We start from the raw sequence: 127,518 nt of genomic DNA on the forward strand, positions 1-127,518 counted from the left end.
GGGAAGACCCTGTGGGCAAGATGATGACTCCAAGGACAGGGTGATCACTGGGGCCATGGGACCCCACATTCCCAGACAGGTGGAATCACCATACACCTTCCTCCTGGCCCTGCTCCCGGCTCCCAGCCTTATCTCCCACTGAAGTTTCTTGACTGGCGATGCCTCTCTGGGCTCAGGGAACAGAAACACCCCCGAAGAGTGATGGTGCCAGCAGCTCCCAGTGGAGGGACAGTCAGGGGGAGGGTCCTCCTGCACCCCTGGGACGGTGGCTGCAGGGGGCCAGGCAGTGAGAGCCTCCCACAAGCAAACAAAAAACCATTGAATATTTCAGAAAGGTCTTTTTCTTCCCTCTCCACCATTATTTCTAGCACCCCCCCACCCACCTCTCCCTTGCAAACAGCAGAGCTGCTCTCCCATCCCACTTTCCACCAGCCCAGCACCCCAAGTCGCCCCCACAGCCGCCGAGCCCAGCCAGGTCATGCCGTCTGCAAACTCTTATTTCCTCTTCTTATTTTTGCCCTCTTTTTCTTATATATCTATTTTTCCTTCTCCTTTTTCTCCCCCCCCCCCCCCTCCCCTTGCCTTTTCCCATGCCATATGCCTCCCCCTGCACCCCCACCCCCCCCTCCCCTTACCACCACCCCAAGCCCTGGGCTGGCCGAGGGGCTGCGAGGTGCGGGGTGGGTCTGGGGGTTGCGGGGGGCTTTGCATTGATGCATTGATCGCCCATGGTCTCCGCCTGACCTCCCTGCTCCCAGGGAAGCAGTCTCCATGGCTACTGGCCCTTCTCCTCCAGCGCAGACTGTAAATTCCTGCAGGCAAAGCCCAGCCTTGGGGGTGCGAGGGGGGGAGCCGGGGAAGGAGTAACCAAAGCCAAATAGAAAAGAAAGAAAGGCTGGGAGAAAAAGGGCGTTGCTTGGATGGGGCTCTCCTTTCCACTCCCCTTTCTCAGGTCCCCAGCACCAGGGCAAGGCGCCGGCTTCCCCCCTCCAGCGCTGCTGCTCCTGCTGCTGCTCCCGCTCCCTTGCAAAACTGGAATTGGCTGGGATTATTTAAGGAAAAAAAAAAAAAAAAAAAAAGAAGGAGAAGAAGGGATCAGAGCAGCCGCCAGAGAGAGGGCGATAGAGTCCACTTTCCTCCAACTGCCCTGGGTCTCCTTCCCTCACTCTCTCCTCTTTAGCAACACCAAGAGCCCCAAACTGAACCCAGAGCAGCTTTTTCCATCAGTTCAGTTCCCTTCCCTCTCTCTGTCTCACACACGGCAAGGAGAGAGCCCCTTCCTCCTCTTGATTTCCCTTCGCATGCTCAGCCTCTTGTTTCCCTTAAAGCACTAGAAATCCCCCCTTCTTGCCCCCACTCCTCCATGCAGACTGGGATTGCCATGGGAGCTTTGCAGATTGCTGGATTTTCCATCCTTTTCTTTCTCCACCACCCTGGAAACACGCTGGCAAATAAAGCCAGTCAAGGTAAGAGAAAAATCTTCCCAGCTCGAAGGTTTGCTGTGTGATGTGTGCGTTGGGCAGCCGGACGTCCTCTTTAGATCTGGGATTTTATATGCAGGCTGGAGAAATTAGCAGCAATAACAACAAATAGTGGAGGGGATTTTAAATGTTGCTCGCAGATATTCTTGCCTGCTGCCTTTGATTGGGGTTGGGTTTTTTTCGTAAACTCTTTAATGAGTTGCATTTCTTGCACTTTATTATTTATTTTTTTTGTTTGTCTGGACTCTATCTCAAGGCAGGGGGTGCAGAGGCAGAAAATGAGGGTGGGCAAACAAGTCTGCACCCATCAGAGGGGAAAAATGTTGCTGTTCGGAGGGGTTTGGCGGGGGGGCTTTTCTGGTTTTGGGGTTTGGGTGCCTGGGCGATGGGGCGACCAGCCCTGGTGGAGCGGGCGAGGAGGGCTGGTTTGGGGCTGGGGTGGAGGGAAGGGACGGCAGAGCCGGGAGCTTGCATCTGCGTTCGTGTGTTTTACAGAGGCGCGGGTTGAATCTCAAAGGGGGGTGCTTATTGGGGTGCGGGCTGCAGAAAACTTGGGGGGGGGGGGTGGGAGGGAGCTGAACACAGCAAAGCCTGAAAAACACGGGAGCTCTTTCCCTGTCTCTAGAAAAGAGAGAGGTACGTCCCAGCGTTATCAGCTTCAGGCTTTTCTGTTTCACCGCTCCCGTGTTGAGCCAGAGTTTCCCCTTCACGGACGTACACATGTAGCTTTATGTATGGGCTATCTATACCTTAGGTTTTCTATAGCACCTCTATATTTAGCTCGGATTTTGCTCTATACACACGCTCGGGAGTGCGCGCGCACACACAAACACACACAGCCCTGTGTGCATGATCCTGTTGGCTGTCTCGAAGGGGTTTTTTTCTCCTTAGTTCACCACTATCTATACAATCTGTTGGGTTTTCTTTCTTTTCTTCTTTTTTTTTTTTTTTTTTTTTCCATAGCACTTCACAGTATGTAAGATTTATCAAAACCAGCTTTGGCTCTTGCTATTGTAGTAGCTGCCTGTTTATGCGGAGGGCAAGATTAAATAGAGTGTGAATGAAATATAGGAGCGCAGGATATAATTAAAGATCTCTTGTAGGCATCAGTAATAGGCATATTTCAGCCACGCGCATGGGCGCCCCGAGCCCTGTCACCGGCAAAGTTAGAAAGAATTTCAAGGCTATTGTCTTATCGGGCTTAAAGTGTTTTTAAAACAATAGGCGACTTTTCGGGAGGGCAGTCTGGGCAAGCACGGGGGAGATTTTCCAGGGCAAAGGTTTGGTAAGAGGGCGTCCAGCTTCACGTAAAGCTTTATGCTTTAGGCTTAGAAAGGAATGCTTAGGTTTTTATCCCCCCTCAAATTATCTTGAGTGTATGCATTGCTTTCATTTCTTATCATAATATTTATTTATTAAGGCCTTTTGGTTTCCAGTTCCATTTAAGCCTGAGCCAGAATTGCATTAAAATAGCAAAGTAAAATTCCATCGTGCAGAGACTTGACAGATCCCTTCGGGGAAGGAGAGGGGTGGAGTGGGGGTGGAGAGAGGTGAGCTCAATCCTGCGCCGGGGTAAATCGCCCGCCGTACGCCCGGGATGGTGCTGGCTCCTCCCGGCCCATGGCCAAAGCCCCGAACAGACCTGGGGGGGGGTCCATTTGGGATGGAGAGTTAATCCCCAAAGCCACTGTCTCACGGGGTGGTGAGGGGGAGGCGGATGCAGAGGGAGGAAGGTTGGTGCCCGCGGGGATGCGAGGGCTCTGGGCAGGGGTGGACCTGCTCCTTTTTGGATGAGGCTGAACTTGTGGACCCGGCGTCGTCGGTGGCAGATAGAAAATGTGCTTTTCCTAGGAACCCGCTATCGCCTGCTTTACTCCGTGCACCAGCTTCGTCCAGCTCTTCGAGGCCACCCCGTGCACCTGGGGCATGTTTTAATAGGATGTTTCTGAAAAACATCAAGCATCGGTGGGGTGATGCCCCAAGTATGGGGTAACACATCACCCCTCCGCCCCTACCAAAGCCTTTGCCCTTTTGGGGGACAGCCACCCTCGCCAGGTGACTGTCACCGGCCGGGGATGGCTCCTGTCCTGTCAGATGGGCTTGCTGTGCTGTGATAACATCGCACCGCGGGTAGGGCTGGCTTGCTGGCTCATTCCTCACGCTGAATTACCCTGGAAAGTTTAGTCTGTTGGGAAGGAAGGATTTAGCAGAGCCGTCCGGCGGGCCTGGAGGGTGTCTGCCAGAGGACCTGGCTGTCTGCGGGGTTTATTGGGTCACTTCAGGGCTAGGAAATCTTTTAAGAGAAGAAATGACGATATAAATCCAAATAACCCCTGGGAGGCTCCCGGCACGCACTCAGCTGGGATGAAGTCTGCCCGCAGTCCCTGTGCCAAGCTGCTGCCCTACCCCATGGCTTCCCTGGTTTTTGGACAGATAATGCCACCCCCATCCCATCATCTGTTGGTCCATCTCACAGCCTGCCAGGCAGAAGAGCCGGTCCTGAGCTCCCAGTCTCCGTGGAGCAGTACCCATGCCCATCATCTGCCGGCACCGGTCCCTCCCTGTGCCCTGGGAGGATGGAGCCCAAGGGCTGGCAGATTGTCACCCTCCTCTTGTACCAGAGAGTGCCCAGATCTGGCCTTGCACCCCCATCACCGGAGACACGTCGCAGGTTTCACCGCCTTTTCCTTATGTCCCCTCGGATGCTGCCGGGGGAACGAGGCAGGGAAGGAGCTGCAGCATCTCCCTGGGGCACCCCGGCACCCCAGTTTGCAGCCCCTGGCGCTCCCACAGCCCCGGCCGCCCACCCAGCATGGGCTTCTGAGTGGGACCATGGCCCCAGCCCAGCTCCATGGTCACCCCTGGGTAAAACCAGCCAGTGACACGCAGCCACCCAGGGACAGAGCCACCATCCCGTGCGAGGGGCCGGGTTTGGTGGGGATGCACCTGCAGAGCCTACACCACCAGGGATTATTTTTATATATATATATATTTTTTTTTAAATTTTTTTTTTTTTAGGAGTCTAAAATTTTCCAATTGCAGCGTGGAGATGCTGTTTGATTCCCCTCCCATCTCCGCCGAACCTCCTCCCCCTTGGCCTCCGCTTTCCTCCCTCTCTCATGCATTCACAGTGTGCGACTGTTGTGCCTGTCCCCTCCACCCCTCTGAAATATGAAATGTAAAACTGTAAACATTTCAACATACAGCAGTTCAAAGGAGATCTTTGACTGAGGGCGTCTAACATGCCTGTACCGAGATTAAAAAGGGGAGGGGGGGGGGTGTGTGTAGGAAGGAGGGAAGAAGAGTTTTTTTGTAACTGCCAACGGGAGTATAAATATTCAGACACCTCGAGTCTTCCAGTGCAGAGATGTATTGCTGTCTCCAAACTGCTCAGGAGTTTGTACTTTTTTTTTTTTATTATTATTATTATTTTTTTATTTTTATATAGATTTTTTTCCTTTGCAGACGGTCGCACCGGAGTAATCCATTTAGGAAAAAAATATGCATGAATAACCTTAACCTTCACTTTCAAAATTATAAGTCCCCCGAGAGGCTTTAGGAGAAGCCGGGGATGGCAAATAAAGTTTGCTCTGTCTCGCGGCGCTGGAGAAAACCCGGCCGACCGCGTTTCGGCAAGGCCGTCTTACCCTCTGGAGATCTTGTGATTGTTGTTTCCGAAGCAGAAAACAAACACACACATTTTTTTAAGGCTTGGTCAGGCTGATAAGGCAAAGGAACAACAACAGCAAGGACAATTTCCTGGGGAGATGAACACGCTGTTGGCGTGGAGCATCAAACCCTCCTTGGAGAAACCGTGGGGGAATTGAGCCGAAGCCACCGGGGTTGGCACAAGGAGGTGGGATGGGGACGGAGGGAGCATTTCCAACCCGGGGGAGGCCGGATCTGGTGGTGGATCTGGGATCCATCAGGATGACCCAGGCTGGTGCAGAGATGGGGAGCTCAACACAGTTCTGCCCTTGCGGGAGTGGGAAGCGTTGATGGGGGGGGGGGGCGGGGAGGGAAGCGCCTTTTGGGGGGCTTTGGGGAAGGCAAACCTGGGGTGAGGGGTGCAGACCAGGGTCTGGGCATCACACTGGGGGTCCCCCCAGGTCCTCGCTGCGACTTGTAGTTCCTTCATCCCATGCTCCGTCATTCCATGGTTCCAAGCACTGTGGCTGCTTTTGGGAGAGCTGGGTGATGTGTGGGGCGTTGGGCTCCTGCAGTGGGGCTGGTGCAGGGCTCTCCGTCGCTTGGTGAGGTGCAGACATCCCCTCTGACCTGAGCTGAGCGCGGGTACCCACCCGGGGACCATCCCCAACACAGCATCCCCATCCCGTCAACAAGCCATCACCGAGCACCTGAGTTAGGATCTCGAGTTTAGATGATGCATCTTTGGCCAACTTGCAAAAAGCCGCCCCTCAGAGCATCTTCCTTCCCTCTCGCCAGCCCCCGGCTCCATCCCCTCCCGGTAGGATGCCATCGGCTTCACCGGAGCTGCCCGTGGCCGTGCCCTGTGCCAGTCCCGCTGTGGCGCAGCACGAGTCGCCCTCACGAGCTTCCCCAGGCGAACAAATGATTAATAAACTGCACCACAGTGTCTGAGGTGGTTATTAATACCCTGGTAAAAAGAGCTACTGAAGTTATAAAGCTTTAATTTGGCATTAAGGCCGAGTGGAAACTCCGCGTGTCTGCCAACAGCTACACACACATCCCCATACAGACAGGCTGTTAATATATATGCCTATATAAAAATAAAGAATAAAATTAATTTAAAAGAAAAAGCTGAAGCGCTTGCAGAAGAGAGAAAAAGACAGTGGGTTGGTTTGTTTCGGGGTTTTCTGGCGGGTTTTCGCTGCCCTTTCTCGTACCCCTCCTCAAATTTATTGGGACTTTCAGCCTATGGACCAAACCATCTTCTATTATTTATTATCTCTCTTAAAACAAAAGTAAGGAAGTGAAGAAAGAGCCTCAATCCCGATTCTAAAAATATACGAGGTGTTGCTTTATCTCCCCTGGCCGTCACGTATCGCAGGCGGTGGGATGCCGCAGGGCAAGGCACACGCGGGGGACGTGGGTGCCCCGTGGGTTCTGCCACTGTCTCCCCCCGATGGCCCTGGTCAAAGCCCCTCGCCTCCCCGGTGGGTGCGTGCCGGGCCGGGGTGGGGGAGGTTTTGGTGGTCCCCCCCCTTGCTTTTGGCAGGCTCGAAATGGCAGTGGCGTTGAAACCGTCTGCCTCCGCTGCCTTTGAAATGGAGAATAAAGCTGCAGCTGGAGCGGAACGGGGCCCAACAGCCAGCGCTGGAAAATCCCACCCACAACGGAATAAAAAACACGGCCCGAGGCGCGGGGCGAGCGCCGCAGCCTCCTGCCCTTCGCCGCAAACCCCCCGGCACCGCGGCGCGGCGGCGATGCCGAGGATGCTCTTACCCTCTGACCAGCCCTAATTAGCCCCAAAGGGCGGAGGGATGGGGAGGTGGAGCGGGGGCCGCCGGAGGTGGGCGAGACCTCGGGTCCCCTGACAGGACCCGGCATCTTCATCCAAATCAGTCCTCGTTCATCAAAGAAAATGCAAAATCCCCCTGTTCTGGGGATTGAGGGCACGATGCGCCCATCTGCACTGTCCGGTTTGGGTCCGTTTCAGGCAACTTTGGGTGAAAAAGGGCATCTTTGATTATTTGTGCATGTCTGCAGGGGGTTCTGGCTGGCAAACCCCCCCAGAAAACCCCACTTGGGTTTGGGACCTGGACTTCAAAAGTCCAGGGGGATGAGCAGGGCAAGGATTTTGCAGAGCGAATAGGGATGGGAACATCAATAAGAATTTTTTTTTTTTTTTAAAATATCTCTTCATTTGGCTGGAAAATGAAATCCCTTGCGCTTTGGCGGTGGCTGGGAGCACCTGCAGCGCAGCCACGGGCGGTTTTTTGGGATGGAGAAAATTCTCCTGCGGGAAAAGCGGGCTGTCCTGATGGCAAACCTTCCCTTTCGTGGGAAAACGCCGCTTGCGTTGACAAAAATGCAAAAAATTAGTTTTTCAGAGGGCTTTTTTTTTTAATTCACTCCATCATTTCTGAAGGATACTTCTTAGGAGCCAGAATTTCAGCATTCTGAAATTAGGATCTTTGCCAATCTCGGGATGGCTCCTGGGGTGATGAGGAGGGTATTTATTCACTCTTCCCACACACACACACTTTTTTTCCCTTTTTTTTTCCCCTTTTTTTTTTTTTTTATAATCCTGTAACCTTTGGAAAAATTACAGAGTGGCAAATTTATAATGTTTTCTTTTGTACTTTTGCTGCTGTGTAATCTTTCCAAAGTTAGAGAAGTTTTGAAGTTACAGAATGGAAAAAAAAAAAAAAAAAAAAGAAAAAAAAAATAATATACATGTGTGAGCGGGAAAGGCACGGCATTGTGTTCAGCGCCGCACAGACATTGTTCATTGTCTTGAGCTTGAGGGCGCAGGAGGAAAAAGAAATAGAAAATAAAACCCCCCAAAAAGTGAGATTTCTGGCAAAAGGCTGGGAAAATTGCGATGATGTGATGTCTGACGGATGCTTTACATTTTGGGTGTTTTCAGGGGGAAGGATGTGGGGGTTGATGGATGGTCTGTACTGTTTGGGTGCTGGTTCCCACCTGTACCCCAGGATGGGTGCCCGGGGTGCTGGGACCCGGCGACTCTCACCTCGGGACCGTCACCTCGAAGCATCGAGATGTGATTTTATAACTTGAGCGGGGGCGGAAGAGCTGGGGGAGGGCTCCGACCCACACAGGGTCAGGCCCAGGATTTGCAAATCCTGTCGGTCTTTGGTTCAGCGTCGCCTTCGTTGCCGTCGAGTCCCTGTGCCCATCGCTGCCCGTGTCTCAACGTTCCCGACGTGTCCCCCCCTGGCTCCGGTACCACATCCCTCTCACCACCCACCCGAGAGCCTGGGCGAGGGATGCTGGAGCCGGAGGTGAATTCCCTGCGATGCCCAACGGTACTCGCCGGTGATGGAGGCGCTTCCTCCTGTCCCCAAAGCCTTTTTAAGCCTGGAGAGGTGGTTGGGGAGGAGGGAGCTCTGCGCTCCTGCGGCTTTTGCAGGTTTTTTTTTCCACCGGTGATTATTTGCACACGCTTTTCTGTTTGTAGGTGGGTCAGGGGTGCCGGTGGGGTGGCCGTGCCCCGGGGCGGGGATGGAGTTTGGGGCCAAAGTGAAATTTGACTGGGGAGGAACCAAACCTGAGCCCTGCTCAGCTCCCTGAGGGGACAACAGCCCCCTCCACCCCCCGAGCCCCCATGGGACCCCTAGAGCACGGAGGGCTGCCAGCCGCTCCCCGGGGATGCCATGGGGTGCTGGGGTGGTCACACCATGGTGGCCCCTTGGCCAGTGCCGTGGGTGCTGGAGGTGACAGTGCCAGCGGGGAGCGGGGTGACAGTCCCCCGCGCAATCCCTCCGTCGTCTCCGCCGCGGTGGGTCAGCCTCCAGCCGATGATTAATGGCCCAAGGGAGGCCGTGGTGGCCGCGGGCCATGGCTAATGTCAAATAACAAATATGAATGCGGGCTGTAAATATTTATACAATGCGCAGGCACGTGCCGCCTCCCGGGTGCAAAGGCAAAGCTCTCCTCCCCCCCGGGCCGGGTGACGCACATCTCCCGGCAAAAATTCGCCGGGGTGGCCGGGAGAGGGCCCGGGCCAGTGCTCCCGTGGCCATGGCCCCTGTCCCGGCGGGGCTGGCAAGGATCTCTGCCTGCTCACGGCTTGCAGGGATGTTTCATGTCTTCAGGGACGTCCCACAGCACTTCTGTTCTTGGGGTTGTGGAAAAGCTGCTTTTTAAAGGCAGCTGAGATCTTCACAGCCTCAGGCTCCTCTTTATGGGGTACCGGGAAGCTGGAGGGACCATCAGATCCCCCTTCACTAGTGGGACCCTCCCCATCCCCGTGGGAGGCAGTGGAGGTGAACCCCCCCCCCCCGCCATGAGCAGCCCACGTGCTCAGAGTGGGGAGCCCAGGGTGCTCTGGAAGCCCTGCCTGCCCCTGGGGGGCTGTGGGTGATGCTCAGCCCCCATCTCACACCCCCTGGGGACACCCAGCTGCCTCACATCACTGCCAGGCATCCGCAGGCGGAGAGGGGCACGTGCCCACTCCGGGGCACCACATCTCCCTTACTGCCCATACAGGAAAGGCAGAGAGCAGCCAGGTGAGCAGCCTTTTCCTCCAAAAACCTCCTCCCCACGTGCTCGAAGCTTCTCTGTTTCCCAAATACCATTAAAATCTCCGCTCCTGTGGCCTCCTGCCATGGCCAAACCCTTGGGCATCGCCGCTTAAGCCCATCACTGGCTCGCGGTGCTCTGGACGCGACGTCCTGGGTACCACGGCGCTGCATCCCGGAGGGGTGGGCTGATGGGCAAAGGGGGATGGGGGTTGGACATGAATTTTGGCTGTCCCCCCAAGGAAGCCTTGATGTTTTTCCCAGTTCTCCCTCCTGCTTCCCGCTCCCGGCTCCCAGGTTTATTTAGTGCGGTCCCTGCTAATTCGTGCACATTCCTCCGCGCCTAAGAATAGAAAGCGATGACGATTATTTGGGTGACTGGTCGGCTCAGGAAACAGCTAATTGGAGACAGAGACTTTCACCTCTGCCTGGGCTGGCTCCAGCCTGGACTACGGGCGCCGGAGCAGTGTTTCCGATCATCAGGCAGGGGAAAGGATCGGGGAGTCTCAGGGTGGCTTTTGTAAGAGCAGGGAGACAGGTAGGGCTGTTTGGGAGCGAGCCCATCGCCCGTTGCGTCAGGGCTGGGTGTGGCGAAGCCACTAAGGACCAAAGCAGCAGCATCCTGGTCCTTGTGCGGGTTGAAAAGCCGGAGGGCTGCTCAGTTTTCTCTCCTTGGGTGATGGCCCCAGTGGGGAGATGGGGAGGGCTCCCCCCCGGCTCTCCCCATCGGTGCCCCCGTCTCTCGCCTTGCAGATGTCGACGAGTGTGTGGAGGGCACCGACAACTGCCACATCGACGCCATCTGCCAGAACACCCCCAAGTCCTACAAGTGCATCTGCAAGTCCGGCTACACCGGCGATGGGAAGCACTGCAAAGGTAGGGCCACGCCACCACCACCGGAGCCGGGGCCCCAACGAGTGACAGCCCTGGCAGGGGGTGGCTCGACAGCAACGTCCCCTGCCCCGGCAAAAGGCTGCTTGTTTTCCCCAGCCCATCACAAACCTTTTATTCCCTTTTTCTGTCCCAAACTCCTGGCCTGTCGACACTTCAGTGCATGGGAATGTGACTGTCCTTGCTGGTGGCAGCTGTGCTCCCTCCCCTGCTCTACAAAGAGCCACCTGAGGTCACCTGGGGCTGGTTTTAAACAATCTGGGCTTTTTTTTTTTCCTGCAGGATTTCCAATCCAGAGGCTGAGAACTGGGTTAGCAGCTAAAACACGACAAGCTTGAAAACGAGATACAGAGCTAGAGATATAGGTGTAAATGTAATAGATACAGATGTAAATGTAAATTATATAGATGTAAACCTCCTGAAAGGAGGGTGTAGCCGGGGGGGGGGTCGGTCTCTTCTCCCAAGTCACAGGTGATAGGACAAGAGGAAACGGCCTCAAGTTGCACCAGGGGGGTGGTTTAGGATGGATATTAGGAAAAATTTTTACACTGAAAGGGTTGTCGAGCCTTGGAACAGGGAAGTGGTGGAGTCACCATCCCTGGAGGGATTTAAAAGCCGGGTAGATGTGGTGCTTAGAGAAACGGGTCAGTGATGGGTTTTGTCAGCGTTGGGTTGATGGTTGGACTCAGTGATCTGAAAGGTCCCTTCCAACCTGAACAATTCTATGATTTTACGTAGATATGGATGTAGATATAAATGTAGATATGGATATAGGTATAGATAGAGGTATACGCAGCTGAGTGGGGCACGGAAAGAAAACGGGCTCCTTGGAGGAGTGGCAGCAGGAAGGCAGGAATGGGGCAGGGGAGAAATTCCTGGCTCTGCTCGGAGCAGGTCCAGGGTCGGGATGGGCTGGGTACAAATAGCAGAGGGATTAAAGCACGCTCCAGGCACAGCAAGGCTTCGCCATGGAGACGGGCAGCTCTGCCCACCGCCACTGGGAAATCCCACGCGATTCCCAGTGCTGTGCCAAGGATTTAAGACAGCAGGATAACTGGAAGTCTGGGGTCTAGACTGGGAGGACAGGGATGTTTTTGCAGGGTGTGGAGGGATGCTGTCAGTGATAACAAAGCTGGGGACCTGCTGGAGTAAGCAGAGACCCCAGGACACAATATCAGCCGGGTCACAAACACTGGAGATGGGGAGCAGCACCCGTGCAATGAGTTGGCTGTCCTCAGCCGGGGCAGCCCCACAGCTCTCCTGCCCTCCTCTCTCCGCAGATGTCGATGAGTGCGAGCGGGAAGACAACGCGGGCTGTGTCCACGAGTGCGTCAACATCCCCGGCAACTACCGCTGTACCTGCTACGATGGCTTCCGCCTGGCGCACGATGGCCACAACTGCTTAGGTGAGGGACGGGCCCCTGACACACAACGGGCTGGGATGCTGGGTGTCACAGCCACTCGGCAGCTCTGGAACCTTGGGACCAGCCCACCAGCTTTCTTTGATGGCCATGTCCCAAGCTCTGACCCCCACCCCGAGCCGTTGCAGAGCTGGGGGACAGTGGTGGCACTGCCGTGGTGGCAAGCCAGCTGCAGACGTGTCCCGTGTCATGATGGCTCGCCGGGGACAGGATTGCTCCCCATTGCACGGGGGTGATGTTGGGGAAGGATGCTCTGTGTGGGGAGAAAAACTTGCTCCCAGGGTCCAGCTGTAGCCTGGGGGATGCTGGGGACTGGGAGGGTCGGGTTTGGGGACGCTGGGTGCCAGTGGCAGCCTCCCTGTGGCCACATCCTGCTGTGACAAGTGGCCGGGGCCAGCAGCTCTGCTCCACTGCCGGAGGCAGGACCAGCCGATGAGGCTCACCCCGGCCCTGCCGCTCGCTCCGCTCGTGCTTGAGGTCAGCCCCGCACCTGCCAAAATAGATGAGTTAATAGCAAATATGGTGGGGATGGGAACCAGCGAAGGGACTGGGTAAATAATCCCCGGGCCAAGACAAACCCGGCATCTGCCTACGGAGCGGCCGTGCATCCTCCCTGCCGCTTCCCACTGCCCCAAACTCCATCCGGCCGGGGCCAAGCCAAAGCTCCCGGCAGAGTCCCGGGGCCGGCCAGGCTCCCTGCACCCCGGCACCCGCTTCCTCCCGCAGCACCCGCGGGTGGGATCGCCTGGGGCACGGGGCTGCCCGCCCTTCCTCCCTCCGCCTGGAGCTCATGCTATTTTCTAATTAGTGTCTGCAGAGGGGTCATTAATGAGCTCATCACTGGGAGGAGGAGGAGGGGGAAGGGATTATGGACACATACGCTTTGCATTAAGCACCATCACCGGGATCTTTGCAGCCTCCTCGGGGAGGGGGGAGATTTACACAGCTGGGAGGAGGCGCGGGCGGCTCTGCCTTCCTCTCCCAGGGGAGGATGAGCCCGAGGAGAAGAAAGGAAAGCCGGGCTCGGCGAGCCACAGACGTCATGTGTTTACAGAGTTGGGTAGGAGGGGATGGAGGTGGCCAGGGAGCAGCCAGGCAAGGGGGAACCGGGGGGGGGGGCACCCAATCTCCCCACCTTGAGCCTTTCCTCGGCTTAACCCAGCATCTCAGCCGTGCTGCTTTGCTGTAGGGATGGTGCAGGTTTATACCCTGGAGCCCATTTTACAGATGAGGATGTTGACACCCTCTGTGCTCTGGGTGGGTTTGCGCAGTGGCTGCTCTTGGGGGGCAGTAAGGATGAACCCCAGTGGGATTTTCCCATCCTCCTTCCCCTTTCCCCACCATCCTGACTGTGCTTGGCCAAGGGAAGGAGCAGCAGAGCAAAGCCGAGGGTCATGCCAGGCTTTGCTGGCACCGTGAGCAGTGGCCGAGCCGGAGGTGGGTTGGGGTATGCACCCACTGACACACCCCCCCATTGCCCACCCCTGGAGACCTTTTGAACCAGGACAGGAATTCAAGCCCCGGTCCTGACACGGGCCCTGCTGGCTTCTGCCCATCTCCCTTGTATTTAATAAAACAGGTATTAGAGCGGCGGAGTCTCGTTTCAGCCATTGGGTTTGAACGGCTGCCTCCTCATTTTTGTGCGGAGCTTGAAGGAGAAATCGCAAGACGTTAAGCCCTTGTTATAAGCGGGGGGATTTGAGGAGAGTTATTGGCATCTGCAGGACATAGCTGGGCTGGGACGAGCCTTGGAGGAAGCTGCAAGCCTCCTGCCATCGCAGAGGGTGTCCCTTTTGTGTCTGGCTGCAGCCTGGCTGTCAACCCTAGCCTGCCCCGCGGGGGCCCGGGTGTGAGATGAGGTTTTCAACACCTTCTTTCCAAAGTGGAGGGTTTTTGGGGTGCTCCTGGGCTCTGCTCTCGCGGCAGTTTCCAGCTGGAGCTGCAGCTGCAGCCCCTGCTTTGATTTCTGAGCATCCCCTGGGGCTTGCCAGGGTCACTGGGACACAGGCACCCGCGCTGCTCGGGCATCCATCCGTCTGTCCGTCCATCCATCCATCCATCCATCTCTTTGCCCAAAAGCAAGGGGTTTTGGTGTGTGCTGTGCCATTTGGTGCTGGGGGGCCAGGGCTGAGAGCCCCCCCCCAGCACGTGCCATCACTGAGCTGTTATTCCAGCGTTTCCGATGCTGGCGGCGCTCAGCTTTCCCCTCCGCTGCCGGCTCGGCAACACTTGAGTTCACCGGAGGTTTTCTTTGGCACCAGGCCCTGATGCTGTCACCTGGCCCTGGCACCGTGGATGGAGGGGACAGGGGTGGCTGTGGCAAGGGTTTGCCACTCTGCCTGAGCCCGACATCCCGGTTGCTCTGGCACCAGTGGGTTCAGCTTGGACCACTGTCCCCAAAAACCCTCTGGAGAGAGCAATGGGCTGTTGCTCTTTGTTAGAAGAGGGATTTTCAGGGATGGAGCAGCAAGGGCATCGCCGCTGCCACAAGTGTGCGCTTCCAGCCCCTTCCAGCCTTGGTTTGTTAAACCCAAACAGGCAGGAGGGCAGCAGCAGAGCTGCTGGGGATTTGAGTCTCTAACAAGTAATTAGTCCTGCTCTGGGCTAAGGTTTCCCAGCTCCCCCTAATGAAGTGCAGGCATCCCCAGCCAGTGATGGGCTCGGAGGGGCTGGGACCAGGGGGCAGCTGCAGCCAACACCCCGGCATCCTGGGTGTTTTGGGGGTCCCAGGACAAGGAGAATCCCTTTTTCTGTGTAAAATGGGGCTGGACTTTTTTCACCCATCAGCTGGGGAAGCTGTGTAGCCTCTGTGACCCATCCTTTGATGTGCTTTGCCCTCGTCCGTCACAGCCCTAAAGCATCCCCATTTCTCTTAGCTGGAGGATCACGGGTGTAAAGCAGAAATAATTTGCTCCCTAACCAATCTGTCCCACCCACTTGCCCAGCCCCCCGGCATGCCACGGGGCCACCCTCACCCTCTGCCACCTTCCCTTTGCAGACCTGGACGAGTGCTCGGAGGGCAACGGTGGCTGCCAGCAGACCTGCGTCAACATGATGGGCAGCTACGAGTGCTTCTGCCGGGAGGGCTTCTTCCTCAGCGACAACCAGCACACCTGCATCCAGCGCCCTGAAGGTGAGTCCACAGCATCTCCCCACCCCGGGGCACCCTCCGACCCCTGCGTTTATCAGGCAGGTCCCGATAAAAGGCACCCATCACCCCTGCTTTGGGTGCCGGTGCTGGTTCATGACCCTTCCTCGGTGCTGCAAATTTAAGAACAGATTTATTGGGAGAGGATGCTGCGGGGCTAATAAACATCTCCATAACAAAACCCTTCCAGGCCCCTTTATCAAGCACGGTGATACCGAACGCAGGACGTTAATCCTATATCCAGAGTGTTTTATTAAATAAAAGGTACCCGGAGATCCTCACGCCACCCTGCGAGACTCGTCTTCTCCTGCCAGGTCTTGCGCAGCACCGAGCCCTTCGTCTCGGTATCAGCTCTAAATTGCTGCCGTCTGGAGCAATCTCTTAGCCAAAATAGGAGGAAATGAGAGATTTTTGCTTCTCTGCTGATTTTTATCTCTACTGCTTGGCAAAGCCGGCTGAGTGTTTTTGCTTTCCTCCTTCCCCCTTCCCAGCTGTGTCGGTCCCTCCAGCTCCCTGGGGAATCTCACCCAGCCCAGAACGGGGCTCAGTGGCCACGGTGGCATCTCTTGTGTCCCCATCCCCACGAGCTGGCTGCCCTGTCCCCCCCGGTGACACGGTGGGTGGCCCCTGCTGGGGACAGGGATGCAGGTGCTGGTTTTGAGCTGTTTTTTTTGAACTGAATGGCAGAAGAGCAGCCCAGGGGTGTCTCTGTTGCTTCTGCACCCCGAGATTGATCTCGTAGCTGCTATGTGGTTCCTGAGCTCAGGCTCGGGAGTGGCTGCTGGGGGGGTTGCAGCTGGTCCCCAGGCTGTGAGCCTGAAAAAAGCGGAGAGTTGGGGACAATTTGGGGTTCGACGGTAAAGCCTGTTCTGACTTTACTCGTGGCTCCTCAGGCACTGCCAAGGCAGAGGCATTCGGTATTAGAGAGCTAAACCTCAAAGCTATGGCTGCTTCCTTCCTTCTGGGGTCCCTGTCAGCTCCTCCTCTCCCTTCTCCTACTCTGGCAGGAGGATTTCTCCTTTCCCTCTCCTCTTTCTCTGTTTCTCAGTCTCCCTCCTGCTTTCCTCTCTCCCTCCTGCCGCAGAGGGGATAATACCCTGCTGGGTCGAGAGACCCAGGGGGATGGATCCAAGGACCCCCCTCCTGCAGCACCATGACTCTCTCCCTCACACTGGCCAGTCCTCCCAGTAAGGAGAGGCCAAAGGGGGCTTCTGGGGCTCACTGGGGTATTGGTGCCTTTAAACCCCATCGCACTCAGCTTGACAATGACAGCGAAGCCACCAAAAACAAAAGGGGTGAGCGGGGTCCTCACACGGTGCTGGTGCAAGAGCAGATGACGATGCTTGAGGGAGAGGAAGGATTAAAGGGGATGTGTCCCTTCCCGGGCGGTGGCTGCAGGCTCCGAGGGATGGTGCAGCAGAGGAGGATGCCGTGCCCGGGTGGAATCGCCTGGGGAGGCTTAGGAAAACAGCGTGCGGCCGTCCTGGCCTGGAGGGGAGCCAGGGCACACGGATGCCGGAGCTTGCATCTCCACTGCGATGTGCCGAGGGATCTCTGCAGATTGCCGGCTGGCGGGATGTGGCTTCCCTGGAAGGTGACATCTCAGGGGGAACAGTGGGGCAGGGTCAGCCTCAGAGGTCTCTGTGTTTGCCGTGGTACCTGGGACATGGCGGAGATGCTGCCAGGTGGTAAAAAGCAGCAATAAAAAAAAGAGGGGGAGAGAAAAGCTGCCGTTTCACAGAATCACAGAATGTTTTTGGTTGGATGGGACCTTTGAGATCATCGAGTCCAACCAACAAAAAACAAAACAAAACAAAACCAAAAAAACCCCACCAAATACCCAAAAGGATGAGGGGTTTGGAGGAGTTTGGAGTTTGGAGGAAAGTTTGGAGGAGAGGCTGAGAGCGCTTGGCTGTCCCCAGCATCCCTGGGGTATTGTGTGCCCCAGGGGAGTCCCAGGGCAGGGCTGGGTGGAGTGCGGGGGCTCACAGCAGCATTCCAGCCCCGGAGCAGGCTGGAGGGTGCCAGGGGGACAGAGCGGGGCTCCCCGCAATTTGGGGGTTCCCAGCCCCGGCACAGAGGCCAGGGAAGGGAGGGTTGGTGGGGTTGGAGGCAGGAGGCTCTAATTACAGAGGGCTCACTTGCCACTGCAATTAAAGAAGATCGCCCTGTCCTGGAGCGGAGCCAGGCGGGATCTGCCGGGCAGGTGATGGGGAGCAGCCTGGGACACCCGCAGGCTCCAAGCTGTGGTTTTTAACCCTTCCCGTGCATGCTTGCTGCATCTCAGCATCCTCCTTCGAGGTGCCCTGACCCTGTAAGGACCTTCCCTCACCCTCCTGCCCCAGGCTCTTGGCAGCCCATGAGCTTGTAGCTCTGCCCAGTCCCCCATCCTGACGCCGGCGTCGCTCACCCCGTGGTGGCCTTGGCACCGGGTGCCTGGAAAGGAGCCGACCCCCTTCCTCTGCCAGAAAAAGGCCCTGAGCAGGCGGTTGCACCTCCCGGAGAGCCATCCCCAGCTTGCTGTGGGTTTTGTTAAATGTCTCATAAACTCCTGTCAATGTCCTGTTCAGCATCCTCTGAACCCGGGCTTCTGCAGCTGGGTGTCCCCGTGCCCCGAGAGAAACTGGGGCGGGAGGGGGCTGTGGGTGGGTCAGCGAGGGTGAAACGGCAGCTCCGATAATGGGAACCAGCAGCTCCCCAAACCCTCATTCCCCAGGGGCTCCCAGCGTGTGAATCCTCCCTGAGCTGTCGGTTCACCCCATACCTTACGGGCACAGCCTCGGGGCTCATCCTGGCAGAGCAGCTCCAGGACTAGACCCCCCGCAGCTGGCTCTGCCCCCCTCAAAACCCCTCCTTGCTCGGCTGAACAATGCCATGACTGCCTGCCCGGGGTCTGTAGTGACAGCCATGCTCACCCCATCCTCCCCGTCTCCCGAAAAGGAGCTGCTTTGCTCCATCCCATGGGTGCCAGGGATGCAGGGATGGTGGGCAGTGGTGGCTTCTTTCCAGGGTGTTCCTGTCCACCCTCCCGAGCCACTCTGCGCCAGGACATGCTGTCCTTCAAGGCACTGCGTGGGGTTATTCTTTCCCCTCTAAGGTCCTCACTTGTAAGGTTTTCCCCTCGTTTCCCCCCTCTCCCCATCCCCATCCCACCCCAGACGTCCTTCTGCCGCCACAGACCGGTGCCAGCAAGCTTTTGGAGCTTTTCTTTGTTTCCTTCTCTCTTTTAGAAGGAATGAACTGCATGAACAAGAACCACGGCTGCGCCCACATCTGCCGGGAGACCCCCAAGGGGGGCATCGCCTGCGAGTGCCGCCCCGGCTTCGAGCTCACCAAGAACCAGCGCGACTGCAAATGTAAGGAGCGCTCCAGGGATGGGGAATACAGCCTCCTGGGGACCCCAACCTTGTCCCCATGGTACAGACACCCCTTGGCCCCTCTGCAAACCCCTAACCCCCCCCCAGCAGCAGTTGGTTTATCGAGCCTGAAACCTGCTGGCTTCATTTTCCTCCGGCTCTGCCTCTGTGGCCCTTACAGACGATGCTCCTGGCATGAGACATTGTGCCCTTACACTGAGTGGGCTGAAATGACCGTTAAAGGGGGTCATAGAGGGGCAACATCCCTCATCCCAGTCCCACCAGCTTCGCTTTCCCAAGGGGAGATGAGCAGGGAGAGTGTGATGGGCACGGGAGGAGCACAGGAATCCTCTCCCTGGGGGTTGTGGTGCTCTCAGCCTCTCTGATCTCCTGCCAGGATCTCGCTGGCATTGCCAGGGTTATTATATAGATATGCATGTGTTTATGCAATTATTTTTATTTTGTTTCTCATTTGCTGTCTGCAGCAAACAAGTAAAATCGCTGATGGAATGGAGTTTTAATCCTACGAGCTTACTTTCCCTCCAAGCTAAATGAACAGTACGCCTTGCCCCCCGGGGAGGGCTGGCAGGGATTCCCGGGAGCACCTGAGTCATTCCAGAGCTTGGGAAAGTCCCACCCTTCCCCTCTAACACCAGATCCAGGGTCAGGGGCAACCAGCCCATGGACCCCCTTTGCTTGGGCTCCGCCGGTGGCATTTGGCCAATATGCAAAGGGAAGACATGACAAACCATGTAACAGGTCACATCTGCCAAAATCCCGCAGGGAAAGGCAAAGGGCTTTAGGAATTATCCAGGAGGGAGGGATCTCTCCGAGGGTACGGACGGGGTTTTTCCAAGCTGGCTTTATGCTACCGCTTGGGGATGCCGGGTGGGGAAGAGAGGGGCCGGGGCCCTGGGTGACGGCTGGATTTTTGCCTCCTGCAGTGACCTGCAACTACGGGAACGGGGGCTGCCAGCACACCTGCGACGACACCGACCAGGGGCCCAAGTGCGGCTGCCACGTCAAGTTCCTGCTGCACTCCGACGGGGTGACGTGCATCGGTAGGTGCGAGCCACTGCCGGGACGTGGGTCGGGGTGCGGGATGGCTCATATTCCTGGGCAATTTGCTCTTGGCCTGATGAAGGGGTTTGGGTTTCGTCCAAGCTTTGGGGATGCGGCGGGTTTTTTTGCTGAGATCGGAGAAACTCGGTGCGTGTGTGAGGGATGCTGCAGATACCCACGGGGCACGGGGGTGCATCGCTGTTCAACCACGGGGAAGCAAAAGTGGCCGCGAGGATGCTTGAGGGGACATTTGGGGACAGGTCATTGCCTGGGGTGCGGGCAGGGGTCCCTGCCTCCGTGCTGCTGGAGGGAGAGGGCTGAGGATGTCCCCACTCTAGAAATTGTTACTGTCCCCGTCACCGGCAGCATTCCGGGAGGGACGCGGAGGGGACAGATTTGGCTTTGGTGATCTGTTCTGACTTGGCACCGCAGGGTCTCAGCTCAGGAACAATTGTCTTGCAAAAAAAAAAATAAATGCCAAAAACCCCAACAACCTGACAATTCAACCACCCCCAGAATTGTCTTTTTCCTCTGTGTGTTTTCAAATTGTAAAACATCAAACAGAGATAGAAGTTTTACTGGTTTCATATGCTTGTGCTGTTTAACAGCTGATTTGATTTAAAAAAATGTTACATTCAGCGAGTGATTAAGTCCACAAATTGCTCTAGACGTTTGGATTCTTATTGCAGAAATAAAAAAGAAAAAGGGATTGAAAGCAAGAGCGAGGTTTTGGCTCCCCGTGTCCCCGCTGTGCCTGAACAGAAAACCCTCTGCGCTTTCCAAAGACGGCTCCGTCCTCGGGGGGAGCGGCAGAGGAGCCCCCCGACCCCCCGGCGGGGATGGATGCTCGGGGCTGAGCCCTCAGCAAAGCCCTCCTGCCTGTCACCGCTGTCACCCAGCCCAGTCCCGGGATTAATCCCAGTCCCTCCTGGCTGCTGGCAGGCGCTCGCAGCCCCTTGTCCCCGCCGTCCTCGTGTTTGCTCCCGCTTCATCCCATCCCACCCCTTGAGGATCCTCCCGTGGGGTTATTGCTGTGTCCGGGGTGGGGACCACTCCTCCCACGGGGACTTTGGGGACCCCGGGGTGCGTCGGCGGGTGCGTTCCTCCTGGCCGGAGGTCCCCGTGCATGTTGTGTGTGTGTTGGTGCGAGGATTCGGGGAGGTTTGGCACCGGAATGATGCTCCTGAGCTGCTGGGTGCAGGGGGTGGGAGAGCCCCCCTCTGAAGCATCTCCTGATTTAGGGGATGCTCCAGAGGGGTCCGTTTGCTGAAGGGAATCAGCACTTGGACCCTGGGTACCACAGGCGCGAGGGTGGGATTTGGTGGGTTCCAAAATTGCTCCTTCTCATCACCTTGGCCAAAATCTCCCTCTTTGTCCCCGCGCCGTGCACTGTATCTGCTGGGGAGGCATGTCCCACCGGAGCTGGTACATCCCCATGAGCTCTTCCCTCGCCCACCCTCCTGGGGGGAAGCCAAACACCTCGATGGAGGATTTTAGGAGCTGCACCAGCCCTAAAACCCCACCACTGCACCTTTCGCATCCCTTTTGGGTCTGCAGCTGCCTCTCCAGAGGAAGGCGCCCACCCGGCTCCCGTGTCCCCCAGGAGATTCCTGGCCCCAAATCCCCACCATGGGAACACTGTGGGATTGTGCTCCGGCCGCTGGGAGCTGGCGGCCGCCCCATGGGGATGCCCGGCCGGCAGATTTACGGCCGAGGTACCTGCTCGGATATTTATAACCACCCTTTCTTGTTTTACAGCCGGGGCTCAGCAAACAGCCCTCCCCCCCCCCTTCCTCGGTGCTCCCTCCGCCACCCCTTCCCCATTTCCTCTGAAATACTTCATCATTTCAAGGGGAATAAAGTTTCCAGCAAGGGGAAACGCAAACTCGCTCCCCGGGCCATGGGCTTTGAAATTGTACGCGGTGCGTTTGATGGGCTGCCGGGACAGGCCCCTGGTCCAGGTTCCCTTCAGATCACACCACGCGGCAGGAAGCACGATCAGCCCCTTTGAATGACAGTTTCATTAGGCCACGGCCGGTGTTTTTCATTTTTCCGCTTTTTATTGCTGCTTTTAAAAATGCAGATAATGAATAACATGCCTCTGAGCAAAGCGGGGCCAGCCCTAATGGCTCCCAACATGTCTGCGGGCTCGAGGGGGAGGGGGAGCCGGGAGGGGAGGCCGATGACCTTATATATTTATATTTATGCTCAAAAAACAGCCTTTTTTTTTAAAAAAAAAAAAGAGCACATACAATCATATTCCGGCAGCCCAGGGTGCAGCGCCCACAGGGAGATGCAAAACGGGATGTGACAGCTGATGGAGATTTTGGCTTTCCAGGAAGATGTAGATGCCAGGGCATCATTGCAGCTCCCTCCCGCCGGTATTTGGGGTGCAGCAGGGCCGTCACTGTCCCCCGGTTCTCGGCGAGCACCGAGCGGAGCGGGAGGTGGTGGATGGGGAGGAAATATGATTAGATGGAGAAGGAAACTAAACCCAGCTCCAGTTTTATGGGCGATTTCCTGACCCGCGCCCAGGCGGTTTGCGGAGGCAGCGCCGATGCTCCCTGGCTTTGTGAAGCCGACGGTGCCGGGAACAGGGGCTGCGCCGGACCCCGCTGCCGGGTCAATGCTGGGGACACCAGACCCAAGGGACCATGGCATAGGAGGGCTCCGGGAAGGGGAAAGCAAGGTCCAGGGACACGAGGCGGGTGGCCCTGGGCATGCCATACACGCTCCTCTGCCCACATCCACCTCCCCGAGGGGGACACGGTCCCTGCAGAGCCTCGGCACCCTGTGTCCTGGCTGCTGGGTCTCTGCCCTCAGCCTGAATCCCCCCAGGGACAGCCAGGGGCTGCCTGTCCCCTCTTTTGCCCTTTTACCGTCCTCCCCTCCGCATGGACCCGGCGTTGTTTATCATTTAGCGGGGATGTGCTCGTCTCTGCTCGGTCCCATGGGTGATGGGCTCCACGTTCCCCGAGCACCCCAGCCCCGTGCTCACCCCGGGGCTCTCCGGCTTCGGGCCAGCACTGCCACAGGGGTCTGTCCCCACAAAAGGAAGTGCTGAGGTGTCCCCTCCCCAAAATGACTGGGATGAGGTGGGGGACATCTCCCAGCCATGGATGGGTGGTGTCAGGCAGAGCTTCCTTTGCAGGGCAAAGCTCAAGCTAATTTTTTAAAAGTGATCCCTGGATGTTTTAGCACCAGTCTGGGGGTCTGCAGCTTTGCCCCGGCTCCTCTCAGCCCCTTTTTAGCCATTTGTCCCCCCCCAGGCTCCCATGAGCTCCCTCGGGTGCTCACCCTGGGGCTTCACCGTGTCTTGCCGGGGCTCCCTGCACCGACACAGGGTGAAGCTGAGCAGCCCAAGAGCCCCCAAAATTTGGGCTTGGCTGCTAAATCCCAGCAGTGCAAGTGCCACCGGTGGGATGCGGTTGCCTTCCCGAAGCCCACGGCCAGGCAGTGCCATATGGCTCCTCTCGGGGATTACAACCTGCCCTGGCACGTGCTGGTTCTGCTCTGACAAGGACCCGATTCCCCAGACTAACGAGCTGCACTAACGCTCTTCATAACGCGCTTCCTCCCTCTCGCTTGGGGCTCCGGCCGGCACGATGCGGGGCGCAAAACCGGAGGGGGTTCGGAGAGGCTGCGGGGCACGGGATGCTTCAGACAGGGTGATGGAGGAGTCAATAGCACTGGACCCAAACCTCTGGTTTTGGCTCTTTTGGGGGGGGGGGGGGGGGGGGGGGGGAGAAAAAAAAAACAAAGGGGCAATTTCCACCAGGCTGGAAAAGCAGCAGAGTCGAACCCATTGACATGTGACACCAACCGAGCTCCTTGCTGGACACTGTTTCTAAATCACTTTTTTATAATGTTAAACAGGGGAGAGACACTTCCAGCAACACGTTATCCTTGAGACGTTTTCTAATGGTAAATATTTTTGTTCTCTCTATCTCTGCGGAGGGGTCTAACTGTAGACGGTCTCTCATCTTGAGATCCTAACGGGGTTCGGGGGGCTGAGCTGTCGCGCTAACCGCATGCCTCACTAACCCTGTCCCCCCCTGCTGCTTTTAAACCCTGCAGAGCAAGGCTGGCCTCGGGCTGCGGGCGGACTTTGCTTGGGGGGGACAAAGAAAGACCCTCCCCTGGCTATGCTTGCATGAGGAGGGGGCTCTCGCGTTGCTTTGGTCCATCCAGCCCGGTGCAGGGGGTGATAATTTGCTTTCCAGTGGCTGTGGCAATGGTTATCCCCCCACCGTGGCCACCCACAAGGAGCTAGCTGTGGTCTGCCGGCGGCTGCGTGATGGGGAGGGGGATGCTCGCGCCCGTCTCTGCGCTGTGTGCTCCCAAAATCACCCCTTCCCGGAGCCCACCCGCTCACAGACGGTCCCTTCTGCAGATATGGGGACATTGAGGGTGTCCCAGGGTTTGGTAAAGCCGCTAATTGTGCTCGGGGGCAGCAAATCGCAGAGCTGTCAATGACCTTTAATTGGGCTGGCACCTCGGCTGCTTCCCCAAGGATTTCTTTGCAACCCCACGCCGGGTTTCTAAGCCCTTCTGAAAGGTAAGGAGATGCCCCTGCCCCACCAAGAAGGACACCGAGGCAGCCCGAGGGTGCAGCGACTTCTCTGTGGTGGGAGATCTTGTTTGTGGATGTGCTGGGTGCATGCAAAATCCGGGAGAAGCTGTGGGTGCGCGGCTCACCGGCGGCAGGGAGCTTTTGGGGGGCTCTGCAGAGCCTTTCCCCAGTGGGTGGGAGAAGGGGGGGACCCCCCAGCTCCCCGCCATCACCCCACTCCAGCCAACCCGGCTGTAATCCCTCCGATTACCACGCAATTATCTCCTCTGGTTTGTGGGATGGCAATCCCGCTGCGATTGCCGCTTCCCGGCAGGTGGAGGCGAAGCCGGAGCGTGTGTGGGCAGGACACCGCGGGGACACGGGCAGGGGACACGGGCAGGGGCTCCCTTGGTCCCCGGTGACAGCCAGCACGGTGCAGGGTGCGAGCAGGGCGAGGATTTCCATGGCGCGGCAGTCGGGAAGCGAGACCGGAGCTGGGATGGAGGAGGGTGGGAAAGAGAGTGTGTGTGTGTGGGTGCACAAGCTGCTTTGTCTTCTCCCTCCCCGAGCGATGGAGGCTCTCGCCAAAGCCCTGTGTGGTTGGGTGAGTCACGCCAGGCTGGGAGCAGCCCCAGGGCTGCCTGCACCGATGAACAATGCTGCTCTCTCGGAGCCTTGCTCCAGCGCCTGGCCCCGTGCCGTCCCACCTCCGCTGCCTCCCAGGTACCCCTGCAGCACCTCCCCTCCACACACTTTTTGCAAACCCAGAGGACACGGATCACACACACACACACACACACACAGCTTGTGCAAAGCCTGTGGGATGCGGTCCCCCCACTTTGCAAAGGGTTTTGCAGTGGTGCTGGCTCAGCTCCCACCCCGTGGATGCCTCGGGCAGCGGCTGCATCCTCATGGGATGGCGGGTAGGACCTGCTTTACTTTCCATCTCAGCCAGAATCCCTGAAGGTGCGAAGGGGAGATGGGTGCTGCAGCGCTGGAGGATGCTGAAGGGTGCCCAGGGCACCGCAGTCCCCAGAGGGCCCTGTTCTGCCCCCCTCTCCCGGTGCATCCTTTTCTCTGGCTCCTCCATCCCAGTGTCTCATCCCGGCGGCAACGCTGTTAAATCAGTCCTCCCTGGGCTGCTTCTGCAGCTGCTGGAACAAAGGCTGGCGTTCGATAATTCGTTGGGCTTCCAGAAAAGTTTCCCTTCCCTTCGGTGGCACCGCGCTCTTCGTCCCAGCGCCACAGGGAGGGGGACGGTCCCGGCATGGCCAGGCTGTGTGCGGCGCGAGAACCTGGCTGGAGGAATAATATCTGCAGAAATCCCTCCCTTGCCGCTCGGTTTTGTAATTGTGCTGGCTATTAATTGCATAAAATGGTCCCTTTTGTTCTCTTGTTACGGGACGTCATAAAAATAGCAGCGGCAAGACGAGCACAGAGCGATCCCAGCTCCCTCGCCCCGCGGCAAATGGTTGGATGGTTCAGTCATTCCCACCCCATGCGGCGCTCGCAAAGAGCGGGAGAACCTGGGATTTGCTCTTTCCAAGGAATTTCTTCAAGGCATTTTCATCTTGGGTTCCTTGAAGCCCAAACGCCTCATTTATCCGAACAACCAGCCTTCTGAAAGGAATATTTTATTATCCTTTGTGAACAACTTAATGCACTTCAAACCATTGTTCTGGTGGTTAGGACCGAAATTGAGGATTGATCTCACAGGGAAGCTGTCAAGCTGAAAATGCTTCATTTAAATTAGCGTCCCTTCTAGTCCTACCAGCAACAGCTGACTTTGATAATACTGAAATAATTAGCTTTTTTTTAAAAAAAAAAAAAAATTGGATTTTTTTTCCACTGATGCTGCCTCTGTGTGTGTGTTCTAATTACACAAAGCGTCTCCCAAATTAGCCCATTACACTGGACTGGCCGGCGTGCCCGAGCGGCGGGTGATGGTTAGGGACCGGTGACACGGGGTCACCGGTGGCTTGGTGGCGGCGGTGGCAGTGGGGGCCAGCACCCCCCCTCCATCCCACAGGGGGTGGGGGCTGCGCACCTGCATCCCTGGGGAGCAGCAGCGCGGGCACCCCTGTTGAGACCCGGCTCTGGCAGCATTTTGCACACCAAGGGCTGTGACTTTGTCACTTGGAAAATTGATTCCTCCCTGTTGGAGCTGCCAAAGCTGGACTCCACCGGACACCGTTTTTTGGGGACGTGCAGCCCCGATGCCGGTGTGGGGGCTGAACGTGGCGGAATTAATCCCACGGAGCCGCTTTTCCCTCCGTCAGCTGAAAATCTGATGCGTTTCGGGAATGAAGAGCCTCCGTCGAACCACCTCCGCTTTTCCCAGCGCCCCGAGTCTCGGCTGTTTCGCAACAGGCAGCGGATCTGCCTGCGCGTCCCTGCCCGTGTCCCCGACCCCATCCTCCCTGGGACAGCTGGCTGCTGCTGCCTGCAATTAATAAATCCTCCTCTAATGAGGGGACAGGGCTGTCCCCACTCCCCGCTCTGCCTTAAATGCAGATACCCTGTCTGTAAGAGCAGGTTGCTGGAAGGCGGGAGGGTTGCGCAGAGCTTTGGGTGGTGAAACAGGAAATCTGGGTGCTTTTCCCTGCCTTAGCGCTGGCTGCAGCCGGGGGTGAATCACACGTGCCCTTATTTCACCTTCAAAATCCCTGGGGAGCAGCACCCGGGTGCGTGATGGGGCGATGGGAAAGGCAACGAGCGCTGGGTCGACTGGAGGCAGAAGATGCTGTGGGACCATCAAGCATTAACGCCTTAAACCCTCGGTCCTTGCGCTCTGTGTCAGGGGCGTTTGTTAATTAGGGGGCTCCGTGCGCTCGTTACGGCTGCGTGAAAAGCCCAGGGTGGTTTGGGTGGGCTCTGCGGGGAGGTTTGCACCCACTGCCTCTCCCACACTGCGGCGTGGGGACGTCTGGGTGACGTGGGAACTTTTCAGTGGCATGGGGACACCTGGGTGGGGGGACCCCTCAAGCTTTTTAGACCCCGGTCCCTCACCCCGGCTGCTCTCTCCTCTCTCCCTGCAGAGACCTGTGCTGTGAACAACGGGGGCTGTGACAGCAAGTGTCACGATGCGGCCACGGGTGTGCACTGCAGCTGCCCCATGGGCTTCATGCTGCAGCCCGACAGGAAGACGTGCAAAGGTAGGTGGGTGCCAGCGGGGCTGGGGTGTCTCCCAGACCCCTCCTTGTGTCCTCGGTGCCCTTAGAAAAAACTCGGTTTTAGCTCGGCTCGGTGTTACCCGCAGCGTTTGCTTGCTTGGTGTTTGCATCCATGGGGTGGGGATGGGGATCCCCCCCCCAGGGCATGGGAACTGCTTTGCTCCAAGTGCTGTGATCGCCCCTGGTCCCCTGGGAAAAGATAGGGGAAAAGGGGGGGAAGGTGAGGTCAAGTTGGAGGTGATGGCACGGCAGTTGTGGGGCTGGAGGGTCCCGTCCCACCTCACTCCACCCCCCGCCTCAGTTTCCCCGTGGGCAGGGGCTGGTTGTGCAGGAAATCCGCACCCACTCTGGGAATTTGGGGTGTACGAGCCCCTCTGTGGTTCACCGTCAGGCTGGGTCCAAGCACCACATCCCACTTTGGGAAGGACACCATGGGATCCCACCTACATCCCCATCCATCTGTCCCTGCAAGGGGGAGGGCAGACCAGCCTGGTTACCCCAAATCCCCCCCCAACCCTGGGCAAGGGGACGCCGTGACCCCAGGGCTGGCCGGTGCCTGCGTTGTGTCTTCCAGCAGCTCCGGGAACTTGACCCCGGTTGAAAGGAGACCCCCGTCCCGCTGCCGGCTGCCTGTCTACCTGCTGACTGCTTCCAGAAACCCCCTGCCCCCTCTTTTTTTTTTATCAGAGCATCCCCCCGCCCAGCTCCCCCAGCCTTCTCCAGTTCTGCAGTTTCCAGGAACGTGCAATAACCCAGAGCCACGTCCCCTGCGTCTGGGGGGGTTTTATGAGGGCTGCGGGCTGGTTTACAGCTCGCTTCCTCACAGTCGTAAAAAGAAAAAACCCAGCCCCAGAGAGGAAAAAACCCAGCCCCAGAGAGGCAGAGCTGCCGCCCCAGCGCTGGTGGATGGAGGGACTGGGAAGGCGACTGCCTTTTCCTGGTCTCCTTCCATTTTACAGGTCTTTTCCTAGCAGTAAATTTTGTCATTAGTGGAAAAAGTGAAAAAAAAAAAAAAAAAAAACTACCAAACAACCAAAAAGCCCAAGTGCCAGCCTCTTTCCTGGTTTTTGGGGCTCTTTGCAGTTTTTCTGCATCGTCGTTTTTAGCTGTGTTTATGGCAGGAAGGAGATGGCCAGCAGAGAGGTGAGGGTTGAAAAGTATTTCTTCTTGTCAAGCGGCTGTTTTTGAAGGAGGGGGCTTCCCCTCCCGGCTTGGTCTTTTTTCCTGCTGCTCCTGCTGCTCCTCAAAATTATCCCCCAGCCCAAACCTGTGACTCTGCAGACTCCGGTCTGGTGCTTTCCCCCGGCTGCGAGGCTCTTTCTGAGACCCTGGCTCCCGGCTGTGCTCCAGGGGATTCTGAGACCTGCCCAAATTAAAGGCTTTGCACAATTTCCAAGGGCAGCTGAGCCCAGGAGCCCTGGCCTGTGTCCCCAGTGTCATGCACCAGATAAAACCAGCAGCCACGTTCCCTCAGTGACTATCAAAGCCTAAAGGGTTTCCCCCATTTGCCAGCTCCCGGTGGGGATGGGGTCCGGAGGGGAGGACGCTGCTCTCCTGGCTGAGCATCCCAGTCGGGATGTGACACGTGTCCCCTGTCCCCACCAGACATCGACGAGTGCCGGCTCAACAACGGCGGCTGCGACCACATCTGCAGGAACACGGTGGGCAGCTTCGAGTGCAGCTGCAAGAAAGGCTACAAGCTGCTCATCAACGAGAGGAACTGCCAAGGTAAGGGGCAGCGAGACCCCAGAACCCTGCCCTGCCGGGGGACATCGCCTCTCCCTACCCTGCCCGGGGATGTCACCACTCCCTGCCCTCCGGTGGTTCCCAGCTCTCCCACCGCTGCTGCTGGAGGAGTTCTGGCCCCGTTACTCATTCCTCTTTGCTTTCCTCTGGACCACATACATCCTTCGGGGGATTAGTGTTGGATTTGGGTTCTGGTCTGGGGCTTAGCCCTTTGATCTGCTGAGCTGGGCTGTCGTCCCAGCCCTGCTCCCGAGTTGGGGATTTCTGGGCTCTTCTCGCGGCAGAGTTAAAGCCAGCAATTAGGCAGACGCCAGGTGAAATCCTTCGGCCTCACTCAGCGCTGGGATGAGGGTCACGACATTCCCTGCAGCACCGTGGGTTGGGATGTAGCTCTGCCAGGGCACAGGGAGCATCCCGGCCAGCAGCCCTGGCAGTGAGCACTCCCCGAGCCCGGGACCATCGCTCTGCTCCAGACCACCCGTGCCAAGGGACACCCCACGTGTCCTGGGAGGGCACCCTGAGCTCAGCACCCACCCTGCCGACCTCAGGGCTTCTCCCGAGCTGCTCCGCTTTATAACACAAGGTTTTTGGTGGCAATCCCGCAGCAGCACGACCGTGCCTCCCTGCTAAAGCACACTGATGCCTCCTTCCCTCTCCAGAGGCCGTGGTTTTCCTGGGCTGGGTGACGGGAAGAGCAGCGGGATGTGTCTTGCTTTGTCTCTCCCCCTCCGCCAGGCGCCCCGCGGCAGGGGCTGGATCATGCCCTGCTCGAGGACGCACTGTTTTTGCAAGTCATCAAGGCAGAGCAGGAATTTCGGTGGCTTTTGCAAAGGGATTCCTCCTTCCCCCGTCTGTTGGGGGGCAGGAGGGGAGGGGGAAGATGCATCCTGCTCGCTCCGGAGAGAGCTGGCTGCTCCGCGCTGCTTTTCCCACCTTTTTCTCCCTGTCTCAACATCCTCCTGCAAACCCCACCTAAACCCAGCAGGTTTAAACAACTCAACAGGTCACTGGGCCATCCCGGGGGGAGCACGGGGCTCTGCCCCCCCGCCAGCCCGTGGCACGGCGGGTGTGCATGAGCCCAAACTTTGCCTCCCAAAAGCGTGCGGCCGGGGAAGGGGCGGGGGGGCTGGTGCGCTCCGGGGCTGCGACTGCTTTCATCTCCGTCCAGGTTCTGCGCTCTCGGGTGTTTGACGCGAGCGCGGCAATTAACTTAATGAAGCCAATGAAATGATGCTCAAACCCGCCGGGGTGGGTTCACCCGCCCAGCCAGGGCCTCTCTGCCCCAGCGAGGTGCCCCGTGGGGACGAGGAGACATCGCTGGCACCGTCCCTGGGGCAGGACCTGCCCACACAGCATCCCAGTGCCCTGGCTGGGCAGCAGCCGTGGGCATGTGCCAAGGGCATGGTGCTGGCCCTGTTTGGCCCGTTTGAGGTGCAAAAGGGCTGCAGGAGCTTAGGGCAGGCATTTAGGGGAGATGCTGGTGCACTGGGCTGCTGTTTCCATGTAGCAGCAGCTGGGGTGGGAGAGGAGGGAGCTTGGAGCCAGATACGATGTGGGACCACAGCATCCTGGAGCATCCCGGTGCTGGATCCCCAGAGGAATCCAGTGCTGGATTCCTGGAGGATCTCGGTGCTGGGTCCCAGAGCATCTCAGTGTTGGATCCACAGAACAATCCGGTGCTGGGTCTTAGAGCATCCCAATGCAGGGTCCCCTGAGCATCCCGGTGCTGGATCCCTGGAGCATCCTGGTGTTGGACACCCAGAGCAACACAGTGCCAGGTCCCAGAACATGCCAGTGCAGGGTCCCCTGAGCATCCCGGTGTTGGATCCCCAGAGCAATCTGGTGCCAGGTCCCAGAACATTCCAGTTCAGGGTCCCTAGATCTTCCTGATGCTGGATCCCTGGAGCATCGCAGTGCAGGCCAAGCTTGCTGGAGCAGGAAGGGGACACCCCTCCGCCACGTCAGCCCTCACCTTCCCCCCTTGCCTTTCCTCCAGACATCGACGAGTGCTCCTTCGACCGGACCTGCGACCACCTCTGCATCAACACCCCTGGCAGCTTCCAGTGCCTCTGCAACAAGGGCTACACGCTCTACGGGCTCACCCACTGCGGAGGTAGGGCCGGCTGGATGCTGGGTTTGGGTCCCGGGGAGGCACATGGGGGCACCCAGGGACGGGGCAGCCCCATGGTGTGGTTGCTGCAAGACCCCTGGGGACACCACTCACCCCAAAGACCTGCAGGGAGGGTCGGTTCCCCACGTACCCCGAGCTGGAGCCAGGCAGGGAGGGGGCTCGCAGCCAGACGCTGGTGTCTGCAACTTCAAACGGAGCGACAGGAACAATTTGCGACTTGTCTGCAGCGGGAGAGAGGGAGAAATCCCCGGCGTTTTTGGCAGGGAGCTGGGACAGGGTGGGAAGGGGAACATCAAAAGGGTTTGATTTAAGTTTCACAAGGCAGATAGCTCCCCAGGGCTGGGGCGTGCGGTGCCCCTGGGAAGCGGGGAGGCAGATGAAACATGCTTTGGGGGGGTTGCCGGAGCGTGTCACAGCAGCGGTGCCGTCAGCTCGGGGGTACGGTGGCACAAGGCCGGGTGTTCCAGCACTGCCTGGTCAGCGAGGGTGGGCGACCCTCCTTGTGCTTCCAAAATACGCAGCCAACATGAGCCAGCACATCCCCCGGGATGCTCTTGGTGAGATGCTGTGATGGAAAGGTCACTGGCTCCCACCGATGCTCCCGAGAAGGAGGAGCTGGGCAGGGAGGGGTGTTTTGAGGGGGGCAACTCCATCCCTGGCTGCTCCCCACCTTTTCCCCTGCTCCGTGCCAGACCTGGAGGATGGATGCTCCGTTTCCGGCTGTGGTGGAGGGTCCCTGCCATGGGGAGGGCGACCGGGATGGAGGGTCCCTGCCATGGGGAGGGCGACCGGGATGGAAGGTCCCCACCATGGGGAAGAGGGGCTGGGGCTGCCGAGCAGCTGCCTTTTGAATTTGGCTAAGTGCTTCCATGCCAGCTCCGTCTGCTGCCCCCCGCAGCTCCCCAGCCCACTGTGGGGCCGGGCTCAGCCTGGGTGGGCTGCACCCGTCACCGCCCAGCCCTCGGGGACACCGGCAGTCAGGGGTCCTCGTGTCCCCGAGGGGCTGCAGGGAGGGGACACGGCTGGAAGCACCCTGCCGTGCACGTCCCCCGTCCCCAGCCAGGGAATTTATCCATCCAGTATCAGAGCCCTGAGATGATGCAGCAGTTCGGTGTCAAAGCCGAGAGGGTCCCACTGCCCCTCGCCCACTGCCTCTCCCTTCTTCCTGCAGATGTGGATGAATGCAGCATCAACCGGGGGGGCTGCAAATTTGGCTGCATCAACACGCCCGGCAGCTACCAGTGTACCTGTCCCGCCGGCTGCAAGCTGCACTGGAACAAAAAGGACTGTATCGGTACGTCGGGGCAGGGCACACCACAGCTGGGGATGCTCCGGATGCCCCACAGCCCCTCCGTCACTTGAGGCTGTTGGGATTAAGTTCCTGGCGAGGAGCACAGGGGCTTGGGGGCATCCTGGCACAGGGATGCTCTGGGGTGGGCTTGCTTTGGGCTGGGGTCCCATGTCCGTCTCACATGGATCCGGATGGGAAGTGCCATAAGGTGTTGCCCTGCTCCCTCTGGCCTTGGTCATCTCGTTGCTTTTTTGACCATGCTCAGGGCTGGCCGTGAGCTTTTGCACCAGCAAGTGTCCCTGAGGGGGCTGTTTTCATGGCCCTTGCTGTGCCCTGGGACCCCACTGCCCCCTTCCCACAAAAATTGAAATCATGTCTGACATCTCCAAGGAGGAGCTGGGGGGGTTGGGGTGCTGGTCTAGGGTCCCCATGTCATGCTCTGGCACTCCCTCCTCCCTGGTGAATCCCCTCGTGACCTGGGAGGGCGCAGGGGTCCCCTGCGTGTCCCCAGGCTGTGCCAGCCACGGGCGTCCCCGCTTGTCGTCACCAGCCGGCGCGTGTCCCTCAGAGCTGGTGAAATGCCTGCCAGGTTCGGTGCCACCGCGGGCCACCCTCACCTGCAACAAGACTGGCAAGAAGGACAGCTGTGCCCTCACCTGCGCCTCCAAGGCCCGCTTTCTGCCAGGTACCAGCACCGGTGCCACCGCCGGCACGGGCAGGGGGGTCCCCATTTCCCTGCATGACCCAGACTTGGTGAGGGGAGAGGAGCGGCTGCATGGCCAGGGTGAAGAGCACCCAAGCAGTGGCCATGGCAAGGGAGGGAGATGGTTGCTCGGGGAGGGGTGTAGATCCATGGGATGGGTCCCTGGTGCAGGATCCCCATGGTGGGGAGCTGAGCATCATCCCCCCATGGTGCGGCCGTCCCTCCCTGCATCATCCCCGCAGAGCATGGCGGGGACCGGGCGGTCACTCCGGCATCCCCCGACTCCCATTCCTCCATCCCACAGAGTCCGACAGCAGCTACACGGTGAGCTGTGGGACCCCCGTCCTGCGGCAGGGTGGCCAGCAGAGACCTACCAACAGCAGCCAGCAGTGTCTCGGTAAGGGGGCTCCTAGGGTGCCCGCAGCCACCACTGGCCGGGCTGCCCCACGCCGGGGTTGTTGAGCACCCACCTTTTCTTTTAGAGACTGTCACCGCCCCAATCAAGCAAAAGGCTTCCTTCAAGATCAAGGATGCCAAGTGCCACCTGCACCCACGGGCCAAGGGCAAGCAGGAGGAGGCTGGGAAGGCTGGGGTGCAAGGTGAGGCATGATGGCGGGGGGGTGCCAGGGATGCCTGTCCCCCCCAGGAGGGACAGGTTCCTGACTTGTCCCCCCATGTGCAGGCGGTTCGACGCCTTGCTCCGACTGCCAGGTTGCCTTCGTCAACCTCAAGTGTGATTCGTCCAAGAAGGGGAAGGGCCGCCGGGCTCGCAACTCTGCCAACAAGGAGGTGACACGCATCACACTGGAGTTTGAGGCGGAGATCAAGCCGGAGGAGATCACAGGTGGGCATGGCGCTAGCTTGATGTGTCTCCAGTGCAGGCAGGGGTGGTGGGACCAATGGGACGGTGGTGGGGCCAGGGGATGGTGTTGGGACCAGGGGGATGGCAGTGGATCCAGGGGGGCGATGGTGGGACTGGGTGACGGTGTTGGGACCAGGGGGATGGCGGTGGGACCACGGAATGGTGATGGGACCAGGGGAGTGGTGGTGGGACCAGGGAACAGTGATGGGACCAGGGGATGGTGGTGGGACCAGGGGGATGGTGGTGGGACCGGGGAACAGTGATGGGACCAGGGGGACGACGGTGGGACGAGGGGGATAGCAGTGGGACTGGGGGGGGAGTGGGACCAGGGGGACAATGCCATACCCATGAAGCAAGGAAAGCCAAACCAGTCCTCATCCCTCACCGTACTGGGATGTGCTGGGCAGCACTTGTAGCTGAGCATCTGGGAGATGGTTTTAAACGTGCTGGGTTTCCCTCTCCATCCCTGAACCCCCCCATTCCCTCCTGCCCCTCCCCAGCCGGCTGCAACCTGCACTGCCTGCGGCAGAGGGTGGAGAAGAAGCTGAAGTCGGCCATCAAAGCCCTGAAGAAATCCATCAACCAGGAGCGGTTCCTGCTCCGTTTCGCGGGGATGGAGTACGAGGTGGCGAGGAAGCTGAGCGTGGCCCCGGAGCGGCAGGAGAGCTGCGGGCCAGGCCAGCAGCGCCTGGGCGGCAAGTGTGGTAAGGAGCATCGCGGGGTGTCCCGGGGTGGGGAACCGGCTGCGTGTCCCCCCCCGGAGGTGACAATTCCCCCACCATATCACTGACGTCCCCCCTGGCTCTCAGTTAGCTGCTCGCAGGGAACGTATTACCATGGCCAGACGGAACAGTGTGTCCCCTGCCCTCCCGGCACCTACCAGGAGAAGGAAGGGCAGCTCTCCTGTGACCTGTGTCCCCGCGGTGACGCTTTCGGACCAGTGGGAGCCACCAACATCACCGGCTGCACGGGTAAGGGGCGCACAAAGAGATGGTGGGGGGCCAGGAGAGACATGATGCTCCAATGGCTGGAGCCCCTCTGCTGGGAGGACAGGCTGAGAGAGTTGGGGGGGTTCAGCCAGGAGAAGAGAAGGCTCCGGGGAGACCTTGGAGCCGCTTCCAGTCCCTACAGGGGCTCCAGGAGAGATGGGGAGGGACTCTGGATCAGGGAGGGGAGCCATAGGAGGAGGGGGAAGGGTTTGACACTGAAAGAGGGGAGATTGAGATGAGATCTGGGGAAGAACTTCTTTGCTGTGAGGGTGGTGAGAGCCTGGCCCAGGTTGCCCAGAGAAGCTGTGGCTGCCCCATCCCTGGAGGGGTTCAAGGCCAGGTTGGAGGGGGCTTGGAGCAGCCTGGTATGGTGGGAGGTGTCCCTGCCCAGGGCAGGGGGTGGCACTGGGTGGGCTTTGAAGGTCCCTTCCAACCCAAACCATTCTATGATTCTGTGACACCCAGGGGATGTCAATGCACCGTGCCCAGGGCTGCAACCTCACCCATCAGCCATCAGCCCCCATCCAGAAGAGGGCAAACCCCTGAGCATCCCCAGGACCCATAAAAGTCGCTATTTGGGGCATTTAGAGGGGACTCTGGGAAGAGCAGTGCTTGTTCTGGATTTATCGGTGCTGCCAAGGCTGGGGGGGAGAGGAGCTGGGCACGGGGTGGGAGAGCCCGGGGCACTTGGGGTGCCGGGACTGAGTGATGCCTGTGCCCGCAGGTCAGTGTCCCCCTGGCCAGCACTCGTCCGATGGCTTCAAGCCCTGCCAGCTGTGTCCCCGCGGGACCTACCAGCCCGAGGTGGGGCGGGCGCTCTGCTTCCCCTGCGGCGGGGGGCTGACCACCCGCCACGAGGGAGCCCTCTCCTTCCAGGACTGTGACACCAAAGGTAGGTGGGAGCTGGTCCCCGGGGTGGGGGACACCCCGTGGGGCCGTGGCAGTGGCTGACAGCCCCCTTTTACTCTCTGACCACCCCCAGTCCAGTGCTCCCCTGGGCATTACTACAACACAAGCGTCCACCGCTGCATCCGCTGTGCCGTGGGCACCTACCAGCCTGATTTTCGGCAAAATTATTGCATCACCTGTCCCGGCAACACCACCACCGACTTCGATGGCTCCACCTCCGTGTCCCAGTGCAAAAGTAGGTGATACTGGGGTTCGATGGAGGGGGGGGGGGGTGTACAGGCATGGTGTGAACTGGGCTCCTTCCTCAAAAGTATTTAAAAATGCCTTAAAATAGAGTTTGGGGTCGTTTCCATGCTTTATGGATGCAGGCATGGGGGGATGCATGGAGTGGGGCTAATAGAGCACACCCCCCTTGCCCAGTAACGCCCCCCCCGCCCCCCGTCCCAGTGCCCATGCCACTGGTTCCCAGTTGAACCAGCTCTCTGTGCCTTGCAGACCGCCAGTGCGGGGGGGAGCTGGGCGAATACACGGGCTACATCGAGTCCCCCAACTACCCGGGGAATTACCCCGCCAACGTCGAGTGTACCTGGAACATCAACCCCCCGCCCAAGCGCAAGATCCTCATCGTGGTGCCGGAGATCTTCCTCCCCTCCGAGGATGAGTGTGGCGACGTCTTGGTCATGCGGAAAAACTGTAGGTAACCGAGCGCGCCGCGGTGCTCAGGGGAGAAGCTGGGGGAGGAAAAGGCTGGGGTTTGGCCGAGCTGCCTTCTCCAAAGGGAGAAAACCGCGTTCCCGGGCGTTAGGAGGGAATTTTTGGGAATTAGGTGAGCGGGGTTATCGGCATCGCTCTGCCACCCTGGTGCCTTGATGGATCAGGGGGGTGTGCACAGGCTGGGTGGCACGCTTGTGTCTCACCACTCCTTTTTTGGGGGTTAAAAAGCCCTCTTTGGAGCTTTCCAGAGCAAGGGAGGAGTAACATCCCCGATATGTAACGTGAGGTTGTTGTCAGCCTCACCAAACACAGACGATCCCCGTCCCTGGTGCTCCCCATCACCCTGAGCATTTAAGCACAGTAAAACTGGGGGTAGCTCTGCTGCTGGGCATCACGCAGCCCCCTTGCCGTTCCCCCCCCCCCCCCCCGCCCCCACAGCCTCCCCGTCCTCCATCACCACCTACGAGACGTGCCAGACCTACGAGAGGCCCATCGCCTTCACCGCCCGCTCTCGGAAACTGTGGATCAACTTCAAAACCAGTGAAGCCAACAGCGCCCGGGGCTTCCAGATCCCCTACGTCACCTACGATGGTGAGCACGGGGCACGGGGGGGACACGCTGGTGCCCCCCCTGCCCGCTGCGGTACCCAGGTCACTCCCAATTCCCACCTCCCTTGTGTTTGAGGGGGAGCGGACTCAGGGATGGGGACCAGAGGTTTGGGGACAAGCGACAGCTCATGCCCTGACGGTGTTTTTCGGCTGGGTGTTGCAGAGGACTACGAGCAGCTGGTGGAGGACATCGTGCGGGACGGCAGGCTCTACGCCTCCGAGAACCACCAGGAGATCCTCAAGGTGAGCGCATCCCCTCTGGGTCCTCACTTCCCGGGGGTCTGGGGGATGCTGACGTGCAGGAGCATCCTCCCCGTCGTGCCCCCGTGTCCCCCCTGAGCTCCTGGCTTCGGTTCAGAGCCACCGCAGGGGAGCACAGGGTGGGATGGTGACCCCCCCGCCTCCGCCTTGGCTTCCCCGCAGGACAAGAAGCTCATCAAAGCTTTCTTCGACGTGCTGGCGCACCCCCAGAACTACTTCAAGTACACGGAGAAACACAAGGAGATGCTGCCCCGCTCCTTCATCAAACTCCTCCGCTCCAAAGTCTCCAGCTTCCTCCGGCCTTACAAATAGCGCCCCCCCCCACGCCCCCGCCGCCCCCGGGCCACCCCGCAGCCAAGGAAAACCTCTTCTCCCTTCCTTCTCCTTTCCGATTTTCTCCTTCCTCCGCTCAGCTCCGGCAGGACCGCCACCTCTCATCACCCCGCAGACGTCCCCCCCACCATTTCTCCGCCGCTCCCCGCAGAGCCGTGCCCCCGGCCGGGGCGGGGGGGGGATGCTCCGATCTCATCCAGCCGCCGGCGAAGTCACTCCTCTCTTCCAAAGCAGCTTCTCCTTAGGAAACCGAAGCTCTGGTCCTTTCACCGGCTTCTGTCCTCCCTTTGGGTTTCCTTTACACCAGGTCTGTCCCCGTTCCTCGGGACATCGGGGTGGGGGGGTGTCATCGTCCTTCCCGCCCACGGCTGCAGCCCCTCCGAGCCCTTTCGCAGAGGACGGCACGAAGGTAACGAAGTTCTTTACGGCAGCGCCTGGGTCGTGGGCACCGGCATCGCTTTGCAGAGATCGGGGCTGGGGTGGGGGGGTGGGTGGGCAGGGGGGAAAGAATTTTAGGCAAAAGCATACTTGATGAAAAAGAGAATTTAAAGGAGAGATCGGCGACCGGCAACCGTGGTGGCTCCGGTGGCCGTCCCTCCGGAGAGCCGCGCTGGCGCTGGGAGGAAAGCACAGCCAAGCCACGTTCCCGGAGAACAATGTCTGGCTGCACGGGAGAGAACAGGGAGAGAAGGAGAAGGACTTTCAGCCGGGTTCGGGTTTGGTTTTTTTTTTTTTGTCCCCCCCCACTCCCCCCCACCCCAGACACTCGTGCCAAGAAACCAGACTTTCTTACAAGCTCTGCCAAAGAGTAACTCGGAAAAGCAAGCTTTGTGAAGAGCAGGAGTAAACGTTTGTGCACTAGGAATATCCTCCTTTCTACCTTTTTCATATGTATTAAGTGCAATCATTTGAGTCTTCTTTATATTATTTAGAGGGAAGTTTTGTTTTTTTGGGTTTTTTTTTGTTTGTTTGTTTGTTTGGGTTTTTTTTTACTAGAAACGACAATATTTATACCTGCCTGAGAAATGAGAATGTGCGTTTGTAACAAAAAAAAAAAAAAGAAAAACAAAAAAAACCCACCCAAAGCGAACCCAGCCCCGGGCTGCCGCTGACCCGGCGGGGTGGCGTTTTCAGGCCTTGCAACCCTTTTCTGCCGCCTTTGTCCCCGATAAAACCCCCCTTTTCTGGGGGGGAGACGGTGCCTCTCCTGCTCAGCACGGGATGGGGTGAGTTTCTGGAGGGGTTTGGAGGTGTCTCGGTCCGTCCGTGGAGGCGATGGAGCAGCCGTGGTGACTTTGTGCTTTTTGGGCTGATCCTCCGCGGTTTGAGGGTTTTTCAAGCCCCGTCACGAGGAAGATGCAGAACTCGGCCCCATCACCTGCTCATCGCAGAGTTTCACTTCCCCAGAGGAGCTCGGGGACAAGCAGAGACCTGGGGGAGAGCCCCCGAGGCAGGGTCCGGGGGGGCACGCTGGCAAGAGAGGGGAGCTGCCCCTGTGCCCAGCCCCGAAATCTCCTCCCCCAGGAATGGAGGTCTGGGCCCTCCCCAGCTCTGGGAAGCTTCATGCTTCCAAATCCCTTCAGATCTTTTTGGTTCCGTCCCTCTCCATGGACTCATCCTGCTGGGATGCTGTGGGAATCCCTCCCCGGGTCCCCGGGGGGGGGGGAACCCCATCCTGCCACCCCTCTTTTCCCCAGCTTCAGAGACAGGCAGGGCTGGGGATGATGGTGGACATCACCGATGGGTTTGTCCCCTGGGATCTCCATGCAGCTGGACAGGACTGCCTGGGGACAGGCGGCTGCTGCCACTGGTCACCCCTCTTCCTCCTCCCCAAGCCTTCCTCCCTTTCCAGCCCCACCACCTCCTTTCAGCCATCGCTTCCCCGCACCTTCATCCCCATCTTCATCCTCTCAAAGACCTGGAGCTGCCAGGACTTAGATGTGGTCGACTTTCCTACCAGCTTTCCTGTTGGCAGGTCCCCTCCCCGCTTGTCTCTCGCTGTCCCCTCCACCACGTCTAGGGCCAGCCCTGCTCTTAATGAACCAATTATTTATTTCTCTGCACGTTCCCCCCTTCCCTGGGTCAATCCTTGCCGAAACCGGGAGGCAGCCGCTCGCCCAACATTTTTCCCTCCTCCATCCAGCGCCCCGAGAGCTTCTTCTGGGCTCCACTGGGGGATTCGGGGCTGGGCGAGCGCCGGCAAAAGGGGCCAAGGTTTGTCCCCGAGATTTGTGGGTTGGAAAAAAAGTCTCTCCTGATTCATCCCAGCTGTGGGTTTCCCCCTCCCTCCCGCCGCCCTGTTTGGAAGCTCCACATCTTGGGGGGGGGGGGGAAGCTGAGCTGTTTGTCGCTTTGGTTGGTGTCTGGGAGCAGCTGCTTTGATGCACAAAAGCTGTTGTAGGGATTTGGGGAAAGGGGGGGGGGGGTGGTGGGGGGGGGTGGTGGGGGGGTGGTGGGGGGGTGTTATTGCCGTGGGGCAGTCGCAGCGGAGCAGTGACCGTTGAAAGGATGTTTCATATTTAGAAGAAGAAAAAAAAAACAAAAAAACAAACCAAAAAAAAAAAACCAAAAAAACCCAAAAAACCATCAAAAAATAAAAGCAACGGCAAAAATAAAAACAAGCCAGGAATGACTAACCCCACTGCGGCGGCCCCCGTGCGACGCAGCCCCTCGTGCAAGGCAGCCCCCCCCGTGCGACGCAGCCTCTCGTGCTCACAGAGTTTATTAATTTGTTGTGATTTAATGGGGGGGGTGGGTGGGGGGGGGCGCTCTGACCCTGCTGGGACAGGGGATCCCAGAGCCTGGGTGTCACCGTTGTCACTGCAGCGGCCACCTCCTCCCCGCCCCCCCCCCCCCCCCCCGAGCAGTTTTGGGAAGGGCAGCACATCCTCCAAAGACACCTGGTAACGTCTCCTCCTCTTCTTTTCCCCAAATACCTCAAATCACCACCACCCCCCCCCAAAAAAAAAAACAACCCCACGGGGCCACCAGAACTGCCCCACTGGGGCTTGGTCCCTCTTTTTACCCTCATACACACCCCCCAAACCCCCCCCCCGAGCCAGAAAAGGTTTGAAAGGCTGAAAACGGCATCATCAGCCCCCTCGGATGTATTGAATGTTTCGACGCGGTGAAGATAAATAAGGGTTGTTGGGTTTGGGGTTTTTTTTGGGTTTTGTTTTTGGTTTGTTTTTTTTTTTTTTCATGTTGGGATATTTATATCTGCCCCTTTTGCAGCGGGCCAGGACTTGCCACCTCCAGCCAAAAAAAAAAAGAAAAAAAAAGAAAAAAAAAAAAAAGAAAAGAAATGATTAAAGTACTGAGAAAGATGTAGTTCATGAAGTTATTTGCACTTGATTAAAAGAAAAAAAAAATAAAAAAATGTATCTGAACTTTGTAAAAAGAAATGTTTGCATTTTGTATTGTCTTTTTTTAATTATTAAATGGAATTTCTTGGTGTTGTGTTGATCTTTCAGAAACTGGCTCTGATGCTTCTTTTAAAGGTTCCGAACAGCAGGATCCACAGCTATTTTCATTGTTTTGTTCCCTCAGACAAGCTCTTTTCAAGCCCATAGGGTGGGGGTTCCCCCCCCCCCAGAAGCTTAAATCCTCCCCATTTCCATAAGCTCCCCAGTCATTACACAATGTATTTATTTATTTACATTAATTTGATGCAATATATCTCATTTTTAGCCCAGAACAGGGAGTAGCTCAGGGGGAAGCAGAGGGGGGGAAAACACTCTTTACCTTGGCCCCAACCCTCTCGTTGAACTGCACCTCACCCCCCCCCCAACCCCCAAGCACCCCCCAGTCCTCTGGGTAACTGGGACCAGCTGGAAGACCTCATCAGCTCCTCATGAGCTGCTGCTGGGCAGGACGCTGGTCATTGGTTGATGTGGGGGCAGCAGAAACCTATAAATCAAGTTTCCCCCACCAATCTAGTCCCTCAGAAGAGGGAGGCTGCTGGGACAGGACAGAGCCCTCCCTATAGGGTGGCTTTGGGGACCACAGGATCAAGGTAAGGGTCCCCTCTGGGGGCAAGTTGGGGGATCCTGGGGCTGCAGCGTGAGTGCTGAGCTTCACCGTGCACCCTCAGCTGTAGGAAACACCATGGGTTTGCTCCCTGTGGATGTAAGTGGAGCTCTTCCCCACCCTACTCCAAACATAGAATTGAGGCTCCTTCCTTCAAAAGTCTGATATTCCACTTAAATTCACATCCCCATCAGCTCCCCACGGCATTCTAGACCTTTCTCCCTTCTAAGAAGCAAGCAGCTCTTCAGCCACCCCTCTGCAAGATCTGGAGGAACACAACCACACACACGGCTGTAGGTTGTCCTAAAAGTTTATTGCTGCCCCGTTAGTAGAGGCGCTGGGGCTTCCCCATGGTGCTCTTGATGTACAGAGCACGCACGTTCTGCCAATTCTTCTTCAGCAAGGACACCAGGAAGTTGATGGCCAGGTGGATGTTGTAGACGAGCTCGTCCTCTGTCATCTTCACATGACCGACGGCCACAGCCAGACAGAGCACCTGGGAGACAAGGGACACCGGGGTCACTCAGGCAGGTAGAGGTTTTGTGCGGAAAGTCAGAAGATTACAGCTAAGAGACTGATCAAACAACCCAATCCTGATATAAACTCACTGAGGCATCAAGTTAAATCATGTTCTGCCAGCTGGACATGACTTCCAGCACAGGAAAGACATGGACCTGTTGGAGCAGGGCCAGAGGAGGCCACAAAGATGCTCCAAGGGCTGGAGCCCCTCTGCTGTGAGGACAGGCTGAGAGAGTTGGGGGGAGTTCAGCCTGGAGAAGAGAAGGCTCCAGGGAGACCTTAGAGCTCCTTCCAGTTCCTCAAGGGGCTCCAGGAAAGCTGGGGAGGGACTCTGGATCAGGGAGGGGAGGCATAGGAGGAGGGGGAAGGGTTTGACACTGAAAGAGGGGGGATTGAGCTGAGATCTTGGGAGGAAATTCTTTGCTGTGAGGATGGTGAGAGCCTGGCCCAGGTTGCCCAGAGAAGCTGTGGCTGCCCCATCCCTGGAGGGGTTCAAGGCCAGGTTGGAGGGGGCTTGGAGCAACCTGGTGTGGTGGGACGTGTCCCTGCCCAGGGTAGATGGGGTAGGACTCGATGGGCTTTGAAGGTCCCTTCCAACCCAAACCATTCTATGACTCTATGACTTCTCCAGCTTATCCATGGGTGTTTCCACAGAGCTCGTGATATTTGGCCCCCATGAACCCGTCTTGGTGGCATCAGGATGCCACCTCTGAACCACAGCTTGGGTTGGCCTGCCTCCCTCCAAGCGCAGAGGTGACTTAAGAGATGGGAAACTGGGAAGGACGCGTGAAAAGCTGTGCTGAACTGAGAGCAAAGCTCTGCTTTAACCCCGCTCCCACACCCTGCTCTCATCAGGCAGCGCTGGCATCTCCCTGCAAACCGCGCGCCCGGCACAGGACAGAGGATTCGTTCCAAACGTCACTTGCCAAGCGTGGCGCCAGCTTCACTTTTTTTTTTTTTTTGTTTTGGGCACCAGCCACAAGCCTTTTCTTCCCGCACAGAAGACGCAGCGAGGCCAAGCCTCTGCCTGCCAGCCCGGCGGCGGAGCTTGTAAGTCGATGTTCCCCACAGGCTGAAGACAAAAGGATTTACGAGCGAGCTGACAGGCAAAGTGTCAGGACATCATTAGCTCGGTTACTTAAAATGCTCCAGCATTTGCAAACTATCACACTTTCTGTGTCCTCCAAGTAGTTGTGCCCCCAGGCCCAGATCAGCCGGAGCCCAAGGATGCACCTCGGTGAGCAGAGCTGTTAATTCTGAAGAATACCCATGAGTCACACTCAGGCTGCCAACACGAGATTAAAAATGCCCAAACAGGATTATTTTGGCTTTGGAGAACAGCTCGCCTTGGCAGCGAGAGCAGGTACCTGCAAGAGCTGCTCCAAAAGTTCACTTGCAGAGTCAAGCCCCAAACTTGCCCCTGGCAAAGCTCAGCTGCATGCACAGGCCCACGGGGACACACCTGGCCCGCTGGGCCCACCCTGCCAGTGTCACCCACTTACTGTAAGAAGCGTTAATTACTCCTGATTGAGCTCAGCATTGAAACATCAAGATTAAACCCTAATCATTTGCTCCAAGATCTTTCAGCCACAGATAAATTACTCCTTTTCAGCCCGCACTGAATCCTCTGGGTACTGCCTCCCTTCGCTGCAGAGATTATCACTGGCTGCTGCTTCAGGAAGAGGCTCGAGGGACACCTACAGCCCAGACCGGAGATGGCAGCCACACACAAGTGACCACTCACCACAGACCACCCTCAGGTAAGGAGCTGCCCTGGAGAGTAAAAGCCCTGCTTTACCTTTTTCATCTGAAATTTGATGGTAGATTTGACCTCATCGACCTTGGCCACCAGGTTCTCATTGTGAGTGAGGAGAGAAGGGAATTTCCCGGCTTTGTTCAGACCCGGACCCAGGATTCGAGGGATTTGCTTGATCAAGGACTCGGAAGCCAGGAAGGCGTCATACTTCTTTGCTGTGAGGAGAGAACCGATATAGGTAAGAGCAAATTCTCAGCTCCTACACCCAGCTTGAGACCAACAGCTCAGCTGAGACCGCGCTGCTCCATTTTCCTCAACATTCCCTCCATTTCCCTTGCTTCCATATTCCCAGAGTCCCGCCCAGCTGAACCTAAGCTGTTTTTACTAGTATTATATTGGAAATCACTCCTGTCACAACAGCCAAACCCACCAGAACCCAGCTTCACAGCCCGACAGCATGCTCTTACTGGATACAATCAATTTCCCAGACAAAAAATGGCATTTATCAAGCCACAGGTGAGCGACACTGAACTCCTAAGCTCTTCCAGGAGCCTGTGCACACGTGGATGGGATGGACATACCACACAGCAAGGCTTAGCCGTCGTATCTTGTGTCATTTCCTATTTGCATATGCTTCTATGGCTAATTATGGACTGAGTGGGAAGTTTTTCTTTACCCAAAATATGTATCAAAATGACTTTGAAGCCAGGGAAGGATTTTATCTCTTACCAAGTCAGCTCTCTATTCCCCCCAGTTAACCATCACATGGAAATCCAAGCCCAGGGACAACCATCCTGCTGACCCAGCCCTCCCGAGCCAGCCAGGGGACTCGGAGCCCGATCCACACCACCACTCACCCAGCTTCTTCACCAGCTTCTTGTTTTTGTTGAGTTTCTTCAGAGCCTCTATGTCCATGTGAGGGATGTCAACCGCTTTGGCCTCATCGCAGTGCTGCTGGTCCCCCAGCAGGCAGACGGAGAACTTGGGCCGCGGAGTTGACTTCAGCCTGGGGACAGAAGGTCCGAATTACTAGGAACCATCACCACCGCGCACACTTCCATGGGAGCCACCACAGAGATACCTTACCACAGCGCCCGCGGAATCTTCCTCCACAGCTTCTAACCTGCCTTCTCCAGCAGGTCGGTGGGGACACCACAGGGGCGTCCCACACCTCCCCTCATGTTTTAAGACCCAGGGTAGGGGTCCGTCCAGCCGTACCCACTTAACCGGGGTGGTCTGAACTACCCGAGCGGTTCAGCGCTGCGTCCTCCCGCTGTGGCCGCCTGCCCACCCTGCGGCGGGGCCTGGCAGCAGCGGGGGGGGCGCAGGCCGAAGGCTGGGTGGGAGCAAGAGGATGGCGAACCTGACGGTGCCGGAGAACCGCTTGTCTTTCTGCGGGTCGTAGTTCTTCAGGCTGATCTGCAGCTCCACCGTCTCCACAAACCTGAGGGAGAGGAAAGGGAAGCGGCGTAGGTGAGGGCTCAGCCGGGCTGGGGGAAGAGGGAGACCGTGCCAGGGCCTGTACGGCACTCGGCCCTGTCACAGCGCTGGGCTCTTACTTGCGCTTCTTGACCTTGCTGCCCTGCAGCACCTCCTTCACCGCCTCGTACAGGGTGTCGCGGGAGACCTTGCTGCTGCGGGGGGGGAAAGCAAGGCGGGCTCAGGGCCGACCCTGCCTGGGCCTCCTGCAGGCCGCAGCGAGGGTGGACAAGGCCCCTGAGCCCGCCCCGGCCCATCCGCGCTCCCCCTCGGCCGCCCCCCGCTGTCCGCACCCCGGCGACCGCCCCCGCCGGGCGCGGATGGCGGCGGATGGTGAGGGATGGCGCGGCGGGGACCTGACTCTCACCTCATGGCGGCGGCTGGTCGGGACCGAAAGGGCGCGACTTCACCCTGCGCGCTATAAATAGGGGGGGAAATCTCGCGAGAGTTGGCGGCGCCGCGCCGTTTTGGGAGTGGCGGAGTGTGGCGCTGTGTGGCCGCCATGTTGGGAGTGGCGGAGGGTGGAACAGTGTGGCCGCCATGCTGGGAGTGCCGAGGGGGGCCTGCGCCGGCTTCCCTCGCCTTTCAGCTCCCCTCGGCGGGCAGTTCCCTGCCCGCCTCTCCTTCGTCCCTAATCGAACGGCCGTGATCAATTTGTCCCCTGTCTCAGGCCAGGAGCAACTCCATCGCTTCACAGGGCAGTGGTGAGGGTACGCATCCCAGAAACCCCAGCCTCCCCTCAGCAGCCGCCGAGAAGGAGACAGCGCAATGCCCTGCTGCTGGGACAGCTTTCCTCTTTTGGCCTTCAGTGCTATAAAACCTCCTTATTAAGTTGACTCGCGCAGGGACCCGCTGAAGGCCTCCGCTGGGGCAGGCCCCTGAGAGCACCCTGAGCCGCTCGGCCTCGATGTGGGCAATGCGCATGCGCTGCCGAACCGCACACATGCGCACTGACCGCCCGGCGACTCGCTCGCCCTAAACCGGCTCTGCCTGTCCAGTTCCGGGGGGGCGGGGCCACGGGGCCCCGGAACCTGGATGGCACTGGGCGGGCGGCTGAGGCGGGGAGGTGAGCGCCGCCGCTATGCAGGTTGCGGGGCGGGGCCAGCAGAGGCCGGGCCCCGGTGCATGGCGGTCAGGCGGCGGACTCGGCCCCGTCGGGTTTCCTCAGGTCGGTGCCAGTGGTGGTGGGGGAGGCCTGAGGGGAGGGGGGGAGGTAGTGGCCGAGGGGCAGACGGGCCCCGGCGAGCTGCTGCGGTCACCCCCCTCCAGGGCCGACAACACGGGGGAAGCCCCGCCATGTCTCCCCACCACCCCCCAGGGCCTGCCCGCCCCGCCGCTCCTCTCAGGGCTCTCCATGGCGCCAGGCCCCGTCCTGTCCCCAGCCCGCCCTGAGGCGGGAGGCACGGCCCCTGTCATCCCTTGGGTGGCTTCGCACCGCTAACTACACCTGGCTTTCCTCAGGCACCACCTGCCCCATCCCTTCCAGCCCCCTCCAGCAGCGCTGACATCGGTTTGCATGGCAGCCGTAGCAGCTCAAAGGGGCTTCGATGCCCCAGCAATGCCCCAGCGAGCCTGCTGGGACGGATCCTTTGCTGGGAAACGAGCTGCAGTGCCTCTCAGGGGGTGTCAGCCCTAAAAGCAGGCAGAGTCTGTCAAGGGAGCACTTGGGTTAGAGGGCACCAAGCGTGGCACAGAGCCTGGCTGCACCCCTGGGTGCTGCAGTGGCAGACAGAGCAGTCAGACTTGTTCCTGGAAATCAAAATGATAAAATATTAGGCTATCTCCGAGGTTAATCATGTAGAATCCACTGCAGCTTTTAAAGATAATCTATCAGCAGACTGTCTCTTTAGAAATATGGTCTTGTGGGGGTGTGGATGTTTTAACATCATCTGCTTATGGCCCACAATTCTGTTCCTCAGAAGGCTGGGAACTGGAAAGGAAAGGGAGGAGAGGATGGGGGTGCTTCCAGGGACAAAGCTCATCGTTCTGCCCCTGTCTCTTCCGGCACAGGACAGCCTCAGCCTGTAGGTTCAGGCTTCAGAGTACTTGGAAACCTTTCCTGCAGATCATTTGGAGGGTGGGAAGGGCTTGAACGTGGCATTTAGACTATCTCTAAAAAGATTCTGTCAGTTTGTTGGCTTGATAAGTTCTATGTTATATTTGTCTGTGGGATAGATTGTTAACCTTGCTTGCCAGTGGTATGGGAATGGTGCATCTTTTGCCCAGTTTAATCCTTTATCATCTCCCAAATAGTTCAAGCCTTTCTTAATGTGCAAAAGTGAGTATACATACGTTGGGAAAAAAAATTGAATTATTCTTTCTATTTAAGGCTTGCAACATAGAAGACAACTCGCTGTTTCACAGACCTCTTGCTCTGGGTCCCAGTGCTCTCTGCGAGCACGCTGAGAAAAGTGAAATTCATGTCTGAGGAGCAGGCGTCGGGGCAGGATGGAGAGCTTGGGCTTGCAAGCAGTGACCCTTAGTGACGGGACGACAGCCTACATTCAGCAGGCTGTCAAAGGTAACGGTTCCTTGGGGCTGTGAAACCTAAAAGTCTTTTGATTGACCCTGTGAAATTAAAGTCAGACTTATCGGAAGTGCCCTCATGGCATGCAAACTGTCGTAGATCTTGTTGCTTGGTGCAGGAAGCTAGCAGCTATCTGTTAGATTTGCACAGAAAAGTGATGCAGCAGAACTAGAACATGCCTCTGGTTTGGAAATAAAGCTTTGGAGGTGCACCAGTACAGGTTGGGGGCTGACCTGCTGGAGAGCAGCTCTGAGGAAAAAGACCTGGGAGTCCTTGTGGACAACAGGATGCCCATGAGCCAGCAATGTGCCCTTGTGGCCAAGAAAGCCAATGGCATCCTGGGGTGCATCAGGAAGAGTGTGACCGGCAGATCGAGGGAGGTCATCCTGCCCCTCTGCTCTGCCCTGGGGAGGCCCGATCTGGAGCACTTGTCCAGTTCTGGGCTCCGCAGTTCAAGAGGGACAGGGAACTGCTGGAGAGGGTACAGCAGAGGGCTACAAAGATGATGAGGGGCCTGGAGCATCTCTCTTATGGGGAGAGGCTGAGAGACTTGGGTCTTTTTAGTCTGGAGAAGAGAAGACTGAGGGGGGATCTGATCAACGCCTATAAATACTTAGAGGGAGGGTGTCAGGAATCACGGAATCATGGAATTTTTCAGAGTTGGAAGGGTCCTCTAGAGATCATCTAGTCCAACTCCCCTGCTAAAGCAGGATTTCCTATAGCACATTACTCAGGACTGCATCAAGGTGGGAGGATGGGGCCAGTCTTTTTTCAGTGGTGCCCAGTGACGGGACAAGAGGTAACGGGCACAAACTTGAACATAAGAAGTTCCATCTAAACATGAGGAGGAACTTCTTCACTTTGAGGGTGGCAGAGCCCTGGAAGAGGCTGCCCAGAGAGGTGGTGTAGTGTCCATCTCTGGAGACATTCAAAACCCACCTGGACACGTTCCTGTGCGACCTGCTCTGGGTGGACCTGCTCTGGCAGGAGGTTGGACTAGATGATCTCCAGAGGTCCCTTCCAACCCCATAGCATTCTGTGAGACGGCAGAGCTGTTGCCGTAGAAAATAAAGGTTCTGTTCAGACTGCAGTGAGCCCTGTTCTCTCTGAGGTAACTGGGGAAATGGAGTTCACGCTGTGGCCTGCAAGACTCTCTTCATCCAAAAACTTCCCCTGAAGCTAAGCGCAGGATGTTTTACTTCACTGAAACGCATAGAATTTGGATCACAGTAGTGGTTTTCTCACTTAAAGGGGTGCTGAACTTGGCGTTGGTTAACTGGAGCGATATCAGTGCCAAATTCAACACTTGCCCTTATTTTGGGGTTTGGAGGTGCTGGTTCTTTCACCACCCACTGTTCCCAAGAAGAGGAACAGGCTGTTTCCCAGCCTGTGGAACAGGACAGTTGAGGTGCGAGGCTTCACGTCCTGGGGATTGTTCTCTTGCTTTCTTTTCTGTGTGAACTCACTGCAAGTTTATTATGTGTGTGGAGTGGGACTATCTTGCAAACCACTAGGTTTTGTGACCCCCCCAAACATTGTGCAGCAGGTGAAAGCAAGCGGGATTCCTCGTGTTCAAGTGGGATAGAGCTATGTCCCCTCTGCATCAAATAATTTAGTAACTGAAACATTATTATAAGGTTACTGACAGTTACACTATTTTAAGAGTCCAGTCTTCATAACCCATTGAGGGTAGAAACACTTTAAGTCCCCTTAGGTCCTGTAATTTTTTTCCAAGAGTTGATCTTCCACCAAAGTAGAAGAAAATAAATCTTCAGGCCCCTGCTGATGATGCTGTTAAAAGCTCCTAGTTGAATTTTTCTCTGGCACAAGTGCAATTGCTTCCTACTTTAGATATCTAAAATGCTTAGCACACATCATTATTTCTGCTTCTTGGTTAGAGGGCTTGTTCAGGGCAACTTGTAAACAAGTGATGACTGAGGTTCTTTGTCTTGTATGCTCCTGTCTAGGACAGGGAGGTTCTAGCATTTCTGGGAAGTTAAGTGCCTCTATGGCTATTCAGGGAAAAGCTTGATAAATAACAGCTTATAAGTAACAGTTTTGCTGTCTTCTGTGGGACTGGGTGCCTTGGGAAGATGTGGCAAAGGGGACAGCTCGTGGGACCAGAAAGATTGGACACCACAGGCAGTGCTGATGGCAATTTTTTAACTGTTTCAGGTGAAAAACTGATTGAGGGGCAAGTCATTGAACTTGAAGATGGGACCACAGCTTATATCCATCAGGTGACAGTTCAGAAAGGTGAGGACCATAAATTCACGTCTGTCTTTTTAGAAAGATATTGTAGATGTAACTGCAATTGTCTGTGTTCCAACAGTCGGGCTTCTCTTTTAGCTCTATAGCTTTAAGAATTCCGTTATGGGTGTAGGGGTTTTTTCACGTACATGGTTTTGAGGCTGAATGAGCAAGGAAGGACATAGAACATGTCATTTCCTGCAAAGTTTTAGCAATCTGAAAAGAAGGCAGATTTGCTGGTGGTGTAAGCAAATGTCTAAGTGTTGTTTCACTTGTGGGCTCTCTCACGGTTGTCAGTCTGACAAATCACAAGTCTACAAGTAAGGCCAGTAAGTTGTGTGCTGTGTTTGTGCCACCTACAGAGCCCAAACAAAATCTGTTTCATGTGGGAGCAGTTGGACAGGAATTTCCTGTAAACAATGAGATAATATATTACTTCTGGAATAGTTTTGTGAGTGGGGAACATCGTTGGAAGCAATGCCACCTTGGTCATTGACCCATCAGCCAATGTCACCTCCAAAGTGAGGTGACAATTAATCTGAGGGGTGATGGGCATTCGTTTCGTGTGGCAGGCACCAGAGTGGTGCAGAGGAGTCCTCCCTTACCACAATAAGATGTAAAAGGGCAGGTAGAAAGAGCTCTGTTGCTTTGGGCAGTCCTTCCTTCACCCTCCCAAGCTCCTTGTATGCCACCTCCCTTTTCTGTTCTTACAAGGTTGCTTGAAACCCACGTTGCGTGCCTGGTTGTGCCCTTTTCCTCCCTTCATCCTCTTCCCCACCTCCAAAGACACACAGTACGAGGGGTTTTCCTTCTCGCCCCTGTTTCTGTGCTGTGGGATGTTTGTGTTCTCCTTTACGCATCCCTGTGCCAGAGCCATCCTTCTCGTCCAGGACATAATCTGGCATTTTAGAATTGGTGAGATACTGCGTTACCCCAAAGAGTTGAAGAAGTGCAGTGAAGCTTGCATGGAGCATTAAAAAAAACTTATAATTCATGTTGAAAGGGCTCAAGTGTCTTAGAACCTCTAGCTGTCGTTGACTTTCAGGGCAACCAGGCAGCCCTGCTGTGTCCTCTTCTGGGGGTGTGAATACTGTAGTGTTCAGGAGCTGACGTGGGATCCCCTCCATCCCATCTGAGTCTTCCAGTAAGCTGTGTGGATTTTTTTCTTTTCTAGAGTCTGTGGCTTTTGAAGACGGCCAGCCAGTCGTGCTGGAAGATGGCAGTATGGCCTACATTCACAACACCACTAAAGGTAAAGCGTGTTGCCTGTTCTTCCCTTGGCAGCTGGAGTAGAAGCTGCTAAAGCGTAGCCCAGGGAGATGAAGAGCGCCTCGCACTCAGCAGCTCTTTTACGTTTGATTTTATTGGGTTCCTATTCCAGAAAGTTATGACCCCAGCACCTTCGAGGCCGTCCAGCTGGAGGATGGCTCTACTGCCTACATCCATCGTCCTGTCATCATGCCACCTGGCAGCACCATCCTGGAAGTGCAGGCAGAAACTGGGCTCAAGGAGTTGGCTGGAGAGGAGGAAGACGATGCCTTTGATGTCGAGACCATGAATGCATTAAAGCAGTACGCCAGTAAGGTGAGGACGCAACACTTCTTTCATGGCCTGCCCAGCAGCACTGAGGGGCTGGTGTCCTCCCTGGGGTTTAAGTGTCCTCCTGTCATTAGTCCTTCCATGTATTTGTTTTTCAGCAGTGCCAGCTTTGAGAAGAGAGACTGGGCAGGGTGAGAGTGGCACTGTGAGAGTGCTACAGCTGGCAGGTGGCTGGCAGCTAAGGACCTAGAACAGGGCAGTTTCCTGCTGGACCTTCTAGCTGGTTCCTACAGAGTGCTGGGCCTGCTGCCCTGAGCCTGCTGCAGGCACACCTTTGGGAAGAGCAGAGAGCTGTGATACAGCTTGGATTTATTTTTTCTTGCTTTAAGTGTCCCTTCTTGTAGCTGTTTGTTGCCTGAGTTTCTCATAATGCCACCTGGGTATGAAGTCCTGTTCCACAGACGATTCAGGCAGCAGATCAAGAGTAGCCTTTTCCATGTCAGGAGCGACTAAGTTATGGCTGCTGTTCCCCACGTTGACAAAGGCCTCAAAAAACAAAATAGCTTCAGACACTAACATGTCACTGCAGTGCTCCATCTGAATGTCTTGGGTGTTGCCGTTTTCTCCCATCTTCATGGTGTTGTGTGAGAAGGGGCTACCAGGATTGTCCTGGTCCAGTGCTCAGCTGGGCAGCACTAGGATTTGCCAATGGAGACCTTTCTGCTGTGGTAGGACCAGCCTCCCCCAGCTCTCTGGAGAAGACTGGGATGGCATTGCTGATGCGAATGCCTTCCTGCTGGGGTTGGTCACCCGCTCCATGCTGCACAGGGAGGTATGAACAGTACCCATGCCTCTTTGCTTGTAGGTGTCTGACGAGGAAGAGGAGGGAGTGATGAACACCTGCCATACAACAAGTGAGGATCCCAGCGATGTCCCTTCCCAGGTCTGACTTTTTCAGTGGTGCATTTCTGAAACTAGGCCAAACTCCTTTTGATGCAGAGCCCTTTGCCAGCTAGTAATTAAAAAACAGCTTTGTGACTTCTCTGCAAGGTTAGCAAATATATTAGCTGCAAGTTTTACAAATGAGCTAAATGAGGCACGGGGAGGTGAGTTGTGTGGCTGAGAACACCCAGTGAGGTGGGAGTGGGAAATGCTGGTTCCTAGACCCCTGTCCTCTCACCTGGGTTGCACTGTGTGTGTGCACGAGCGGTGCTTGTAGGAATGTGTTTTTGTGAGGACAACTGAAGGAGTGCATATGTATAGCAAGGAGGGAAATTCTTTGTGTGGGCTTTGCAAAGCCTGCTGTAGTGTCTCACTGAACGGATTTCCATACGTCTCTGGGCAGGATTTGCGGGAGGAGGAAGTGCACAGCAGTGAGAAGGGGCAGCAGGTCGGCAGCAGAGCTTTCCGTTGTGGGTACAAAGGCTGTGGCCGCCTCTATACCACCGCCCACCATCTAAAGGTAAAGCAGGTACCGTGCAGTCGTGTAGCGTGCAGAGCAGGCATATCCCCGCCTCATAGTGCCAGATCAGAACCCTGCTGTGCAAAAGGCTGAGTTGTGCACTTGGCTCCCCAAGAGACCCAGATGTGTTAATTGGCCAAGGTGAAATCCAACAGAGAACTTCAGATTCTCTCCACCAGCTAGATTTCTCCACTCTGTTTTCCTTTCTCCTTGTCTTGGACTTCACTTTAGGGACCTGTTCTTTCTTTTCCAGGTACATGAACGTGCTCACACCGGTGACCGGCCATATGTGTGTGACTTCCCAAGCTGTGGGAAAGCATTTGCTACAGGTACCAATTTCTCTTTTGAGCAAATTTTGTTTTCTGTCCAGTCCAAACTACTCTTGAGTACCCGCCCTGGCTTTTTTCCAGCAGAGCACAATGGTCATACCCTTTAAAGCCTTCTGAGAAGGAACTGCAGTGTGGGAGACTGCCCGGGACTTGGTTGATTATGGGCAGATTAAAGGAGTTGCAGGAAGAAGCCGAGTTGTCAGTGGTGTTGTGAGGTGGTTTGGATGTTTCTTCCCCCTCAGCTTTGCAGACACAGGACAGACATTCAAAACCACATGAACTGAGAGGTGGTACATGATTTGCCATATTATTTCCTTCTCATTATAAAATTAATTGTGGTTTCTTTCCTGGACAGGGTATGGGCTGAAGAGCCACGTGAGAACACATACTGGTGAGAAACCATACAAGTGTCCAGAAGATGTGTGTAGCAAAGCCTTCAAAACCTCTGGGGATCTACAGAAACACATCAGGACACACACAGGTGAGCAGCACATGAGGAGGACCAAGCTGCCCATCGAAAGGGCCTCCCAGATAAAGTACTGCTTCAGCCTTTGTCTAGGACATCACTTTTTTGTATCTTGGGTGAAGCAAGGCAGAACTGAAGTTGTCTTCAAACAGAAGTAGATGGGTAGTAGAAGTAGTTCTAGGGATTCTTGGCTTAGTTACAAACAGCAGAGCAAAAGGGGCAGGGATGCCAATGTTGTTAGAGAAAATGGGCCCGCAGTTGGTGTGATGTGAGGTCTCCTTGGTGTAATAGTGTGGAGGAGTGAAGGGGTGCAGGTGTCCAGGGCATTCCAGGCGGCTGCGTTGTAGCAGGACTCTCACCCCCCTTACTCTCTCGATGCAGGTGAGCGTCCCTTCAAGTGCCCCTTTGTGGGCTGTGGCCGCTCTTTTACCACGTCCAACATCCGCAAGGTTCACATCCGAACGCACACGGGCGAGCGGCCGTACATGTGTCCGGAGCCCAACTGCGGCAGGGGCTTCACCAGTGCCACCAATTACAAGAACCACATGAGAATCCACACAGGTAAGAGGAGGAGAGGATGAAACACAGGCAGCTCTTCCCCATCTGCTGGCTGGAAAAGGTCATTTCCAGGACAGACATTGCAGTGTTAGATCTGGGGGTAGCCAGGGAGTTAAAGGAAATAGGAATTGTTTTATTGGGCTGATCTTTCCACCAGTCTGTCTCCAGCTATTCGCTCTTGATGGGGAATCCCTTCCCAGAGCAGGAGGAGGGTGAGTCAGTGGGTTAGGCTCTGCTCTGTGGCCTCTGTCCTAGGAGAGAAGCCGTACATATGCACCGTGCCGGGCTGTGGAAAGCGCTTCACGGAGTATTCCAGCCTCTACAAGCACCACGTGGTCCACACGCACTGCAAGCCCTACACCTGCAACAGCTGTGGCAAGACCTACCGCCAGACCTCCACGCTGGCCATGCACAAGCGCAGTAGCCACGGCGAGCTGGAGGCCACGGAGGAGAGTGAGCAGGCCCTCTACGAACAGCAGCAGCTGGAGGGTGAGCAGCCATTCTGCTGTCACCAGGCTTGGGGCAGGCCATGTGGCAATGGGGACGGAGATGACAGCGAGAGCCACAGCCGCCCCCCTCTCTCAGAGCCGGTCTGTGCTGTGGTCTCCTGCCTCTCCCATCAAACCCAGATCTGTGGCACAGACGAGAGTAGAGGGTTCCCCATGGTCCTCACTGTTTGTCACAGGTTGGGAATGGACTAAAGATCCTTCTTCCCAGGCCAGCACTGGGCTGTTGTCATCATGATCTTGTGCCCTTCTGTGCTGGCCTTTCAGGGAACAGGCGGATCCCGGGATCAGGCCTGTGCTTTCACCCTCTGATTACCACTTCTCTCTCCCATTTTGCTCTTCCCCTTCCCTGACTCAGCTGCTGCTGCTGACAGCGGCTCCCCCTTGAAGACCCAGCATATTGCTTTCCTGTCAGAGATGGAAGAAGATGAAGAGGAAGAGGAAGATGAAGACGGTATGCCTACGCAGGTCTCACTTATCTCTCAGGATGGGACAGAGCAGGTATGGACACGGACAGCCTCCAGCATGTGGGGTACAGCAGATAACTGCGCCACCCAACCTTGGTGGTTTTTAAGGCTGCTTTTTTTTTTGGCATAAAACAGACCTTGGGGCTTCAAGGGCTCTCTCTTGATGTGGAGGGGAAAGAACAGGCCTCAGGTCCCCGACTCACCCTCTTGCTGGATGGGGTCTTGCAGGCGTTTGCCCGGGCTGGCGTGCAGCCCCTGGCAGCCCTCGCCTCCCGGCCAGCTGTCGAGAGGCAGCTCCCAATCTCTGCTGACACAGGCTGGATTTAGAGATTGTTTTTTTTCATCCTTTGTATGCGGCAGTGCTTTTCTTGTACTTCCCTCCACCAGCTGCCCGTGTGCTGACTGGGAAAAACTCCCTTCTGTGGCAGGGGGCAGAGGAAACAGCTGCCGCGAGTAACGCTTGTTTCCTCTTAACTCTGAGAACCTCTGCGCTGCAAGCGATGCATGAGCCGGTGCCTCAAAACCTGGGGAGAAGATGCTAAATGGGAAGGGCTGGAGACCTGCGAGTTCTACATCGATTCTGTCCATGACTTTGAGCAAAGTCTTCAGGATTCTCCGTGCCCTGGGTCCTGCGTGCAGAGGAGGAGAGAATGTTTCGTCCTTACTGAGACCTTTGTGTTGCCGAACTCGGGGCTTGCGTAAGGCTTCCTGAGGAGCCATCCTGGCTGAGAGCGTCTGCTTTTATCCTCCCCAGGTCAGTTTGTCTCAGGAAGACCTGCAGGCCCTGGGCGGTGCAATCAGCGTGGTGACACAGAGCGGTGCCATCGCCGTGCCCGAAGAAGAGCTGGCAGGAGGTGACACACACACCGTGACTATGGCCGACATGGATGGCACCGAGACGCAGCCGGTACAGACAAAAAAGGGACCTTCCCTTTTCCCTGCTGGGAAGGGACTGCATTTTCTTTTGAAACATGATTGTTTTTTATCTGAACTTTTCCTAGGTTACCATAGTCACCTCTGGGGCAGTCATCTCTGAAGAATCAGCCGTCGCATCCCTCTGTCATCAGCAGGTGGCATTGCTGGCCACCGCCAACGGCACCCACATCGCAGTGCAGGTACCACGGCTCCTGCCGCCTCCCCCTTCCTTCCCCCTTCCACCCACTGGCTCCAGCACTTCCCCTCTTGCTCTGCTGCTTCTCCTCTTGCTCCCTGATTCCCAGATGTATGGAGGAGAGCAGGGACGTGCTCCTTGGATTGCAGAATGCTCCTTGTAAACAGCTTTTCCCCATCGTAGCCGTGTCCCTCTCTGCTTTGCCCTGCTGTTTTCTCCCTGCATCACCCACTGCCAGTCCCTCTGTCCCGCTGCCCTGAGTGAGCCCACACCTCCTGAGCCCACCTTTTGGGGCGGACAGCGTTATCTCTCTGCCTTTCCTCCCCTAGTTAGAAGAGCAGCAGAGCCTGGAGGAAGCCATCAGTGTGGCCGCAGCAGCAATCCAGCATCAACCCGCAACACTGGAGGCAGCCGTGGCTGGGAAGGGGTTCTGAGACCCCCCCTGATTCTCCGCAGGGATGTCAGGAGCTGCAGGATCTGGGCCAGCCGGCACACGGAAGAGGTGCGGAACACGAGCGAGGGAAGGTGGCCAAGAGCAGCGGCCAGTGTGTGCACCACAGGTTGATGCCGGCAGCACTGGGTCATCAGAGTGACCCTGCTCCCAGGGCTCTTCTCTCCACAGAGGGATGTCGAAGGTCCCTGGCTGCTGCCTTCTCCTGGAGGCTCCGCTGTTTTCCTGGGCTCTGAGCAGTGACTTTCCTGCTCCTTGCCTTGGGCACTGACTCCCTCTGTCTGGAGGAGATGGCAGGCTGTGTCTTCTAGTATTTATTTCTTTATGGCTAAGATTTCCGAGACCTGCCAGTCTTCTGTGGCAGAGGTGGAGCCGCAGAGATTTCAGCAGCCTCTGGGAGCGCAAAAGTTTTCTGGAGAGGCGTTTCTTGCCCTTTCCCTCTAGGAATGGTCCAGGAGCTCCTGCCCAACCCCTCCAGGAAAGGGGCAAGTGGGCACATACGCACAGGAGCAACAAAGCCCCTTCGAATCAAGCCCAGGTTGTCCTGGACTCGGGGTCTGGGGTGGTGACCAGTTCCTGATGCTGGAGCGAGGGCCTGGGCTGGATCCAACAGTGATTCTCCCATCTCTCCATCACACTCCGCTCTCCAGCAAACTTCCTCGGCAGAGCAAAACGCTTCCTCCACCGAGGCCAACCGGTGCTTGTTGGGGGGCTGAGCTAGACTGGGTTGTAAATACCGAGTTGAAATAAAAACAAATTTAAAATTTTCTTTTTAAAAAGGAGCACCCTTCTCTCTTTCAGCCCCTGGGGCCAGCGGCTGGCAGAGGGTGGGATGGATGTTACTTTTTTGCAGATTTAAGGAGTAAGGCAGTTCAGGAGATTGATTGAATTGGCTGAAAGTGTCCTGCCAAAGCAGCAATTGTACAAAAACACTGTTGCGGAGGGGTGTGAGCAAGAGAGGTTGTAGCTTCTGAGCTCTCAGCGTGTGTCTTAGAGGGGCTCAGAGCTGTCTCCTGCATCTCAGATCAGGCCTTGGCTCTTCCAAAGGCTCCTGCAAGCCTGGATTTAGGGAATTGTCATTTAATAAAAAAAAAAGTGTCTGTGAAAGCATCTTAGAACCCTCTGAGCTGGGGGGAGAGACCTGGGCTGGCTTCCTCGACCTCAGCCCCTGCGCCACATACCTCTGCCCCGGGTAGTCTGGGGACAAAGAGAGCACCATAGAATCATTCAGGTTGGAAAAAAACTCTTAAGATCATCGAGTCCAACAACAACCCTGATGCTGGCGCAGACTCCCAGCAATCGGGTGGTGTATTTTTTTGGATATACCCAAGGAATTTGTGGAGGAAGAGGTTTTTGCAGGCAAGGAAGGGGTATAACCCGGGGCGGGGGGGGGAGCTGTAGGGGGATAGATCTCCCCTTGCCTTCCTGGGTGCGACTGGTCCCGAAACCAGCAGGGCTGGAACCTTTCCAAAAGGCACGGCTCCCGCTGCAAGGGGAAGCTCTTAATTTAAATCCCAGAAGAGGAAGCTGCCGTTCAAGACAGGGAGGGGATTTCTCTCCGCAGAACACAAACGCCGAGGTGGCTTTTGATCTCCCGGCTGAGCTCGCAAAGGGTTACGAATCCCTCACTTGTTCCTTCTCCCTCATTCCTGCTTGTGCTTCCCTTGGGCTGCTCGGGGCGGGGGGGGGTCTGTCCCTGGGGATCTGTCAGTGGAGAGAGGTGTGTGGGGGGAAAGACCTCCATCCCGGGGACCCGTGGGACCGAGATGTGGCCCGTGGGCTCCTCCGGGGCGCGCCCAAGCAGATGGCGCTCCAGCTTCGCGCCCGGGGCCGTCGAGGCAGGCGGTTTCCTGGAACCGGATCCTCGGCCTCGACAGAGCCGCCTCTGCCGCCGCCGCCCGTAGCCATGGACCTGCGAGCGGAGCTGCTCAAGTCCATCTGGTACGCCTTCACCGCCCTGGACGTGGAGAAGAGCGGCAAGGTCTCCAAATCCCAGCTCAAAGTGAGTCCTCGGGGGGGTTGGGGGGGAAGCTGGGACGGCCCCGGTGCGGGGCTGGTGGGTGGGCTGCGGGGGGCAGAGAGGGACCAGGGATGCTTTGCATCCCCCCCCCGGGGTTCCCACCGAGGAATCGTTCGATGTTCGGATTAATAAGACCTTGCTGTCGCCTCCACGGTTGTTTCGGTGAAGTTCTTTGGCTCTGCCTCATCTCCCTTTAAAAAAAGAAGGTGGGGGAGTTAACGCTCAAGGGTATATTCCAGGTAAAAATTAGGAGAAATCTAATTTTTCGTTGTTTTCGGTTTCTTACACTTTTTACGGCCAACTAACAGCCCAAAAGTGGTTTATATTTTCCTGCTTGCTAGAGCACCCGCGTTTCTGCTTCCTGTTCAGCCCAGCGGGTCGGTAGGTAGAGGGAGACCGTTTTTAAACTAGGACTCCTCAGTGGTCTGGCCAGAAATAACACAGCGCTTTTCAAAAAATCTCTGCTTTCCCTTCTCCCTCACCCCTTCAGCAGCTTCGCCGAGGGCTCCTGCCTTCGGCCCTTCCTCTAAACCATCGTGGGTTTTAAAGCCTTTTTGTCTGCCCCCGGGACGGGGGTCTGGTAGAATCCACCAGGTTGCACCTCGGCTTTGACGATCATTAATTGATTTTTTATTTCCCCCCCCCTGCATTTGCAAAGGACGGGACTCATTTTTTTCCTCGCCTTATAAATGTCCCGTTCGTGGTTTTTAGGCTGGGAATGCCGGTGGGAGCAGGGGGCTGCGATGCAGGGGAAAGACCTGAGCTAAAAACATGCAAAACACGGGGAGATGTTGCGTCAGGACTTGGCAGCCGCCGCCGGGGTGCGAGAGGAGTTGTGAAACGCTGCGAAGAAACCTCTTTTCCTCTATTCCCTCTACTTCACAGGGCTTTCCCCTGGGGACAGACTGCAGGGAAGGTGCTGGGCTTGGCGGGGAGAGGGGCGTTTTGTCCCAAAATTAAGAGTTTTGTTTGCAGGGGTCTGGAGGAGAAGCCGATCTCTTCCTTCGGCTGCTCCCCAGAAACTTGTGTGCCCCACGAACCACGCTCGCCTGCCTGAAACTGTAGAAATATCTGAAGGAATTAAGGAAAATCCTAAAGTAAGCCAGAGCCTAATTCCCCTGGCTAATCCCCGGGGGCTGCTGTGCTCCCCTGGCAGCATCCCCTGCGCCCAGGCTCCGGGTCCTCAGCCCAGCCTGGGCCCCGAAAGCGCCGGCGTGAACACGTGCAGCGCTTCTCTCGCAAGATCCTTATCGCCAGAGACGATGCTGAGCCCACAGAGACCCTAATTTTAACGGCAATTTCCTAGAGAGTTAGCTCCAGGGGGGCTGGGGGAGCTGCAAACCCTCGTGCAGGGGCGATGGGGACGCTGGGGACGGTGTCTCTGCAGGGTGACGTTTCGGAGGGGAAGGGAGATTCACCCCTCCCTGTTTTTCCACCCGCCTTCGGGGCCGAGACGGGACGGCGGTGGGTCGGGCTGGGCCCCCGCACGACGAAGCTCAGCTCTGGATAAATTTCCACCGTCCCCGAGGCCGGGGCGAGCTCGTTTCCATCACCCCTCGATGCCGAGCGCTTTGCCCCAGCCCACGCGAGCCAACAGTGGTGTTTCTGCTGGTGGGTTCAGTGCAGAAGAACCCCAGGGTCTGGCAGGTTTGAGCAATAACGTCTTAAAGCCGTGGTGGCCACGGCTACTCCAAACCCCTCCCGGGCTGGGCTCTGCTCCCTCTCCCAGGCGTGTTGCTGCAAGAAGGGTCTTGAACAAGGCTGGGAGAAACGCCGGCGTTCACGGCATTTGCTCCGACGGAAGGAAAACCCCAGTCCCGGGATCTGGGGTGGGATTTTGTCGGCAGAGGAGCAGCACGCCGACCTCCCTCCAGCCGGTCCCAGGAGTCACTTCAGGGGCGTTTCAAAGCCTGAAGCTGTGGGGAAGCCGTTGGGTTCTTGGCCTGGGCGCTCCTCTGCGAGCAGGCGTGCGCGGCCCCGTGTGCGAGTGTAGGTGTGTATCTGCACAGGAAGGAAAGACAGTCTTGCGGTCGCGTTGCTGCGCGCCCGGAGATGTCGGGTGGGTCGGTTCCCAGCGCGGGCACCCGCCGGCCCCGCTCTTGGGAGAAGCGTTTGTCCTCTCCCTGCCACCGCATCCTCCCCGGGGGAGCTTCTCCCTGTCTCGGCGGATGCTGGCTGGGATGTGGGATTCCCGCAGGCACCCCCCCCCCCCCCCAGCTCGGGGTGGCCGAGCCCGGCTGGGGGCCACCGAGCACCGTCCCGGTGCTTTTTGGCACCTCTGCTCCGCTCCTGCCCCTGTTTAAGAGGGAGAGGAGCCGTTTGCTGACCGGAGCTTGGTCTCCGGAGGCTGTCCCGCTAAAGCAAAGCCCTTGGGGAGTAGATAGGAGGCAACCGGGGGGACAGACGAGCAGTTTAAATGCATATTGGGGGGTTCGGGGGGGGTCCTCCACCCACTGCGTGGGGTTGCAGGCTCGGGGTGCAAATGGCAGGGGAGGTGGCTCCTGCTCCTTTTGGAGACAGAGCCCATAACTTGTAGGGGTCTCTGGGTATAACTGGTGCCTTGGGGGGCTGGGTCAGCACAGCACAGTGGGGTTATGGACCGCCCCCCCCCCCCCCCCCCCCCCCCCAGGGGCAGGAGGGAGGTGCCTGCCTTGGACTGAAAGCTTCTCTGCTTGTTTTGTTCACAAGAGGCTCTTGTCACGGGCCAGTGGGTCCCAGTTTGGCCAGTAACAAGTCTGAGAGCAGCTCATCCCTTCAAGCCGGGGGGAAGCCTTCCCCAAGGCTGGGGGCTGATGGTCCCGAGGCCGGGCTTGAGCCAAGGGGTCCTGGCTGATGGGACATCCGTGTCCTCCTCTCTGCAGGAAATGGGCAGCTAAAGGGACCCCCCCCCCCCAGCTATCAGAGGCCCCCCCGGCGCTGGGGGTCCCCCGGGACAGGAGTCCCTGCACCCCCAGCTGCGGGGAGGCTTTGGTTTTCTCAGTGGGGCTGTTCTGCTTGCACGTGGGGAAACTGAGGCAGCAGCAAGGCTCCCAGCATGGTGCAGGAGCCCCGATCCCCCTGCTTCCCACCCACTGGAGCCAGGGGGGGTTGGTATTGAACGTGGGGACCCAGGCTCCAGCCCAAAAGGTCACCCCCAGCCCTGGCATTGCCCCCGGCGTCTCCCACGGGGGAGAAGAAGAGGAGCTGCCATTCTCCAGCAGCATTAAATATTCCACCCCCAGCTCTGGCTGCCGTCGGCAGGGGCTGTGGAGGGGTGGGAGCGGGGGGCAGGAGGGCAGGGGAGAAGGTGGAGAACACTAGGGCTGGTACTCAGAGGGATTTGGGGTGCCTGGGGTGTCAGGCAGACCTCTCCCCCCCCCCCCAGCATGCGGCAGTGGAAAGGTGGTGTCACCAAAAAGCTCAGAGCGTCCCTTCCCTTCTCCCCCCTGTTATTTTCCCCTCCTATCCCTCCTTTCAGAGGCCGGGGCCCGGGGGGGGGGGAGGGAGTTTCCCACCTCTCCTGTGTCCCTGGGGTTGGGGCAGCCCCGGCCCCACACACCCCACATCGGCCTGGCCGGGGCTTTCCTCCCCACCCTGCCCCACTTTCATTTTGGAGGTGATGGCCCCCGGCGAGCTCAGGGACGGTGGTTCGGTGTGGGCTGGGGTGGACAGAGCGACTCGGGGTGCCAGCCACAGCCGGGGCCACCCGCGAGACCTCCCAGGGCTTTTTGGGGTGCTGCCAGAGGAGGTGCGAGGGATGGGGACGACGCATTGGAAACAGGGAATGGGATGCGATTCCCAAACTTTCAATCCATCCTGGTGGATTTTTAGCCATCCCGGAGGATGCCCAGGGTGTTTCCATCCCTCCCCACCCCTGTGCACACCCTGGGGCTGCACCGAACCCAAAAAAAAGGCAAAAAGGTGCAGCCGTAGCGGCAGCGCTGGGGGCTACAGCGCAGGGTGGAGCCCTGCCGATAACATCAGTCCAGAGGCTGAAAAAGAGAAGGAAAATCTGGTTGAGCAAGAACCGGCTCCAGCTGCAGCGTGGCCTCCGGCAGCTCCTCTCCTGCTGGGAGGAAATTTCCAGCCCTGCACGGAGAGGAGGAGGAGCAGGGATGTTGCACCCCATCTTCTCCGGCCCTTCTCTTGAACCCTGGGCTAAGCTGCATCTGCAAACCCTACAAACTGTCTTCGTAAACCCTGGTGCAATGGGATGGCAACAGTCTGGGATGCCCGTTTAACCATCTCCTGCTTGCTGGGAGGTCAAGGCAAGGAGACGACCCGGCATTGTGAACTGGAGATGCTGGTGGTGTCCATGGAGATGCTGGCCCGGCAGCAGAGTGGGCTTTCCAGCACGTGGGAAATTCGGGAGCTTCAAAACACGCTTTGTTTTGGAGGGATTTGAACAAAAACTTTCTGGTTGGTGACGTTCGCAGGCTGCTTCTAGAGATGGTGTGTCTCCAGATCCCCCGTGTCTGCTTCCATTCCAGACAAAACCTGTTCTTAGTTTCTTAGAAATCTTTTCATATTTTCGTCTTTGCATCTTTCTGTGCCCCGTTGGCAGAAAGCGACCGCTGCCAGGCCGGGTGCCGTCGTTAGTTAAGTTTTCAAGAAATCGCCGAGGGGCAGCTGCCAAACAGCACAGCTTGGGGTGGCTTATCATCTTTTCTAGATCAAAGCATGTCCTGTTTGCTCTGTAATGTTTGAAACAGTTCTTAAGAAAAGAAAATAAAAAAAGAAAAGAAAAGAAAAGAAAAGAAAAGAAAAGAAAAGAAAAGAAAAGAAAAGAAAAGAAAAGAGAGAAACAAAACAAATGTGGAAAATCCTCAATTTTTGCCTGTTTCTAAATGATTCTCTAAAGTTTACATTAGAAGGGAAGAAGGGAATTTTCCCCTGTCCCTCTGCTGAACCCAAGTCACCCCTGGTCACTGCGGCTGCAGGGAAGGGATGCTGGGCAGGGGATGGTCCCCAGGTTGGGGGGGTGGCAGTGCGGGGACGGTCTGGGGCAAGGTTGGAGCGTGGTTCAACCTTCTCCCCATCCCTTGTCCTCGGCCAGGTGCTGTCTCACAACCTCTACACGGTGCTGTGCATCCCCCACGACCCCGTGGCGCTGGAAGAGCATTTCCGCGATGATGACGACGGGCCGGTGTCCAGCCAGGGCTACATGCCCTATCTCAACAAGTACATCCTGGATAAGGTGAGTCCCGTGGTCACCCCCTCGACCTTCTGCATCTCGGCTGGGGACACCATGGTCCCTGGGCTGCTCCTGCATCCCGTGGCAGCCCCACAGCTCCGCTCCCCTCCGTTCCTGGAGATCCCATGGGTGGAAAAAGGATGGAAAGAGTTGGAGAGCTCTCAGGTAAATGCCAAATCGAGCGAGAAATGTTTAACACTCAACGTCTCCGTGGCAAGGATGAAGTCAGCCCTTTCCACCAAGGCTCTGGATGGAGGTGTATCTCTGCCCACGTTTCCTAAAGGGCTTGGAGGGAGAAATCAGCCCCTTTTTCCTCTCCACCCCCATTCAAATTTGAGGTGTGACCTCATTTGGCAAAGAGGAGGAGCGGGAGGAGGACGAGGTGCCGGGGACGGAGCAGAGGTTGGGGTGGGCAGGGGCCTTCTCCCTTTTTTCCGCGCGGCTCAAAGGCACCTTTGTTTGGCGTAGCCGAGACTTTGCGGCTGGGTACTCGCTTCCTCCGGGCATGCGAGGAGAGGAAAAATGACTGACAACTTTCTTCCACCCTCTGCTCGAAAGAAGGGGGAGGCCCGGAGCTGAGTGCAGTAACCCTTCCCTCCCCTGCCGCTTCCCTGGGGGTGAGCCGTGCCGGTCCCCGTGCTGGTCCCCGTGCTGGTCCTTGTCTTGCCCAGCCTGCTCCAGGGATGTCGGTTTCAGCCAGGGCAGAGCCTTCCCCAGCTCCCTCTTGCCCAAGGTCAGCCCAGCCCAATCTCCCCATCACGTGGCAGCCAAAATCCTTCCAGTTTCCTGTGTGGTTCTGCGGGAGACGACCTTTAAACCCCCTTCTTCTGGTTTCGCCCTGGCTAATAAAATCCCAGGGCCTGAGAAGGGGAAATGGGTTTTCCTAGGAAGAGGGGCCTTTCAGCTTTCTGCCACCCAAAGGTTTTTCTCTGGCTCTGCCGCTGCGGTTTGCCCTCGTGCCAGCAGCACGTGCCTGGGATGGAGTGGCCAGAGGTGGCCGGGGCTCCTTTGGTGCTGCAGCAAAACTGCCACTTGAAGCAGCTCAGGGTGCCAGGCGAGCGGTCGCAGAAGTTCGTGGATGGGCAACGGGGCCGAGGTTGATGGAAGCATCACTCCTGCCTCTGCTGCTGCCATCACTTCCCTCCGCTGAGCTCCGGTTCCTCTTTATGGTCAAATGGGATAACGAGAGCGACCCAAAGCCACGGAGGCACTTGGGGAGGTGGGATTGGGTGGGAGTGCTGTTCTACAGGGTTCCTGCTGGGGCTCCAAAGCCCAGCAGGACACAGTTGAGCCACCGTGGCCATGCCGTGGTGCCCGGGCACTGCAGTGGTCCCGTAGCATCCTCCCAGGACTCCTCGTTCACCTGCATAAGGGACCTGTGCTGGGGGCACATACTCTGGCATCACGGGTCAGTGCCCACTGATACTCAAGGTCTGGTCCCACGTATCCATCACCCCGTGCTTCTCACCAGCAGGGACAGGGGATTTTAGGTGTGAGAGTGCCTTCCCCTCAGCGCTTCCCCCCCAGACTCCCCTGGTAGCCCCACAGCACCACGCTCACCCCCCCGACTCCTGCCTGTAGGTGGAGGAAGGTGCTTTTGTCAAAGAAAACTTTGATGAACTCTGCTGGACCTTGACGGCCAAGAAGAATTACAAGCCCGACCGGAACGGGAATAGCGTTGTATCCCACCAAGATGCCTTCAAGCTCTGGTGTCTCTTCAACTTTCTGTCTGAAGACAAATACCCTCTCGTCATGGTGCCGGACGAGGTAGGACCTGCCTCTCCCCCCGCCCCCTCCCCGTCCTCCCAGGGCTCTGCGCAGGGTGACACATCCCGCTATCGCTTCCTGACATGTCCCACCACATCCTTTTAAGATGTGGTGCTCCGGGGTGTGAGAGAGAACAGGCCAGGGGTGGGAGGAAGGGGTTGTCTGCCCTGGGCATCCCCTGCTGGGTGGGAAGGGGGTGACTTGGGAACATCTGGGAGGACACCCCTCCCAAAATGCTGAAGCCTCTCAGATATAGATATATGTCTTGGAGGATGAGGTGTGGGCTGGTTCATACTGGTCTTCCACGGTCCAAGCCTCCGCCAACGAGCTCTTTTGCCTGTTGTGAAATGAATGTGCCAGTTCTCAGAGCCCCAGTCAAGGAGCATCCTCAACTCAGCTCCTCCTGGGGCTGGTCCCTCGCCCAAAGCCCTCGCGTCTCACCCAAGGGCTGAGTGGAGCATGGTGTTGGTGTTCTCCCCCACAATTTTAATGGGGGAGAAAGAGAAAATGATGAGAAACCCTTAAAATCTGGTGTGGTGGGAGGTTGTTGTCCACGAAATTGATGTTGGGTTGGGTGGGGCTGTGTCTCTGGGGCTGTTTTACAGCCCACGCCACTGCGACGGCAGTGGCAGAGCAGACCCAATGTCCCTCTCGGTGCCTGCCCAGCATCTGGAGAGTTAAGAGCAGGGTACCCGGGTGCAGCAAAGCTTCTGGCAGTAATCTCCAAATCTCCAAATTCCACCCGGCATTTGGAGGGGGAGGTTCTCCCTTCTCCCAGAGGGGGGTCAGATCAAATCCCCAGGAGAAGGTGGGCAGATCCAGGGAGGAGGCACAAGCTCAGAAGCCAAGAGCGGCCTCACCAGGAGGAGCTCAGCTGGGCAAGCCGCTGTTGCCTGATCTGCTTCGACACCATCAACCTCCTGAGCTCAGCAGAAAAGGACAAAAAAAAAAAAAATAAAATAAAAAGGGGGCAAAAAAAAAAAAAAGACAAGAAGCACAGCGCTGCGCAGACGTGGGAGGGCGACCGCACTTCCTGCTCCCCGGGAGAGGTGCTTCCTGTTCCCCAGACCATGACAAACTGAATCATCTCTCTGCTTACAGGGCTGAGCTTGAAAGAAAAAAAAAAAAAAAAACCACCAAACCAAATTTCTTAATAAATAAACTGAAAAAAAATAAAAAAATAAAAAAAATTATATCATATATAAAATATAGGATGATATGAATAAAATATATATAATTTAGAAATTCTTAAAAAATAAACTACAATTCTTGCCCTTCTCTTAAGGGCAAGATGTAAAAGAAAAAAATAAATCCAGCTGGGTGCGGGGACCCTGCTCTGTCTCACCTTTCTGTGTGGCTCCCTGCAGTCACCCACCCTCCCTGGTCCTTCCATTGTGGGTCGAGGAGACCTGGCAGCAAAACCTGAGCTGAAATAGGCCTTGGACATCACGTCAACCATTTCAGCTCTTGTTTTTAAAGCAATTTACTGACAGTTTCAAAACGACCCTCATCTCCTCCATAGGGACCTCTTCCCCTGCTCCTCCCCGGTGTTTTTGCGATGTAATTTGGAAACCAAGGGCGGTGCCGAGGTCAGGGCCGTGGTCGGACACCTGCCTAGTGGGGGACAGCAGCGTTGGGCTCTTCTCCCTCAGGGACTTGGCTTCTGCCAAGTTTTCTCACTCTGCAGACAAACAAGCCCCAAACATCTCACCCTTGTGCTTAAAAGGAAAAAAAAAACCAGTAGTGGTCAAGCTCTATCCCAATATCAACCTGCTAAGCCCGCCTGCTGCCTGGAGCAGCTTGGCCATGACCATCAACCATCGCAAAGGGTGATACCTCTGGGATGGGGGTCCTGTGTCTCCAAGCTGGAAAGAGATGTGGGTTTGGGCTCTCCAAAATGGGTTTGGTGGGGTGGGGATGGCTCTCGCTTCTCCCCGTCACTGAGTTCTCCATCCCCACAGGTGGAGTACTTGCTGAAGAAGATCTGCACGGCCATGAACGTGGAGCTGAACTCCTGTGAGCTGGATGACTACCTCTCCCAGGAGCCACAGGGCCAGGGGGGGCTGACGGTCTGGCAGTTCCTGGACATGGTGAACTCGGGGCGGTTCCTGCGAGGCATCGAACAGGAGGCTGTCAGCATGGCCGTGGAGGAGGTCTACCAGGAGGTCATCGAGGATGTGCTCAAACAGGCAAGGAGCCTACATGTCCTGGGACACAAACTCTGTCCTGCCCCCACCCCATTATTCATCCCTGTGTCTCTTGGGCTCAGGGCTACCTCTGGAAGAAGGGCCAGCTGAGGAGGAACTGGTCAGAGCGGTGGTTCACTCTGAAGCCCAGTGTCCTGTCCTACTACATGAGCGAGGAACGGAAGGAGAAGAAGGGGAGCATCGCATTGGACAAGCACTGCTGCGTGGAGGTATGGCCTGGGCCCCACTCAGCTTGGGAACAGGAGATCACCTCCAGACCCCAGGAAGAGGAACCCAAGAATACACAATTTCACATCTATGAGCATGGAGAACCAAATCCTACAGCTGAAGAAAGTGGGGATAGGGTGGGATACAGGGAGGGTAACGCCATCCTGTGTCCTCTCCCTGCAGGTCCTGCCTGACCGGGATGGGAAGAGGTGCATGTTCTGCGTGAAGACCTCCTCCCGCACCTACGAGATGAGCGCCTCCGACACCCGACAGCGCCAGGAGTGGACATTAGGTCTGTCCCCACCCTGTGCCCCCTCCCCAGCTTCCCTGTGTCCCCCCTCCGTGTCCCCACTGACCGTCCCCATCCCTCTCCAGCCATCCAGACGGCCATCCGGCTGCAGGCTGAGGGCAAGAAGTCCCTGCACAAAGACCTGAAGCAGAAGCGCCGGGAGCAGCGGGAGCAACGGGAGCAGCGCAAGGCGGCCAAGGAGGAGGAGACGCAGCGACTCAAGCAGCTCCAGGAGGAGAAGGAGAGGAAGCTGCAGGAGCTGGAGCTGCTGAAGGAGGCCCAGCGGCAGGCGGAGATACTTCTGCAAGAGGAGGAGCAGCGGCGGAGGCAGCAGCACGAGGAGATGCAGAGGACGCTGGAGATCCAGCTGCAGGAGGCTGAGCAGGTGGGTGCATCCTCATGGCATGTCCTTCCACGGGGCTGCATCGCTCGTAGGGTGGATGCTTCCTTCCACTTCCCTTTCCCGTGGCAGCCCACGGGGTTTGGAGGAGCTTTTAGGACCACGTCCCACTCTCACAACGATGCTGCTGCCACCTCTGGGCTGCTGGGGTCTGTGTGTGACCCAGGGATGAGGGATAGAGGGGTCAGCACCACTGTGCGTGAGATACCTGAGGAGCAGGAGATGAGGACAACCTGTCCTGAGGTGTATGAAGCTGGGGGGCAGGTGAGAGGCCAGCGCTAGTGCCAGGATGGCCAGTGAGCCCATTTCTGACCTTGCAGCCAGCACTGGCCCCAAAAGATGCAGTGTGTCTCCTGAGCAGGGAACCTGCCTTGCTTTGGAACTCTCTCCATGGGATCTCCCTGCTGTGGGAGATGTCCGGTCCCATCCACCCAGGGATGCGGGGACAAGGAGGTCCTGGGGACAGTGGCGGTGGCTCTGCCAGCCGCCCATGGTGACGGCTCCTCTTCCTGCGGCAGGCTCGTGCCTCCATGCAGGCTGAGATGGTCCTGAAGGAGGCAGAGGCAGAGCGTCAGCGCAAGCGCATCCTGGAGCTGGAGGACATGCAGGAGCGTCTCCAGGAGGCCCTGCAGCAGGAGGTGAAAGCGCGGCAGGACGAGGAGGCCGTGAGATATGCACAGGCCAGGTAGGACCAGGGCGTCCCCGGTCCTCCTCGACCAGCCCCACTCCCAGGGCAGCAGCTGGGTGTGGGGAAACGCTCCCCATGGCAATGCCATGCTCCTTAGGGTACTGGGGTGTGCTGGTGTCTTCCCAGTATGCCATCAGGGCTGGGGAAAGCTGGTGGATGAAGTGACAGAGGGACGTCCTCACCTCTTGCTCTTCTTTGACAGGCTACTGGCTGAAGAAGAGGAGAAGCTGAAGCAGCTGATGAAGCTGAAGGAGGAGCAAGAGGAATATATCATCAAAACTCAGCGGGAGAAGCAGGTCCTCAAGCAGGAGATGGAGAACAAGAACAAGTGTCTGGAAGAGGCACAGAAGCAGCTGGAAGAAGTGAGAGTGAACAGGCAGCGGGTAGACCAAGACGTCATGGTGAGCATCACGTCAGTGCCACATCCCTTCACGGTGTGAGACCCAGGGGACTTCCCAGCTCTCCCTGAGTCACCACCACACTGGAGAGGATCCAGCAGCTTTGGGGACCAAGCTGCTATTGCCTTGGGGGTTTTCTGAGCTGTGGCAGGGGTAGGCACAGGGTGATTGAGTGGCAGAGATGGGACAAGCGTGTCCTGCCCCGGGGTCACAGCACTGCTGTCCAGAGCAATGTCGATAGTGGGAGTGTGTGGAGGGGGGAGGACTGGAGGAGGAGCAGGAGACCTAGAGGAGGGTGAGCTGGGTCTCCATCCCAGAGGGAACCTCCAATCTAGGTTTACTGAGGGAAGGGAAACTCCTGCCCGCGGTCCCAGGTTGGGGGATGTCTGGTGGCCAGCTCACCCCTCTCCTCCATCCCTGCCAGGCGGCCCAGCGGAAGCTGCGACAGGCCAGCACCAACGTCAAGCACTGGAATGTCCAGATGAACCGACTGATGCACCCCATTGGGCCGGGAGGTAGGAGATTAGCCATCACACCATCCCCTGCCCTCCTGAGCATGGCCACACTGGGGCACAAGACTAGTCTCCCACCCATATCCCCCTCTTTAGGGGCATCCAGGGGCTGGAAGGACCCCCATCTTTCAGAGAACATACCCCAATGTCTCTGGAGAGAGTTGGGGGGGTTCAGCCTGGAGAAGAGAAGACTCTGGGGCAACCTTCGAGCCCCTTCCAGTCCCTAAAGGGGCTCCAGGAAAGCTGGGGAGGGACTCTGGATCAGGGAGGGGAGCCATAGGAGGAGGGGGAAGGGTTTGACACTGAAAGAGGGGAGATGGAGATGAGATGTGGGGAAGAACTTCTTTGCTGTGAGGGTGGTGAGAGCCTGGCCCAGGTTGCCCAGAGAAGCTGTGGCTGCCCCATCCCTGGAGGGGTTCAAGGCCAGGTTGGAGGGGGCTTGGAGCAACCTGGTGTGGTGGGAGGTGTCCTTGCCCAGGGCAGGGGGTGGCACTGGGTGGGCTTTAAGTTCCCTTCCAACCCAAACCATTCTGTGATTCTATGAAAATTCAATTTGGGCCTGAGGTAAACGACCCTCTTTTTCTGTCCGTGCCCAGACAAGCGTACAAACGTGAGTGGAGGAGGCTTCGCTGGCTACCAACCCCTCCTCTCCCAGAGAGATTCCTCCCTCAAACTCAAGCAGAAGGCAGAGGATAAAGGCAGCAACCCCACGAGGGTCAATAGCAAGGAAAACGTGAGCAACGGTGGGAACAGTAGCGTGCCACCATCTCCGGATGCGGACACCATGGCCACAGAGCCCACCAACTAGCCCAGCAGGGTGGCAGAGCCCAGCGGGGAACTGTGGGGCCCAGCACGTCCCTGCGAGTGGACATAGCCAATACAGCCACCTCTGGATGGAGACAAGTGGGGACCAGCACAGAGCCTATAGGTGACTACATATAAGGCAGAGATGCTCCCATTTTCTTCAGGGAAGTGCTGCAGCCACGACATGCCAGGAGGTTCAGACACTGGGGAGTCTGGCCAGTGGGGCCATTTCCTCTGGGCTACCCAGGTTTGGGACCTGGACTTAACTCCCCAGACACTGGTTTCCACCCTGCCTGAAAAACCAAGCCACTGGTGGGTCTGGATCGTGTTGCCCAGGGCTGCAGTTCCCTCTTGGTTTCCACCAGCCACCCTTCTGCATCTCCCGCTGCGCCCCTGACTGCGTGGCCCTGTGACAGCAGCTGCCAGGGAAGCCTTGGGCCCCCCCAAGAAATGCCGGGGTGTCCTGAACTCACACGTGTGTTCCCCGAAGGTGGTTGTTCGTCACTGGAGTCACATCAATGTTAGCAGGAACCAACAAGCAAGGAAGCTTTTGGAGCTGCTGGCCCACAGACCTCCTTCCCCGGGTCTCCGTGGCCCTGCAGGCACCAGAGCTCCCTCCTCGGCAGTGCAGGGCTTTGATCCCCACTGTAGAAAAGAGCCCATTAAAAGAAATCAGACGCCACCCACGGAAAAAGGCTCCCCCAGTGGATTTGGGGTTGGTCTGTGGAGGGCCAAGGTGGGGACAGATGCTGGTGAACTGGCCGTAGATGATGAACTCCCCCCTGGGTGGCAGGGCTGGCACAGGGGTAATGTCTGGGAGGGCCATCACCTCTATATGATTAATTAAGTGCTTGTATAGGAATATAACGGTGCTCTGGGCTTCCTTTGGGTCCTTGCCCTCGGACTGCAGGACTCCCTGTTTCAGGAATCCTGGCTCAGGACTTGGTCCAAGGTCCACAGGAGGCAACAGCAAAGGCTCCCAGGGGACACCCAAACCGGGAGCTGGTGGATGTGGCAGCTCCGTTCAGGTACACTGGCCCGGCCTGTCTCCTCCAGCTAATTTTGCTCCCCCCAAAAAACTGAGAACGAAAGCCAACTCTGCTGGCAAACCTCCCTGCACAAAAAAAAAAAGAACCCAACCCATGCCAACATCGGGGTGGGTTTTTCCAAGCACCTCTGTTTAAATACAGTCCCATTCACCTGTGGCTTTGGGGTCTTTATTGTATGGGGCCCAGAGCCCCCGGTCACATAAGGGTCCCCTCTGGAAACAGGTACCGGGAGCAAGCCCTGCATCAAGCCCCGGTTCGCAGTTGCTCACGCTGATTAACTGCAGTTCGTTAGGGAGATTACAATCTATTTCCTACTCATGTGGCTTTCAGCGTTTGCTCACACAGCTCTCCCCCCCCCCCCCCGCCCTCCACCACCCAGTTTTTACAGTGTTCCTTTTTTACAGCTATTTTTCATTGTGCCTGACTGCGAGAGAGGCTGTTTCCGCGGGTGCCAGTGGAGCAGAGCAGCTGCCCTGGGACAAAGCCACTCTGTGTGCCCACGAGGGTGACTGGGTGGCCCCAGCTCCGCGTGCCCACGAGGGTGACTGGGTGGCCCCATGCCGCAGCCTCACTGACGCACAGGGAGGGCACGGGTGGCTGCGGCCCCAGAGGTGATGGCCAGTGGTGGCCCTGGCCCTGCAGGGGCTGCAGGTCAAATTCATCCCCCTTCCTCCTCCTTCCCACGGCACTTCCCACCACAGCAGGGTGGTCCTAAGCAGCCCCCTACAGCCCTCATGCAGATTTGGCATCCCTGCCTGACCCTGCACCATCCTGGCCGGTCCCAGGACACAGGATGCCTCCACTCCGCACATGCATTCTGGTTGAATAAGATCTTCCCAACATCCTGCACCAGAGGCTGGGGCTCTGTCTTTCATCGAGGTGCGTGGGGAGCGGGGTACGAATCGCTGCAGCCTCACGGGGTGACCCTGGCAAAGCTGCTCGTTGGTCCATGAGATCTGGAGAGCAAGAACGGGGAAGGTGCCAAACACCCGTCTCTACTGGGAAGGGAATGGGCTGGGTGGAAATGCACTGCTGGGAGATGGCATCCTCCCTCATCAGCTTCATCAGCTCAATCTGGTCCCCGATCAGGTGTCAGGACAGCTACGAGCTGTGCCACGCCACGCAGGGAGGAAAAGGGACACCTCCACCCATCTCTGTGCCACAACCTTGTCACAAGGGCTCTCAGCCCGTTCTCAGCCCCTGAGGGGCCACTGGATGGGGCTTTCAGCAACCTGGTCTAGTGGGAGGTGTCCCTGCCCATGGTGGAGGGGTTGGAACTCGATGATCTTTAAGATCCCTTCCAACCCAAACCATTCTATGATTCTATGACCCCTGCCGGTGACAGTGCCATTGCTTTTCACCAGGGCCTGAACCGTCCCTCCTCACAGCTGCTCACCAGAGTGTTGCATTTGCTCTCCAGAGCCGAGTTCCCATGCGGGAAAAAGCTATACATTAATTGCCGCAGGCAAGGACAGGCGTGGAGGGAACAGCCGGAATCAGTGTCAGCACCTGCCTTTGATCAGGGGCCAAGTTGGGATGCGCCCAGATCTGTCTCATCCTCCGGGAGCAGCCGACCGAGAGCTGGAGCTTAAGTCAGCAGTTGATGCGCATCGTCAGCATGTGTCCCAGTGCCTCCGACGAAGAATAAACTCCTGCAGCAGGATCACAATGAGAGCACACGGTGGAAACGGGGAAGAGCAGCTCTCTGCAGCTCCCACCATCCCATCCCTGGACCATCCTGGGGGGGGGTGTCTCCTTGGGAAACCTCCTGGAGCTTCCCGTGGAGTACCATCGTGTGCGGGAGCAGATTCAGAGACAAACCTTGCCACTCTCTGCATGAATCTTTTTTGCAGCCCCAGGCCCTCAGCTCTGCCCAGACTCTGCTGTCCTGGTGCTCTGGGCTGGGGGTTCCACGTTTTGGGGAAGGATGGGCCAAATCCTACTTGTGGCTACGTCTGCACTAATGAGGGGCATCACCCGACCTCTGTACTGCTTCTCGAGAAACCGCAGTGGGAACAGGGCCTGTGTTTTTTAAACGTAACGTCACTTATCAGATGAGCCACCGCTGTGGTTTACCTAGGGTGTGAAGGTACAAAGTTAGCTCCATCGTAGACCTCAAGTAACGGCGTCACCAGAAGAAGGCTTGCAACTCCCCCAGCGGGCAGCTGATCTGGCCCTGGGGGGGCTGAAAGCACTGAGGGGCTCACGCTGGGAAGGGGCAGAGACCCCCAGAGCTGCCGCAGGCACCCTGATGGCTGTCTGAGGGTCCCAGAGCTGCTGCGGGCACCCCGAGCGGTGTCATGAAGGTCCCAGAGTGCCCCCGGGCCCCCCGAGGGGTGTTGTGAGGGTCCCAGAGTTGCCACAGATACCCTGAGTGGCAGTGTGAGAGTCCCAGATCCACCATGGGCACCCTGAATGGCATCATGAGGGTCCCAGAACCGCTGCAGGCACCCTGAGGGGTGTCATGGGGGTCCCAGAGTTGCCATAGGCACCCAGAGTGGCGTTGTGAGGGTTCCAGAGCTCCCATGGGCACCCCAAGTGGCACATGAAGGTCCCAGAGCTGCTGCGGGCACCCCGAGGGGTGTCATGAAGGTCCCACAGCAGCCAACACAACTGAGCTGGCGGCAGAAGCTCTTTGGAATCTCAAGTCCCAGTTTCGTTGCCCAAGACAAATCCCTGTTCCCTCCCCGTTCCAGCACATCATGGGTTGGAGCATCCCGATTTCTGCCCAGCCTCCTGCCCAGCAGCTCGGGGCCGTCTCCCTTTCGGCCTCCTTTAATAGCGGCCTTCCAGTACCTGAGGGGGGCCTACAGGAAGGCTGGGGAGAGTCTGTTTACAAAGGCCTGCAGTGACAGGACAAGGGGCAATGGTTTTAAGTTGGAGAAGGGGAGATTTAGATTGGATATTAGGAAAAAGTTCTTTACTATGAGGGTGGTGGAACACTGGAACAGGTTGCCCAGGGAGGTGGTTGATGCCCCTTCCCTTGAGATATTCAAGGTGAAGATCGACGAGGCCCTGGGCAACCTGGTCTAGTTGGGGGTGTCCCTGCTGACTGCGGGGAGGTCGGACTAGATGACCTTTGGAGGTCCCTTCCGGCCTGGGCCAATCTATGAATCTATGAATCCAGACGAGCCATCCGGCCTGTGACACAGAGCTCATGGCCACCAGGGCTCTCCTCTCCGAGACACGTCCCCAGTTATGGCCACAAACTAGCCTGCCACGGGAAGGTTTAGTGCAGGGCCTTCCGAGGGGCTGCCGTCCCCTCTGCCCTCAGGTCTGCAGGCAGGACACCAGCTCCCCTCAGCCTGCACTGCACCGACACAGCCCCCTCACCCTCCATGGCGGTGAGGGCCCAGGGAAAACGGCTTGGGCCCAGCGGCCGGACCCGGTGAGGCGCTGGGACAGGGTGCACTCGGGCTCCCTAAGGGCAGACCCGTCCCTGTTGGAGCCTGCGGCAGAGAGAGGCCGCCGCCATTTTGCACCCCCCCGCCCCGCCCAGCGCCTACACTTCCCATGAGGCCCCGCGCCTGCCGGGGGACGGGGGGAGGCAGAGAGTGGGGTCTGGGTCCGCCAGGGGGCGCCTTGCGACAGGGCGGGGCGGGGCGGGCTTGGGCCGTTGCCGTGGTAACGGCTTACCGGCGGCGGCGATTGGCTGCGTGGCGCCGGGTATGCGGTGGCGTCAGGGCGGGCGCGGTGACGTGCGGGGGCGGGGGGGGGGCAGCGGGGCGCCGGCGGCGGTGGGGGGAGCGGGGCCGCTGCGGGAGGTGAGTGGGGCAAGGCCTGTGGGGAAGTGGGGGGGACAGGGACAGGGACACGGGGGGCGGGACACGCGGGGGGCAGGGTCGCGGTGTGGGGAGGGGAGGGTGTGGGGGGACAGGGGTTATGGGGCAGGGGGCCTGAGGGGGACAGGGACGGGGGTGTGAGGCAGCGGGGATGGGGTTTCCGGGGGATAGGGGTACAGGGATGGGGCAGCGGGGGTAGGGGCATGTGAGGGACATGGGGTGTGAAAGAGGGGGTGTGGGGCAGCGGGGATGGGGTATGGGAGGACAGAGACAGGGGGTGTGGGGCAAGGGGTCTGTGAGGAACAGGGACGGGGGTGTAGGGCAATGGGGATGGGGTCTGTGGGGGACAGGGGCACAGGGTTATGGGGCAGCGGGGATAGAGGTATATGGGAGACAGGGGCAGGAGCTGTGGGGCAGCAGGGATAGGGGGATGTGAGGGACAGGGACATGGGTTGTGGGACATTGTGACCATAGTGGGGGACAGAAGGTCAGGGGTATGAGGTGGGGGCGCAGACTGTGCTGTGGGATGGGGGATAATGAGAAGCAGGGGGGTGAGGCTGGGGACGGGGGCTCTCTCTGGGTGTAGGTTTGAGGAGATGGGGACTTTTTGAGGGTATGGGGTGGAATGGGTCTGAGTGTGGAGGAGGCAGGAAGGGACTTTGGGGCTCAGTGATCTGGAGGGGACTGGGAGGGCAGGGACACATTGGTGACTTTAGGGTGCAGGCTCTCACTCCTGCTTGGGAAATCAGGAAAGATGGAGGATGGGACTGGGATGTGGCATTGGGGGGGGACAATCTGCCTTTCTTCTCTGGCAGGGGTGGCGTGGCAGAGGGGGAATTGGCCCTTAAGGAACCAGTGGGGGGTACTGCTGGGGCCTGGGGCTGGGAGCAAGAGGGTCGGGATGGTCCCTCAGTGGTGCATCAGGTGAGGGGCTGCTTGAGGAGGAAGGATCTGAGAATCCTTTTCTCATCGCTCCACATTCTGCTCCCGCTTTCCATGGGACCCCAGATAAAAGATGTTTACTTTTTGTGCCGTGCTTTTTCCACCTATAAAGTAGGCGTTCTGCCGCCTTTATTTAATAGTGGCTCTACTGCACTTGAGAGTCCTGCAGGAGGTCACTTGTCCCGCACTGCAAATGCTCGTGGCCAAATGCAGGAAGGTGGTACCTGCGTGCTGTCTGGGTTGAGCGTAACTCTTAATTAGCCTTAAAAGCCCTTGTAAAAAGTCCTAGGTGAAAGGTAAAGGAGCATGCAGAAGTAGGTGGCAGGACCTTGAAGCGAGAGACCTAATTTTCTTTCACCTCTGCTTCCCTCCTTTGTTTTGTTCTACCAACCTGCTGCGTTTTTCCCTTCCTCCTTGGCTAGCTCCAAGCTCTGTTATTAGAACCAACAAGGATCCTGTTGTGACATGGAGCTGTTCCTCCCCAGATGAGTTTTGATCTCCCCTTTTTCGTGTGGTCAAAAGGCCTCCTGGCCTTGCTGTACTTTCAAAAGTTTCTGTGCGCTGACTCCACCTCAGATGATGTTTAACAGCCCTATTTGTTTATGATCAGAGAGACTCCAACTTATTTACAGAAGCCAGTGAATTAAGGTTCAAAACCTATTTATGAGGTAGGTGTGTTTTAGTGGCCCTGGATGGAAAATCAAGGAACAGAGAGGAAAAGCAGCTGAAGATGCAGCTTGTGAGCGGAGCAGGAGAGAGCACACACTCTCTGTGATGATCCCATCTATGTTTTTCCCAAAGCATCTCTGTCATTGACTGTATTGTATTTGAGTGGCTTCAAACAGCGTCCTGGTGTAGCTTATCTCAGCCTTGGCCACCTTCCCCTTTGACAGCTGTGCTGGGAAGCCTCTTGCACATGAGGGACAATGGTGATTGCGGGAAGGAATTGCTCTGTTGAGCCCCCACGTGTTGGGAAAGCCCCCGGGAGCAGGCCGTGGGTAGGCAGAGAGACAGGCAGGCTTTGGATGTGCTGTAGGGCCTGGGCAATGTCCATCGTGGTGATGCAGAGGGATCTGAGCATGGAGAGAGGATGCAGCGGTGGCCACCCCGTAAATCAGAGTCCCAAGGCTGGTTGTAATGACCTCTTGAACTGGTGACCTGCTGGTGGAAGCAGCCCGTGTCCCATTTCTCATTTTGCTCCGCTTGGGCCTCCTCCTGCCGTCCCTCTTTGTGCAAACTCCCTCGTTGCCTTCAGCGGAGAATCCCTTTCCCCTTTGGGTACAAACGTGTTCCAGGCTGTGCCAAGGTGGGATTTTTGTGGGATTTTTATTCTCTGACTTATTGTGTGTCAGCCAGGGATTCAAGAGGAAGTTTGGAGGAGGGATGTGCCGGGAGGTTCCCCCTGTGCCTGCTGAGCTGGAGCAAGTATTGCCTTGTGCGCGGTGGTGACGGGGCATGCCCCGGCATTTACCTGTGAGCAGGACGAGGTGAGCCAGTAATTTAGTTTTAATTCCCAGATCTCTGGCGGCAGCAGCAGCAAAGTGCTCTGATCTTGCGACGGGAGCGAGCTCAGGGTGTGATTTGTGCACTCCCGGCATGTGATTCATGCCCTCATTGACAGTGTCAACGTTACACTTCGTTACTGACTCAGGGACGGGCTTTATTGCTGGTGGAGATGAAGAAAGCCCGCTCCTGATGTGCCAGTGGCATTGTAATGACTTTATTATTGTTCCTCATCAGGCAGGTTAAAGAAAAGCTTTGTGTTTAGAAAAACTACCTTCCGTTTTGGAGGGAGGGGATGAGAAACTTGCTGTGGCTTTAACGTCCTGCTGTGAAAGTGTAGTTTATGTGTGGTTTTATGGCCCCCACTAAAACAGAGGGCTGGGTGCTGGGTCTGCGCTCCTTCCCTTGCCGGCTGAGCTTCGGGCAGGCTTCTCTCAGCCCCCCTGCCTGGAAACCAGGGGCAATCACTTTCTTCAAGGTGGGGGGGCTGTAATTTTTATGTCACTGACCGCAAGAAAGGGCAATCCTGATGCGAATGATGCTCCGATGCAAGGTCTGGGGTTATTTTTTGGGATCTCACACTCATACCTGCCCCTGGATGTACCAGGGCTGCTCGGCAGCAGAGGAAACATGCTCCACGCTCCTGCTGATGTGCCGGGAGCCTCAGCTTTTGGGACGGGGGATTTGCTTTCTTCTTTCATCCTTTTCTAAGCAGCTGCAGCTCCTTGTGCCGTGTCAGCCCCGGGAGGTGCAGGAGGGTGGGATTCGCTCTCTGCCCTCAATTTGCTGGCTGGGCTGCCCCTCTCCCCGGGGGGCTGGTGATGCCGGGTTCATTGCTGGCGCTCGGCTGCCCTGGGAGTCATCCCATGTTGGAGGGAGCAACATGAAACGGGGCTTTTCCATTGGGGTGGGAGGAGCAGCTAAGCCTGGGTAATGTCAGGGAGGGTACATGGGTTCAAGTAGCATCATGTTCACAACATCTTTGTTTAATATGTTAGTCCAGTTAGTCTGCATAACTGTGTCTAAAAATAGAACATATTTTCTCTAAGTCCTCTAGTTCAAAGCCATTTTTTTTTCCCAGCATCGGTCTCTTACTGCTCTCCTGAGCCTGAAATTCGTACGAGGCTATTTGCAAATTGATCAGGAAAACCGAGAGCAAATGAACTCTGTCGAATCCTTAAGTTTCAACCACCCCAGAGGGAAGTTCATTAAAGTTACAGTAACTTTCTGGCAGCCTCTTAAAGGTGGATTAAGCAAGTTGAGTAAACAAACCACCTTCTGGCCACCGGAGACCTTTTCCTAGCATCGACTTCATGCATTGTTGTGAAAAGTCGGGATCATCAGCCTCTGGCTGCAGGTGGCATAAGGCAAAGGTGACATCCTGATGCTCAAAGCCTGGTGAGGGCTCGGGGTGTCTCCTGGGACACAGGGGGGGTTTGTCCTACCTCCCGGTTTCCAGAAGCTGCTGGCGCCCGGGGAAAACGTCTGTGATGGCACCCGGCGGCTGCCCCCGCCCCGTGGCGCAAGGGGAGTCACCCCAGCCTGTGGTTCCAGCGTGCGGTAGAGGGAGTGTGTGTTTAAATTTCAGAGCTATTGCTGGATCCAGCCCAGTTCTCCCAGCGGCATAAATATCTGGCCTTCGGCACAGCCGTGGAAATTCGCCTTGTGTTCTCTTGCAGATTTCTCGGGGTTTCAGCTCTCCCTGCTGACATGGTGACTGAAGGGTGGCTCTCGGCGACAGGCAGAGGGGGACAGCTGCTCCGGAGAGGTAACCCTTCCCTTCCGCACACGGGCCGTCTCCTAAAACACTTCTCCTGCGTATGTTTTTGAAATACTTGGGATAGGGAAGAGCCTTGGAAGTGCGGCTTGCTTTCAGCAAGTTTCACTTTTGTCCACGAGCTTAAATTTTCTTAAATTTCTTTTGAAATTTAAACTCTGTGCCTTATTTTTGTTGAGTTTCTGCGTACGATCTTTATAGATTGTGCTTAGGAGCATGCTGTGAGTATCGTGGTCTAATCCTGTTCTTCTGAGCCGACTGTTACCGTCAAAGTATAGGGATTTAATATTTGATTATTTCACTGATTTTTATGACTTGGCTCTTGTAGATTGGGGAGGGCACAGGAGATCAGGGACTTGGATAACCAATTACCTAATGATCCGGAGATGGGATCTGGCAGCAGTACGGTACCGTCTAGCGCTGTGTAATTGCTTTACTCAGACGAAGCTGAATGGGTTACAGCCGAGGGGGGGCCAGGGCTTTTGAGGAGGTGGTCGCCACCGGGTGGGGAGGACATTGTCCTGCCCACAGACATCTGAAGCGATGCCCAGAAGTCTTCACTGCGACCACCCTGCACCCAGAGCCTCTAACAGTGCCATGGCTCTCTGCGCACAGGGGGTGGATTTATTATTGTCACAACACATGTCTGAGGTGTGTAGCTGGACAGAGACGTGGTTTTCTGTGTGCCGTTTGTGCAAGTGTTGTGCTGTCTCTGTTCTGGCATTCGAGACAGGGACTTCCAAGGATCTTTGTGGCGTGTGGAGAGGATTTTGTAATGAGCCACATGAGGCTTTGCTGATCAGAAGAGCATTGTTGTACAGAATTGCTTGCTGATGTTAATGGTCCCCGGCTCTCCGGCGTGTTGCCTGTTGACAAATATGTATTTTTCTACAGTACATCTTGTTGCCTTTCGGGGAATATTTCGTCTGTGGCTATTGAATTATGAGCTGGAAATCTGCAAACATTCTTAGAAACTGAGGAATTAGCACGACAAGAGACTCTTGGGTTCCTTCATGCAGCAGGACCTGACGTGCAAATGATGTTTTAATTGGGTGAGATGGTGTTACAGTGCTTATGCCTGAAAGATTATTTGCTGCCAGAACCCAGCCGGGCTTGCCCTGACTATGAAATTTTAGAGAAGTTGGTTTATTTTGGGATTTGTATTGGCTCCCTTGTTTCATAGTAGGAAGAACTGCCCTTGCTGATACCGGCGGGTTTGTCAGGCTGCATAGCTGCTTTCTCATCGGGTGCTGCAGAGCAATCTCTGCTCTTCTAGAAGTGTCACTGGCAGAATTACGCTATTTATCACTGCTGCAAAAATTTTGGAGACTCTGGGAAAGTCTAGATGAGCAGAAGTGATTTCTGTCACGAGTACAAATAAGATTTTACTGTAGAACTATTTTTTTTTTAATTATTTCATACTCTGAAATGTGCTTGCATTGGCAGAATGCCTGGGAAATTACTTTCCCAAAGCAGGGTTTAGAGTAGAACGATTATGCCTATATGAAGCCTTTTGGTCAAGGAGATTATGAAATTCATCTTCCCCAAAATAAATGTTTCGGGATGACGTTTGCTGGAGCCCTGCATGGTTATGAGAAGGGTTCAGAGCAGAACTGACTCGAGTTGTATTTTAGTTTCAGGATGACTTCTTGATCTGCTGTGATCATACTGTCTGGAACATGTCTGTGTCCTCCAAGGCTCAGCCAAGAGCTTGCGAACATCTGAGATCATTTGGGTCAGGTCTTTCAAACCCTCAGCTCTGCAGAGGGTTCTGATGTAGGTACCCGTGTGTCGGGTGTTTCCCTGGGAATCCCCGTGGACAGGTCCTGCTCCAAAGTGTGGGTTTGGCAGAGGTTGTGGTTTGTAGGGGAATCCTGACCTGGGGAGGAGGTGGCAGGATGAATACACAAGCCAGAAACACCAACACTTTTAATTTCCAAGCCAGAGCACATCTCTGAGGCTTGTGGATACCAACAGCCAGGTAATGTCTATGCTAACCAGCATCGTTGCCCTCATGCTGTGTTTTCTGGTTTGCCCTGGTCTGGGAACTGGAACTGGGAATAGCAAAAATGAGAACATGCACGTTCAACCCTATAATAGGGATGTGGGATGGAGAAAGGGAGCGGTTCTGGTGGTTTAAAAGGGCAGATGAGCTTTCCTGCCTGAGCTGATAGGGAAGCATTTCTTTGATGGTCTGTTAAGACAAACTTTGTTATGAACCACATTACTGCCTAATGAATGTCTCGTTAGGAAAGGTTTTGTCAGGCCGAAGAGGGGACGGGTGAGATGGTTTCAAAATAAGCAATGTTTTGTGTAGTCGCCTCGGTGATGAGAACCTAAGCTCAAATCCTGTCCTGCCTGACTTTTTACAAATGTTTTTTTAATACAACTCTTGATTTCATCTCAATTCAAATCTGGAATATTTCTGAAAAGGCCCAAATCTGCTTTTTGCCTTTAAGTTGATTAATATGGATTCTCCTGGAGCTGTTGGACCTTGAAAGCTCTTAACCCCACGGGGGCTGATGGTCAGAGACCCACATCTCTGAAACAAATCTGTGGGTTCTCATGTCCGTGGGGTAGGTGTTATGCTGTGGGACTTAGGCACATGGGGATCTCTGGAAAAGGGTTGTTGGTGAGCGTGAGCTTGAGGCTGGAGCTGGTGGAGCCCACTGGTCTCCCAGCAGCTGGCTGTGTGGGGAAGTGGTAGTCACTGTGTACCTCTGTACCCCCACGATGATGCCAAAGACGTGAGGATGTTAAGAAAGGTGCTAATGCTTTGTTCGAGCGTTTTGTTTTCTAGGGGCTGAGGTGGAATGCAAACGGTCAGAGCACATACTGCCGTCCGCTAATCGGCAGAGGAGTCTTGGCAGGATCAGGCTGACATGAGCACTGCTTGTATCGTGGCTGAAAATGCAAGGAAACCTCTGTTCCTCCCGCCGGCTCTCGCTGTGTGAATGTGGCCAAAAATAGTAAGGAAACATCATTCCCCTCCAGTTCCCAAAGAGGGTGTTGAACTAGTTTGTGTAACGAAGTTATTCTAACGCTCTCTGGAGTTTTCCGTACGGAGACAGATCCAGTCGTGCTCACACCCCCTCGTTTTTCTTGCTCTGCGGTCGAAATGGAGATGCAGTGAACACGGGGGTTTGTTCTGACCGTTCCGGTGCGTACGTTCCCAGGCCCTGCTGAATCATCTGAACTTGTGCCTGGGCATAATCGCTCACTGTCAGCTGCGTCCTGGGCTCCGAGCTCCGGGGGCTGGTGCCAGGGATGTTTTGTTAAGGTCTACAAAACTGGTAGCACTTTTCTGGGAGTCCAAGTGTTAGCGTAACAAAACTTCCAGGCGGGTGGGTTATTTTTTTTCTCCCAGTGGGATCTAGAATCTCAGTAGGTGCAAAGAGAAGGTTTGCTACTGGTTTTGTGGGCATTTTCCTGGATCTGGGAGCTCTGGCAGCCTAGCAATAACATTCACTGGGTGTTTGGCTCCAGGCGACAGGCTGCACGCACGTGTGTATGATCCAGAGCGACGCATTGATCTGCTGCGACTTTTCTACCCCCCATCGCTTTTTTGGGGGGAGCTGATTGCCCCATCCAAAGCAGAGGTGACTGTTTGCTGGTCTCCCAGTGACATTGGGGCTTTGAGGAAAACTCAGACAGGTCCTGGGGCGCTCAGCGCTGCCAAAAACCGGCCTTTCTCTCTGCCACTGGTGTTCCTGCCAAGGCAGGGCTCCGACTCTGGCACTCGCCGTGACAGCTTGTTCCACTTACTGCTTTCCTGGTTTTCCATTTAAATGTGGCTCTGAGTCTGTAACACCCCGTGCCCACTGTTTGCCTTGGGAAGCGGTATTGCTGTTCCCGGGAGCTCATCCCCTTGTCAGCCTTGTTCTATAATTACTGATGTTCCTGAAACCGGATCCATCCACGTGTCCTGCTCAGGTTCGGGAGGACAAGGGATCCGTTGGCAAACCAAGTGCTCTGGAGTAAAGCACGAGGGGACTTGGGGAGTTTCAGAAAGCATCGGTTTATGGCGGTTTGGTGGGTTCTCATCGCCTTGGGGATGGTAAAGGAAAGGAGAATATATTTCAGATGGCTTCTCTGGCACTTCCAGAGGAGAAGCAGGGATGTGAAAGCTGCACTTGCGGAGCAGCGGTGGCGACTGCTGGAGGAGCACAAACAGGAGATGCTGGGCTGGGTGGCAGGTCCCTAACCAGGTCAGAGGAGCAAGCCAAGGGGTTCAGAGTCCCCTGTGGACACCTTACCGTCTCTGCAGCCCCGTGCAACTGCTCTGTGTCTCTCTCCCAGCATGTGCGGGGAGCAGCCGTGTTCCCAAAGCATTGCCACGGCTTCACCGCCACCTCTGCTGTGCCGTGGGGTGAGGACGATCCTCTCTCCTTACCTGACTTAATGATCTTCTCAAATAGCGACACCTCTATTCTATTCCCGGCTCTGAGAAGCCCCGGTGGTGTCACCTTCCTGGTACCTGCTTGTTTCCTGGCTGTGGTCCTCATTCCAGCGAGTCAGACCCACGTGCCCCTTCTGGCCCTGGGTGCTCTGGGGCTGTCCTGAGTTGACAGCGAAACCACAAATATCGGTCAGCAGTTGTCAGGATGAGACGGGGCGGTTTATTTGCTGAAAATAATCCTGGAAATGCTTCAGGTACAGGAACGTACAACGGGAGAAGGTGGTCACGAGCAGCATGGTGTGCTGACCCGGGGCTGGGGAGGCCGTACTTGGGAGCGTGACTGCAAACAGGTGACAAAATCCTAATACGGGAATAAACAATGATGCTTGGCACCGACGTGTTCCTCTGTGCTTCCAAAACATGCCGACTCTGTGAGCTAATGCAGCAAGGAAAGGATCAGGAAGGAAGCACTGTAAAAGTCCTGGGTTTGTTTTTTTTGGGGGGTGTTTTTGGTTGTTTTTTTTTAATGGATGATGAAGGAAATGGAGGTATGGGGGTTGACAGGATTTGCAGAAGGTTATGAAGCAGGACTTCAGATAAGAGCTAACATCTGCTCGGCTCTTCACTGTCCCCTACAACTGCTGTTGAGCAACAACTTCACTGTCCGTCCTGCTGTTCCCCCTCTGCAAAAGGCAGCCGAGAGCCCGGCTCATCAGTTGCTGGGGAGGGCAGGGGAAAGGTGTGTAGGGATCGTTCCTGAAGCATTATCCCTCTCCCAGTATCTGCCATCTCAAGATTTCGGAGCACATCTGATGCGTGCTTGGAGCTGCTGGAGCCAGGGACAACTGTGTCTCCTGTAGAGGAGCAGTCTGGCAGACCCTCCATTGCAGGTGGTTTTAAGTTCATGGTCCAAAGTCTGATTTGCCTCCGTTTCTGTGACACCCTTTGCTCTCTGAAAAACCTAGCACAGGTGAGAAAGCAGGAGGTTTCTTTTGGAGCAAAATACCGTGACCTGGTTTTGGGGACAGCATCAGTTGTGGTATGAAAAGAGAAGAATCCGGTGAGTTTTGCAACCTTTTTAACTCAGGGTCCAGGAAATGGGTGAGTTAAAACATGCAGTAGGTGTGATTCATTTTGGCAGGCCTTGACCACTCAAGGCAAGCGAGGGAATCTCCTGCACCCTCTGTGACATGTTCCTGAGTAATTAGCAGCAACACGGTTAATAGCAGCTCTGGCAGCACCCTGCTGCTTCCTCGGCTGGTGAAACGCAAGCAGCCCGGGCAGAGCAAGGCTGGGGAGATCGCGGGATGGGACTGGGACATGGTATAATGTCTGAGCAGATGCTTCAAGGGGCAAATCTGGCCCCGAGTGTCAGCCCTGGCCGGGGCTGGGTGGAAGGGCTCTTCCTCACTACCTCTAGTAGTTTATTTCTGCGTGGAGCCTGCCTTGCGGCCAAGACTTTGAGTAAGGGAGGAAGCACTTGGGTAGTAAGCACTGCTGAGATCTCATTAGCTAATGAGGGGGTGTGTTGATCTTTCAGGAACAAAAACAAACATGTTTTCAATGTTTGTCTCTCTCCTGTTTTGTGCACTTAGTTACCTTTCCTGTATTGCAGCATCTGCTTAGCTCTTATTCAGCTTTTATTAGTAGTAGCTGACGTGGAGGAGGAGGAGGAACAGAAACTGGTACTTGATCAGCAGATATCAGAAGCAGGGACACAACCCAAGGGACGTCTGCAAATGATGGCCAACAAGCGACAACCACTTTTTTTTTTTTTTTAATGGATTCAGTTCAGTTTTTGTTTGTGGATTCAATATGTGCTGCACATCACAGAAAGCGCTGCCCTACAGAGGGCTGAGTTCTCATCTTGCCCCTTCCAAAAGGATTCACTCCTGTTGACTGTGAATTTGGCTGACGTTTTTGTCCAGAGGAACAAAAACACAAGCCAGAAGTGCTCCCGTGATAAATTGGTTTCCTTTTGCAATTCCTCGTGACCTCTTTTACGGTAACTTGAACAACTGCTTTGAACGGATCAAGTCTGTGACTTGGCTCTGGGGAGCTTTGGACCCCCTGGGGAGGTTTGGACCTTTTTTTGGCCACTTCAGACTGCAATGAGATCAATCCCATCAGTATAAACATATTAAAAACAAATGTATGCTTTCCTGGAGGAGGGGAATGGGGACAGACGTCTTCTCTTGAACCTTGTAAGGACACCGGAATTACCTCTTGCTTGAGCTCGCTACCAGTAAACCTACACCTGGTTTAAAGCTGAGGTTCTTCTAATTACAAGCACTTCCTTGCTCTTCCTTTGTGGCTGTCTGGCTGCCAGCACCCGCCTGGCTGTGTCAGAACGCACGTCGCCTTCTTGTGACGCTTCGCTCTGTATGCAGGACTCGAATACTGGTGAGAAACTGGAATTGTATAGAGTCATAGAATGGTTTGGGTTGGAAGGGACCTTGAAGACCACCCAGTGCCAACCCCTGCCCTGGGCAGTGACACCTCCCACCAGATCAGGTTGCTCAAAGCTCTGTCCAACCTGGCCTTGAACCCCTCCAGGGAAGGGGAATTGTCCATCACATCACCCCACCACTCCTCCTGCGCATGGACCATGGGGAAATGGGCAATTCCTCACCAGTTTGTCGGCTTTTCCTTCTCTGAACTTGGCTCCAAGGTTTACAAGCTAATCACGAGTGAGGAGCTGTGGGGCCCAAAGGGTACAAGCTGCAGGTTGATGAACTGGAGGCTTGGACCTTGGTTAGTTCTGGAGAAGTACTGCCTTCTTGAAGTGGGTCCATGCTGAAGATTTGTCTCCTTTTAACTTTTATTACTCTTTTTTTTCTTCTTCTCATTGTGCCTCCCCGTTCCCGCCGTATGGTTTAGCTTGGCATAGATGCCAGCTCCTGCTTCTAGTGAAGATAAACCCGTTGGCCGTGCTGTTGGCAGCGTGGGAGCGGGGCAGCCAGCAGGCATCTGCCCAAGCCCAGAGCCAGAAAACAATCCCACCCTCCGGTGGCTGCAGGCTCCGGGGAGGGACGCTGCTGCCTCAGCCAGGGCTGCTGAAGCTCCTTGGAACAGGGATTGAGGCAAGGACAGAGCCATTCACGAGCCACGTGCCCTCTTGCTCGTTCCCATCCTGTGGGAAGAGGAAGGGAAACAGCTTTGGCGGATTCTCTGCAGAAGCTTAGGAAGGAATTCACGGTCCCCGTCCTTGTTTCCATCCTGTCTTTCCATGGCTGCCCTGTGACAGCTGCCGAACGGAAAAAGGGGGTGGCTGCGCCGGGCAGGAATCTCTGCCCTTCTCCCTGCAGCTCGAGGCTTGTGCACCATGCTCCGGCGGGTGGCTTTTTAGCCAAGGGAGAAAAACTGGGTTATCCCTCCTCTCTGCCTGCTTGGCAGCTGGACGTGGAGGTGCTGAGCAGATGGGGAGGTCCTGGGGTTGAGAAAGGGCCTTTGGCCATCCCCGGTGCCATCCTGCAAAGATGCAGGGTTGTGACAACCCTGCCCGTGGCCGTGCAGGGCAGGTCTCTCCTTGCTCTCAGAGGGTCAGAGTTCGGACAAACCTCTGGAGAGCTCCAGCTTCCTGGGATACCCCACTCTGGCTCGCCAGGGAACGGAGGAGTATGTGTGAAACCTGGGCAGATCCCCACAGTCTCTGTGTGTGGTGGGGTTCGGCTGCCCCTGGCCTGGAGGGGAGGGCTGGGGGTCCCTTCGCTCCATGCTGGGGTGCGAGGCACGGCCCAAGCCCTGCCTTTCATCTGCTGAAGGCAGGGGTTGCAGCCTCCCGGGTGAATTCAATCCCTTTTCCCCCCTCCTCTCCCTTCTCTCTGTGTTGTTTAGAAAGCAGGGGAATGGCGAAGGGAAAGGCAGGTGTGCAAACAGCTCTCGCAGCTTCCCTCTGCCCAGGCCCCTGTGCTCTTGGCCTGCGAGGAGATATGAAAACAATATATTCAGAGCTTTCTGGTAAAAGCTTTTCTCTCTCTGGAGCCACTCTCGAAGGCTGGGATGCAAACCCTTATCCTTACCATAATGGCAGTGTCTGCATGGGGAGCCTTAGCTGGAGCCCGGTGCTGCCTATCACCCTTTGCTTTCCCCCGTTTCGGGGCTGCACACCCATCTCTGGCCAGACTGACTCCAAGTGCAGTTTTGGGGTTGTTTTGGTGGCTTTCAGGGAGCAAACTCCATGTCACAAGCTCGCTACCACCCTGGGATTACACGGCCCTGAGCAGACCTGGCGGATGGAGGACAGAGGGGTGCAGCTGGAGGAATGTGCCCATGTTATTCCAACAGCAGCACGCCATGAGGCTGCTGGGGCCAAGCAGAGGGCTACATCTTCTCTGGGTTTGAAGGAAGGGGCCTGTGCTGGGAGCAGAGACAAAGGAGAGCTAATAAGAAGCTCGTTAAGCTGCTGCTGGATGTATTTTCCACCATAGACTAGTTTCTCCCGCCACAAGTTTCCCCCAGTAACTGCTGTTCCAGGCAAAAGCGTTTTCCTGATGTTTGTACATTCATTTATATATAGCCTTCAAAATGATGGAGCTCATTACCCTCCATCTCCGATGAATAGGTTTTCCTGCCTCTGTGCCATGTCCCACCGCGCGGGATGTGGGAGAGGGGGCCAAGGATAACACAGCTCTTCAATGGTCCCTCAGTGTTCCCGTGGAGGCGCGGGAAGGGAAGGGAGTGCTCTGCCCTCGTCTGAGCATGGTTTGGGCTGGGCTGGCCACTAAAACGAACGATGGATGCTCTCTAACTTCTCCTGGAATGGTAAATGCTCTCTAACTTCTCCTGGGGTCCTGACTTTGCAATGTGTTTGCGTTCAGCCTCCCGCTTGCAGGTTTGTATCCTCTCCCTTGGCTGATTCATAGAACGGTTTAGGTTGAAAGGGACCTTAAAGCCCATCCAGTGCCACCCCCTGCCCTGGGCAGGGACACCTCCCACCACACCAGGTTGCTCCAAGCCCCCTCCAACCTGGCCCTGAACCCCTCCAGGGATGGGGCAGCCACAGCTTCTCTGGGCAACCTGGGCCAGGCTCTCACCACCCTCACAGCAAAGAATTTCTTCCTCACATCTCATCTCCATCTCCCCTCTTTCAGTGTCAAACCCTTCCTCCTCCTCCTATGGCTCCCCTCCCTGATCAAGAGTTCCTCCCCAGCTTTCCTGGAGCCCCTTGAGGGACTGGAAGGGGCTCCAAGGTCTCCCCGGAGCCATCTCTTCTCCAGGCTGAACCCCCCCAACTCTCTCAGCCTGTCCTCCCAGCAGAGGGGCTCCAGCCCTCCCAGCACCTTTGTGGCCCTTCGTGGCTTGCTGGATCTCGCAGGGAGCTCTGACCTTGCTCGGTGCTGACAGCTCTCCAGCAGGTCCAAGGAGCTGGCTGCAGCTTAGGTTCAGAGTGCTGGGCATGAGGGTCTGCTGCGGGAGGGAAAATTAGCCCAGGGTGTCTTGGGTCACTCTGCCCTCCTCCAGCAATCCCTGTGCCACAGCAGGGGCTTGGGCACACATCACAGACTGTACGAATCACTCACTTCACTCTAACGTGGGCTTGAAAACGCTGCATCAGTTTAACTGGTGCCTGTGAATTGAGGCTTTCCCGCTAGAAACTGGATTTCAGTGGCTTTTCTGACAGATATTTTTCCACTTAAAAAATACCTCCTTTAAGGAAGTGGATGCAACTCTGCATAAACTGGGCTTGAGATATTAATTACTCAAGCAAGAGTCAGTTTAGGAAGCAAGACGTGGAGCGCCGGGATGTCGCAGCGCGAGCTGGACACTGGGATGAGATGGGGCACGGTCAGGAGGGAGGTGGGGACAGCTCTGCCATGGTCGCGGTACCGGCCATGCCGCGCTCACACGGCTTGAGTTTTTTTGTGGGCAATTCGGGATGGACTAAGGCAAACAAGGAGCGGAAACGCGCTGGGGGGGAGGACGGGGCTCCGTTCCTCCCACAGGAAACCCGGGATTAAGACAGTGGCTGGATTGTGCGGCTGTCGGGATGGCGCTGCTGGACCCCGAGGCTGAGCTCGGCCCGGCAGCTGCACAGAGTGACAGCAGCACGTTGGACCCAGCGGCTCTCGGCGGAGGAGCCAGGACCAGTTACAACATCAGGAGTGAAAATAAACACAAAAGCTGTAATGGGAAGGAGCGCGAGCGCCAAGGACGGCAGGAAGTCGTCATTCTTGCAGATGGCTCACACGGGCCGGGGGCTTTCAGCCACCCCCTGCTGCTGCTCCGAGCCCTGCTCCCATGGCATCTCCCACCCACGGGCATGGAGCCACTGCCCCTGATCCCAGCTCTGCCTTGGCTGGCTGGGGATGGAAGGTGAAGCCCACCCTACCTTCATCTTTCTGGTGCTGTTGGCTCTGGCAGACCCCAGCCTTGGCTACAACTGTGACATCCTAGGGTGCTACCGGCTCTGGGGGACACTGGGGCAGTGTTTTGGCTATGGGACTTGCAAGCTGGGGGAGCCCAGGTCCCTGGGTGGCATCTGGGCTAGTTTGCAGTCTGAGCTCTGTCTACTGGGTGTTAAATATGATTCTGCTGAGCTTTTGCTTCCTTGAGTCCTACAGAGTGTTTGTAGCAGGGCGCAAAGTGACCTTTGAAAGGCTCCAGTTCTGCTTGAGTCCCTGGATTAGGGGAGAAAGCGGAGCAGGAGGGGGCAGGAGGGGGGTGGTTACACTGAGATGCATTTTAGATGGGAGCTTGGTGCCCTTTCACGTTTCTTTACAACAGCCATGGTGTAGGATTAAAGACCACCTTGTTTATGTCCTTAGGAAACTCCTTTCTCCTATTGGTTCAGTTTATTAAATCCTTAGGAGTTTTAGTTTACAAATATTTAGGAATTCAGTCCTTTTAAACACAGATGAGGAAAGGAAGAATTCTAAATACACTTTAAAGGGGATTTTAAGTTGCGAGGTGCATGTGCACGTGTAAATCCTTGTGTATGTATCGTTACGAGTCCATACACGTGCTACAGGAGAGCGGGTTTTCAGTCCAGGGCGCTGGGTGAACACCCAAAGTGTTGTCAAGCCTTGGAACAGGTTGCCCAGGGACGTGGTGGAGTCACCATCCCTGGAGGTATCTAAAAGCCATGGAGACGTGGTGCTGAGGGACATGGGTCAGTGGTGCTTTGGGCAGCGTTGGGTTGATGGTTGGACTCAATGATCTGAAAGGTGCCTTCCAACCCAAACGATTCCATGATTCCATGCTTCTATGCTCCGTGTGGGTGCTCAGAGCTGACTCCCCTGTTCCCCCCTGTCCCGCAGGTTAGCAGCACCAGCCTGGTAGGGTCCATCTCGGATAGACGCGGATGATGCCAGAGCTATGACAGGGATTGCAGTCTTGGCACTGAGGGGTGATCAATTATGGAACAACTACAGGAGGAAGTACCTGAGGTCAGGGAAGAGGAGGAGGAAGAGGAAAAGGCAGTGACAGTGGCAAGCGGAGCCTCGGAACCAAGTGGAGGACCAGACGGCTCGCTGCCTTCGAGCAGTTACACAGGTGAGTGTCCCTGGAGCATCCGGGCATCCACATCCTCCAGGCAGAGGACCTTGGAGTTTGGCTGGTTTTAATCTCTTCCTTTTGTGAAATAATGCATCGAGAGCCAAGTTACGGGGAGGCTTATTTCTTCCTCTGCCATCGCTGCACAGCCGTCGGCAGCGGGGTGGGAGATGGAAATTAAAAGGACGGGCAGGTAACATTGTACCCCAGGTGGGGAGGACTCTCAGGGCGCCTGAGAACGGTCCTCTGGCTGCTTCTTGAAGTCCTTGGTGCAAACTGGTTGTAGCAGGTGGAGGAGAAGGTTTGTTGCTGCCGAAGAGGCTCCTCCAAGAGCTTTGGGCGTTCCAGCTGGGCAGCCCTGTGCCAGCCGCCTGCCAACTGGGGATTATAAAATGTGCTGGTCGGGTTTCATTGCCCAGACACGAATGCCAGCGGGAAGAAATCGGCGCTGATGTGGAGTCTCAGCTGCCGGGCACACTGGGGGCACTCTTGGCTCTGTGCTTGGCATCTGCCTCCCGCCAGGGCCTGATCTCAGGAGGTGAACTGCCCAGGTGGCAGTCCCAGTGGCAGACTGGGACAGTGCTGGAAATCCCTCATCAGCCCCATGGCTGGAGGAGTTGGAGGCGACGCTGGGCTTGCAGCTACTGCATGAAAGGCCGTGTCCCTTTGTGCGTTTGCAGACCTTTCGCAGAGCTCCTCTCCCTCCCTGTCGGACCAACTGCAGATGGGCTGCGAGGAGGCGGCCTTGGGAGCGCTGAACGTGGAGTGCAGGGTCTGCGGAGACAAAGCCTCGGGGTTTCACTACGGCGTGCACGCCTGCGAGGGCTGCAAGGTACGTGCGCCCCGGGGAGGGCTGGGTTCAGCAGCGCCAAGCAGAGGTTAGACCCCAGGGAGCACCCCATCTCTTCAGATGAGCCGGTTTGCAGCAAAGCAGGGAGGCGGGATTGGGTGATTTTGAGAAATAATCATTGCAACCCATCCAGAGAGTGTGGAGTGTAGAGGCGGGCACGCAAATAGTGTCCTGGGGAAGGCAGCTGAGATGTGTATGGCCCAAATCTTGCCCCGTCATGCTTTACTTTGTAAGGTAAATCCATCTAGTCCCATGGGGACTCCGGCTTTGCTTTTAAAGATGCTTTCCGTGCTGCAGAGCAGCAGTGAGCTGTGTGTTTATCCCCCTGGGATCACTGGCCACAGCTTGGATGTGCCTCTGGAATTCTTTCCCCCACGGCAGATGCCAGCGGGGCTGCATTAGTGGCCCAGGTCCTGCCAGACATTCCTGGTGGCTGGGGCCGAGCCGGTGGCTTGTTCCTCCGTCCCTCCCTGCTGGCTGCCTGCAGTATCACACACCCCGTGTCCCCCACCGCGCCGGGGGCTGCCCCCACCGTTCCTCCTCTGCAGCCCCCTTCTCCCACCGCCCCAACCTCTCCCTGGGACAGGGGCTCTGCTTGTGTCAAAGAGACCCAGGGCTCCTCCAGGACCTGAACCTCCTAGAGGAGGTTTATTATTATTATTATTATCCATCCCGGAGATAATAAACCAGCCTGGTCCCAAGCCATGGGTGCTAATGCTGCTGTTCCTTTGTCCCCCTCTGTGCCACCTCCCTGCAGGGTTTCTTCCGCCGGACGATCCGCATGAAGCTGGAGTACGAGAAGTGTGAGAGGAGCTGCAAGATTCAAAAGAAGAACCGGAACAAGTGCCAGTACTGCCGCTTCCAGAAATGCCTCTCGCTGGGCATGTCACATAACGGTGAGCGTCACCAGTGTCCACAGGCCTGGCCAGTTGGGTGCCACAGGGCCATCAGCCCTTCTGGGCTTGCACAGAGCTTGCTTTGTCCCATGGTTCTCCTCTTGCCAGGGAATCATCTTTCTAACCGAGTGCTTTGAGCCTTTGACTCTTCATCCCCTTCTGCACGAGAAAGGGCTGTTCATTCTCACCGTGCAGGCCGGCTGTTGGCACTTGGCTGTCCCTTACAGGTTGACCCAACGGGAACTGGACGCGCAGATGGCTCTTCTGTGCTGGGATTTTTAAATTTCAGGTGTAACCCATCTTGTTCCCGGCCAAAACAAGGTGTTTATGTGGGAATCAGGGCTTGTGCAAGAGCCCAGAGGAGCGAGGATGGGAGCTTAGCGTGAGGGTGGGTTGGAAAGGGCGAAAGTAATGGCTGGTTCGTGGTGTTGATGCTGGAGGAGCACCGTGTTGCGTAGCTGCAGGTGTTCACCATCTCTGTGGTGGCAGAGCAGACCGCTGCCTCCCTGGACACATCTCCAGGGGTCATCCCCAGTGTCCTGACCCGCTGGTTTTGCCCCTCACCACAGCGATCCGTTTCGGCCGCATGCCGGAGGCAGAGAAGAGGAAGCTGGTGGCGGGGCTGACGGCGAGCGAGATCAGCTGCCAGAACCCGCAGGTGGCTGACCTGAAAGCTTTCTCCAAGCACATCTACAACGCCTACCTGAAAAACTTCAACATGACCAAAAAGAAGGCGCGAGGTATCTTGACCGGGAAGGCCAGCAGCACCCCAGTAAGTTCCCTCCCCGGGGCAGGCAGGGTTGGCCATAAAATAAGACGGGAGGCTGGTTCTTTGGGAGATGCTGTACATCTCCCTCCCGCTGTAGCTGTCCCACCTGAAGCAGCTCCTGGAGGAGCCCTGGGTTTCTTTGACACGTCCTGCTCCTCACTGGGAGAATCCCCATTGCTCCATGTGCACTTGTGGGTGGATGGAGATTGCCCGGGCACTGACAGGCAGAAGAATGCGTGTGTCCTTGGCAGAGCTGGTACCTCGAGTCCCTGCGGCAGGTTCCTCACTGCTCGCTTCTTTTTTCAAGCAGCCTTTTGTGATCCACGACATGGACACCTTGTGGCAGGCGGAAAAGGGGCTGGTCTGGAAACAGCTGGTGAACGGCATCCCCCCCTACAAGGAGATTGGGGTGCACGTCTTCTACCGCTGCCAGTGCACCACGGTGGAGACCGTGCGGGAGCTGACGGAGTTCGCCAAGAGCATCCCCAGCTTCTTAGGCCTCTACTTGAACGACCAAGTGACTCTGCTGAAGTACGGGGTGCATGAGGCCATCTTCGCCATGCTGGCCTCTATCATGAACAAGGACGGGCTCTTGGTGGCCAACGGGAACGGCTTTGTGACCCGTGAGTTCCTGCGTAGCCTGCGCAAGCCTTTCAATGAGATCATGGAGCCCAAGTTTGAGTTTGCTGTGAAATTCAACGCGCTGGAGCTGGATGACAGTGACCTGTCTCTCTTTGTGGCTGCCATTATCCTGTGTGGAGGTGAGCAAGCACTCTTGGCTGTGTCAGGAAGAGTCCTCCTGAACTTGGAGGTGGTTGATTGGGGCTGGGCTGGGGGAGCTGAGGGGCAGCAGGCCCTGCCATCAGCCGGGGGTGACTTAAGGGGATAAGAGAAGAACTGAACTGTTCCAAAACCAAAGCTCTGTGGTGGTGACACCTAGAAAGCTTGGACCAAGAACAAGGAGCATAGAAGTGGCATCTCCTCACATGCTGCTGAGGGATATGTTGTCCACGGGCATGCTTCTGCCCTTGTCTAGTTGATGAGGGTCGTGGTGGGTGGGTTCCAGCCCCCGTCTCCCTTTCCCCAGGAGGAGTGTGTCCTTTGGAGGGCTACACCGTAACGCTACGGCTACCATGCTTCCTCTCCACAGACCGTCCCGGCCTAATGAACGTGAAGCAGGTGGAGGAGATCCAAGACAACATCCTGCGAGCGCTGGAGTTTCACCTCCAGTCCAACCACCCGGATGCCCAGTACCTCTTCCCCAAGCTGCTGCAGAAGATGGCCGACCTGCGGCAGCTGGTGACAGAGCACGCCCAGCTGGTGCAGAAGATCAAGAAGACGGAGACGGAGACATCTCTGCACCCGCTTCTGCAGGAGATCTACAAGGACATGTACTAAGGACCTGTTATTTATGAGAATGAAGCCATGGAGTCCCATCAGGACTTTTTGTACAGGAACGCGGAAAAACCTTTCCCCATGTCTTCCATTTCTTCTACTGGAAACTCTTTTCTACGTCACCCCGACATACGGTACATGGGGCAAGATGCTGTAGGACTTTGCAGCCGCCTCCTGCTGGGCAAGGGCTTCCATTAACACACACTAACACATGCACAGCGGCAAATCGTAAGCTACTCTTTCCGTTACCTCGGCCCAGCCCTTCAGCTGCTCCCCGAAGCCCCTGGAGCAGCAGCCGGTTTACGTGATGGGGTCCCTGCGGCAGCTCGGGACCTGGTGGGGGTTGCTCTGGTCGTTAGGAGACCCAAGCACGGGGCAGGGGGAGATGTCACACGGCGGGGCCAGCACCGCACTTACAGCCTGTCTTTATTTTCTTTTTTATATTGCACTCCTGAGGCATAGCCCTGAGCCGGGAAGTCTGGGACGGTGAAATGAAAGGAAGTTTTTCTCTTTCCCAAAGAAAAGCCAGAGTGTTTGAAGACGGGGAGGGCTGTCCTGGCTCAGCTGCAGCCCCCGCATCGCTGTGCGGCGTGGTCCTGTCTCCCAGAGGGATCATGTGGTCTCCGCTTTCCCCCTGGTGCCCTCTTCCCCCGAGTGCCCTGTGGGAGCCCTTGCTCCTGGTATCCCCATTTCAGGGGGAACCTGCCCCTTGGCACTCAGTGTGGGGGAGGGAGTGGTGGGGAGGTGGGAGGGAAAGGGTTTGACTCCTAAAAATTCACCTTCAGAGCCGAGGCCAGAACCTGTTTGCTTCCCCAGGCTCTTCTGTGCAGACAGGAGTTCCCAGAAGGCATGTGCAGGGACAGGGACAGGGACAGGCCTGGGACCGGCGGGGGTTTGGGTGGCAGGGTCTGAGCTTGTCCTGCAGCTCCTTTCCCAAGCCCCGGGGGGGCTCTGGGGGCTTCACAGGGCAGTGTGGGCAGCAGAGGGTCTCCAGCAGCTCCTGAGAGCACCGGAGCAAGCAAAGGGGAAACCAAAGCCACGACCAGCCCATGGGGCTCATGATGCCGAAAGGGCACTGACCGTTGACTGCCCTGCCTCAGTTTCCCCTCTGGGAAAGGGAGTTGGATTGTCACCCGTGCTCTGCTCGGAGTGGAGGCACAAGGATTAATTAGTGCATTGGTTGCAAAGAGATTTGCAGCTGTAAAACACAGTATAAATGCCAAGTGTTTATAAAAGGGGAGGAGAGGGTGGGATGCTCATGATGAGCAGGATCTTCCTGGGGGAGCACGGTCACGTCGGGGGACAGCCCTGTCCTCTGCCACCGCCCTGAGTGCGGGGACAGGCTTCGGGGTCTGCCTAAACCCAGAGCCCTCCTGGGACTTTACCTCGCAATTTCTCACAGTAGTGAAACGCCACGGTGCTGCCCGCGCCCAGGACAGGACCCCCGCGTGGGGGGCTCTGTCACCTGGGGTCTGGGGGGAGAGGATGGACCCGGGAAGGGCTCGGTCCCCCCTCGGGATGAGGGTGACTGACCGAAGAAGCAGCACTTGCCCGTCTGCGGCTTGTGGTCCCATGTGTCCCGAGCAGCCTTATTAAAATACTGATATTCCCAAGGAGAGTGTTGTGGGAGCAAATGAGTCGGGTTTATTTTATTTTCCTCCTCTTCAGGGTAGCAGATTTCCCTGGTGCAATAATTCCTTTCAAAACCCCGAAGGGGAAGAGCTCTGGGCTTCCTTTGCGTATCCCGGGCCTGGCCGGTCCCAAACCTGCCCCTGCTGCCACACTCCGGCTCCTTGCCGTGCCTCAGTTTCCCCACCCTCTGCCCGCCCGGCCTCTTCCCCTCCCTACCTCGCAGGGGTGTTAGGAATTACCGTTTCTAAAGCACTTTGAAACCCTCTGGGGGAAGGCACCGGAGCCCTGGGGGGGGGATTTGTCCTTCCCGAAGCCTCGCGGTGGCATCCCCCCGCCCCGGCCATGGCCAGCATCTGGGACTCGTGTCCTCATCACCCGGGGAACTTTTTGCTCTTCCCTCCTCGACAGTGTAACAACCCTCAAACTGAAATGTATATTTTTGCTAGAAGTACAAAACTCCAAGTGTTTTTAATAATAATAGTGTCCACAAACTGACTTGACTTTAAATAAATCCGAACTAAATATTTAAGAACCTTTTAGCGTCCAGCCTTTCTTTGTGGGATTTCTCTCGGCCCCTGGTGGCAGAGTTTCCAGCAGAGGCCGTGCTGGATTTGCCGTGATTTCCAGCGATTTGCTGCGATTCCCAGGTCTCTGGGATTCCCAGGTCTCGTAGCTGCTTTGTTTTTCCTGCCTGTGCTTCCCACCAAACCTAAAGGCAGCAAGAATCAACCATGAGCAGGGTCCCAGCCTTGGAGCCGAGCACTCCCTGCCCCGAATCTTTGCCTTGCTGTGGGGTGAAGCTGGGCATGGGGCTGAGCCCACTTCAAGGTGGGTCAGGATGGTCTCGGGGACAACCTGGCTGTGTCCTGGAGCTGAGCCCACCCCAAGATGGGTGAGGATGGGCTCGGGGACAACCTGGGCAAGAATGGGCTTGAGGACATCCCTGCCATGTGCTGGAGCTGAGCTCACCCCAAGATGGGCAAGGATGGGCTTGGGGACAACCTGGGCAAGGATGGGGGACATCCCAGCTGTGTGCTGGAGCTCAGCCCGCCCCAAGATGGGAGAGGATGGCTTTGGGGGACAACCTGGCCACGTGCTGGAGCTGAGCTCACCCCAAGATGGGTGAGGATGGGCTCAGGGACATCCTGGGCTCGGATGGGACCCATGTGCTGGCACCAGGCTCTGCTCTTGGCCCGGTCTGAGCACCCCAGAGTTTGTGGGGAGCAGCTGCAGACCCCCAGGCTTCCCTTCCCCCCCCGCCCCCCGGTTCCACCCCAGAGGAAGCCGTACCATCGCCCCCAGCCTCCCCCATGGTGCTGGGGGGCAGAGGGAGCCCGAGGGCTCCTGGCGGGGCGGGGGGGGCTCGGCGGGGCGGGGGTTAAGCCGCCGTGGCCGCGGGCAGGTGACGGTTACCTGGCTGCGCCCACGGGCCCCTCCGAGGCCATAAATAGCCCCGGGAGGTCGCCCCGCCCTCTCGGCTGCTGGGGAGAAGATGGAGCCGGGCTCGCTGGTGGCATCTGGAGCGTTAAGGGCCCGGGGGGGCTGTCTGAGACCCCTGTGCAGGTAGGGCTTGGCGGCGGGGGCGGCTGGGAGCAGGTTTTGGGGGAGATGGGCTGGGAGCCCTTGGCTGGAGGCGGGGGGGGGAAGAGAGGGGGCTGAGATGCCCTTGAACCCCTCCCCACCCCTTTCCCGTGGTGAGTGAGGGGCTGGGGGGGACAGAGCCTGTCCATCCGGCTGCCCCCCCGCTCTGTGGCTGGGGGTCCCCAATAGCACTCCGGCCGGGCACCCCCTTTCTCTCACCCCTGAGCCGGGGGACCCCTGCCCCTTTCCTTGTCCCCACGGGGAGCCGGGGGGGGGGCTGCCCCAGCCCTCTGCACCCCCGGCTTGCCCCCATGGTACCCCCCCAAAACCGGGGGGAGCCCCCAGCCTTATGCAGCAGCCTCTCGATCCCCCTCAGCCCTGGGTTTCGTTTGCTTTGCAATTAGCCGGGAGATAAGGTTAACGGGTGGGCCCTGGTTTGGGCTGGGATGGAGTTTCCTTCCCAGTAGGTGATAGAGAGCGCGGTGTTTGGGATTCGGGATGAGAACAGGGCTGATAAATCGGGGATGTTTGGGTTGTTGCCCAGCAGTGCTTACACCGAGTCAAGGACTCTCCAGCTTCTCGGGCTGGGCATCGGTCAGCGGGTGCTGAGCAACCCCCTCGCGCATGGCTTGATTTATAGTATAATAATAATAAAAAAAATATATTATTTTCCCTTCTTTTTCTGTCCCGTTAAACCGTCTTTTTCTCAACCCATGAGTTTTACCTTTTTTCCCCACAAATTCTCTCCCCCGTCCGGCTGTGGGAAAGAGTTTATTTATTCCGCTGCCGGGTTAAATCACAACAGTCCTTTCTGGTGCCCGACGTGGGGCTCGAAGGGTTGAGATAACGACAGATCTGACCAGGGTGTGTTAAATTTCTCTCGGAAGCTATTAATTATCTTTTCTCCTTGGAGAGCCAATCTAGGGGGGGAAACAAAGGGGGGACACTTTCCCCCGCTCCTTCGCTTTCCCCTTCCCCTCCAGGCTGGTTGCTATAGCTCTTGAGAATTTTGAATATCCGGGGGTTTGAGGGCTCTGAAAATATGGCCCCATCTGGCAGAGGTGGTGCCCGGGGGGATGTGGGGTGGTCAGGGGAGCGGGGCTGGAGGCGGGGGGGCCTGACTCCGGCAACGTGGCTTCTCCGGCTCTCAGGAATTTTGCCCGCGGATCCTGTCGCTGGGGCCAGAACTGCCGTTTCTCGCACGACAGAAAGTCATCCCAGGTCTGCAGGTACTTCCAGAGCGGGTTTTGCAGCTACGGCGAGCGGTGCAGGTAAGGGGCAGCAGGGAGGGGGCCTGATGCCACGAGGATGGGCTGGGGGCCAGGAGGCGCCATGCCGGGCTGATGGGACCCTCTGTCTCTCTGTCCTTGGGCTCCTCCAGCTTCCAGCACATCCAAGATGAGCCGGTGGGGACCCGCTATGGTCCCCTGCCCGCCGTGCCCCCCAGCCGCTGGGGCTCAGAGCCCCGCAGCGGGCTTGCGGCAGTGGCTCGGGGCTCGGGGGGAGCCCGACACAGCTCGGCCCGCCCTGTCTCCAGTGTGATGCATGTGGCCTTCAAGTTCTCAAGCATGGAGGTTGAGGAGGAAGAGAAAGACAAGGAGAACATCCCAGCACCTGATAACGTCCCCCGTGGGGCCATGGGTGGAGAATTTGTCCCTGCACGAGGTCGGGGTGCCTCAGGTGGGTGCTAGGATTCCTGGGGACCAGCAGGGCTGAGGGTACTGGGGTGGTCGTGGTGGGGCACCCTGGGCATGTGTCTGCCCTTGACCCAAATCCTTCTCCCTCCATCTCTGGGGCTGTGGAAGCTCTGTAGCAGCTTTTTTACGGTGGGGACCTTAACTGTTCAGCTGGCGCCCCCTGAGCAGCCAGCCTGCCCCTTTGATGGTGGGCCGGGATGTGGTTTTCCCTTCCTAAGAGCTCTCCTACCTGCAGGATCCCAACCACGAGGGCGAGGACTGGATCCAAACTCCGCTGACCCCAGAGAGGTGATGGTGGAGACAGCGACGTGGACTGACCCTGCAGAGGTGGGCTTGGGGGGGGGTCTCCTGCAGCCGTGCAGTCCCCGTCACCCCACGTCGGTCCCCTAGGCCAGGACAGTGATGGAGCTGGGGGGCTTCTCTGCTTGCAGGTCCCCACGGAGGCAGGCGCTGCGGCCCCCTCGGTCCCCCCGGCGGTGCTGAGGGCTCGCAGCGAGGCCGTGGTGTGCGGGATCTGCATGGACCGCGTGTACGAGAAGCCGCTGCCGGAGGAGCGGGTCTTTGGGATCCTGCCGAACTGCAGCCACGCGTACTGCCTGGGCTGCATCCGCAAGTGGCGTCGCAGCAAGGACTTCCAGAGCGTGGTCATCAAGTGAGCGGGGATGGCGACACGGCAGGGTTGTCACCGGCGCCCCTTCTTTCTGCACCGCAAAATCCTTCCTTGGGTCTGGCAATGCAGCTTTGGGATTGGAGCAACTTTCCTTCGGGAACAGCCGCTTGGGAGTAGTGATGGGGATGATGGGGACGATGGGGACGGGGCTGCTGGATGAGGCCGTGGCGGTGGGATCACCCAGAGTGGGTGCTGAGACCCACCTGCACCCATTGCCTCCCCCCAGGGCCTGCCCGCAGTGCCGGGTCACCTCCAGTTACTACATCCCCCACAAATACTGGGTCTCGGACGCGGGTGAGAAGGAGAAGCTCATCGAAACCTTCAAGGCGCGGACGGGGTGAGTGTGTGGCACCGCGGGCTCTGTCCTGCTCCGGGAGCTGCGCTCACAACTGTTGCTTTGAATCCCTCAGGAAAATCCGGTGCAAGTTCTTTGTGCGGAACCGCGGCCGCTGCCCGTTCAAGTCAGACTGCATCTACCTGCACGAGCTGCCCGTGGGACGGCTGCCGCGGCGCAGGCGGCCGCGGCCGAGGATGCCCATCGTAAGTGGGGTGGCACATCCTGGGGGGGCTGAGGGGCACTGCATGGCTCGCAGACAGGGCTCACCCTCCCTTCCTGTGCTGCAGGAGTTCAGCCCTTCTCCCTCGGAGAGCTCTGATGAGGAGGAAGAGGAGTTCTGCTTGCTCGAATGGGCGCTCTCGCTGGTGGAGACGCGCTTTCGGCACTTGGGTCATGACCACGAGATGTTCTTCACGGACTTCAGTGACTCCGACTAAGCCATGGGGGGGTGCCCCACTGGGCCTGGGTGCCGTTGGTGGCAAGGAAACGTCTTCTGGGAGGGGGAAGCATCTATTTTTGACGTGTTCAGCTGCTCCCAGCATTAGTTTGGGGTGACTCTGAGTGTGGAGGGTGTTGCAGGGGTGGGATGGGATGGGATGGGATGGGGAAATAGCCCTGCGTCCATGGCTGAACCCCCAACAGGTCTGGCATCCCTGCTCCCCCCCTGGAAGCTGGGGGGGGGGGGGGGCGGGGGGAGGCAGAGCTGCAGGGGTCTCAGGGCAGTGGGGCACAACTTCCCCTCTGCTCTTGCCCTCGCCTCCTGGATGGTGCGGTGCTCTGCACCCATGGGAGACCTCATGGGAGCCGGAGGGGGGAGGAGGGAGGGGGGTGCTGGGATGGGGGCTGGGGGGCAGTGGGGGTTTTTAATGCATAAGGGGCTGGGGGGCGGGGGGGGGGGGGGGGGCAGCTGCGGGACAATGTTTTAAACTGCTTTTAGCCAAATAAAATGTGCTGCGTAAGGTAAAGCTGCCTGGGGGCTCCTTCGCGGGGCTGGGGTTGGCGGGGGGGGGTGTGTGTGTGTGCGTGTTAGGGTTTGGTTTGAGGTTTAATTTGCATAATATATGAATTTTGCATGCGGGGTTGATTTGCATACTCGGCGCGCTTTTCCAGGGGGGCGGGCCCGGAAGCGGTGCGCGCTTTGCCGGTCCCGGGGGTGGCGCCGGGCGGGCACCGGCCGGTCCCCGGGGGTACGGGGGGACACCGGGCACCCTGCCCTCCCCTGCCCCGCTCCTTCTGCCCCAGGTGAGTGTCTGCCCGGTGCGGGTCGCCCCGGGGACCAGCGGCTGCGCCCGGCGTGGTTTAACGGAGGACGGGAGCTGATAACGGGGTGGCTGCGGGTTCCCGGGGCGGGGCGTTCAGGGCCGGTCTGTTCCCGGGGGAGGGGGCTGCAGTGGGACCCACCGCCAGCAGCAGTTGGGGGGAGGTTCCCTCTCGGCCCCCTGGGAGGGTGAGTGGTGGAGGAGCTGTGAGTGAAGCGGTTTTGGAGGGCTCGGAGGAACCCCCAGTCCTCTGACCCCGCTGGGACCCCCAGTGAAGCTGCTGCATCCTCGGATGATGAGGGTAACCATGGACCACCCCCCTGCGCAGAGCTAAGGGCAGCCCCCAAAACTGCAGCCGGTGAGGGAAGACCCCGGAGTTTGCTCCAGAGCTGGGCTGGCCGGGTCCTGGATGTGCCGATCCTCCCCACACCCTTCTCGGTGCGACCCGCATCAGGTTTACCCCGATTTTTCTTGCAGGCGGTGATGGAGACCCCCAGAGCGGCGATGGAGACCCCCTGCTTGCCCTGGCTACAGAGCTTGGACAAGCCATGTCGCCTCCTGCTCCACGCGCTGGCCTCCGGCTCCTCCGGGACGCTGGCCGCCCTCCGAATGCTGCAGCGGGTCCCCGGGGGAGCGGGGCAGGCGTTTTCCTGGCAGACCTTCACCACAGCCCTGTGCGCCGAGGAGCCCACGCTGGAGGGGCCGGAGGGGGCCCTGGCTGTGTGAGTCAGCCCCGTGTCCAAAACTGGATGTTTTGTGGGAGGTTTGGCCCAGTTTGGCACCGTGCATCCCCTTCCCCCCGGTGCAGCGGTCCCTACGTGAAGCCAGGATCGTAGCGGGGACCTTCCAGCTTGTGTCTGCAAAAGCTGGCAAAGGTTTTTGCTTCCTTCTCTCGCTTTCTAACCCCGTTAGACCCTGCTCCACGGGGCAGGTTGGCAATAAGGACTCGGGGCTTTGCTCTGACGTGTCACCTCTCCCTTTTCTCCCTTTTTGTCCCCCTATATCCAGCAAACCGCGCCTGCTGCTGCTCCCCATCCTATGCCAGAGGAACCTCTTCTCCCTGCTCCTCGTGGTACAAGCCATGGTACCAGAGGGTTGTGTCATCCGGCTGCTCCAGGCCCTGGAGCAGGATTCCCAGGTGGATCCCTGGCTGCGGGCGCTGGGGGATCTGCTCCGGCAAGGACCAAGGGGAGAGGAGCGCTCCCCACATCCTGCTCCCTTGTCTTCCACCTGCCAGCGGCAGCTTAAGTGCCTTTGCCAGAAAATTGCCCAGAACAAACCAGAAGGGCGAAGAAAACTGAACTGGTGCTTCAGCACGCAGCCCAGTGCTGCTGGGGACGTGGCAGACTCTGTGCTTCAAGATGGGAAGCGCAAGAAAGTGTCAGAGGAGAGCCTGGAGCTGGATGAGGAGAGAGAAGGGAAGAGGCTGCTGCTGGAGGAGACGGCGTTTGAGCCCCCGGGAACCTGGGAGGGTGGGGATGTGGATGCAGAGGTGGAAGAGGAGATGCCTGGGGAGATTTCAGGGGACAGATCTGCTCAGAGCCTGGCTGGAGCTGCTCTGGGAAGCTCCCAACAGGATGTGGCCAGGGAGCCTAAGAAGATCTCCCAGGCAGAGCTGGCAGCGGAGGTCCAGTCCTTTCTCCAGGTACCGGGCAGGGTTTGCTGTCCCCTTCCAGCCAGTGCACCTTTACAGCGTGACTTCTGTTCCTTCATCTCCTTTTCCTTAGGTGCATGGACAGAGGCTGAAAATGCTGCTGCAGAAGGAACCCAATGTAAGTGATTGCTTCTGTGTTTCTCCTGAAGCTGATGGTCTAAATGGGCTCATGCCAGGGCTTCCAGAAGGGATGGGGAGGAGGTGGGTTTCACAGGGACAACTGGAGGGGGATAATAACCCCTGCTGCCAGCTCTGCTGGGCTGAGGTACTAATACCTCCTCCACCTCTGAGGATTTGCTGTATGATGGCCCACCTGCGGGGTCAGTGCTGGCCAAAGCCAGGGACTGGTGGGGAAGACAACAGCCCTGGAGCTGTATTTTGTGGGTTGGTTTATTTGGTGTGTTACTCAAGGACCGTGTTTCCCTGCAGCACTCGGAGCTGAGCGTCCCCCCTGAGCTGCACGTCCTGCACAACTCCTCTCCTGGCCAGGTGAGCCTTGGCATCCCACTGCCGGTGCTGCGGAGGGCCTGTTGCTGTCCCTAACATCCCTGTCCCTTCTGCCATCCCCAGCTCCAGGGGCTGTGCTCCTTCCTCCAGCTCTCCACGTGCCAGGAGCACCTCCTGGTGCGGTTCTGTGGCTGGCTGCTGGCTCTCACCCCTGACCTCAGCTACACCAGCGCGGCCGTCCTGGCAGAGCAGCTCTTTCTCAGGCGAGTAAGTGCGGGGACAGAGGTTTCCTGCACCCTCTTTTCCCTCGTCGCCATCCCCATCTCCTGCCTTTTCTCTCCGTAGGTCCTGTCCCTCGCCCAGCCGCCCTCCCGCCACCTCATGGCTGCCCTGACCTCGTTTTGCTCCAAGTATTCCCAGCCCTTCTGTCGAGTCCTGGTGGCTGCTGTCCTGCGGGAGCCTGGAGGAGGTGTGATGGGCTCGCAGGAGGCATGGCCACTTCTGGGAGCAGCTGAGGGGAGCTGGAGAGGGGCCCTGGGCTCCATCCAGCGGGAAGGGAAGCCCCAGCAGCAGAGTGCTGCCTGCTGGGGGCAGCTTTTATGACCCCAAAAGTGTGTTAGGAACCACAGAGGGATGGCGCTGGTTTTTACCCAGACAGGTGAACACTTGGGAGTTAGGATGGGAGATGGGTTTACAGGTGCCTGAGAGGGAGAGGAGGTCGGGCTGGGGACAGTCACCATCCCTTCATGGACTTGAGGAGTCCTGACAACTCCTAATGCTGGGGCCAAAGCGTCTCCAGGGTGGCTCTGCTGGCATAAGAAGTGTCCTACATGAATCCCTGCCCCAGCAGCATCCCGTTTTACTGGGAACTGTTGCTAATTAAACCCTTGCTGCAGATGGGAAAAGGAAGCTGGATTATCCCAAACAGTAGAAGGGGGCACTGTGTGGTTTCTGGGTGTCCCAACTGGGATGTACCCCTTGTGAAGGGGTGCCAGGAAGGGTCAGGCCACATCCCTGTGGATTTGGCAGCTTCTACGGGCTCTTCACCCTTTTGCCATGCCCTTGCAGGCGCTGAGCAGACCAAGCTGGTGTGTGAGCTCGTGGAGGAGTGCTTGGAGCCAGACTCTCTGAGACTGGTGCTAAGGTAAATGATTAATGAGATTTCAGGGGCGACAGCGCTGCTTCTGCCCTCACGCCCGCCTCGATGGCTCTGGCCCCTCAGGAGCACCAGCGAGGCCGTGTGAGCATCACCTCTCCACCGTCCTTTGCAGCCAGGTCCTGGAGTTGCCTTTGTCTGAGAAGCTCCTACCGATTGTGCAGGCTGTGCTGGGGCGGCAGGTGAGGGGACCCCGCCATGTTCCCCCTGGGTTTTCTTGCCAGCTTCAGCAGCGCTGGAGTAAGGACTGTCTCTCCTCCCCGCTTATGGCTCTCTTCCAGGAGGTGCTGCCCCCTGAGCTCTTCGATCTTCTGGTCCTGACTCTGTGCCGGCAGGCCCCAGCCTTTGCCGCCTCGCTGAATTTCGCCAAGCTGGTGACAGCCATGCTGACCGTGTACCAAAGCCAGGTGAGGAGGACCAGGCTTGTGTCCTGCAGATCAGCTGGTGAGCTGACCCAGGACCTGGCCCAGGGCTCGCAGATGGGTTCCTGGCAGTGCAGCTCTCAACACCTTTCTCCTCTCCATCTCAGGTCACCCCAGCCCACCGGAGCCGTCTGGCTGCTGCTCTGGATCGGAGCAATGCGGCTCTGAAGAAGTCGCTGCAGGCTGTGCTAGAAGGAGCCGGGTAAGATGGATGCTGTGCCCTCCAGGCTGGGGTCTCTCCTGTGGGGGACAGCTGCCTCCACTCTCTTCGTCTGTCCTGGGTGGTGGGGAACCATCAAGTGCCGGCAGAAGCCGTGCCCGAGTGCGGTTGGCGATGGGTTTCCCTTTTCTTGATTTCTCTCCTCGTTCTCCCTTCTCCTCCCAGGTGAATGCCAAAGGGAACCACAAGGTGATGGCTTCCTTGGATGGAAGATGCACCCAGTTCCTCATGGGAGATGGAGACCCAGCAAGCGTGGGCTGGAGCGTGCAGAGTGCCTGTGCCTCGGCTGGCCAGGTTTGAGGCACACTATCGCCGGGCGATGCCATCCTGGCCCCACACACGCCCCGAGGCTTGAAGATAAGGGTTTTCTCCGTTAAATAATGAATATGTGTTCAGTCAACTCTGTCTCTGCTGTGTCTCTGGGCTGTCTCGGAGCGTGCCGCCATGGGCACCTCGCCACGCTCAAGATGGCGTCTTCCTGCCCCGCCACGCTCAAGATGGCGTCTTCCTGCCCCGCCACGCTCAAGATGGCGTCTTCCTGCCCCGCCTCTCCCAAGATGGCGGCAGAGGAGGAGCTGTAGAGAGGTTGGGCTGCAGGGCGTCTGGAGGCAGGGGAGCATCTCTTCTCCTCTCCCGACCTCCGGCCGCGTGGGCACCTGGGTCGGGGCTGGGTAGAAGGGGTGGCCGGGCTGTGCATCGCCTAGAGGGGGGTGGCTGCGTGAAGGTGACTCTTTTGGAGATGGTTTGTGCCCTAAAATTGTCTGTCTTTTAATCATGAAAACAAAAAATCCGTTATTTTTGTATCATTAAGGGAGTAGTGTTGGTACATAAGTACTTGAAGAGCACCCGAGGGTGAGCTGCAGTGATCCTGGGCCTGAGGCCGGCTGCCGTTAGCCCTCAGAGAGGGAACATTGCCCATTTTCCCTGTATATTCCCTTATAAAAAAAAGCTTTCTGTCAAGCAGGTCCCCACGTTACCCAACCTGCAGCGAGAAATTTCAAAAAAGCAGAAACTCTGCTTTCGGGTCCCCTTTGACTTGATGAGTTATTGGGTGACGTGATGTCTCCTGCCCTGCACCAGCACATCGGATACCTCTCTACATCTGAAGAGCTTGACCGAGCGTCCATGAGTCTCATCACTCTGGTTTGCAGGTGTCCCTGCTTGTTCCAATCAGCTTAGAGCTGCTTTCTGTTAAAAATTGGAGCCATAACAGCTGCAATATTTCCTGTATGTACCCTTTTCTCACAGCTGAGAGATGGTTTGATGGAAGCCTTCCTGGCACCCACCCTTGATCACGGAATCAATTGTCAGAGTTGGAAGGGACCTCTAGAGATCATCTAGTCCAACTCCCCTGCTAAAGCAGGGTTGCCCAGAGCACATCACTCAGGACGGCATCAAGGAAGGTCTTGAAAATCTCCAGAGAAGGGGACTCCACGACCTCCCTGGGCTGGCACCCTCACCGAAAAGAAGTTTTTCCTCATATTTGAATGGAACTTCCCATGTTCCAGCCTGTGCCCGTTGCTCCTCGTCCTATTGCTGGGAACCACTGAAAAGAGTCCAGCTCCATCATCCTTCAACCCACCCATTAGGTACTTGTAAACATAGATAAGGTCTCCCCTCAGCCTTCTCCTCTCCAGGCTAAAGAGCCCCAGCTCTTTGAGCCTTTCCTCATAAGGGAGATGTTCCAATCCCTTAATCATCTTAGTTGCCCTGATGAAGCAGGTTGCTCCGTCATGGCTCCAGGTCTGCACAAAGCTGGCAACCTCCCTCTCCTTGCTCACAGCGGCAGCCTGGGACCCAGGGCAAAGAGTCATCTTCTCCAAAACCTCCATATTTCATGGTTTTTTCTGGCATTGTGGTGGCCCAGAGCAAGCAATACTGCGTGGTGGAGTTCACAGGTCCTTCCTTAGTCCTTAATGCCCTTAACACATCACTGAACCAAGACATAAACTGATCTGAGGCTGTTTGGAAATGATAATTCTGGACTAGTCTTAATTGGCCCTCATGATTTTTATCTTGGTTCGAAGGAATCAAGGCACAAGTGGTGACATTTCATGCATATCACCCTTTCTCTCGCTGATTTTTGGGTGAGGCAGCAATGATCCGTTGGAGCGTTTTATCTGGTCTGCTGGGATTTACAAACCTCAGGATGCAGAAGAGTGGAGTTTAGATGAGGAACTGGTAAACCTGAATTTTCTGCTTTAAATCTGCCTCTTATTTATTTTTTTTCCCCCAGTTTGCCAGGGCCTGCAAGGGGCCCTGCTCTGTGTCACATTTCTGCTTTTCCACATGGCGACGATGCCACTTCCCATTGCAAAGTACTTAGGGATACACTAATAAAAAGTGCTTCTGTTTCCAAATTTCTATCCTGTATCCTTGAAAACACCCACTGGAAACCTCATCTGGGTACCTTTTGGGCAGAGGACCGGGAAGATAAGGATGGGAGAGAGAGGCTGGACTCCGAGGGAGGTAGTGGGAGAGTTTTAATGGAGGTTTTGAAGCATTGCATACTTCAGGAACTATTTAAAAACTTATAAACATTTACATCTACAAAGGGAGAAGAGGGAATAAAACATGTAGGTGTGACATGTTACCGCTTCAAGTTTGCTCATTAATGTTTAGTTCCAGCCAGAGGAATGAAACTCTGAGGCATTAAGTGATGCTCTTAACGCTGAGAGCAGAGATTTCTTTATAGTAAGAATCTCTCGAGCTATTTTAGGTGACAGTGGACTGATGAGGCTTCAAAGTCTACATTAGCTGGAGGAAAGAAACCTCCAGGGAGCCAAGTTGTTGATGTATTTGCATACCAGTGAGTTAGTGGCCGAGGATATTGAAGCTATTGTAGGGCTGCCCAAAATACGACATAAATAGAAATTGTGCCCTGATCATCAAGGTCTGAGCCTGCCGCTCTGGCTTTATTAGGTAGCAGGCTGCAGTCTTTGCAGTTTCCCTGCAAAGTGACCTCGGTGTCGTTGTCCCCAGCGCTCCCTCTGGCTGGGGCCATCGGTCGCATAAAGATGACCCAGGACAAACTCATCTCCAAAATCCACCTGCTCCTCAGCTTCCCGGTGTCCTTGCTGAAGAAGAACTGGAAGAACGCAGGTGCCCTGTATATCCAGAGCGCCGTGGGGAAGCCCTGGCATCTCTAACAGACCGGGCAGCAATAAATGGGTGGAAATCTCCTGGCTGCGGTGCGCATCCTCTCCCTGATGGATGGTTTGGTTTTGTAACTAACTCCTCACTGGTTTCTTTAGGCAACGGTCTCATTTTGACAGGCTGTTCTTGGCTGCTGCGTGCCGTATGCAGCTTGCACTTCCAGCTCATCTGGAGGTTCTGGGAGCTGCATTTTTGGGGCAGCCTACGTGGTTTTTGCAAGAAACAGTAGTCAAGCTTTGCAAACTGCAAGGGGGGGGCTTCATGCTCTGCTGGGAAGCCTAATGCTGGCTGGTGAAAAGAGACTTTTTAGCCCTGTTTTTGCTCTTGGCGGCAGCTTATCATGTACTGTGGATTCTTCTGGGCTGTACGTGCGAGATAACAGTCACATTAGAATTGGAAGTGAACCCTGGAGACATTAGACATCCTTGTTTATGTAGTGTTTGGTAGCATCCGCATGGAAAACTTTACTTTTGACTCCTCTTGACCCTCTCAAGAACTTTAAAAGCCAGCCTGAACAGTGCAAAGAGGTGGACGTGGCATAAAACATCAGTCAGGTTTTATAGTTCAGCACAATCTTATCCAGGAGCTGGGTTTGTCCTTGTCCTGATTTATTGACAAGAGTTGGTGAAGGGGAAGGTCTGAAGTGCTGTCTTAGAGGTTTCCTAGGCTGTATGCAGAAGGCAGTGTATAATTTTCAGCCGATTTATTTGGGATATTTGACAGTGGTTCCTTATCTGCTTCCTCTTCTGCTTGTAGAAATTTTTCCTCCTTCATGGTAGGGAGGGGAATTCCCTTTTTGGCCAAATAGGTCGTATTTTTTAAAGAAAATTCATTTTATGTAATTGCATGGGTTATCTCTCCACTCTGCTGCCTCCCCATCCTCCCACGCTGATTTTTGAACCAGTTTTGTGACAAGATGCTCTCTCCACTCCCCAAGTGGCATCTCGGTGCCATTACTGGGCAGCACAGGACCTCCCTTGGGTGGGCACCCATGGACATTAAATGTCAGCCATCAGAGCCACATAGGAGCCAGCCCACCGTGGTCCATGCCCCCGAGGGGCTGCCCCTTTCCAACGGGAGCTGCAGGCTCCAGGTAGTTGTCGTGTCCCTTCCTGCAGCAGTGCTGGGGGCTGAAAATGTCACCCTGCTTCTCCCTGGGAGTAACCACATTTCAGTAACGACCTGTTAATCACATGCACGTCATCCCCAACATGCTGATGCAGTTTTGCGTTGAAACCTGGTGGCTGTGACACCCAGATGTGAGGCTGAACGGCTCAGTGGTCATATTTTTTCAACCTAGAATTTAAAATTGGACCAAAAGAAGCAAAACTCCTCTGTCTCATCTGTTTGGTTTGGGGTTTTTTTTTTCCCCAACAACCTTTTAATCATAAGAGAATGGTGTTCTCCCATGGGTAGTCTGGTCCCTGTCAGCTGGGGAGAATGGGGCCACGTGAAGATGACTTTGCGGGAGGGCTGGGGTGTTGCTTTATGGTTGGGTCCCCCGCACAGGTCTAATAAATCACGTTTGCCGCGTCAGCAGTAGCAGCCGGTGTCGATCTGAGCAGCTTTCCTCCGAGAAGTGGATTAATCCAGATGACTGTGGTCCCTAAGATCTGAGCTGCAAATTCAGCTTCAGGAAGAGCCCCGGGAAGATGCCGGTACAATAGGCTGCTGCGTCGCTGGTGGGACCTCACTGGAAGGTGACACGAGGGACAAAGCCAGAGCCCTCAGCCTCCTGCTGCCACTCACCTCTCTGGGCTGGAGATCTCCCAGTGGGGTCTTGTCCATCCCCGCTGAACAGGTCTGTGCATGGGGAGCTGGGACCGCTTTTGCTTGTTTGAGGCCCTGCAATACCTAGATTGTAGTCACGATGTCCCCAGGTTAAAAATAAGAACGCATAAAAGTCCCTGGGTGCTTTTAGGAAATGCTTTTGGTTGTTCTTTGAATGGGATGGTTTGCATGGAGAGGCAGTGCCTCTTATTGAACGCTCTGTTGGGAGGGAATAGAGGAGTTTTTGAGCAGAAAAGCTCTATTCTGGTGTGGGGAATGAACGTGATGGTGTCCTCAGGTCTGTGTCACCCATACAGCAACTCGCTGCTGCCATGGACCTGCCAGGACACTAAGAGCAGAGGCTACAGAGCCTGACCTGCCGCCTGCCCAGTGCCAGGCTGCTGCTCCTGGGGGAGGAATCAGGGTCTCTGTGGGGACGGGGCTGGCGGGACCGGGCTGTGTTGATGGCAAGGCGCTGGTGTTCGCAAAGGTGTCCATCCCCTGGGTTTGTACCCCGTCTGCTCAGCATCATGCCTTACAGGTGCTTTTATTTCCATGCCCTGCTGCGGGAGCCTTGGCTGCAGGCTCTGTTGAGGAGAAACCTCGTGCTTGGCTAGAAAAAGCATTTAACAATAAAATACATCGTTTAGACCCGTGTGCCCAAGCACTGCCCCCTCAGGGGGAGGTCTTCGAGGAGGGCAATGGCGATGGAGCACTGGGTTCCATCCAAGGAATCTCAGCCCAGAGGAAGGGTCTGCCTTCCTCTTCTTGCTCAGATCTCCCCTGTCTGAAACAAAGGGGTGGCCGGAGGCACCTTAGCCCAGCGATGGGACTGGCAGCCCTGATGCAAACCTGACTTCGTGCCTGGAGAACTGACCTGTGTTTTGAGACACCAGCCAGCTGGGAAACTGGCTGAATGGCTTGGAAAGCACTGGGATTAAGGGGAAACTCTGCTGCTCGGGGTTATCACTGCACCCAGGCTTGCCTGCCTCTGGACAGAGGTGTATATGGATGTTCTCACCTGCGGGATGGATCCATCCCTACCATCACAAGCCCTGAGCATCCTCTCGCATCTTGGGCCAGGCGACCTGCTCGTGTCTCAGCAAATCCTTCTTTAAAAAGAAGCACAAATAGTAAACCCTTGCACCTGGAAACTCTGAGACAGAGAACTTAGAGGGCTGGAGAGGAGAGGAAATCCCCGGGGAGATATTTTTAAGGAAAGGCAGAGGATCTAGAAGACTATAAGGCAGAGGGGGACAGTGCCAGTCTGCCTTTCAGCATGTCTAGTGTCTTCTGGTGCTGTGACCTTAGGATGTGTCGTCATTAATTGGTGCTAATCATGCATACCACAGTGTGTGTGTGTGTTACAGGGAAGAGAGCACGGGATTTTGGGGCTATTCCCCTAAGATGACTCATGATTTCTCAGCAGCTTTTGGGTCACGTCCAAGCAGGAGGTGTTTGCCCCAAGAGGGTAAAACCCTTCCCTGAAGCTTCAAGGATGTTTGAAATCCTGACCTGTTGGGGACCATTATTGATGGCCGTTTTGAAAGCCCCATCCCGCCCGTGGCACAGCACAGCTTTAAAGCTGCAAACAGGCTCCCTCAGCCCCCCCACCTCAGCTGGTCCCCGGCCCTGGGGCCACATCCTGCCCTCTCAGCAGATGGGCATGAGGCTGGGCTGGTCCTGCCCCGGGGCTGGGAGATGCCGTTTGCTGGCTGACCTCTTAGGGCTTAAGAGATTTGCAGACCCCAAGGACCTGCCTTGTTCCTCGTGGTACATCGGGGTCCCTGGCCATTGCTGGGGGGGGGACACAGCGGCTGCCAGCCTGCAGCCTGGTCCTCTGTAGCACTGAGCATCAAGTCTGACTCTGTGTAAGCTCATTAGGGGAAGAAAGCGGCTTTAAAGGATGTGACGGATTTGAGCAAAGGGGTCGGGCAGGGGAAGGGGCAGTGAGGGTGATGGCTGGGGGGAAAGTGGGGCTGCCAAGAGGGGCAGGAGGGGTGGGGGTCCTGGGCAGAACGGCTTCTCGGCATCATCAAATAAAATGCTACAGGAGCTCCTTGTCACCCGTCCTGGTTTAGCCTGGTGAGGTGCCCTCCATCAAGTCATGGGGGGAATCCCCCATCTCCATGGAGCTCCTGAGTGCCACCCCCCTGCCCTGAGCCTCCTGCCAGGGAGATGCTGCGGCTCAGCTCCGCTCCGCTCTGGAGACACGGAGGGAGCAGTCGTGGTCTCTCCCAGCTCCGGGTAAAGCTCTCACCTCCGAAGAGAGGGTGCGGGATCCGTCCCAGCACTGAAACCAGAGGTCTCCTGGCCACCTGCAAACTGCTCAGCCCGCCCCAGACCGTGCTGGGAGCTCCCAGCCGCGCTCGGGCATGTCCTTTAAAGGCCTTCTCGCATCGAGCTCTTCCCTGGCAGCTCCTTCTGCAGCAGATGCGATCGCTCTCCCCTCCAGGGAGAATCCACCGCCGGCAGTTTGTGCTGCGTGGGGTCCCGGCACCCCCCGACCCACCGTCTGCCGGCCGCCCCGCGTCCCCTGACCCCCCCTCCTGGGGACCCGACAGCGCCGAGTGCCGGGTCCAAGCTGGGTGGCCCCAGCATCTGCCTTCAGCTGCTTGAGACGGGTTCAGGCAGGTAACGACCCGGGGAGCGTTTGGTAAAGTCGCCGAGCCGAGGGAAAGCGCTCGGTCTGGCTTCCCGGGGGGTTATTTATGCCACGCTGGGCAAAGGAGCTGCGTGTCTCTCTATTTCCAGCCATAAAACAAAGATAAGGAGCGAGTGTCCGTAAGGCTGAGCTGGACTCAATCAGCAGGGTCTGCCCTGGCTGTTACGAAGCGAGTGCTTTGCAGCAGGGACCGGCTCCTGGGAAAACTCTGATTCTCACTTATGTGATGAGTTTGCCTGGTCCCTGGTGGCTGGGGGTTCCCGGGCCCCTTAGCAGAGGTGTTGGGGACAATTTGCAGTGTATAGGCATGAAATGGGCTTGTTTTGAGGGATGCCAAGTGCTGCTTGCTTTTACACCTCCACCGGGACTGAGCAGGCTCTGGGAGATGGGTGATGGCCCCGCTCGGTGCTGGAGCTTGACCAAGGCTTTGCACAGACTTCAACCAGTCCCTGCTCTCTATCCCCTTAAACCTCTGCTGCATTTCGTGTCCCAGCCAAAAAAAAAACCAAAGAATCTCCTTCTGCCCCATATCTGCACATCCATGGGCACAGCTCCTGAGGGGACACATCCTGCAGGAGAGTCCCTTCTGCACAGTGACTTTATCCTGGGCTGGGAGAGGGACTCTGTGGACTTTCTGCCAGCTTTCTCTGATTTTTAATCATTGCAAAAGAGCTTAATTGAGATGTCCAAGCTCCCTTGGACTCGGGAATCTCTTATATTTGACTATCTGGGAGCCAGCCTGGCAGGGGGATGCTTGGGGATGGGACTGTCCTGGGGTACAGCGGGTTGCTTCAGTTCTGCACTGGGTGCTTGCCATCGGTAGGTGGGTGCAAATTTATCTCCCCCCATGGAGATGCCCCACATCACAAGCCCCAGGCGAGGATCACCTGTGGGAGGGAAATGGGGGCAACGAGTGGGGAAGTCCACCCTCAGGGGCTTGTAATAAATTCCTCTTTTGCCTCGCTCAGCGCCCGCCCGAATCCCAGCAGCATCCTCCCGAATCGCAGCGGGCCTCCCCACCTCTTTTCCCACGGATGCCTCCACGCTAAGCAGAGGAGCTCGGAGCTCCTGCTGGGTGAGAAAAATGCTTTAAAAATATAACATTTAGAGGCGTTCTCCCATCTGCGCGCAGCTAATATGTGTCTCTCGTGATAGGTGTGCTGGTCCTGGGGCCTCCACGCTTCCCAAATGAAGCCGCTTGCAGGGACCTTACCGGGAGAGGGGAACGAGGAGGCGCAGGGACCTGCCCGGGGGCGCCGGCGGCGGCAGCGGCAGAGGACGAGCTGCCAACCCAGCCCCTCGCCTCAGAGGTACGTGCACGAAGGGCTCATCCCACGGCTGTCAGGGTGCTAGCGAGGATGGGACGAGGATGGCAGTGCCAGGCGAGAGGGGGATGCTGGCTGGAGCATCACCCCGCTCTGAGGCACCGAGCATCATTTCAGCACAGCAGCCCCTTCTGTGGCCACCGTTCCCAGGGAACAATCCCCATGCTTGCAGGGACGAAGGGGAAAAGCCTGTTGTAGCCCAGTCCAGAGCCAGGAGCAAAGTTTGGGGGTTCAACCCCCTTTCAGGTGGGTGCTGAGCCCCAGACTGAGGCCACAGAGTGCTGTTTGCATGGCAGCCCCTAAATCTCCGTAACCTGCCATCCCTGGTGTGCTCCAGCATCCCCAGCCTCACCAAGCAGGGATGCTACAGAGCTGCCAGACTTCCTTGCATCCAGGACAGCATTTTGGGGGTGACGAGGCCATCCCTGTGCACTTTTGGGGGGGCAAGAGCATGTGCCAAGACCTGCTGTCCCCATGGCAGTGACATGAGATGGCGCCTGGGCTCTGCCGGCAGCCGTGTTTGTTGTGGTGCCTGTGGAGAGGCCAGCTCGCAGTGAGGTCTGCTTGGCAGCTGGGGCAGAAAAAAAAAATAAAATAATAATGTGCTGAGGAGAAGCACGGCCGTGGGCCGGTGACTCATTGCTGGCTGGAAACGGCTTCGGCGGGCTCCTCAGTGGTGGCTCTGCGGCGGCAGAGAGGGCTGCGCCTGTGCCAGGAGAGCAGGGACGGGGACGGGGACGGAGCAGGCTGCAGAGGATGCTCAGAAAGTACCCAGGTCCGGAGCAGCACTCCATCGAGGGGTGCCGTGGCGGCTGGGGGAGGGCAGAGGGGGTGGGATGCTGCCTCTGCTGCTGGAGTTTCTTTGGGGTTTACCCAGGCATCTCTCTGCAGGGAGCAGCAGGCAGAGCTGGCCGGGCTCCCCACGTCTCCAGATGAAGGTAAGAGCAGCCCCAGGGTGGGGATGGGGGAAAAGTGGTGGGTTTTGCACCCTCCCTCCCTGAGCAGCATTGCTCGGGTCCAGCAGGAGGGTATCCCCTGGCCTGGCAGCACCTGCCTGCACCCCCCCACCCCTTCCAGCCCTGGGACCCTGACCCTGTCCCCTGCCACTCCTTGGGGATGTGCCTCGCCAGCTGTAACCCACCCCCTGCACCAGACCCCTCACCCTCCTACCCCTGCCCTTGCCCAGCCTGGCTGCAGCTCCCTTAACCCCACAGGGGTATTTTGGGGGGCACCTGCTAGCCTGTGCCCCCTGGGAGCCTGCAGGCTGCAAAAATGCCAGCGGTGTTTTTGGGGATCTCCCTTGAAGTGGTGTCGGGCTGGCGAGGGTACCCTGCTGCCTGGCTCCCGCCACCCTTTCTGTCCCCAGGGAGGATGAGCAGTCCCCAGGGGCACCCAGATGGGGTTTTGGCCGGACACGAGCAGAGCGTGGAGCATGTCGGCGAGGTGAGAGGGAGGGGAGGGCATCAGGTTGGGGGTCCCTGGCCCCTTGGGCTCGGCCAGACCCCCAGCTCCTTGGTGCTGCTCTTTTCGGGATGTGTCCAGTGCCAGGGAGGGGTTTGTTCTGACAGTGCCCTTGTGCCCTCCAGGTGCCAGGCAGGGACAGGCAGGAGCTGGCTGTGCACACTGGGGACAGTGACGGGACCGAGGAAGGTGGGTGAGTCCCCATCCCACATCCCAGCTGGGTCCCCTTAGAGGAAGGCTTGAAGTAGCTGGGGATGAGTGTGGGAATACTGTGGCTTGATGGGATTTGCTCCCTTGGTTGGGGACATGGGGAAGGGGCGACTGGTCGGGAGGGACCCAAAGCCCCACTGATGCTGGGGGAAGAATTGGGGCTGTCCCATTCCACGGGCACCTGCCTCCCTGCTGGGACGGGAGGGCAGAGGGAGGAGGAGAGGCCAAGCAAAAGCCTTCACGTGCTCTCTCCCGTGGTGTTACCACCTCCCTGCAGATGCAGAAACCCTGGAGGATCCGCTGCTGAGTTTCCCCAGTGAGCTCTCGGTGCTGGAGAGACTGGGCTTACACGGGTAAGACCAGTAAGCACCTGCATCCCCCTGGGGACTACGGGACAGGGGGGTCCCAGGGCACCGTGTGGTCCAGGGATTGGACTTTCCTCCTTTTCCACTTCACAAGAGCTGGTGTCCAGACGAGGGGCACTTGTGTCCCCACTTCTGGTGGTGGCTGGCACCCCAGCACCCTTGGGAGCAGACCAAGGGCATTTTCAGCCTGCAGTCCCTGTGGTGCCTCCATCCCCGACAGCACTTCTTTTCCCGCAGGGTGGCTCTGACAGAGCAGGATGTGGAGGTGAGGGCTGTCGGGGACCGCGGGTGGGCTGGGGAAGGGGGACAGAGGGACAGACACCTTGCTGGCTCACAGCCCCGGGGGCTGTGCCCTCCTCCTGGCCATCCTCCAGGCACCGCAGTCCCCTGGCAGCCACCTTACAAATCCCTTTCCCGGCGATGCTGTTGGCGTTCGGAGGCAGCTGCATTTCCAATGACAAGATGAGCCCGTCCTCTGTGCGCTCGGCAATCCCACAGAGTGCTCTGCAGCTCGCCGAGCGCGCCCTTAGCCGGGGAGGTGGCGGAAACCGCGCTAATAAAAATAATTTTCCTGTGAGTGCCAGGGCTGAGTCAGGCTCCGCTGTCAGCCGGGACCTGCAGCGAGACCTGGCGTCTGCCTGGCGTGTGCGCTTGCCAGGAGGGCTCGGGATTTCCATGCCTTATCGGCTGCCTGGGGGGACGTGTCTTGGTCAGGCTGGCATCTCACGGGGACTGTCCCCAGCATGAAGCAGCCTAATTGGTGCTAGGGCAAGGCAAGTGCTAATTACCCTTAGCACTGCCCTGCTTGGTGACATGCTAGGGAGTCCGTCTGTGCCTTGGGGACAGCAGCGCATGGTCCTGGTGGCTTCCCCTTCGCCCTGTGTCCCACCTCTCGCCCTCCCACCCCACAGGCAGCCTTTGCCCACCTCGCCCTGGCTTTTCGCTGTGATGTGTTCACCCTACGGCAACGGGTGGAAGTAGAGAAGCGGGCACGGGATGCGGCAGAGGAAAACATCCAGGAGGAGCTGGGGCAGTGCCGGGCTGCCCTGGAGGTAGGTGGGCACCAGGGCAGGGGCTGGCATCTGCTGGGGACATCCAGCCCCAGAGGGGTTTGGACAAATCAAAGTCCTGGCTCTGGCAGCTCCATCCTCTTCCTCCCCAGAGGCTGGGCCCATCCTGCGCCGATGTGGGCTACAAGGAGATGCTGGAGCAGCTGCAGCACAGCCTGGCTGTGCTGGCGGCGGCCATCGAGCGGGCAACCAGTGCCGCAGAGAAGCTGGGGGCTGTCCATCAGGTGTGTGCGCAGCCTGGGACCCCCTGCCAGGGCTGGGAACCACGGAGGGTGCTGCAGCTGGGCTTGGGGACCCATCCCTGGGGTTGCTGGGACTTGTCCCTCCTCCTCGTGGTGCTGGTGTTGACCTTGTGTTTGCACGTACTGGGGTGCAAGGGATCTGCCTGCCCTCAGGAGCAGGAAGGGGATGCGTTTACATCCCTGTGGGATGCACAGTGGGGGACTGGCAGCGACCCGGGTCCTTGGGGAGCAGGAGATGGGGGAGCCTGATCCCCCATCCTGCCCGGCCACAGGAGGCGCGGATGAGCCGGGCGGCGCAGGTGATGGTTCAGCACGTGGAGAACCTGAAGCGGCACCACATGCGGGAACACGCGGAGCTGGAGGAGATGAAGCGCCTGATCCAACAAAACTCTCGCAACCGGCAGCTGGCGGAGACCCAGGGTGAGGTGGGCTCTGCCGCCGGGGCGACCCTGCGGGATTCGGTCCCGAACCCCTCCAGGGGGGTCAGTGTGACCCTGCACCGCAGAGCCAGCGGGTTGTGTGAGCTGGGGACCGGGGGCGGGTGACAGCTGGGACGCGATGACACATGTGAGGGGTCGGTGTAACAGCAGACGCAGCGTGGGAGCAGGTGCTGGTGGCCGGAGAGCCGTCGTCTCGTGGCCCAGCTGGGAATGCGGGGCTGGGGGGGCACGAGGCACACAAAGGACGCTCTGTCCCTGGATGCCAAACCCCACACATGCCATTGCACGCAAAAACGGTCCCCCCTGACGGAGCACTCCTGTGACTTGTGCCAAGCATGTGGCCAGGACAGTGTTCCATGAAAGGGAGGTTTGCAACCATCTGTGCACCAGCCCCGTGTTAATTTTTGGGGATGATGTGAAGCTGCTTCTCTTTGCCCCCAGATGATGCGGAGCCACGGCTGAGGCCTCACCCCCTGATGCGAACTTTCCAGCAGGTAACTGGTCCCAGTTCAGTGGCTCCAGAGCCACCACCTCCCCGTGCCCTGCTGCTCCCCCTCACCCGGTGGTCCCCACGCACCCTCTAGACCCCGGGCAATGCCACTCCTGCCAGCTGCTTGCCGCGGGCATGGGCTGCTAGAAATGCTGGGGATGAGGCAAAATGTAGGGGCAGCCTCAGAGGGCTGCAGGGAGACGGTGTGCCCAGGGTTGGGGAGACAGGGTGCCCGGGTTTGAGGAGACAGAGTGCCCAGGGTTGGGGTCTGCTTGTCCAGGAGATCTCAGGTAGATCCCTCTGCGTTGCAGGGTCATAGAACGAGAGCCGCAGGCTTGACTGTTCTCTAGCACCAGCTCGAATTCGGCACAGATTCCCCTACAGCTCAAGAGGTAGGGGAGCGCTCGGGGAGGGGGTTAGGCAGCCCCACCAGCACGGCTTGAAGCAGCAAGGACAGGCGCAACCCTCTCGGCTTTGACCTTCCCTCATCTCACCAGCTCTCTGGCTTGTCCCCATAGCACCAGGGCTGGTGGGAGGCTGGCAGTATCCCTTCTCCTCCTCCTCGGTGTCCCTTGCCTGTGCTGGGGAGGCAATGGGGAAGGAGAGGATGGGGAAGGAGAGGCTGGGGAAGGAGGGGATGAGGAGGATGAGGAGGCAGCCGGCGCGGTGCTCACCCCCAGCCCCTCCGTTGCAGGGGTCTGCCCGTCGCAGAGTCAGCATCGCCGTCATCCCCAAGCAGCTCTTGGTAAGGACACGGGACAGGAGCTGTGCCCCCCGCTGTCGGATGTGTGTCTCCAGGCTCAGTGTTAATGGGGGGGCTGGGTCCCCACTGATGCTCCCACCTTTGGTGCCCAGCCAGGTGCCAGCCCTGACAGCCGAGCAGCCCCGGCCAGCGAGCCGGAGAGGGAAGGGGCCCAGCGCTGGCCCAGCACCCAGAGGTAACCACACTGGGTGGCAGGGAGCCCACGGCACCAATTGCCACTGGCCTATGGCACAGCACCCCATCCTCTCCCTCCCCAGGAGCGAGCTGGAGCCACAGGGCCAGGGCAGCGCTGTGACCAGGGATCCAGTGGCCGAGGCGGACGGCAGAGGCTCAAGTGCAGGGGATGAGGAGCCGGAGCAGCTTGGGCTGACGTGAGCAGCACCCTGCGTGTGCCCAGCATCCCCCCTGTGGCTGTGGTCCCACTCTCTGTGGGACTCTCTGTGGTCCCACGGTGGCCAGCACATGGGAAACGGGCTGGGGGATTGGGTGATGGGTTGCTTGGCTGCCCCAGCTCAACCCTCTTCTGCCTCAGTTTCCCCCATGCATTGTGGGTCCCCGGGCTCGTGGCATTTAGGTTTGCAAAAGGGCCAGTGAGGTTTGGGGTTGAGTAAAACACCCTCCTCATCCCCAGCTGGGGCAGAGGTGGGATTTGCTCTCCCCTCTGGATGATGAGTGTCACCTTCTCCCCAGGTCCAAGGGGTCCCCGGCGGAGCTGTGGCGGCCGTGGCTCTTCCTCCCGCAGCACTACTGGGTTTTCTTATGGCTGCTTCTCCTGAGCATCGCCTTCCTCCTCCTCATCCGTGCCCTGGAGCTGCGGCGGCTGCAGCCTGCGGCGTCGCCCAAGGCCTAGGCGGAGCGGGGAGGGGGAGGCGGCCGGGAGGCACCCACTCCCCATCGCTGCTCCTTCCCTACGCCGAAAAACACCAAAACCCTAGAATAATAAAATTGAAGGAAAAAATGGGGGATTTTTGGTGCTGGAGCAGAGGGAAGCATCCTGTGCTGGGATCTGAGGTTTGGTTGGAGCCAGCTTACAGGAGTGAAGGGCTCGGGGAGCTGCAGCAGCTCTCATTGATGCTATGAGTTTGCCTGTTCTCTTGGCACACTGAGGGATGCGGGGATGACCCCCCAGCTGGGGATGGAGACCAGGCTACCAGAGGGTTTGCATCAGAGCCGTGTCCCACTGTGCTGACCAGACACCGTCCACCCTGGCACGTCCTCTGTCCCTGCTGCCTAGGGAGCTGTAATTAAGATCTAATGCTCATTTGCTGCTTCCCCGGGGGACAAAGCTCCATCTGGAAGGAGCGGGTCAGTGTTCAGACTTTCCCATCGCACCACAAAGAGCTCACAAACAGAGGGAGCTCTTTCCGTCCGCTCCGGTGCTTGGGAAAATCGCCTGCTTTGACGCAGACGCCCCGTTTCCACGTCCGCCCCGGCCTCTCGCCGCCCCAAAACACGGCTGGGCTCCACTGTGCCCTCACCCAGCAGCTTTGCAGGGGGCTGGTGGGCTCAATTCCAGACAAGCTGCTGGGGACACCATCGAGGGGTGGGGGGGTATTCTACCAGGACCACCAGGAAGAGGCCCGAGGGGGCGGCAGGAAGGAGGGATGGAGGTCCTGGGCTGGCCGTCCCTGCTCGCCGCAGCCACCGGCAGTGCCACGCGTGACTCACGGGCGGCCGACGTAACCCCAGCTCCGTATGCCAGCTCGCCCCGTGTCCTTGAGTCACCCTCCCCAGCCTCGTGGCAGCTTGTCCCTGTGTGTCACCTTCGCTGTGACACTCGCCCCGGCACATGGCAAGTGCCCAGCAGCACCCCCAGGACGCCGCCACCAGGAAACCCCAAAAAGCACCCGGCCAGGAGCGACCTTCGGTGACCCCGGCGGCTCCATCCTCTGCCCCAAGGTACCTTCACCCCACCATTCCCACCCGGGGGGAGGTGGGTGGAAAAAATCAGCTCCAAAAGTTTCCACGAGGGCCGTGGTGGTCTGGGACACGGGTGGGGGTCCTGGGCTGGCACTGAGCGGGTGTCCCCCCCCTCTGCCCACAGCTCCCCCCCCTGGACTCCGTTTCTGGCTGCTGGGGGAAGTACAGCACAGAGCCCGGGCGGACAGTGAAGTGATTTCGTTTCATCACCTGAGTCTTTTAGTTCCCTTTGCGAAAAGACCGGTTTCTCACCCCAAAATTTAAAAAAAAAAAATAAAAAAAATAGCCGGGGTCGCCCTGTACAGCCCCCGATCCAACCCCCCCCCCCCGCCATGGGCAGGGCTGCAACTCGCGGGGGGGGGTGTGGGGGGGGGGGGGGGGGTGTGGGGGTGTTTTAGCCTCCAGCGCTGTAAAAAAAACCCAATTGCAGCAACGTTTGCAGCGGCACAAAGCCGGAGCGCCCCGGGGGCCACCCCCCACCACCCCCCCGCCCCCAAGTACCGCCCTCCAGCAGCCCGGACGCCTGGGTCCCCCGGCCGTGGGGGAGGGAAGGGGAGGGGAGGAGGGAAGGAGGAGGGAGGGGAGGGCCAGCAGCTGCTCACGGAGCCGTGTAGCCCGTTTCCTGCTCGTCCTCGCCCAGCTCCAAGCAGCCCAGAGCCCCTCCCCGCCCCCCCGGGCTGTGCCTCAGTTTCCCCCTCTGAAAGGTTCTGGAGGTGAGTGGGGGGTGGGGATGGGCACACTGGGTGTGTGTGTGGGGGGGTCAGGGGTCTGCTGCTGCCCCCCACCCCCGTGTCCATCCCTCTCTCCCCCCCCCCCCGCCTCGGATACGGGCACGGAGGGGACAGCATCCCCCGGCGGCCGGTCCCCTCCGCCCGCGGCGAGCATCGCTCCGGGTCCCTCCCTGCTGCCCAAGCTGGAGATGGAGTGGGGTTTTCCAAAACCGAGGGGTGATTTTGGGGTGCTGGGGGGGGGGGGGGGGAGGGGAGGCGGGGGAAGCGCTCAGCCCCGCCGTGCCCGTGTCCTCCGTGTCCCCGGGATGCCGAGCGGGGATGCTCGGTGGCAGGGTAGCGCTTTGTCTCGGGCTGTCCCCTCCCCAAATCCTCTCCCGGGGGGGGGCAGCGGAGTCCCCCACCCTCCGTATACCCCCTCCGTCCTCGCTACTTTTCCTCTCCAGCCCCTGAGTTCTGCTCCCCCCGGGACAAAGGGAAAAGAGAGCGCCTCCGACTCCTTCCCCTTGACTCCATTCCCAGTACCACCAGTGCTCCCAGCGCCGAGTGGGATGGGGTGGGGAGAGCTTTGCAAAGCGCTTTTCCCCCATCCCGGCCCCTCCGCCCGGTGCAGGGGGAGGGATGCTCCATTGCCCCCCCCCCGGGAGCGAACCCTGGCTAGGGGTTCGGGGCTGTTCCCCGTCCCAGGGCTGAGGTGAGGGGACACGTTCCCCAGCCCCTGTGCTGGGGGGTGGATGAAGACCCCCCCCAGTACATCTGGGTAACTGAATCCAGGGTTCACACCGTACCCCAAGACACATCTCGTGGGGATGACTGTGACAGGGGGCGAAAGAGAAGCCGGAGGAGGAAAGGGATGTGAGGAAGGAAGGAAAGGAGGAAGCCTGGCCGTGAGCTGACTTCCCCTCTCACAGAAATTCGGCTGCAAGAGGCAGGGGGGCAAAGCCGAGCAGCCAAAACAGAGCGGGGGGGAAGGGGGGGGAGCAGGTTTGCTTTCCTCCCCTCCAAGTGTTGTCTCTGCCTGGGGCTCCCTGCGACGTGGCCGGGCTGCGGCTTGAGGATCCCCTGCAAAGGGCAACGCCAAAATGCCCCGGAGAAGTCCCGGCTTCTGCTGCTGGTGGCTGGGTCCTGCACCTCGGAGGGGGGGATTTTGGAATGTGCTTTCTGGGGGGTTTTATGCACCCTTGAAAGGGAACCCCCTCCACCACAACACTCCGTCCCTGAAGCTGCCAGCCTCTGCCCTCGCCACTGCTGGTGGCAGGTTTGTCCCCTCTCCTTAGCTCTCCTCCCCACAGCTCCACGCTAGGGCCTTGCTAAGGGGGGGCTGAGTCGGGCTGTGCCCGGGTACCCACATCCCCAGCACAAACCAGAGGAGCCGACAGGGATTTTTCCTCTCCCTCCAAGGCTTAAAACCCAGCCAAATTAGGGCAGGCTTCCACAGAGTCGGGAAAGGCCATCTGCCTGTCCAGTCCCACGCCTGGGATGTTTCCCCTGAGCCCAATAACTCCAGGAAGAGCAGCACCCACCGCCTTCTCCCCTTCCCAGCACCATCCCAGCTCGTCCAGCGCTTGGAAGCAGGATCTTTGGCCACGCTGTTGGATTCTCACGCTAAACCGCCCCATCCTGCCTGCCGGCCTTGGGGCCATCCCCAAAGTTGCTGGAAGGACTTTCCCCAGGGTCCAGCCTGGCTCAGCAGCCTGGCCCAGGGTTTCTCCATACTGGACCACCAACCCAGAGCAGCCTGGTCCATGCTGGGAGTTGGCCCAGCGGCCAGGCCAGAGGCTCAGCTGGGAGGGGATCTACTGCTGCTGGAAATCCTCCCGGCTTCCATTAGCTCCATATGGAGCCATGTCCTTTCCCACCCCATTTCCACGTGCCTGAGGGACATGTGAGCTCACTAACAGCCCAGCACCCCCGGGGCGACTCCCCCCCTCCCTGCCATCCCCCAGGGGGCTCCGTACGAGGGCAGGGGGGAGACCCCAACCTGCAAAGCAGGATGGGGTGTCCCTGCTCCAGGGATGCTCCATGCGTGCCTGTCCTGGGAGATGTCCCCATAGGCATGTCTGCAACCAGAGCTGGTCCTGGGAGATGTCCCCATTATCTGCAACCAGAGCCATCATGAGCTGAGTCAGGGCTGGCTGCAACCCCCCCCACCTCCTCCCTCCGGCTCGCAGGAGAGGTTTTAAAGGAAGAAATGTGAAAGGCGTTCATGGGGAGAGCAGAGCTGGAAGCAGCCTGGCCCAGCACCATGCCCCTCTTCACCGACACTGGCTTTTGTGGGCTGAAAGCTGTTTGTTTGCATCAATCCTGCAGGAATTGAGTATATGTGGAGGTTTCTCTGCTTGCTTGCAATTGTCGGGGGGGTTTGAGCCTGCCAAAGGGGATGTGGTGTGCCAGCAAAGCATCGTTTCCGTAGGAAACTTGATGTAACACAAGGCTTGTTGTTCTGCCTCCTCTGAGTCTCCCTGCCAAAGTGCCGGGGCTGGAAAACTTTCCCGGGTGGCATGATCCCCTCCCCCAGCATCGTGTCGGGTGGGAATCGAGGCCTTGAGATGGCTTTTTTTTTTTTTTTCAGAGCCAGGGGCTGGTGATGCTGGAGTGGGTGCTCCCAGCTCCAGCATCGCCCTGAGGCTGCTGCGTGGTGGCCTTGGCAGGTGCCAGAGCAGTAACGTGAGCTCCCGGGGGAAAACCCATCGTGCCCGGGCAGCGCAGGGTGCTGGAGCCCGGCCAGCACGGCTTCCTGGGCAGCCTCCTGCGGGAGAAGTCCAGGACGCTGGTGGGAGACCGTGCTCGACCTCTCTGGGGAGGTTTGCAGCGCTGCCTCAGTTTCCCCAGGCTCCTCATTCTGTCCCGCTGGCAGAACCAGAGGGCTGGCAGCGCTTGGGGGAAGAGCAGAAATCTGTCCCTGGATCTCACAGCATCAGTCGTGTCCTCTGTCCCCAGGCTGCCACTTTGGGGACTGGTGGGTGCCAGCTCCTGCTCTGGCCTGTCTGGATGCATTATCCTCGTGTCTGTCCAGGAAGGAAGATGTTAAAATGCTGGGATTTCCTGGCTGTGGTGCTGGGGAGGGAAGGTGACCTGCAGAAGTGCTTTGCATCCTCCGTGGTGGCTCCAGCTGGCCTTGCAGAGCGCGTGCGGGTGTCTGGAAGCTGCTGGAGCGAGACCTAACTTGAAACCCAGCTAGAATTGAGGCTTTCCAGCCCAAATTTAACCCTAGGCTTAAACACCTCCTTTCCCCCATCCCACTGAGG

The 127,518-nt window shown here is 57.4% G+C and overlaps 6 protein-coding genes across 8 annotated transcripts; 5 read left to right on the forward strand and 1 right to left on the reverse strand.

Annotated features, from left to right (window-relative positions):
* Window positions 1-1,363: 1,363 nt before the first annotated feature.
* On the forward strand, window positions 1,364-37,799 carry SCUBE3 (signal peptide, CUB domain and EGF like domain containing 3). Its single transcript, XM_074163203.1, has 23 exons — window positions 1,364-1,466; window positions 10,424-10,546; window positions 11,842-11,967; window positions 14,981-15,115; window positions 18,361-18,486; window positions 19,431-19,547; window positions 23,425-23,472; window positions 27,139-27,255; window positions 28,879-29,001; window positions 31,016-31,132; window positions 32,322-32,444; window positions 32,992-33,126; window positions 33,449-33,541; window positions 33,627-33,743; window positions 33,827-33,988; window positions 34,507-34,710; window positions 34,816-34,977; window positions 35,720-35,887; window positions 35,978-36,139; window positions 36,400-36,597; window positions 37,057-37,209; window positions 37,390-37,469; window positions 37,650-37,799. The coding sequence occupies exons 1-23, from the start codon at window positions 1,364-1,366 to the stop codon at window positions 37,797-37,799; spliced, it is 3,042 nt and encodes a 1,013-aa protein (XP_074019304.1).
* A 4,343-nt stretch (window positions 37,800-42,142) lies between these two features.
* RPL10A (ribosomal protein L10a) lies at window positions 42,143-45,994 on the reverse strand. The gene is made up of 6 exons (XM_074163243.1): window positions 45,971-45,994; window positions 45,684-45,758; window positions 45,488-45,568; window positions 44,982-45,130; window positions 44,167-44,339; window positions 42,143-42,345 (listed from the first exon to the last, which is right to left on the reverse strand). The coding sequence occupies exons 1-6, from the start codon at window positions 45,973-45,975 to the stop codon at window positions 42,175-42,177; spliced, it is 654 nt and encodes a 217-aa protein (XP_074019344.1). The 5' UTR covers window positions 45,976-45,994; the 3' UTR covers window positions 42,143-42,174.
* A 1,938-nt stretch (window positions 45,995-47,932) lies between these two features.
* ZNF76 (zinc finger protein 76) lies at window positions 47,933-58,043 on the forward strand. 2 transcript variants are annotated; one of them, XM_074163305.1, is made up of 14 exons: window positions 47,933-48,124; window positions 50,306-50,386; window positions 51,555-51,632; window positions 51,762-51,964; window positions 52,785-52,862; window positions 53,265-53,381; window positions 53,635-53,710; window positions 54,066-54,191; window positions 54,558-54,737; window positions 54,990-55,223; window positions 55,599-55,741; window positions 56,462-56,614; window positions 56,709-56,822; window positions 57,148-58,043. In XM_074163305.1, the coding sequence occupies exons 1-14, from the start codon at window positions 48,052-48,054 to the stop codon at window positions 57,250-57,252; spliced, it is 1,761 nt and encodes a 586-aa protein (XP_074019406.1). In that variant the 5' UTR covers window positions 47,933-48,051; the 3' UTR covers window positions 57,253-58,043. The 2 variants fall into 2 exon arrangements, with proteins under 2 accessions (XP_074019406.1, XP_074019408.1); XM_074163307.1 differs by lacking the exon at window positions 52,785-52,862 and having other exon boundaries at window positions 48,052-48,124.
* Window positions 58,044-59,073: 1,030 nt separating this feature from the next.
* Window positions 59,074-72,939, forward strand: DEF6 (DEF6 guanine nucleotide exchange factor). The gene is made up of 11 exons (XM_074163342.1): window positions 59,074-59,271; window positions 64,325-64,465; window positions 66,044-66,229; window positions 68,191-68,418; window positions 68,499-68,645; window positions 68,827-68,935; window positions 69,019-69,317; window positions 69,851-70,017; window positions 70,223-70,421; window positions 70,843-70,933; window positions 71,527-72,939. The coding sequence occupies exons 1-11, from the start codon at window positions 59,074-59,076 to the stop codon at window positions 71,736-71,738; spliced, it is 1,977 nt and encodes a 658-aa protein (XP_074019443.1). The 3' UTR covers window positions 71,739-72,939.
* Window positions 72,940-92,445: 19,506 nt separating this feature from the next.
* On the forward strand, window positions 92,446-98,749 carry PPARD (peroxisome proliferator activated receptor delta). 2 transcript variants are annotated; one of them, XM_074163166.1, is made up of 6 exons: window positions 92,446-92,680; window positions 93,361-93,512; window positions 94,288-94,426; window positions 94,996-95,198; window positions 95,506-95,956; window positions 96,346-98,749. In XM_074163166.1, the coding sequence occupies exons 1-6, from the start codon at window positions 92,545-92,547 to the stop codon at window positions 96,591-96,593; spliced, it is 1,329 nt and encodes a 442-aa protein (XP_074019267.1). In that variant the 5' UTR covers window positions 92,446-92,544; the 3' UTR covers window positions 96,594-98,749. The 2 variants fall into 2 exon arrangements, with proteins under 2 accessions (XP_074019267.1, XP_074019269.1); XM_074163168.1 differs by lacking the exons at window positions 93,361-93,512; window positions 94,288-94,426 and having other exon boundaries at window positions 92,545-92,680; window positions 96,346-96,593.
* A 5,521-nt stretch (window positions 98,750-104,270) lies between these two features.
* On the forward strand, window positions 104,271-108,062 carry FANCE (FA complementation group E). The gene is made up of 11 exons (XM_074163447.1): window positions 104,271-104,488; window positions 104,775-105,411; window positions 105,494-105,538; window positions 105,850-105,909; window positions 105,991-106,134; window positions 106,213-106,336; window positions 106,936-107,011; window positions 107,139-107,205; window positions 107,305-107,430; window positions 107,553-107,647; window positions 107,831-108,062. The coding sequence occupies exons 1-11, from the start codon at window positions 104,271-104,273 to the stop codon at window positions 107,832-107,834; spliced, it is 1,596 nt and encodes a 531-aa protein (XP_074019548.1). The 3' UTR covers window positions 107,835-108,062.
* The last annotated feature ends 19,456 nt before the right edge of the window (window positions 108,063-127,518 follow it).

This window comes from Numenius arquata, chromosome 24 (genome assembly GCF_964106895.1).
Source record: "Numenius arquata chromosome 24, bNumArq3.hap1.1, whole genome shotgun sequence".
Classification (NCBI taxonomy): domain Eukaryota; kingdom Metazoa; phylum Chordata; class Aves; order Charadriiformes; family Scolopacidae; genus Numenius; species Numenius arquata.

What these genes read in the sequence shown, in the direction of transcription:
- SCUBE3 (XM_074163203.1), top strand. Translation starts at nt 1,364, where the DNA reads ATGCAGACTGGGATTGCCATGGGAGCTTTGCAGATTGCTGGATTTTCC. An exon ending in CCTTGAGACGTTTTCTAATG is followed by an intron (nt 23,473 to 27,138) that starts GTAAATATTTTT and finishes CTCTCCCTGCAG; the next exon opens with AGACCTGTGCTGTGAACAAC. An exon ending in ACCACCAGGAGATCCTCAAG is followed by an intron (nt 37,470 to 37,649) that starts GTGAGCGCATCC and finishes GCTTCCCCGCAG; the next exon opens with GACAAGAAGCTCATCAAAGC.
- FANCE (XM_074163447.1), top strand. Translation starts at nt 104,271, where the DNA reads ATGGAGACCCCCTGCTTGCCCTGGCTACAGAGCTTGGACAAGCCATGT. An exon ending in CCGGAGGGGGCCCTGGCTGT is followed by an intron (nt 104,489 to 104,774) that starts GTGAGTCAGCCC and finishes CCCTATATCCAG; the next exon opens with CAAACCGCGCCTGCTGCTGC. An exon ending in TGCTGCAGAAGGAACCCAAT is followed by an intron (nt 105,539 to 105,849) that starts GTAAGTGATTGC and finishes GTTTCCCTGCAG; the next exon opens with CACTCGGAGCTGAGCGTCCC.
- RPL10A (XM_074163243.1), bottom strand. An exon ending in AGCAAGGTCAAGAAGCGCAA is followed by an intron (nt 45,569 to 45,683) that starts GTAAGAGCCCAG and finishes CCTCTCCCTCAG; the next exon opens with GTTTGTGGAGACGGTGGAGC. An exon ending in GAAGCTGGTGAAGAAGCTGG is followed by an intron (nt 44,340 to 44,981) that starts GTGAGTGGTGGT and finishes CTCTCCTCACAG; the next exon opens with CAAAGAAGTATGACGCCTTC.
- ZNF76 (XM_074163305.1), top strand. Translation starts at nt 48,052, where the DNA reads ATGGAGAGCTTGGGCTTGCAAGCAGTGACCCTTAGTGACGGGACGACA. An exon ending in ATGGCACCGAGACGCAGCCG is followed by an intron (nt 56,615 to 56,708) that starts GTACAGACAAAA and finishes AACTTTTCCTAG; the next exon opens with GTTACCATAGTCACCTCTGG. An exon ending in GCACCCACATCGCAGTGCAG is followed by an intron (nt 56,823 to 57,147) that starts GTACCACGGCTC and finishes TTCCTCCCCTAG; the next exon opens with TTAGAAGAGCAGCAGAGCCT.
- DEF6 (XM_074163342.1), top strand. Translation starts at nt 59,074, where the DNA reads ATGGCGCTCCAGCTTCGCGCCCGGGGCCGTCGAGGCAGGCGGTTTCCT. An exon ending in TCGAGGATGTGCTCAAACAG is followed by an intron (nt 68,419 to 68,498) that starts GCAAGGAGCCTA and finishes TCTTGGGCTCAG; the next exon opens with GGCTACCTCTGGAAGAAGGG. An exon ending in GGGTAGACCAAGACGTCATG is followed by an intron (nt 70,422 to 70,842) that starts GTGAGCATCACG and finishes CATCCCTGCCAG; the next exon opens with GCGGCCCAGCGGAAGCTGCG.
- PPARD (XM_074163166.1), top strand. Translation starts at nt 92,545, where the DNA reads ATGGAACAACTACAGGAGGAAGTACCTGAGGTCAGGGAAGAGGAGGAG. An exon ending in GCCTTCGAGCAGTTACACAG is followed by an intron (nt 92,681 to 93,360) that starts GTGAGTGTCCCT and finishes GTGCGTTTGCAG; the next exon opens with ACCTTTCGCAGAGCTCCTCT. An exon ending in TGCCATTATCCTGTGTGGAG is followed by an intron (nt 95,957 to 96,345) that starts GTGAGCAAGCAC and finishes TCCTCTCCACAG; the next exon opens with ACCGTCCCGGCCTAATGAAC.